The 144,179-nt window shown below is 37.0% G+C and overlaps 4 long non-coding RNA genes and 3 pseudogenes across 4 annotated transcripts; 4 read left to right on the top strand and 3 right to left on the bottom strand.

The window, feature by feature from the left end:
- Nucleotides 1–45,306: 45,306 nt before the first annotated feature.
- Nucleotides 45,307–54,972, top strand: LOC147824498 (uncharacterized). Its single transcript, XR_015442307.1, has 3 exons — nt 45,307–45,455; nt 45,526–45,627; nt 53,068–54,972. It is a non-coding gene; the product is annotated as an uncharacterized LOC147824498 (long non-coding RNA).
- Nucleotides 54,973–56,611: 1,639 nt separating this feature from the next.
- Nucleotides 56,612–76,589, top strand: LOC147824496 (uncharacterized). Its single transcript, XR_015442213.1, has 2 exons — nt 56,612–56,881; nt 67,074–76,589. It is a non-coding gene; the product is annotated as an uncharacterized LOC147824496 (long non-coding RNA).
- On the bottom strand, nt 59,744–60,965 carry LOC101721829 (heterogeneous nuclear ribonucleoprotein A3 pseudogene; annotated as a pseudogene).
- On the top strand, nt 61,776–61,911 carry LOC147824497 (U2 spliceosomal RNA; annotated as a pseudogene).
- Nucleotides 76,590–84,055: 7,466 nt separating the features above from the next.
- LOC110350075 (uncharacterized) lies at nt 84,056–139,334 on the top strand. Its single transcript, XR_002396377.2, has 5 exons — nt 84,056–84,595; nt 128,171–128,367; nt 135,458–135,576; nt 137,401–137,633; nt 138,926–139,334. It is a non-coding gene; the product is annotated as an uncharacterized LOC110350075 (long non-coding RNA).
- LOC101724068 (N-acetyllactosaminide beta-1,6-N-acetylglucosaminyl-transferase-like) lies at nt 95,298–97,780 on the bottom strand (annotated as a pseudogene).
- On the bottom strand, nt 106,334–112,135 carry LOC147824495 (uncharacterized). Its single transcript, XR_015442306.1, has 3 exons — nt 111,687–112,135; nt 106,811–107,011; nt 106,334–106,657 (listed from the first exon to the last, which is right to left on the bottom strand). It is a non-coding gene; the product is annotated as an uncharacterized LOC147824495 (long non-coding RNA).
- Nucleotides 139,335–144,179: the final 4,845 nt, after the last annotated feature.

Genomic DNA, 144,179 nt, shown 5'->3' with positions numbered 1-144,179 from the left:
CACAGAATTAGAGAAAACAACCCAAAAATTCATTTGGAACCAGAAGAGATCCAGAATAGCAAAAATGGTTCTGGGCAACAAAGGCAAGGCAGGGGTATCACAACCCTGATTGGAACTTGTACTACATAGCTACCATGATTTAAAAAAAAATCTTGAGGGTCAATAGAAGAAAGATAACTTCTTTCATAAATGGTGCCAGAAAAACTGGCTCTCCACATGCCAAAGATTAAATTTAGACCCATATCTCTCACCCTGCACTAAACTAAAATTGAAATGGATCAAAGATCTAAATATTAAATAGAAAGACAAAATCTGTGGAAGACAGAATAGGTTGAACTCTTGTAGACATAGGTATAGGCAAATACTTTATGAACAAAACCCTGACCACACAGGAAATATTACAAGGCATCAACAATTGAAATCTCATCATATTAAAAAGCTTTTTTACAGCAAAAGAAACCGACAACTGAATGGAGACAACCAACAGAGTGGGAAAAAATTTTTGTCAGCTGTTCTCAGACAAAATACTAATATCTAGGATCTATAAAAGAACACAAAAATCAGACCCCCCCCCAAATTTAAAGGACCAATCCAAAAATGGGCATCTGAAATGAATAGATACTTCTAAAATAAAGAAGTACAAATGTGATCTTTCGAGACTGAGATTCCATCTCACTCCAGAAAGAATGGCTATGATCAAGAAACCAACCAATAACAAATATTGATGGGGCTGTGAGGAAAAAGGAATTCTTCTCCACTGTTGGTGACAATATAGACTCATGCAACCACTGTGGAAATCAGTGTGGAGATTTCTCAAAAAACTAAAACTAGAGGTGCCATTTGACCCAGATATTCCCCTTCTTGGTACCTTCCTGAAAGAATTAAAAGCATCATATCATAGCAATGTATACACATCCATGTTTATGATGGCACAGTTTGTAATAGATAAATCTTCCAAACAGTCCAAATGCCCAAGAACCGATGAATGGATGAGGTTTTTTTTAACACCATGGAGTGCTTCTCTGCCATAAAGAAGAACGCACTTGAGACGATTCTAGGTAAAAGGATGCACCTTGAGACCATATGCTTAAGGGAAGTAAATTAGACACAAATGTTTAAATATTGCATTGTTTCTCTGGTGTGAGAAACCAAAAGGGTAACTAAGGACCAAAATTTATAATTTATACTGGGAAATAGGAAGAAAAATGTTCAAATAGAGAAAGGAACAAGGGAGGGAAAGGGGGAAGGAAGGAAGGGAAAAGAAAAAAGGGAATAGAAGGAAAAAATGAAAGCAAAGTTTTTCTAGATAAGGAGGTGAAGAGGAATTGAAGGGAGTGGAGGGGATTGGGGACGGAAGAAGAATCAAGATATATTATGTACAGGTACAAACTCCCTATGATGAATGTGATCATAACGTATACCTAAAATGTACCAATAAAATTAATTTTAAAAATTAAAATTATCTGCTTTTTAAAGGTGATATTAAAGGGAATAAAAAGGTAAGCTTTATATTGAAAGAAAATATTCACAATACATACAACTGACATAGTACTTGAATCAACAATATATAAAGAATTCTTTCACAATAATAAAATAATACAATTTTTTATGGTAAAAATGTAAACAAAATTTTCAAAACACAAATGGGCAATAACCATTTCAAAGTTTAAATCATTGATTATAATAGAAAGAAAAATTAACAATTACAATGAAATACCACTTTGCACCAACTAGAAAGACTAAAATTACAAAAGATTGATAATATAAAGTATTGACAAGGATGTGGATAATTGAGAATTTTCTTACATTAATGATAATATTTAAAACAATGCTTTTACTTTGCCCCAATCTATCTACTTAACTAGCTGAATTTCTATCTATCACTAATCTTGTTTATTTTTGAAGACAGGATGCCTATAAGCCAGAAGTTCCTCTTAGATGAGCTAGCCAAACTGGTTGGATCTAAGACAGCTCCCATGTGACCACTAGACAAACTCTGACTTCATTATAATCCCATCTGCATGCTAAGTGACACTCCCCAGGGCTTTGACAGTTGAAAATTGCCATGACAACTAGAAAGAATCATAAAAGGAGCAAAAAGAGGTGGCACCCTGATTCCTAGAAAAAACATGACTGTCCCTACCCTTTATTAGACTAATTCTTCTCCCTCATTTCTTTTACCCTGTATCTATAATCCCCTGACCCTCAATAGGTTCAAAAGCTGATTTATGAGTTTTATCTCCAATTTCTCCTATTCTTGGCCAAGAATAAAATTCTCTCTCACTGCTCTATTGGTCCATAGTCTTGTTATTGGTCGATGATTTTTGAGAGGGAAAAAGAACTGAGTTTGGAGTCAGAAATTGTAACAGTGTGACTACTTGTGAAAATAGTTTTCCAGTTTCTTACAGTAAAACTTACTTGTGTGAATTCATACCTTAGTCATATACTCAAGACAAGTGAAAACTCATGCATACAAAGGCTTGCCCATGAAGGTTCATAGTATCATAACTCATACTAGCCAAAAACTAGAATCAACCCAAATAATGATGGTTTCCAGTAAATGTCTAGATAAACAAATTATAGTACATTTAAAACTCAAGTGCTACTCAGTAATAAAAAGGAATAAATGGACACAAAGCAATTTCACACATACAGATTCTCTGCTGAGTCAAATTAAAAAAGTTCATACTGAAACATACCATTCATACGAAATTCTGAAACAAGCAAATACAATCTATAGTGATAGAAAACAGCAATTTTTACCTGTATGTATCAAAGAGGAACACTGGCAATCTTATCTGAGTTGCAGATTACATGTGCATACACTTGTCAAAATGCGTTTGACCTTAAAAGTGTGCATTTTATTTTTTAAACCAGAAAAATATAATTTTATAGATTTTGACATATTTCTGGTATTTTCCCCTGTGATAAAAGTGTGAATTTTATTGCATTTAAATTTACCTCAATTTAGTTCAGTTAAAAAACTTTAGCCAGTGGCTGGGGATTTAGCTCCATGCTGCCGCCGCCTGCCTCATAAGCACAAGGTCCAGAGTTTGATCCTTGGTGCAAAAAAACCACAAAATGTAGCCAGTGTGGTGACACACACCTGTGATCCAGCTCTCTGGGAGAAGGATTGCAAGTTCAAGCCCAGTCTGGGCAACTTAGCAATTTAGCAAGACTCTGTCTCAAAATTTTAAAAAAAGGCTGGAAATGTTGGTCAGTGCGAAGGCTGTGAGTTCAACCCCCAGTACCAAAAGGATTTCTAGACTTTTCATGTGGTTACTTGTGCTCCTCTCTGCAGCCTAATTTCTAGCTCTTTCATCTTCAAGTTTTTCCCATTTTGAACTTTTCATTCCTAACCTTCAAAGTCTTACCTATAATATCCCCATTATCAGATAATCTTTCCTCTTCTTTGCCTTGAGAAAAGTGTTTCCATGAAGGAATCCCAGATTGATTAAGTTCTCTTCCTATCTCTTTCCACAGCATTGTAGTGTGACATTCAATAGAGAAGATATCGCATTTTATTTCTCTTGTCTTGTTTTTCTGTCTTTCCTGTTAAATTGTAAGCTCCCAGAGTGAAAGAATCATGCCTGTTTTGTTACCCCCATATCTATCCTTCCCAGCCCACCCCCAGCTTGTAGTTGACACTTAAAAACATTCACTGAGTGAGTTAATGCATGAACTAATGATGGATAAATAAGCTCGTATGAACCTCCTCTTGAGATATTCAGGTAGATTCTCAGTGATTTCTGAGAAAGTTCTATTTTGCAAGTGAGATCAATTGAGGGCTTCCCCCTCTACATGAATGTTATTTTTGGTATGGTATCACACACTTTATTATAGGTATTTTCTTCTAAATTGTATTTCTCAGAAGCCACAGGTTTTGTAGAAGCCATGAGTCACTGAAATGCAATTCTTGGCTCTGCTTTCTCCCACCCTCCTGTCTCCCAAACTAGCCAAACCAAACATTCCATATTAACCTTGTTTTTGATTGTCTAACGGATTTCTGTCTGATTCTTCATTAAGATGTTTTGTACTCTTCTTCTACTCTGAAAACTGTTGCATGCTCTTCTTATTATATTCCTCATCTCTTTTTTTCAAATATTCTTGAAAAATACCTGCCTGTGTTAAATGTATGAGTCCATGCATTGGATTCTTACACAAATTTCAGGAGAGGAATCTCTTTTACGTGAATATATGTATATATTAAACAAGTTATATAAAATGAAGCCTAATAGCATAAATTCATTTTTTTAGTTCTTTTATTGGTACATTTTAGGTATACAATTCGTTTACATTTATCATTGGGTGTTTGTACCTGTACATGATGTATCTTGGTTCTTATTTTTTTCCCCATTACCTGTGTGCCCTTCACCCGCTCTGCCCTTCCCTATTTACATAGATTTCACTTCCTTTTTTTTTCTTTTCTCATAGTTTTTCTTTTCCCTCTTTTCCTTTCACCTTCCCCTCCCTTCAATCCTTCGTCTTTGGACCTTTTTCCTATTTCAAATTATCAATTATTCATTTTAATCATTTTAACCCTTGTTTACACTCTCAGTTTCTCACACTAGAGAAACTATTTGGTATTTACACATGTGTGTCCTATTTACTTCACAAGAGTATGGCCTCAGTATGCATCCATTTAGCTATAAATGACTCTAGTTTTTCGTTCTTTATGGCTGAGTAGTACTCTATTTTATTAAAAAACCACATTTTCTTTATCCAGTTTCCAGTTGATGGGGACTTGGGTTGTTTCCAAGCTTTAGCTGTTACAAACTGTGCTGCTATGAACATGGGTGCACATATAACACTGTGGTATGATTCTTTTAATTATTTTGGGAAGATACCCAGCAGGGGAATAGCTGAGTCAAATGGGACCTCTAGTCCTAGTTCTTTGAGGTATCTCCATACTGATTTCCACAGTGGTTGCACCAGCCTGCACTCCAACCAACAATGGAGAAGGGTTCCTTTCTCCCCACACCTGCGCCAGCATTTGTTATTGGTTGATTTCTTGATAGCAGCCATTCTTTCTGGGGTGAGGTGGAATCTCAGTGTTGTTTTCATCTGTATCTCTTGAATGACGAGTGATGTTGAAATTTTTTTCATATATTTATTTGCTGCTTTTACTTCTTTGTCTGAGAAATGTCTGTTCATTTAAGATGCCCATTTTTGAATTGGGTCTTTGAATTTGGCGGGGTCTGATTTTTTTCAATTATTTATATATTCTAGATAGTAGTCCTTTGTCTGAGGTACAGCTGCTAAAAATATTTTCCCTTATTGTAGGTTCTCTGTTAGCTCTGTTGGTGGTTTCTCTTGCAGTGCAGAAGCTTTTTAATAAGATGAGATCCCAGTTGTTGATTCTTTCTGCTAGTTCCCATGCTGCTGAGGTTTTGTTCATGAAGTCTTTTCCTATGCCAATATCTTCAAGAGTTCTACCTAACTTATCTTCCAACAAGTTTAGTGTTTCTGTCTTAATATTTATATCTTTAATCCACTTCGATCTTAGTTTAGTGCATGGTGATAGGTATGGGTCTAGTTTTAATTTTTGGCGGGTTGAAATCCAGTTTTTCCAACACCATTTATTAAATAGGCTATCTTTCCTCCAGTGATGGTGGTTGGCTCCTTTGTCAAAGATGAGGTGGCTGAGCATGTCTGGAGTTGTTTCTGCATCTTCTAATCTATTGCACTGATCCTCAGGTCTGTTCCTTTAATAGCATAAATTATTATTTGCCTTGTCACTTTTTCTTGTGTCTTTTATTCTATTTCCTTTTTACCATATTTTCAAAGCTTTGGGAGGAAAATTATGGTATTCATTAAATTCTAAGTATCAGGGAAAAATAATAGCATCCCCTTCTCACTTTGCTTAGAGCCGGATGGGAGCTTAAAAATAAACCAATCATTAAATGTTCTATGACACAGTAAAACCATGTTTGGGTCACTGAATGGAATTTGGAGTCTGCAACACTATATGCATTATATCTAATTGGTAGACATCCTTTTAAGAAATATTGATAGTTCTATTTTATGAATAAAGTTATCAAGGTCACACAACTAAATGGCAATGCCAAAATCCAAGTCTTTTCAGACTTTTAAACTGATGCTCTCTTTTATGTCCCACATTGTTTTCCTTTTGTCTATGCTGAGGAAGGAAGGAATAAAGGAATTCAGAGTAACCCGCAGATTTCCAGTTAGTCTGACTGGGCAACAAGAGGTGGTACCCATATTCAGAGACCAAGAATATAGGTGGATGGGTAAATATGGAGGATAGCATGACATCTGAGATGTAGACGATTGCTTCTACCCACTGAGGACAATGAGAATGAGAATCTGAAGCTCCAACTACAGGCCAGGTTGGAGGTGAAGGTCTGAACATCATCAGCACCTAAGTAGGGCTTGAAATTTGGGATATATGGTAAATCACCCCAAAAGAGTATATCCATTAAGAGGGTAAAACTTGTATCTTTAATTCATTAGCTTCCAGATTCTTTTTCTATACTTTACATAAGAATCAATGCATGGATTCTTTCATATGTGTAAATTGAAAATATTAAGAAAACGTATTTATCACTGAACATGTATAAGTTTATGGGAGGTTGTACATAGATTATATAAGTTTCTACCACTTTGCTACTTCTTTCTCTGTTCTCTTTTGAAGCTGTTTTTCATTTGACAAATCATAAAGACTTCTCTCTATTATACATTTTATACTTCAAGCCCATTTATGACAAAAGATGCAGTGAGACCTTGAGAAACTTAGTACTGTGAATTTATAGGGAGATCTATGCACAACCTCACTCCCTCTCCCATTCCTGTTTCTCACTATATGTCTCATACTTCTATATGTTCATTCTTCATTCATTTTTCATTCATTCACTATATGTTCATTCTTCTCTTCAGAAGCTCTCTTCTAAAAGCTGTCTGAACAAATGTGGCCCCCTCAGTGTTGTTTATGGCAACTCTGTTTTCTTGGTCTTGAATCCCTCTTGGTTTTCCTCTCTCCTTGGCACTGTGTATATATATCTTTTAAATCTTTAAAACAATCCTTCAGGACTGAAATTATTCTTCCTGCATTACACCTGACAATACTGAGACAGAGAGAGATTGTGGCCCCCTAAGTTACTGTCATCTATTCAAAATTCAAAGACAAAAAGACATCCCTGCCCACATGGAGTCCAACAACAAAGGAGCAACTTTTTGTTATAAACAGGAATTTAAGACGAGCATAACAAAATTCTATGAAAAATGCTATAATGGGATGTGTGAACACAGAAATGTAGTAACACAAAGAATAATGCCTGGAAAAGCAAAAGAATCACTGTGGAAAGGATATTTGAATGAAACTTGGAAGGATGTGTCACTCTCCACTTTGTTAAAGGGAAAGAAAAGGAACCCGTCAATGGAGTCTTAGCAGTAGTGACAGACATGCAGAGCAGAAAACAAGAACAGAGCTTCTTCTTAAACTCATAGCACACCTTCAAAGCTGGCAACCCCACCACATTTGCAGTGTAACCGTGATCCTGGCTGTAGACCCTGCTGAAATGTTTCAGAATATGCTGATTCCAAGTGATCTAGGGAAGAGAACACTGGAGAGCAGCAATAATATAAAACTTTAGTCTCTCTCTTGGTTTCTAGTTTTCTGTCTTTCTCCTCTTCTTTGTACCCTCACTGTGACCACAATATAAATCAGTATGGAAAACAATGTAGGCCTTGGCGGTAATCACTGTTAGTTTTGAATGATGAATACATACCAGACTTGGGCATTACAAAAGCTGCTTGTGTGGTACATTATACTTTTTTTCAGGATATCCCCAAGTCTATCTCCCTTTTATGGCCTATATGATACAGCTTTTCATAGAACTTTTGGGCCATCCCACTAAATAGTATCACCATGGATTCAATACATCCCTATTTAGCAAGATAGGAGTTACAGAATCTTGCATGTGTTTCTTTAGAAATGAGTCTGAAATGTAGGTGCTATTTCCAGACCAGCATAAAATTCTCTCTAACATTCTGTAAACAGAGAAAAGTACTAACAGTTTCACTATTATAAGATACATTCCCCTGTAACTAAGTATACCCTCAGAGATGTTTAAATCAAGCTTTTTTTCTTAAACCCTAAGAACTTCTATTAAACAAGAAAAAGTTACTTAAAACATTTTATTTAAGTTTCGGTAAACTTAAACCTGAACATTTATAAACTCATTCTATCTCCTAAGTGCTAAAGAAGGTGGACTTATATTTCTATAGAATGTTCTCTTGGCTCAGGATTTGTCAGCAAGACAATTCAAACTGAGGGTCTTTTCCAAATGCCACTGTTATCACAAAGAGCCCAATTTTATTTTCTGACCCTCAAATTAAGGTTTTACTGGCTCAGGGCATACTAAAAAGTTGCATATATAAACACAAAAATATTTGAATGTGAGTCACTGATTCAGTCTGCCCACTTGTCCCAACTGCTTTGGGGACAGTATAAAATGACAGATAAATTTATATTTATGTAATCCTATACAGTAAAAATATATAATATATATGCTCCAATAAATCTTTCTTTTTGACTACTACCTCTAGCTATTGCCCTACCTCCAGAGATAATTATGATATTCAAAATTTATCCTTTTATTGATATATTTATATATGTATCTATCCATATATGTGTAACACTATATTGTTTTAAATATACAAAATAGTGCCACACAATATACACTTTTGCATCTTGCTTTTACATTTAATATATTTTAGAGTTATTGCATATTAGTCCATGTACATCTGCCTCATTCCATTTGATTGCTGCTTAGTAATCTATTATTTCATTCTGATGTAATTTATTCCCCAGATCTATATTGATGAAAATTCATGTTATCTCCTGTTTCTATTGTTGTAACTTTCTTTTGTTTCTATGGAGCTGAGGATAGAACCCAGAACCTCATGCAGGAAAGCGTTCTATCACTGAGCTGCATCTCCAGCCCCATATTTTGCCCATATAGACAGCCCTGCAGTGATACATTTTGCCTCTGGATGGGACTATACTTTGAATCTGGATTGTCAGATAAACTGCTGAAAGCAGAATTGCTGGATGAAAGAGATGGTGAGTAAAGAAAGGCATTTTTGAGAAAAAGTTCAGAAATAATTAGAGGTTAGTGTCTTTCTCTTAGTTCTGTCTCTTTCAAGTGCATTTGTTAGCTAAGACTATTCAGACACTATAATATATCTCCTCTCTATTCAGGGTATTCTTACCAGTACTTTGAATACCTTTGCTTTTTTTTTTTTTTTAACCCTTCCTCCTCTGTCAGTCCTCAAACCTGCATCAAATAAAACATCTTCCTTTTTCAGTACTACATCTAGACTACCAAGTGTTTGGAGGGAAATGTTTATGTCAGATCACTGCAATTTTATATTTTCTGCAATCATCTAGAACTCTCTGTTACACAAATCCTTCTGCCTACAACTAACACTTTGGAGCCTCAGTTTGAACACTAGCCATTCCACTGCCTGATCTGGATTCACAAACTTCTTACCCTACTTGCACTACCCTCACTCTCAGGTAATAATTCCCTTACCTTCTACCTCTTCTTACCTGGAAAATTTCTACATGAAATTCTCAACATTCCTTTTCTTTCTATCTCTAGATTGTTGATTATGCCATATGTGACTCTTCGCATTCTTTCCTCTAGAGAATATTTGTTGTTCTTCCAAACTCAGATCAAGTGTTTTCTCCACCATGGCTCTGTAGATAATTTTTTATGGCTGTACTTTTTTAAAAAGTAATTTGTATATATTTTCCATCAGTCTATAACACTTTCCTTGGACATGTCCATGTTTTACTCATCTTTGTAAATGCTATATTTTTTTACAGTTCTTTGTACAGAATAGGCACTCAAAAATGTATTCATTGAAATAATATCCATGTCTGGTTCTTGACCAACTCTCTTAACTTAACTTCACCCTATCAAATGAGACTCTCTAAAATAATGCTCTAATGTCTAATTCTTTTTCATTCTACATCTTCCCAAGGCTCTGATCACCTAAAAAAATAATGCCCACAGTCCTTGGTATGGTGCCTAGGTTCCTCACAATCTTTTTCCTCATGTATCTTTCAATATCACTCTCAGTATCTCTACATGTTTTTTTTGTTTTGGTTTTTGGTTGTTTTGTTCGTTTGTTTGTTACTTTTTAACAAGAGTTGTCTACTTGCTATTCTCAAAATGCTCCGTGTGAATTTTCACTTCCTTTTAATTGCTTGAATCTTCATCCTCTGGGCAAATGACCTTTCTCTTCTCTATTTTCTGTAACTTAATTCATCCCTTATGGTTAAGTCTAAATTGACAAACTCTATAAAATTTCCTCTGATAATTCCTTCAATATAATTCTTTTTCTCCTAACTGCCATGACACTTGTTTTTATTACTTATAATAGTTTTTTTATGTTCAGTATTTCTTCTATTGTTTCTATTACAGGTTATTTCTACTATTGGTTGATTTTTAAATATTTTATAGTGCAACTGTATGAATAATTCATAAATAATTCATAAGGCTTCAAGAATAGTACAGTAACTAGAGTGTCAAAAATATTTGCTGAGGGCTGAGGCTATAGCTCACTGGCACTGTGCCTGCCTGGCAAGTGCAAGGTCTTGAGTTCAATTTCTGGTACCAAACAAAAAATTTGTTGAATAAATGCTTTTATTTTCCTTTGCATCGTTGATCAGGACTATAGTCATTCTCCTTTTTTCTCACATCTGATATGACAATTTTTTAAATTCTTTTATTGGTACATTTTAGGTATACAATATGTTTACATTTATCATTGGATGCTTGTACCTGTTCTTATTTTTCCCCATTACCTGTATATATGATTTTAGTCTTTTCCAAGTCTTAATGATATTTTTGCTTATTCTGGCAATTTCTTATGATATTATTTTTCATTGATTTCTGATTTTCTGCCTTCATAATGGAATTTATTTTTTTTTAAAAAACATGTTTCTTACTTTTTAGCTTACTGACCTAATCGCCTTTCATTGTATTAAGCCAGTGACTAAGATCATGATGAGGATTTTTTTAAAAAAGGAGTGGAAGGGGGGAAAAGGAGCAGAAGGCATAAACCTTTAACATGTTTCAAGGTACAAGGGCTCTTGTTTTCTTTTGTTTTCTTTTGGACATGTCATGTGAATTTTAGAAACACTGAACACACTCCATAAGTAAAGATAAAGAAAAGCTGTTGGTTCCATATCACAAAGTATGAAGGGAACATGTGGCCACCAGATGTGATAAAATAGAACCTCATGATCTCACTGTCCTTCAACATGAGGTCCTTTGACACAACACCCCCACTCAGAAATTGAAGAGTGACTGAGAAATATATTCCCACCCCTGCCCCTTTGCCATGCTCATATCCCTAGACTCATGACTGTATATTTTTGTTTTGCTTTTAGCCCTAGACCCTTGAAGCAGGACTCCAATTTATAATAGCAGTGAGGTATTTGTGTGCTAATAGCATTAGTCATTATTTATATGTTCAGCTTTCTTGAATATGTAGAAAATAGATCATTTCATAAAACTATACATTACCTTTACCAGCCTTTAGCCATTCTGGACTTCAAGGCCATGCAGGCTCCTTGCTTCTAAGCCCATGCCTATCCCCAGCTTCTGTTCTCATATGTTGTGCTTCTGTGCTCAGTTCTGCTGTTCTCTTTGCCAGATTCAGACAGTTTTACAAATGAAATTATACATTTGAACCAGATGAGTTTGGCTTGGTGATTGGCCCTGTGCAGAATCTACAATTTGGGTCAGATGTATGAAGAGTTTGGTGAATTTGGCAAGTCTCTGAGGAGTGTGGACTGTCTTAAAACTCCAGAGGGAAATCTGCAGGATCTCAGACATTCCATCTTCTGTGGGCTTCCAGAAAAGGCCGCCCTCAGCTGACATAGAGAGAGAGCTCATTTTCAAACTATTTAAGTCATGTTGTGACTAGAAGTTGAAGTCTGGTGCAAAAGTATGAGAACTGAAGAGATAATTTGCAATGATGCCACAATAAGCTACTTTACTGCAGTGTATAGAGACTCTGGTTTACAGCCTGGGAGGATTATACTTCTACTGCCCAAGTATAATTCTGTAGAAGAGTTTATTCAAATCACTTGTGTGCTTTAGAACAATTACCATTTTCCAATTGTGAGGGGAAAAAAGTAGAGCTAAGTTAGTTTGTTGGAGGAGAGTCAATGACCTGCTCCTATGTACCAATAAAAAGGAATTTGTAGGTTTCAACATGACATTCCTCTATACTTCTTCCTCTCGTTGGTTTTGGTGGGAATGAGACTTCAGTTAGGATCTAAGTAACAAGGTCTGAGAATTTTTTCCATCCCGGATTTTTAAAGAACGATAAAACAGCTTGAAAGAAAGCCTCACTCACTCACCCTGAAACCTTCACAGAAAAATAAATAATCGAAACCATAGTTGAACATGATTGATGAAGATACATTATAATAATTTATTAAACTGTTTTTGGAAGGCTGTTTTTCCTCTATTTTTTCTCATCTGTCTCCTCTATTACCTCTCCTACCACACTGGAGACTGAGCAAAATGCAGATGTTAAGAACATAAAGACATCAGAGAGTTAGTTTTGGGAGAGTTGGCAGTGACCACATAACACATCTCAGATTTTCCTTTCTTTCATATGACTTTTTTGTGGGTTGGACAATAAATCGCCTATATAAAGTTAGTATATACTTGATCCAAACATGTTACAGTGAATAAAAAGGGATCACTATGTATAGGTCTGCTGGAAATGTTCAGAACAAACCTAGGTATAGCTACAAAACCCAAGAATTTAGAAGAAACTCTTTCAAATTGGAGAAATATATTGTTTAAGACATTTGGAATGTTCTGAAGACAAATAATAGGCAGCTCTTCTTTTGTCAAGTGACTATATGCATTTTCCTAAAGAAAGCCATATAAAGTGATGAAAATTAGTTTTTTTAATTCACCTAGATGTATCTCGACCTTTAGGTAGTGACATTACCTTTTTAATATCACAGAGTCATGCTTATATTGCATTTGCAAATCCTTGATGATGAAGAGAATTAATTATATGTAAGTCATCTAGATCAACCCTGAAAGACTGTGCTAAAATGGAATATTTCTTGTTTCAACTGCCAAAGTTCTTGTCTGGAAAACAAGAGTGCTTGCATTATCTCAAAATCTTTTAGAGCTTTTACTGCACATTAAAATCAGCTAAGGGACTTTTAAAACTGCCCAGTTTATAACCCCCAGACCACTTAAATCAGAATATAAAGGCATGGTGTGTAGATGTCAGTACCTCTGGTGACTCACTAGATTATCTCTATGTACAGACAAGGTTAAGAGCACTAATGTAAAAAGCAGAATGTTCTGGTGAAAGGAACAAGGATTTGGGAATCAGCCAGTTTCTTAGTTGTCCATTCCATTTTCAGCACTTCATTCATTTATTCAAAAACTGTTGATCATCTTGTAAAAAATAAAATGCCTAATTATTATTAGAGTGTTAAGGTCTACTAATGAAAGTATTTTATGAATGCTGTTATATACATCTACAAAAATATTGCTGTTAGTTCAGCAAGATTGTATTTTAATGTCTTGCTGTCTTTAAAAGTTAAGTTATATGCTACATTCCTAAGGGTAACAGAGCCAAATAGACATCTCCCATATACCTTTGAGTCTTTTTAACACTCTCTGCTTACTTTACAGTTATTATATCAATTCTGCTTTGAATTATATACAAGGAGTGACAAATATACAAGAATGTTTAAATTTTAAATTTTTATTACAGTAAAACACATTGCCATTGATCTCCCTCAAAAATACTTATCTCGATGTTCTTGCCATTTTCTCAATGCAGTTATGAAAGTTCTCTTTTATGAGTGTCTTTTTTAAAGTATTATAAAAAAATACAGTGAATGCCCTTGCCTAGTGCTATCCGAGGGAAAGGCAGGGTCATAAAAACATTACATGAATATAAACATTATATGTCATAAACACTAGCTAAGAATAATAAAACAACAAGAATGTAATTAAGAAAAAGGGAATTTAGAAATGGAGGGAGGGAGGTGGTAGAAAGGGTGTGACAGCTTACATAGATTTCCCCCCAGTGCCTCATGTGTTCATAAGTGGGCTTTTGGGAGTGAGTGACTGGCTCATGGGTTTTTGTTACTGGATTGGTCCACTGATTGATTTAGTATAGTTCTTGGTGTGGATGATGGACTTACTGAATAGGGAAGACCCACCCTGGCTGTGTGTGACACCAACCAACAGGCTTGTAGCCTGGATGGAATAAAAAGGCAAAGAAGAAGGAAGGCTTGCTGCTTCCATGCCATGAACTGTTTCTTCTCTACCATGCCACCATGCCTTGAAACCAGTTGAATAAGAACTGAAACTTCTATAAACTGTGAGATAAAAAATAAATCTTTCCTCCTTTGACTTTTGGGGCTCCTATATTTTGTCCCAGCAGTGTGAAAGTAACTAAGAAAGGGAAGGAGTTTTGTTTTTAAGACACAAGCTGTGTTATGTACATGTATCTACTTCCTGGGATGAATGTAAACTTTATATATTGCAAACATGTCCTAACAAAATTAAAAATTCTTTAAATGATGATGTCTCCTCATCTACCTTATTCACCAGATCTTTTGCTGTGTGACTTCTGGCCCCTCCCCAAAGTCAAAAATGACCCTGAAAGGTAAACCTTGTAATATTTCAGGAAACTAAGGCAACCCCAACAGCACAGTTAAAGACCGTAATGAAAAAGGACTTCCAGAACTGATTCAGAAAGTAGCAAGAATGATGGAGTAAGTGTATTCATAGGGAGAAGGAATATTTTGAGTGGTCTTGATGGCAATATGTCTTTTACTGTAAAGTCTTTTTAATTTAAATATGTTCCATGTTTTTCTATCACATCTCATACATATTATCTTTCTCAGTGCATGAAAATGTTACCTATGTCAGTTCATGCTAAGCTTCTTGAGAACAGAACGTCTTTCTTAACTCATTCTGGCATCCTTCTCTTACAATGGCACTTTTCTCCATTATGCTATGTGCAGCTTGTTTTCTGAAAACAATGTTATAATTAGGTCATGTTGTATTCGTTTTTGATATTTGGAATCAAAGAGATGCTATTGAAGGAATTGTAGGTTGTATATTCACATGAGGGTGTGTGTGTGGATGTGGGTGTGGGTGTGGGTGTGACTGTGTGCTTGGATCAAGGGAAAAAGATTTTCTATTAAAGAAAAATGTGCTTAGTTGATTTTATTTCCTGGATCGTGGTATCTTGCATTAGACATTTTCTGGAGGTTGTCAGAAGACTGGTCTTGTGGGTGGTCTGCCATACTGAATACTGGATCTTAGATCTCAGCTCCAAAGACCCTCATCCTCTATAATGTCAGCAGACAGTACAGTTCATCAATACCTAATTACTTCCTAGTAGTTTGAACCCACAATCGTCTTTGGTTTGGTACCAGAATCAACTTCAGAAAACATTGAAGAAAGAATGTCTGGAATTGGGAACCTAAATATGTGGCCTTCTTTGGGTAAGTGATTGATCAGAAGAACATTTGTCATACACAGTTTACTTACAGATGACAACTTTGAGAGGGTGAGGCTTTCTAGCCTCGTGGCACCAGTTCTTGCTGAAACTTCTGACCTAATTGCTTTTTTCTTTACAAACTAAAAAAATTTGAAGTAGAAATTAGTTAACAAACTATCAACTTACTGTACTTCTAACTTCTGTCCTAAACTGTACTTACACCTGAAGCTTCCACAGAGGTGAACTATGACACATACTAAACAAACCAATAGCAGAAAACTCAAACTAAGGAGATGTTTCTGCAAGTCTTTTAAAGTAGAGGACATATTATTTTAAAAGTGATGAAATAACAACATCTGTAGCTTTTGCCTTGCTCCAATAAATTTATGTTCATGTCGAACATGACATAAAAATGACTAGTTGAGATTAGGGACTGTAAATGGGCTTAAATTATTTCATTAAAAAGAAATTGATCTTAATAAATGTAACATCTTAATTAATCATCACTCCTCTTACAACATCCATAAAAACAAATGCTATGTAAATATGTTTTGTAGGCAGAAGCAGATGGCAAAAGCAGATGGCAACTTTCTCTTTCTACATTCTGGTTTCCTGTAGAGGAACTGACCGACTTTCTTCTAACATGTATTATTTTTTTTCATTCTTCTTAACAACAATTTTGGTATAGAAATTATGATGAAGATATTTTGCCACCGCCAGAAGACCTGAGCCCTAACCAATATCAGCCCTAAGTACATTTAAGCATATTCCAGAAAAGCTAAGTTGAATTGTTCATTTTTAATGGAAAAAATATGTTTAACTATGAATCATAGAGCTAATTTAAAAAACATGAATCTTGTGGATTTGTGTTAACACTGATTATCCACAAATATTGTTAATTTTGAGATTTTAAACAGAGTAGGAGACATTGAAAACAGAAGCCATCTGAAACATCCATATCACAGATAGCATTCAATATGTAATACTTAGAATGCACTCAAAATCAAAAATCATTCCTCTACTAACAGTTTTTGGTATATAACCTTACCTGAGGATAGAAGAAATAAAAGCCTATTAAAGAAAGAAAGAATGTAAATGGAAACTGTACTATTTCCCACCCCCATATCAATACTTCTTTGAAGACCCATTCCTTCACAATGGCTATCAGTCAGACATTCCCAAATTATAAACATTTTCACATTCTCATAATGAATTCATCCCACCTTAACTATTTTTTCCACCTTAACTTTAGAGTTTGGAATATATATATATCTCTGTTCTTGGCTACTTCTAATTTTCTGTTGTTAATCAACTGTTGGATCATTAATCCACTACAGTAAAAATGTAGTACATTTTTCAATAAAAGTTCATTGGATCAAAAAGGTCTTAGTTCATCTCTGTGTAATGGAGAAACACCTGGCCTTTGGAGGGTCATTCTAACCGAGTAAGTTGAAGAACATCCAGTATGATTTTAATACAAAATATCTTTTGAAAAACCACAGTTTTTCAAAACAAAATACAATTAATGCTGTAATTGATGAGTTACAAAACAAAATATAAGCCAATAAAGACATCATTTTCTCAAAAATAGTTGGAAAATTTATGATTACATTTTTAACAGTGGCATTTTAATTTTAGCCTGTGGTCTTCCTCTAGATTTTACAGCATATTTTGTAAAATCTCCTCTGCTTATCTCCAGCTTCACTCACACTTAGCAATGATTTAGATAATTAGAAACGAAAAGGCTCCCCTTTCTCTAAACTGATCTTTGCAGTAGCCCAGAAATTTCCTTAGCCTCCAACCCTAATCAATAAGACATGCTCTATATTTCTCAGCATTCCATGCCAGAAACTTTACCAGTATGATTGATCCATTTGGCATTCCTCTTCCCTTTTATCTACTCTGTGACATAGGTTATTATGAGGCAGTGGGCTATAGCACCAATGAGCTGGATCCTACTTTCCATTGTAAAATTTCTTTTCCTAATGGAGGTTTCAAGCTAAGCCTCTTACCATTTACATGAGGGCAAAATGTGGCTGATCCAAAGATATTCTAATAACATTCTGGGAAAGCCAACCAGCCAAAAACACCACTGGATGTTCATTTTGTTCCTTCATTTAAAAAGAAAAAAGCAAATCACATCTTATATGTAATGCCATAAATGTGATTTCTTTGGTCAATTATGAGGTGTGTGCACTGGATTTTAATTTGTTGATATTTGACTTTGGTGAACGAGATAGTTTACAATCATCCGATCATCTGATTTCCTTCCAGTGTAATCATTTAATTAAGATATAAAAACTTAATGAAGGTAACATGGAAAGTATTAATATTAATATATAACATTTATTGAATGCCAGCTCTGCTCTAGGATTTATACAAAGCACAAAATTAAAGTTTCTGCCAGTTAGCTTAGTATACACCAGCCAAATTTTTAAGAAGTTTTAATAATAAAAAAGACCCAGTATGTACTTTATAATCACTGCAGAATGAAATACAGCCAAAAGGTTCGATTACTCTTTCACCAAAACCCATTATCAGTTATCTGTTTTATTAGTGTCTGCTTAGAAATACTATTTGGACTTGTGCCAAGCTGGACTGTCTTTTAGAACATCTGAATAAATAACCCTAGCTGAGTAGAAACTAATTTTATCTTAAGAACTGACTAAAGGCAAGATTATGTCTCATTCCAATAAGTCTTTTGATGTGAACAGTAAGATACTATATGTTCCCTAGCCAAAACAGAGTGTGAGCAACAGGTTGATTCTGAGTTCTCCAATGATTATTTATCCACAAAGAGGGAAAGCCAATAGCTGTTCTTGAAATACCTTCTATACTTTCAAAGTATCAGCCTATCCCTTTTTTTTTTTACCTTGTGGCTAAATGTATCCTAAATCCACACAAGCAGCAACAACCAGAGCAGTCTACATGTTCTATTTGCTTTTCTTCACTAGACACTTTTAACTAATATCTTCCCCCACCATGCAGGGGAAACTCTCCTTTCAAAGATTTCTCTAATAATAATTACCAAAGAAACTGAAAGGCCTGATTCAGTCTTTGCCTTCCTGTGGAATATGAAAGAGGTGACACTATGCAGCAGTGGGTACTGTTGAACACCTCCTCTTTTATTAATATCTCTTTCCGAGGCTCTGTGACACTGTTCTCTTGGAATCTTCCTTGTCATATTCTTTCAGTCTTAACTTCCTCCTTCTCCTTGTTGACCTCCTACATGGAGGCATTTCCATAGATTCTATTCTTGCTGTCATATTTCTTTCTCTTCACAAGGTCCCTGAATTCTTGCCTTCCCTCATAAATTTAACTGTGAGGTTTGGTCCATTCCCTCCATCATTCCCATCCTTGTTGATTCCCGCCTTACTGCCATTACTCCAGCTCTGGTAGACCTCTCACCATTCCCTTTATTTGCCAAGCCTACTAATACCTCAGAGGTTTGGAATTTGGTCTGCTTAGTGCTTGGACTGCTCTTCCTCAGGTAGCTGAGTGGCTTCATCTATTCATCCTCATTTTTTCAGTTTTCTGTCAAATGTTACCTTTTTCATGAAACTTTCCCAGACCACTCCATGTAAAATAACCCTGTCCTCTACACTTACCCTGTTTCATGTTTCTCTATCCTAGTTCACATAATCAGATACATTATGTATTTTATTTATCATCTGCTTCTTCATCCTATAATGAGTGTTCTATAAAGGCAAAGATCTTTATCTGTTTTTCACTGATATATTCTTTTTTTTTTTTTTTTTTTTGGTACTGGGTATCAAACTTGGGATGTTGAGCTTGCAAGGCAGGTGGCAGAACCACTGAACTAAATCCCTGTTCCTTCACTGATGTATTCTCTGTGCTTGGAATTATGCCTGGCACATAATAAGCACTCAGTGCTTTATTGAATAAATAAAAATGAGTGGTAGCAGAGTTATAAAGAAGTTGAGGACTCTCTCACAAAATTTCTAAATGAGATTTTCTTTCACCCCTCCTATGGGATGTTGTCAGTGAGGTGTTTTGATGGGTCACCTTTCAAACTATGGTATGAGGGCTTATTACAGCATTTCTCCCTGTTTCCCTTGTGGAAATAGTTCTGAAGAAGATGGAAAAACCATGCAGGTTATAACCTGAATCTGACCTTAGGACTTTTCCTAGAAAATTATTATCAGGCACAGTAAACTGGCTATACTCAGTTACATAATAATCTTGAATTCAACTGAATTAGTTACTCCATGTCATCAAAATTTGTTTGTATCATATCAACATGGTCAAACACAGCTCTTTGAGAAAGTAGAGTATGGAAGCCAAATAAGATTTTAAAATTCCATGGTTTTGGCAGGTCATTTTGCCTAAAACCAAATAATATACCACTACAAATCACAAGTGTTATTATTTTTATTTTTTAGTATATTCATGTTATACTCATTTTCAGACCAAAGGTAGCTGCTTCATTTTTTATGTGCATGGGTCCACAAATCCTATTAAATTTTTAAAAGATCCTCAAAAATGTTCTAAAAAAGCCTCTCTGCTAACAAAACTCCAGTTTTTCATACCTCAGAAAATTTGTTCTTTACAAAAATCAGAACTCTCTGAAATCTGGTTAATTTATAGAACACTAGCTTGCTTTTAATAAAGCAAATGTCTCATTGAGTTCAAAGCAAACTCCTAGGGCCCAATAGTGTATAGCCATTTCAGAAAAGGCTTTATTTCAAACATTTTTCTTAAGGAACATTTGTCTAGACATGGCTTCCTTGCCTTGTATAAAATTAATAGCTTTAAAAAATCTGTGAGCAGTTTCAAATGAAAACTTCAGAATTGTTGAATAACTTAATAAAGATACATTTCATTCCTGGTTTACCAACTATGATTTTGACAATATTTCCAACAGTCAAGATGATTTCTAGAATGGAGAATGCTACATTGTTAGAATGGTGTCTTAATCAAAGACTGTAAATGCTCTTTAAGATACTCACTGTAAAAGTCATCTACTTAGTATTGGGGAAATAATATCCTCTAAGATAATTAATGAAGTGGAAAAATATTTTCTAATAGATCTAAATTTTTTGTTTTGTTTTGTTTTTACTCTTGAGTTAAATCTTTCCAGAGCTTGGATTCTTTATGGCGAAACTGTGTCTTGGTTCATCTACATGGCTAACTATTGGAGATGTCAATGAATACATCATATAATCATCATAGAAATCCCATACCTTAATGTTAGAAAACCATAAATCATTCTCATGTAAGGTGGCAAGGTAGACAGATATAAGAAGTCCAATACCAATGGCAGTGGTTCCACTGTAAATGACAGGATCTTCCAAAATCTTGTGTTGGTACAACCTTGTTTTCAGCTCTTATAAGTTTTTAATGGGAAGTTAGAAAATAAATTGCCATCTGCAAACTTCATAAAGTCTAGTTGTTCAGTTATTCCTGGATATTAAAGGTTAATATGACAATTTACTTGTCCTTGAGGAGTTCACATTCTGGTTGTCATAATGAACAAATGAAGTGTTAGGAACATTGGAATAAAATCTTAGATCCAATTTTTTAAGTCAAGAAAAATGTCTGAACCTCTCCCCTATTAGAAACAATTGAATGAAATAACATTCTTCTATGTGAAGTGGGGACACACCTGATGAAGAAAGTACAATCCTTGCTGAAACTCTTCACACTCTCTCAGATACTCTTAATATTTTATCTTATTTAGTCCTGAAAAACAACTCTGTCAGACATAATTATCTCTATATAACCAATTAGAAAACTCATTATGAGACATTCAAGGACTTGCGGTCAAGCCAGAATTTGAATCCAGGTCTTATAACTCCATTGCTAATATTTTTTCCACTAAATTACACTACCCAATGAGTGCATCTAGGCATCTCTGATACGCAAATGATACTTACAATACTTTCATCAAAAAACATCACTAGTAACTGTCAGAGATGCCAAGGCTCCACCTATATTCCTTCAGAAACTTCCACATAAATTCTTAAATTGTTCATACCTATTCCAGAGCCTGTGGCTATGTAACAAATTACCCATATATCAATTTCATACAGAATTGCATAAAACAATCTTTCATTATCCTTATGGACTCTTCTGGTTAAGAGTTTAAACCAGGCAGAACAGGGGCAAAGTGACCTCTGTATATGATTTCTGAGGTATCAATTGGAAGGCAGGAGGATGGAATCTTTGGAAGTCTCCGTCATTCATGTCTAAGATTGATGCTGACTATTGGCTTAGACCTCAGTTGGGGCTATCAGCCAGGCATCTGCCTGGGACCTGAGCTTCCTCATTACATATTGTCTGAGTTCTGCAGGCAAGACCAGCCTAAGAGAAACAGCCAGAATTGGAGTGTAACTCCTTTACAAACCTAGCCCTGGAATTCATGCAATGTCACTTCTGCCACATTCTATTCATTAGAGATGAAACATTAAGTCAAGCCATATTTAAGGGAAGGAGAATTAGACTCCCTGTAGTGGAAAGAATGTTGAAGAATCCACAGAGATGTTTTAAAATTACCACAGTGTTACTCCTTGCCTTTGAAGTGCTTTTGTTTTTAAGAGTCTGGCTTGAAGACTGACCTCTTAGGGGACTTTCTATTTTGAAGGACAGCCCTTAAGGAGAGCCATCTTTCTCCTATGTGCAAGCATAGGAATCCAGAATTGTCTAGGAGTTGATGTGGGAAAGCCTTTTTCACAGGATCAGACAAACTGACACTCCAATGCTACAGAATTAGAGTGATACTTCATTCCACTGAGCTTTATTTAAATACGCACCTTGCTTGGTTTCTTTTCCTTCTTTGTCTTCTGGGAGAACTTTCTTCAGAAATCTTTGTACATTGATTTTCATCTCATAGTCCTCTTCTGAGGCACCAGACCTATGACAAGGATGACCACATGTCTGCAAGATGATTGTGATTTGTAAGAGAAAATCCAGATGAAACCATCCTTGCTGTCCTTGGGCTGCCCTAACACAAGCATATGGTGACTTATTCTAATGTGTTTCAACAAGATTTAGTATTACTTCATAGATTTTGACAATCGCAAAATATTTGGAAGTACTTTAAATTTTAAAGGATCTGATATTCTTTTAACTGTTGAAAGTATCACTTTTATTAAGCCTCATTCTCTAATTATTTCCTAAAGACATATTCTATTTGTAGCAGATCTTCAGGTTTCTCTTAAGGAATTAATTGGGCATTTTCCAAGTAATAGCATTTTCATAAGTTATTTGTGCATGAAAGCAGTGAAAAAATGTATTCACTAGAATTCCCTTACAGAAAAGCAATATACAAGACAACATAAATTACAGATACCATCACGGAAAGCAGAGATGTGATCATAAACAGTGAACAAGGATTTAAAGAAACGACAGTATGAAGACAGAGAAGGATCAAGAGAAAAAGAAGAAGAAAAAAGGAGAAAAAGTGATGAAGAAAAGTTTTGTGTTAAAAGCAAGATTCTAAATCTAACTGACTGCCATGGATTCTGGAATGAAAACAAAAGATCCCCTAGATATTTGCCAAACATGTGCACAATTCTCAAGCATTTCAGGTTCTGAATTGGGGACACTGACACCCACTGCAAAGGTCAGGCAAGGAGTGGCATCTGGGTCACATTTTCCTTTTCACAGTGAAGGAATGAGGACCAAATGCCTCATCGTCACTGGAACTTTCACTGGGGAAATAGTAAACTTTCTAGTCTGCCTTATGAAGGTGGCTTAGTCTGGCTGTCTTTCATTATAGATGTCTTGTACTATTCCACAGAACACTGAAGCCCCAATTATTTTTGGTCTTTTTCTCTCTTTTGATATCTTTAAAATTTTTTTCTTTTATCTCATGTGAATAAAATAACAATTATTGTAGGTTCCTGGTTTATATCCTTTGTTCAGTATCTACTTGAGCTGTCATCTATCCTTTTACATTTAAGAAATTTGTCCTTGGCCACATTTATACAAAATATTGTCTATTTGTTTTGTATCTCTTTATTGCACTTATAAAATATGTATGTACATTTCCCTAAAGAAATGTACTTTTCTCAAGTGTTCAAATTCATTAATTTCCTTTATGAATTGTAAGTTCTCATCCTACTTAGAAAGGCTGATCTTACTCCAAGAAATGAAATCTTCTCCAATTCTTTCTAATGTTTGTTTTTAATTTTTAAGTGTGACATATCAAGACTCTTCCATATAGACAGCTTTTATTTACTGAATAATTAATCTTTCTACTCACTGGTCATAATTAGCATCTGTATTAGGACTAGGTTTACTGGCGAGTTAAGTATAAAAAAATTTCAATGACTTAAATTTTTAAAAGAATATATTTCTTTCCTATAATGGAGGCTTATAAAGTAGGCCCTATACAGTGACTACTCTTTAAATCCTCACAGACTAAAGACTGGCTCACTGATCCAATAATTCTAAATTATGTTCTCTTTGGTTCAAAGCAAATGTGAACAAAATGGGATGCCATTTATTCCAAGTCATTCATTTCTATTCCAAGTCACTCATTTCTATTCCAAGAAGCAGACTAAAGGATAGGTTGGAAAAGAAGACATTGAAAGGGCATTGTATTGGTTAAGATTCTCTAGAGCAACAGAATCAGTAGAAAATATATGTATAATTGTGCACAGGCATTTATTAGTGGGCTTACAGGATTAGAAGCTGAAGAGTCCACAGTAGCCATCTATACACTGAAGAGCCAAAGCATCCAATAGCTGCTCAGTCCAAGATGGAAGCTGCAGGGTCAGAAGGGTCAAAGGTGCAGCACCAGTCCAAGGTCAAAGCCTGGAAGCTCAGCGTAAAGTCATTGGTGCAAGTCTGCATTGGAAAGCTGAAGAAACCAGATACTGATATTCTAAAACAATGGCAGCAAAAGATGCACCTGATCAAGTAGACTGGAGCTCTTAAAAATGCACATACTTTCTTCTTTCCTCTTTTTATCCCATCCACACAATGGGGTGACTTTTCTCCCAAAGTGGGGTTATTTTTCTCCCCTCGGTTTGCAGGCCGACATGCCAATCATCTCTGGTAACACCCAACAAACATAGAGTTGTTCTTTACTAATCTAAGCTTTTCTTACTCCAGTCAAGCTGACATATTATAATTAATGCTCACAATCCTCCCCTTGTCAGCATGACAACCAGACACATCTCCTTAAACCATACCTAGTCTCCAAATATACGTTCACAATTACACCTAGCATGATACAACCATCCTGTGTAAAAATGGAAATTCACTAATTTCTTCTCAAGAAGGGTAGGAAGGGCCTGGGGATTTAGCTTATTGGCACCATGTGCCTGCCTTGTAAGTGCAAGGTCCTGAGTTCAATCCCTGGTACAAAAAAAAAAAAAAAAAGAAGAAGAAGAAGAAGGGGAGGAAAGCTATTTCTTTGGGTAATGCCTACTCTTCTAAAATTCTGTAACTTGTATATTATGATGTTGATTTAACGATACTTAAATGCCAATACTAATCAATTTATGTCACAAATAAACAAATATGTCTGCTTAATATATGTGTATATATGCAAAAGCATATTAACAAAAGAGGAAAGGAATACTCATGAGAACTACACTCTTTCTTTCTGTAGCTAGTTTTACCTGGTATTTGTAACTACATTTTTCTACAACCCATTCTGCATTCCCTTGGCCTTCAGCATGCACTTCAGTGGGTCTTGATTCTGTACCTGGTGGAGTAAGCCATACTTTCATTCCTGAAGGTTCTAGGCCATTTGTCATCCTGCTGAGATCGGATTGTTGTAAATTCCTTTTGACTTTAATAACAAGGCATGATAATACTAGGAGACACCCTAAGGGAACTCCTGTATCCCCAAACTTATTCTTCTTTACCTCCATTATGGAATAGTAGTCTACTTTCTCCTTAGTAGTTTGGACAAATCTCCTTAAACCCCCACCAATACTAACTCCTTATTCGGCTTATTGACTCAGAAGTATTCAGGGACCAAAATGACCAGGGGGAAGTCCTAACTTCCAGATCAGTGGGATAATTATTGTGCCTACTGGCAGAAATGTTCCCCTCTCTGGAACTATGACTGTTAGTCTAGCAGAACATAAGTTCTAGGCTAGCAGAGAATATGGTCAAGAAAACAGGAAGCAAAAATTTTGTTAGTGCATTACTAGGTGTAACAGTGGGTCATACCATTCCCATTTCAAGTCTCAGCTCCTGATAATGTGAATCTTGGCTATGGGAGAAACAGTATCATATATTTAACACTGATTCAGAGCACATACAGCCTTCTGAAGTACTTCACCCCAGCCTTGCAAAGTATTGCTACCTACCTAGTGCTGTAACTGCATCTTCAAAAGGGTACCCCATAGTTCTCTCAATTCAGCTGCTTCTGGATGGTGAAGAAAATGGCAAGACCTGTGAACACTAGCCCATTGTCACACTTCTTTGGCTGTGAGCATATTTGTTGATTAGAAGCATTGCTGTATGGGATACCATGACAGAGGCATTCTGTAAGTTCATGAACGATACTTTAGTCAGAAGCATTATGTATGGGAAAGTATATTTCAATTCCATTATAGGTAAAACGCCCCTTCTATAATGGAAATGACATAATATAATCAAATTGACATCCAGTTACAGGCTGATCACCCCAGGCAATGGTGCAATATCAGGGATTCAGTGTTGGTCTCTGTTGCTGGGAGACTGGCACTCATCAGTGGTTGTAGCCAGGTCAGCCTTGGGAAGACGTCTGTGTTTATGAGACCATCCGTAACTTGCTCCAACAGTCCGCTTTCAAGTGCACACAATGTGCAGAACCATCTGTAAACCAGGCCTCGTCTTTTCTTCCTCTGTCAACTGACCATAATTTATATCCCATGAGGCTATGGGTGTATGCTAGATGACAAAAGGCAGTATAGCAGCACCAGGAACCCTGGGCGTTTGGGCCACTAGACCCAATGGTTAACACCTGTAGCAGGCCAAAGAGAGTAGTTGTCTGCAGATGATAAGGAGTATTGTCCCAAAATTCGAAGGGCCTCTGCTGTGATTCACCTCTGGGGGCCTGCTAGAGGCTTTAAACAGCACATATATTCCTACTGACATATCAAGTACTATTGCATCTGCTGAATCATATGGCCTAAGTGATAGATAATCTTGCACAGCAGCTTGGACCTGTTTCAGGGCCTTGTCAAAATTGGCAGCTTTCTGAGTCACTCAGTGACTGGGCCAGAGTAACTTACCCAAGTGAGGGACATGTTGCCCTCAAATACTACATAGCCCTACTGGGTATTATGCCTATTTCTTGGTTGTAGAAGGTGCCAGATTGAACAACTTATCCTTTACCTTAGAAGGAATATATCCATATGCCCCATACCACTGGACTTCAAGAAACTTCACTGAGATAGAAGACCTTTAAATTTTTATTTGGATTTATTTTCCATCTTCTGACACACAAATGCTTTACCAAAGATTTCAGAGTTCTACTTCTTCCTCACTTGCTCCAATCAGTACAATGTTATCAATGTAATGGACAAGTGTGATGCCTTCTGGAGGAAAATGATGATGAAGATCCCTGGGAACAAGTTGTAACAGGGCTGGAGAGTTGATATACCCCTGATGTAAGATAGTGAAGATCTATTGTAGGCTTTACCAGCTGAAAGCAAATTGTTCCTGTTGGACAGTTATGGAGAAAAAACCACCAATAGCTACATGTAAGATATCAGGAGATGTGTTGATCTACTTAAGCAAGAAAACCATATCTGGTACAGCAGCTACAGTTGGAGTCACCACTCGATTAATCTTATCATAATTTACATCATGTACTATGATCCACCGTCTTCTGCTCAGGTCAAATAGGAGAGTTAAATGGGGATGTGGTGGGAACCACCACTCGTGCATCTTTCAAGTTCTTGATGGTGATATCAGTCTATGCAATCCCCGCAGGAATATGATATTATTTTTCACTTGCTGCTTTCCTAGATGAATACAACTCCAATAGCTTCCAATTGTCCTTTAATAACCATTTGTCCATAATAACCCTCATTCCACAGGTTAGGAAACCAATGTGGTGATTCTATCAAATACTGGGTATATCTACCCTAATGCATTCTGGAATAGGAAAATTACCACAGGAGGGATTCAAAACTAAACTGGACCTACTTTGAGGCAGGCCTTGGCTAAAACTCAACTGATCATTTGACCACCATATGCCCCTACTCTTACTGGAGGGTCATAGTGATATTTTGAATCTCTGGAGACAGCATTAGTCCAGAAGCAGTGTTCAGTAGTTCCCCAAATGTTTGACCATTTCCTTTTCTCCAATGTATGGTAACCCAGACAAAAGGCCATAGGTCCTTCTGGGGAAGGAGTGTAGAAAGAATAACAGTAAACTTTTTGGTTATAGTGCATGAAAGGGGGCCTGGTCCCCCCTTTATTCAAAGGGTTCTGGATCTGTAAATTTCCTCAAGTCTGTAAATAGGTTGAGAGACCATGATTCCCCGTTGTTAAAATTTGAGACAGATTCTGTTCATTTGCCCTGAAATTTTTCTGCTTATATAAATCCAGTAAAAATGTAATAAGCTTCCTATCTATTTCATTTCTGGGAACACAGTGACTAATTAGCCAATACAATAGATCTACACAAGTCAGACTATTCTGATGATTGTTTTGCTTCTGCTGTCCATTATGGTAAGTACACCCACCTTGCCTTTGACAGTTGTGGGTTGCCACTTCATCACATTTAAGTTTCCCAATTGAGTGACTGTGCTCCCCACTGCAAGGTCTGGCATACAAAGAAGAGCAATAATGAAGCTCTTCAAAAACGCTGGTGCTCCCCTCAGAAATGTCTTTCTTAAGGTATTGGTGAAGGGTACCTATTCTGGACCCTCTCCATGTGAAACAGTAGGCTTTATTGGCAAATTCACTCCAGCATTCCCATTTCCCCAGCTATAGTGAACCAAGAAATATCAGGCATCTCCACCACATTCATAGTGGGCCATCGTTTGATCAATATTTAAGCCATCCAACCAAATAAACTATTAGCACCTTTTTATTTTTTTTAAATTCTTTTATTGGTACATTTTAGGTATACAATATGTTTACATTTATTATTGGGTGGTTGTACCTGTACATGATGTGTCTTTGTTCTCATTTTTTCCCCATTACCTGTGTGCCCTTCACCCCCTGTGCCCTTCCCCATTTACATAGATTTCATTTTCATTTTTTTTCTTTTCTCATAATATTTCCTTTCCCTTTTCTTTCCTTTCCCCTTCGCCTCCCACCACCCGTACAACTTTGGACCTTTTCCTTTTTCAAATTATCATTTTAATCATTTTAATCCTTATTTACACTTTCAGTTTCTCACACCAGAAAAACTATTTGGTATTTACACATGTGTGTCCTCTTTATTTCACTTAGGCATATGGCCTCTGTATGCACCCATTTAGCTATAAACGTCTCTAGTTTCTTGTTCTTTATAGCTGAGTAGTACACCATTTTATAAAAACAACCACATCTTCTCTATCCAGTTTGCAGTTGATGGGCACTTGGGCTGTTTCCAAGCTTTAGTTATTATGAACTGTGCTGCTATAAACATGGATGCACATATATCACTGTGGTATGATTCTTTAAATTCTTTTGGGAAGATACTCAGCAAGGGAATAGCTGGGTCAAGTGGGACCTCAAGCCCTAGTTCTTTGCGGTATCTCCATACTGATTTCCACAGTGGTTGCACCAGTCTACACTCCCACCAGCAGTGAAGCAGTGTTCCTCTTTCCTCATGCCCCTGTCAGCATTTGTTATTGGTTGATTTCTTGATAACAGCCATTCTTTCTGGGGTAAGGTGGAATCTCAGTGTTGTTTTAATCTACATCTCTTGAATGACCAGTGATGTTGAACATTTTTTCATAAGTTTATTTGCTGCTTTTACTTCTTTGTCTGAGAAATGTCTGCTCATTTCAGATGCCCACTTTTGAATTGGGTCTTTGAATTTGGAGGATCTGATTTTTTTCAGTTCTTTATAGATTCTAGATAGTAGACCTTTGTCTGAGCTATAGCTGCTAAAAAATTTCTTCCCACATTGTAGGTTGTCTCTTAGCTCTGTTGGTGGTTTCTCTTGCAGTGAAGAAACTTTTTAATAAGATGAGATCCCAGTTGTTGATTCTTTGCTGTAGCTCCCGTGCTACTGAAGACTTCATAAAGTCTTTTCCTATGCCAATGTCATCAAGAGTTCTACCTAACTTATCTTCCAGCAAGTTTCTGTCTTAATATTTTGATCTTCAATCCATTTTGATTTTAGTTTAGTGCGTGCTGATAGGTATGAGTGTAGTTTTAATCTTTGGCAGGTTGAAATCCAGTTTTTCCAACACCAATTATTAAATAGGCTATCTTTCTTCCAGTGAGGGTGGATGGCTCCTCTGTCAAAGAAGAGGTGGCTGAGTATGTCTGAAGTTGTTTCTGCATCTTCTAATCCACTCCACTGATCCTTGGGTCTGTTTCTTTGCCAGTACCATGCTCTGTTTTATCACAGTGGCTTTGTAGTATAGTTTCAAGTTGGGGATAGTGATACCCCTTGCCATGTCTCTGTTGCTTAGAATTGCTTTTGCTCTTCTAGGTCTCTTCTGGTTCCAAATGAATTTTTGGATTGTTTTCTCTAGTTCTATGAAGCATATTGTTGGAATTTCAATTGACATTGCATTAAATCTGTATAGTAGTTTTGGAAGTATGGCCATTTTCACTATATTGGTTCTTCCTACCCAGGAACAAGGGATGTCTTACCATTTTCTTATATCTCCCTCGATGTCATTTTTCAGAGTGCTGTAGTTTTCAGTGTAGAGGTCTTTTGCTTCCTTTGTTAGGTTGATTCCTAGATATTTCACTTTTTTGGGTGCTATTGTGAAAGGAATTGTTTCCCGAATTTCTCTTTCAGGGAGTCTGCTATTTGTGTATAAAAAGGCTATTGTTTTTTGAGTTTTGACCTTATACCTGGCTATTTTACTGAATCTGTCAATTAGGTCTAGAAGTCTTTTGGCAGACTATTTTCAGTCTTCTATGTAAAGTATCATACCATCAGCAAATAATGACCATTTAAATTCTTCCTTTCCTATCTTTATTCCTTTTATTTCTTTCTCTTTTCTAATTGGTGTGGCCAATGTTTCCAAAACTATACTGAACAGGAGTGGTGAGAGTGGCCATCCTTGCCTTGTTTCTGATTTTAGCATGAAAGTTTTCAGTTTTTGACCATTTAGTATGATGTTGGCTGTCAGTTTTTCATAGATAGCCTTAATCAGGGTTGAGATAAAGACTTTCTATTCCAATTTTCTGTAGGGTTTTTATCATGAATGGTTGTTGGATTTTGTCAAATGCTTTTTCTGCATCTATTGAGATGATCATATGGTTTTTATCCTTGACTCCATTAATATAGTGTATTACATTTATTGGTTTACGAATGTTGAACCGTCCTTGCATCCCTTGGATAAATCCAACTTGGTCAGGGTGTATGATCTTCTTGATGACCCTCTGTATTCTGCCAGTATTTTATGGAAGATTTTTTGCATCTATGTTCATTAGGGAGATGAGCCTGTAGTTCTCTTTCTGGTTGGGTCTTTCCCTGGTTTTGGAATCAAAGTAACACTTGCTTCCAGGAATAAATTTGGAAGCTTTGCTTCCCTTTCAATTTCCTTGATGAGTTTAAAGAGTAATGGTGATAGTTCTTCTTTAAATGTCTTGTAGAATTCAGCAGTGAAGCCATCAGGACCTGGGCTTTTCTTTTTTGGTAAATTTTTTTATTACATTTTCAATTTCACTCATTGTAATTGGGGTGTTTAGAATTTCTATACCTTCTTCATTTGACAATTTGTATGTATCTACGAATCTGTCCATTTCTTCTGTGTTTTCCATTTTATTAGAGTACAGGTTCTCAAAGTAGGTATTGATGATCCTCTGGATTTCTGCTGGGTCTGTTGTGACTTCACCTTTTTCCTTCCTGATTGCATGGATTTGAGCCTTTTCTTTCCTTTTTTTGATAAGGTTGGCTAAGGGTTTACCTATTTTACTTATTCTTTTGAAAAACCAACTCTTTGATTCATTGATTTTTTTATATCGTTCTCTTAGTCTCCATTGCATTGATTTCTGCTCAGATCTTTATGATTTCCTCTCTTGTACAAGCTTTAGGTTTGTTATGCTCTTCGTTTTCTAGGAGCTTCAGGTTCTGCATTAGGTTATTTATTTGAGTTCTCTCTGTTTTCCTAATATGGGCATTCACTGCCATGAATTTCCCAAGTAAAACTCCTTTCATTGTGTCCCACAGATTCCTGTATGTTGTACTGGCATTATCATTTACTTGTAGAAACTTTCTAATTACTTCTTTAATTTCCTCTGTGACCCACTCGTTGTTCAGGAGGGTGTTATTCAATTTCCATGTGTTTGTGGGAGTTTTGCAGTTTCTTTCTTTCTTTTTTTTCTTAAATTCTTTTATTGGTACATTTAGGTATACAACACATTTACATTTCTCATTGGGAGCTTGTACCTTTACATAATGCATCTTGGTTCTTATTTTTCCCCCATTCCAAGCCCTCACTTCATCCCCTCCACCCTTCCCTATTTACAAAGACTGTATTTCTATTTTTTCCATTTCTTATCATTTTTCCTTTCCCTTCTTTCCTTTCCCCTGCTCCTCCAACTACCCCTACCCCTTTGGACCTTTTCTTCCTATTTTACATTATCGATTATTTAATCATTGGTACATTTTAGGTATACAATATAATGACATTCATCATTGGAAATTTGCACCTTTACATAATCTCTCTTGGTTCTTATTTTTCCCCATTCCCCAGCCCTCCCTTCAACCCCTCCATTCCTCCCTATTTACAAAGATTTTGTTTCTATTTTTCCATTTTCTCATATTAATTCCATTCCCTTCTTTCCTTTCCCCTACCCCTCCCACTTCTTTCCCCTTTGCCTCTTTTCTTCCTATTTCACATTACCTATTATACATTTAGTCCTTATTGACACTTTCAGTTTCTCACACCAGACAAACTATTCGGTACTTATTCATGTGTGTCCTATTTATTTCACTTAAGAGTATCGCCTCAATGTGCATCCATTTAGCTATAAATATCTCTAATTTCTCATTTTTAATGGCTGAGTGGTACTTCATTTTATTTAAAAAACCCAACATTTTCTTTATCCAGTCTCCAGTTGGTGGGTATTTGGGCTGTTTCCAAGTTTTAGCTGTTACAAACTGTGCTGCTATGAGCATGGGCACACATATATCACTGTGGTATGATTCTTTTAATTCTTTGGGGAAGATCCCCAGCAGTGGAATAGCAGGGTCAAATGGGACTTCCAGTCCTAGTTCTTTGAGGTATCTCCATACTGATTTCCACAGTGCTTTCATCAGTCTACACTCCCACCAGCAGTGGAGCAGGGTTCCTCTTTCCCCACAGCCCCACCAGCATTTGTTATTGGTTGATTTCATGAGAGCAGCCATTCTTTCTGGAATGAGGTGGAATCTCAGCATTGTTTTTATTTGAATCGCTCGAATGACCAGTGATGTTGAACATTTTTCATGTATTTATTTGCTATTTTTATTTCTTTGTCTGAGAAATGTCTGTTCATTTCAGATGCCCATTTTTGGATTGGGTCTTTAAACTTGGGAGGTCTGATCTTTTTAAGTTCTTCATAGATTCTAGATAGTAGACTTTTGTCTGAGGAAAAGCAGGTGAAGATTTTTTCCCACATTGTGGGTTGTCTCTTTACTCTGTTGGTGGTTTCTCTTGCTGTGCAGAAGCTTTTTAATAAGAAGGGATCCCACTTGTTGCTTGTTTTTGCTAGTTCATGGGCAACTGAGGTTTTGTTCATAAAATCTTTCCCTACACCAATGTCTTCAAGAGTTCTACCTAACCTCTGTTCCAACTGGTTCAGCGTTTCTATTTTGATACTTAGATTTTTAATCCATTTTGATTTTAGTTTAGTGCATGGTGAGAGATACAGGTCTAGTTTTAATCTTTGGCAAGTTGAAACCCAATTTTTCCAGCACCATTTATTAAAGAGGCTACCTTTCCTCCGGTGAGGGTGTGTGGCTCCTTTATCAAAGATGAGATAGCTGAGTGTGTTTGGCATTGTTTCTACATCTTCTAATCTGTTTCACTGGTCCTCAGGTCTGTTTCTTTGCCAGTATCATGCTGTTTTTATCACAGTAGCTTTGTAGTATAGCTGCAGGTTGGGGATTGTGATACCCGCTGTGATGTCTCTGTTACATAGAATTGCTTTTGCTATTCTGGGTCTCTTATTGTTCCAAATGAATTTTTGGGTTGTTTTCTCGAGATCTATGAAGTATGCTGCTGGGATCTCAATTGGAATTGCATTAAATCCAAATAGCAGTTTTGGAAGTATGGCCATTTTCACTATATTAATCCTTCCTACCCAGGAGCAGGGGATGTCTGTCCATTTTCTGATATCATCTTCAATCTCTCTTTTCAGAGTGCCATAGTTTTCAGAGAAGAGGTCTTTGATATCTTTTGTTAGGTTGATCCCTAGATATTTCAGTTTTTTGGATGCTATTGTGAAAGGAATTATTTGCCCTATTTCTCTCTCAGTGAGTCTGTCATTGGTGTAGAGGAAAGCTATTGATTTTTGTGTGTTGACCTTGTAACCAGCTACTTGACTGAATTTGGTTATTAAGTCTAGAAGACTTTTGGTGGAGATTTGGGGATCTATATAGAGTATCATGTCATCTGCAAATAATGACAATTTGACTTCTTCATTTCTTATCTTTATTCCTTTTATTTCTTTCTCTTGTCTAATTGCCATGGCTAATGTTTCTAAAACTATACTGAAGAAGAGTGGTGATAGTGGACATCCTTGTGTTGTTCCTGATTTTAGTGTGAAGGATTTCAGTTTTTGACCATTTAGCATGATACTGGCTGTTGGCTTTTCATAGATGGTTTCTATCAGTTTGAGGTAGAGACCATCCATTCCAATTTTTTGTAGGGTTTTTATCATAAATGCATGTTGAATTTTGTCAAATGCTTTTTCTGCATCTATGGAGATAATCATATGGTTTTTGTCCTTGGCTGTATTGATATAGTGTATTACATTGATTGATTTGCATACATTGAACCATCCCTGTATCCCTGGGATGAATCCCACTTGATCAGGGTGTATGATCTTCTTGATGATCTTCTGCATTCTGTTTGACATTATCTTATTAAGGATTTTTGCATCTATGTTCATTAGTGAGATTGGCCTATAGTTCTCCTTTTCGGTTGGGTCTTTCTCTGCTTTGGGGATCAAGGTGATGCTTGCTTCCAGGAATGAATTTGGGAGTATTGCTACCCTTTCAATTTCATTGAAGAGTTTACAGAGTAGTATCAGTAGTTCCTCTCTAAATGTCTTGTAGAATTCAGCAGTGAAGCCATCAAGGCCAGGGCTTTTCTTAGTTGATAAGTTTTTAATTACATTTTCAATTTCATTGGTTGATATTGGGTTGTTCAGAATTTTTAGGTCTTCATTCCACTTTGGTAATTCATACGTATCTAGGAATCTGTCCATTTCTTCTGTGTTGTCCATCTTATCGGTGTATAGGTTCTGGAAGTAGGTACTGATGATCCTCTGGATTTCTGCTGGGTCTGTTGTAATTTCACCCTTTTCATTGCTAATTGAATGGATTTGGGCCTTTTCTTCCCTTTTTCTGATAAGGTTGCCTAAGGATTTGTCAATTTTGTTGATTCTTTCAAAGAACCAACTCTTGGCTTCATTGATTTTTTGTATTGTTCTCTTAGTCTCCATTCCATTGATTTCTCCTCTGATCTATATAATTTCCTCCCTTCTATGAGCTTTGGGATTGTCCTGCTCTTCTTTTTCTAGAAGTTTGAAGTTCGGTATCAGCTTGTTTAATTGGGCTCGTTCTGTTTTCCTAATATGAGTATTCACTGCTATGAATTTCCCTCATAAGACTGCTTTCATTGTGTCCCATAGATTCCGATATGTTGTATTGTCATTGTCATTTAATTGAAGGAACTGTCTGATTTCTTCTTTAATTTCCTCTGTAACCCATTGATTATTCAGAAGTGTGTTGTTCAATTTCCACATGTTTATGAAATTTTTTGAGTTTCTTTTGCTATGACTCTCCAATTTCATTGCACTATGGCCTGATAATATACAGGGGATAACTTCAATTCCTTTGCTTAAACATATTCTATGCATGAGTTTGTGGTCTATTTTGGAGAATGACCCATGGGCAGCTGAGAAGAATGTGTATTCTGATTTTGTGGGGTGGAAGACTCTGTAAACATCTGTTAAGTTCATTTGTTCAAGAGTTCGATTGAGTTCCAGTATTTCATTACTTATTTTTAGTCTAGTTGATCTATCTATTTGTGACAGTGGGGTATTGAGGTCCCCCACTACAATTGTATTAGCGCATATATGACTTTTCATGTCCATTAGTATTTGTTTTATATAGGTGGATGCACTAGTGTTTGGTGCATAGATATTTATGATTGTCACCTCTTCCTCTTGGATTCTTCCCTTTACAAGGATGTAGTGTTCTTCTCCATCTCTCTTAATCAGTGTTGGTTTGAAATGTACTTGATCTGCAAAGAGGATAGCTACTCCTGCTTTTTTTCGGGTTCCTGTCACATGGAGTATTGTTTTCCACCCTTTAACTGTCAGTCTATGAGTTTCCTTTTGAATGAAGTGTGTTTCTTGTATGCAGCATATTGTTGGATTTTGCTTCTTGACCCATTCTGCCAGTCCATTTGTTTTGATTGGTGAATTGAGGCCATTAACTTTGATGGTTATAACTGAAACATATTGACTTGTCATTGCCATGACTTTTTCTTTTTGTTGGGTTCTCCCCCTTTACATTTAGTTTCTTGTCATGACAGATGGGTTCATTCTGCTTTGCTTGGTGGGGTTGTGATCCTCAGTGTCTGTTCCTAGAATATTGTGTAAAATTCTTTGGAGTGCTGGTTTGGTATTCACGAAGTTCCTAAGGTGCTCTTTGTCCTGAAAGTATCTTATTTCTCCATCCATTTTGAAAGCTAGTTTTGCAGGCTATATCAATCTGGGTTGGAGGCTGTTTCCTTTTAGGGCTTGGAATATGTCACTCCAAGCTCTTCTTGCCTTGATGGTTTGTGTTGAGAAGTCTGCTGTGATTCTGATGGGCTTTCCTTTGTATGTAATTTGTTTCTTTTCTCTAACTGCTTGTAGAACTTTGTTCTTCTGTTGAGTTTCTGGAATCTTAACAATTATATGCCTATGTGTAGATTTTTTTTTGATCAAGGCTATTTGGAGTCCTATATGCCTCACTTATCTGTATGTCATTCTTTTCCCCTACTTCGGAAGTTTCCCGCCATTACTTCTGTGAAGAGTTTTTTTTTATGTCATCTACACTCTCTCCTGTTTCTTCTTTGACTCCAATCAGTCTCATGTTATTCTCCTTTGCATAGTCTAGCAGGTCCTGGATTGATTTCTTGTGTCCCCTTATAATTTTGAAGCAATTTTTCTTTTCCTGGTCATTAATGGCAATCTTATCTTCTATATCTGAAATTCTGTCCTCACATTGGCTCATTTTCCTGTGTAAACTTTCAATAGAGTTTTTCATCCCTTGGAAATCTATTTGCATCTGTTTTATGGATTCCATCTGTTTCCATCTGTTGGGATTCCATCATGTTCCTCAGCTCCTCTCTAGATTTATTAATCATGTCTTCCACTAGGAGCACAATCTCTTCTGTTATCTGAGAAATTATTTCTGATTTCATTTTTTCCAGATCCCCTTTTGTTGCCAATTCAGTGGTTCCAGGCAGTTGAGTATCAGAGCGTTCCATCTCATTTCCCTTTGGGGTTGCTGTAGGTGATCTGGAAGTCTGGTTTTGAGACTTATTTACGTGTTTTCTCATTTCAACCTGGTCGGGGGTGGGGGTGGGGGATGCCGTTGGCACCCGCGCGGCTCACCTCCTCTGAGCTGGGAGAGGTGGGACAGGGGCCGGGAGCAGAGGGAGGGGTGGTGGCCTGGAAGCCCCTTCCTGTTTGCCAGGAGTGGCAGGACAGTTGGTGGCCCAAAAGCCCTTTCCTCTGGGCTGGGAGTGGTGGGAGGGATGGTCCCAGGAAGCCCCTTCCTCTGGGCCAGGAGTGGTGGGCTGGATGGTGGCCCAGAAGCCCCTTCCTCTGGACCTGCAGCAGTGGGACGGTGGCTCAGAAGCCCCTACCTCTGGGCCGGGAGCGTCAGGATGGATGGTGGCCTGGAAGCCAGTTTTGCGGTTTCTTATGTTATTGAACTCCAATTCTATTGCACTATGTTCTGATAACATACAGGGGATAACTTCAATTCTTTTACAGTTACTTAGACATGTCCTATGAGCTAGCATGTGGTCTATTTTGGAGAATGACCTGTGTGCAGCCAAAAAGATTGTGTATTCTGATTTTGTGGGGTGGAACACTCTGTAAATATCTGTTAAGTCCATTTGATCAGTGGCTTGGTTCATTTCTAGAATTTTGTTGTTAATTTTTTTTCTAGATGATCTGCCTATTTGTGATAGTGAGGTATTGAAGTCCACCACTACAATTGTATTAGTGCTTATTTGATTTTTCATGTCCATTAATATTTGTTTTGTATAGTTGGGGGCATTCATATTTGGTGCATTGCATTCTTATTTGAAGGATTGTCATCTCTTCCTCTTGGATTGTTCCCTTCATAAGGATGTAGTGACCATCTTTGTCTCTCTCAATTACTTTTGGTTTGAAATCTACTTTGTCTGCAAATAAGATTGCTACCCCTGGTTTTTCTGGGTTCCTGTCGTGTGGAGAACTGTTTTCCATCCTTTTGCTTTCAGTCTATGAATTTCTTTTTGAGTTAGATTTGTTTCCTTTATACAGCACATTTCTGGATTTTTGCTTCTTAATCCATTCTGTCAGTCTATTGCTTTTGATTGGTGAATTGAGGCCATTAACATTGAGAGTTATAATTGATAGATATTGACTCATCCTTGTCACGATGTTTTGCTGTTGTTGGCTCTTATTTCTTTTTTATTTTTTATTCTGAAGCACCTTTTTAAAATCCACAATCTGTAACATTAAACTGAGAATCTCTGCTTAATCAGACCATATCAAGAAATTCAGCCTGATCCAGGTTTATGTTTCTTCCACCATTATCCCACACCCTTAAAAAATCTATTCCTGGGCCTATTCACCAGACCTTGTCTTTAGAACACTCAAGAAAATCTTGGGAGTGCAATATACCATTCCATAGCCTATGCTGTATACCTCACATTTAGGAACTTTATAATATTTGAGTCTAGTTATAGGCTGAGAGGCAAAAGTAGGTAGTTAAGGTGGTTCTTGCAGAGTATTGGCATTGAATTGCTTGACAACTGCACCAGGGGTGGTCTTTACTGTTTCCATAGGCAACACAGGATTAGTTTCCTCAGGCAGAGGTGGAGAGGCCATGGTCACAGGGGTCAAAGGTTAGAATGCCTCTGCCACTGTAGGTGGTAAATAATCTCATCAGAATTTAAAAGTTCAATGATCCCAGCCCAATGAGGTTCCTCCCAAATATCTCCATTCTAATTTAGTGGATCCCAATCTTTTCCAATCAGTGCCCTCACTTTAACTGCAGATACCCTTTAAGGCTAAACTGTGGGAGACCACCCCATTGATTATGCCCAAAGCAGGCTGTAGCAGTGCAGGCTGTAAAGTGTTAACCTCACAATTTTCTTGCTTTGAGAAGCAAATCTGGCTGAAGCCTATGTGCCAAGATCAGAGTGACTCTTAGCCAAATTCCATTCCCAGAGTTAAAACCTTCTTTACTAAAAAGATAAGGTTAATTATTAACTACAACATATGTTTTGTCTTTTCTGTTCCTAATTAAATAATGCTTTTTCTCTTCCCTTACAAACTTTGCCTGCATCAGCAATATATCCATACCAACTCTACTTAGTCCCTCCACATAGCCCATTTACCTCAATCTAACTATGATGTCACCAATAACTGTCAAAAGCTCTGGGTGTTCAGGGCCTTTGCTTGCTCAGCCTTGCTTGCATGAGCATTGGTCATCCTGGCTCCCCATTTCTCTGTCTTTTTAATTCTATCTTTGAGTCTTTCATCAACCCTGTGTCATACACTGGGCAGGAGATTAGAACCTATTGCAGAGGTCTCCAGTACTAAGCACTATAATTCAGCAATCAATGGTAGGGGCTTGTGTTAGAACTTCATCCCTGTGGTTACAGGAGAGAAGATTCTCCTTCAGGACATATTTAGAAGACTTCAGATTGTTTAAGTGGCTTTGAAGCTGGAAATTTGAATCTTTGAGTTCATTATTTTTCTTTATTACTTTTTCCAGAGATGCTAAGAGCAACCAGCCAGCATCATTTATTACTCTTTCAAAAATGTTCAAATGCACTGTGTATAGAGTTGCTAAATTCTTGCATCTCATAAGTGGTAAGTTGAGATAATCAAGTGTATATGTGTTGCATGTTATTTTGAACAGTTCACACCATGGACTATCAGTGCTCTCTACGTTGTCAGAAGGAGAAACCATGGAAACTTTAGGTCTTATCCAATTAGAGAGCCAACTCTAGGAAACACTGAACTGATTAGAGAAAATCATCCTTACAATTTTGTTTCTCTAAAACCACTTGCAGTATCAAAATCTTTATTGGTTAGTGTCCGATAAAAGAACAAAATCAATAGAAAATACATGTATAATTATGAAATTATACATAATACATACATCCTGTAGATAAGCTTATGGGATAAGAGACAAAGAGAGTCTACCTTGGGTATCTACACATGGGAGAGCTAGAGGATTCTATTCTACTCAACCACAAAGATGGAAGCTATGGAACAAAAGTATCAATGATGCAGTACCAGTCCAAGGTGGGAGTTCACTGTAGAGTTTCTGGTGCAAGTCTGCACTGGAAGGCTAAAGAAACTGGAGACCAACATCCAAAACCAATGGCAAAAGAAAACATACCCATTAATGCAGAATGGAGCTCTTTGAAAATGCACATTCTTCCTTCTTTCCCTTTTATTCCATCTAAGCTACAAGCCTATTGGTTGATGTTACTCGCAACCACAATGGGTCTTCCCCCTCAGTTTGCTAGCCTACATGTCAATTATTGCTTGAAACACCCTATAGACACACCAGAACTGTGGTGTACTCATCTTCTAGGCATTTCTCATTCTGGTCAAATTGATGTATCACAATTAACAGTTACAAGTATAAAGATAAATTATCTTCCAAAAATGATTCCAAAAAGCTGTCACATACCACCTCAGTTTAAATTTTAATAGCCCAATCTTAGTCACATAGCTACACATATTTCCAAGATATGTTGGGAAAGTATTCTGTATTCTGAGTAATCATATGCTTACCTAAAAATTATAGAACTGTGAAAGAAGGCAATAATGACTACTGGTCTTTCTTTTCCAACCCTCTTGTATGATAACGATCCCAGTGGATTCTAGTTATCTAAAGCCTGGCATTCATTCTGTTCACTATCTTTCTCTGTGAAAGTGGTATTCTGTTTTAATTAGCATTCTTAGTATGTCTTTATGTAAAATTATATTAATCATAATTTTCATCCAGATTTGTGTTGGTTTTCCTATCTGTTCATCCAGATCTACTGAATAATTAATAATAAAACAAAATATTTTTCATATGAAATTTCTACTTCTATTTAAAAGATATTGCTTTAAAGGAAATAAACTTCTCTGGAGATAGCTGAGTTATATGACAGCCCCCAAAATATAGAAAACAGAAACATTCCCTGCATAACAAAAAATTTTGGACTTTGGGAAGGATAAGCAATCTGGCAGGGGTAGAGAAGGAAATATTTATATTAATGCAATGTAAATCCTTTGTCTGCAGGTTTTACTATTTTAGTTAAAGCCTGCTAAATACACAAATTTTTATGAAACTTATTGCAACTATGAGAACTAAAGAGGAGCTGAGTATCAAAGTGAGATTAATGTGCTATAGGAAAAAAAGGTAGGGACAGGGATTTAGCTCAATGGCACTGCACCTGCTTCGCAAGAGCAAGGTCCTGAGTTGGATGCCCAGTACCAAAAAAAGGAAAAAAAAGGTATTAGTCAAATGTATGGACCCTAAAACAAAGGAGTTATAGAAATATTAATTCCAGTAATTTAGAGAAATCTTTGAAAAAATTTTAGGATTTTCTTAGATTATTAAACTGAAGGGCTTAGGCTATCCTAAGCATAACTAAAAGGTTTAGGAAGCTCCCGTTGACATATAGGTTTCAAGTCATGTTGTCAAATCTTCCTTCCTTCCCTGCCATCTCACCATGGTTAAAACATGAATATTAAGTTGTTTGGTAATATTTTACCTGGCATTATATGGAACTTATACCTTAATTTATGTAAATTGACATCTTTACACCAAGACTTTTCTTAAACAAGGTATATATTATTATTAATTGAGGAAGAAAAAGGTTCTTATAGGTATCTGCAGGTGATCATTTTAATTACTGCTTTGCTACTGCATGCCTGACTACTCATGCTATCTATGCCACTGAAAACAGATTCATTCATGACTTTGGATCCAGTCATATCAAAAAACCAAGAAACTCCACAAGCAATTTAGAAACTCATATTTTAGATTGTGTCCCTGAGGAACTGACTTCAGCACTGAGGTAAGATAGAAGAAATAAAGATAGTTATAAAGGAAATAAGGAATATAATAATTTTAAAACTATACTTTTAAGAAAAACTGCAACTTCAAGACACAAAAGTTACTCAAGCTTACAATGCCTTTCTCCCTTCCAGGAAACAAAACTTGCTTTTTGCCTGTTAATTGCTCTTCCTCCCACACACCTCCATTCTTGAGGAAACAGCACTATTAAGGGTGCAACATATATCAAATTGAAACACATGTAAATGGTTTCCATGCTACCAAAGTCCTCTAAATGGGTAACCTGATGGACCGTAGAAATATACATCCTAGATCACTCATCTTGAAGACATCCCAAGATCCCATAAACACATCCGACCCCAGATCACAGTGCACTTCACAATTGAGAGCTTATACTTAATTCTCTGTAAGTACTTTTTCAATTCTGCCTAATAAATCTTTTTATGCCTCTCACTGATTCATCCTGAAAGCCCTTTTCCGGTGACAGGAGTCAGCAAACTTACAACTTACAAAGTGGGTAGGTTAAGTTGGCAACATCCTCATCTCCTCTTTGGGGGAAGATGGGGGAAATCTCAGACTCCACCCAACACAGTACAAAACATTTTTTATTAAAAAATGTTTATTTATTCTTAAATGACCAATTAAAATTATATATATGCATATTTAATGTGTACATGTTTTGAAATATATATATGTACATTGTTTTTGTGTGACAGTACTAAATTCTGTATCGTTCAAGTTTCAGAGAAGCAGAACCACTAGTAATGTGTGTGTGTGTGTGTGTGTGTGTGTGTGTGTGTGATGACAGAGGGAATACACATACTCCAGCCTTTATTTCTCTTGAGACCTCTTCTCCATGGTGGATTTGGAGGGGCAGGAGAAGTGTTCTATACTGTAATCTTATGATCAAATCATTTTGGGGCCTGTGTACCTGGGCCAGTACCTTCCCAAGTGTTTCTTAGCTTTTCCTTCCTTGGTGGAAGTTGAGAGGACTAAAATTATGTAATTGCCTTTCCCCCAGGTAGCTCCAGTAGCCTTTTCCTTTAAAGAGTAGGGCTTTGTTGTGAAGAATGCTCTGAGTATGTTTCAAAATGGTTACTTTTCTCTCTGCCAGGTACAGCAGAGTGTTTCTTGGTTCTTCCTTGTGAAACCCTAGAGATAAAAACCATACAAGGGTACAGCTCTCTTAAAATTATGACCCCCAAGAATTTCTCACTGTCAAGCTAGTTGTTACAGTGTAGATCTAAAATGCCTCTCAAAAGTCTCACATGCTTGGAAGTGGGGTCTGGCTGGTAGAGAAGATGGGTCACAGAGGATATGACCTAGAGAGGAATAATCTTTTCTCCAGCTCCTCCCTTGTCAGTATGCTTCCTCATTGCCATGAGGTGGGTAGATTTCCTCTGCCAGGCCCCTCCATCATGCTATTTCTGCCTTGGAGCTGACTGACCATGCATGGAGTGTGACCTCCAAAACTGTGAGGTAAAATAAACCTCTTCTCCTTTAAGTTGGGAATGTTGGGTATTTTGTCCCACCTCTGGGAAAGCAACTAATACACTAGTCCATTCTCAGCTTCTAGCAGTCATCAAAATTATCATTTAAATATTCCTGCTAGTTTGTGGCTTTAGTGGTTTCTGCTTCAGGTAAACTAATCTCAGCTCTGTTTCTCTCTATTTGCTTGTCTCTTCAGGCTGTAGGATACCCTGAGACCTTATTTTCTTATATAAAAAAGAATCACTTATCTGCATTTTGCTCAACTTTTTTCTTGGTGTAAGGACAAGAATATCAATAGGGGGTAGTGGTGTACACGTAGTTCTAGCTACTCTGGAAGCTGAGGCAGTAAGGTTGCAAGTTGAGTTTAAGGCCAACTTGAGTAACATAGCAATACCCTGTCTCACTCTCTCACACACATACACATACACACACACACACACACACACACACACACACACACACACACGGACAAGAATATCAACTTCCAAGCTATTTGACCTGTTGGAATTTACAACAGAAGTTGGTTTCTTTTTTAAAAGAATTTCTTTTAAATCTAATATTTTCAAGAATATATTCTAGTTTTGATCATTTTCTTTCAAATTATGTCAGAACAGTACACTGTACCTGCAACTGGAAAATGCATTTATTTTATCTTTGATTTTTTTTGTGTGCCATCAGTTTTGTATACTAAATTTAGGGACACTGATTTATCCATATGTGGTAGTTAAGCTTAATTGTGTTGAGTTGATTGACTTAGGAGACACCTAGAAATTTAGTAAAGAACATTTCTGGGTGTGTCTGGGTGGGGGTCCCTGTCCCCTTCCTCTTTAGCATTGCCCTATGTTCTGTTTTCCAGCTTCCATGAACTAGGCACTTTTGCTTTTCCATACCCTTCTGTCATGATATTTCTGCCTTGGAGTCAACTGGTCATGGACCAAATCCCCTGAAACTGTAAGGCAAATTAAACCTCTCTACCTTTAAGTTGTGGGTGTTGGGCACTGTGTTCCAGAAATATGAAATCAAATTCAGAAAATTGGTAATAGGTATGGGGTCATTGCTGTGACTGTTCCTGACCAAGTGGTTCAGAAGCCTTTGAAACTGATTTGCAGGAGTTTGGAAAGTTTTGGATATGCAAGCTGGAGAAAATCTAGAATGTTGTGAATTCCCCAGTTGAGTGAATTTACCAGTTGAGTTCCACAAAGTCTTTGGACATATGAAAATAACCACTACTTAACCATTCCCCAGTTATTGCTCCTATAGCCACCATATCATGGCTATGTTGGAAAAATACTCAGAATTATGGATTCTCCCCACAATCAATATGACATTTTCTGGCTTCTTTTGGGAAAGTATCTACTGTTTGGGGAGTCATATTTTCCTTTTATTCTTTTGTTTTGCCAAATATTTATCACACACAATTAATTCTGAATACTTCTTTCTGAGGTAATTCTTTCTTTTTCCTCTAAGCTAGAAAAAAATGTGACTATTTCTAGTTTTTTCAATTTCTCACTAATCTAATCCTCAGTCCTCTTTTGTAGGCTATCAAGAGACTTTTCAGGATTTCATCCACTCACTTTCTTCTCCATAGTACAGTATGGACTTCTGCTCCATTTCTCTCTCTCTCTCTCTCTCTCTCTCTCTCTCTCTCTCTCTCTCTGTATTTAGGAGGAAGAGGTGATAGTAAAGAAATCTTGCATTATTCTTAAAATCTTTACTATCTGAAGATACTATTAAAAATTTAAGATTCGCCCCAGTCCCACAGAACACGCTGAATCAGCCCGCTGCAGACAGGCAGGTCTGCCCATGCCCTACTGAGGTCCTGAGTCACGTGGAAGAAGCCAAATCAGCCCGCTGCAGACAGGCAGGTCTGCCCATGCCCTACTGAGGTCCTGAGTCACGTGGAAGAAGCCAAATCACCCTGCTGCAGACAGGCAGACACCTGGTTCCACACTACAAAGACGCAGAGGACACCAGACCACCAGAACAAGGTACTGAGTCCCGCTGCTCCTGGCCCAGAGGTAGGAGCTTCTGAGCCCCTTTCCCAATGCTCCTGGTCCAGAGGAAGGGGCTTTCCGGTCACCATCCCTCCTGCTGCTCCAAGCCCAGAGGAAAGGGCTTTTGGGCCACATTCTGTTCTGCTGCTCCTGGCCCAGAGGAAGTGGCTTCTGGGCCACCATCCCTCCCACCGCTCCTGCCCCAGAAGTAGGGGCTTCTGAGCAGCCATCTCACTGCTCCTGGACCAGAGGAAGGGGCTTCCCAGCCACCATCCTTCCCGCTGCTCCCAGTCCACAGGAAAGGGCTTTCGGGCCACCATCCCAACCGCTGCTCCCGGGCCCTGTCCCACGTCACCCAGCTCAGAGGAGGTAATCCGTGCAAGCGCTAACAGCCCCCCCGCCTCAGTCGAAATGAGAAAACACATAAATAAGTCTCAAAACCAGACTTCCAGATCACCTACAGCAACCCCAAAGGGAAATGAGATGGAACACTTTGATACTCAACCACCTGGACCCACTGAATTGGCAACAAAAGGGGATCTGGAAAAAATGAAATCAGAAATAATTTCTCAGATAACAGGAGAAATTGTGCCCCTAGTCCAAGACATGATTAATAAATCTAGAGAGGAGCTCAGGAACATGATGGAATACCAACATAAGAAACAAATGGAATCCATAAAACAGATGCAAATAGATTTCCAGGACATGAAAAACTCCACTGAAAGTCTATACAGCAGAATGAGCCAATGTGAGGACAGAATTTCAGATATAGAAGATAAGATTGCAATTAGTGACAAGGAAAAGAAAAATTGCTTCAAAATTATAAGGGAACATGAGAAATCAATCCAGCAGCTGCTAGATGATGCAAAGAAAAATAATATAAGACTGATTGGGCTCAATGAAGAAACAGGAGAGAGTACAGATGACATAAAAAAATCTCTTCACAGAAATAATGGCAGAAAACTTCCCAAGCAGGGGAAAAGAGCTTGACACACAGATAAGTGAGGCATATAGGACTCCAAATAGCCTTGATCAAAAAAAACTACACATAGGCATATAATTGTTAAGATTCCAGAAACACAACAGAAGAACAAAGTTCTATAAGCAGTGAGAGAAAAGAAACAAATCACATACAAAGGAAAGCCCATCAGAATCACAGCAGACTTCTCAACACAAACCATCAAGGCAAGAAGAGCTTGGAGTGACATATTCCAAGCCCTAAAAGAAAACAGCCTCCAACCCAGATTGATGTAGCCTGCAAAACTATCTTTCAAAATTGATGGAGAAATAAGATACTTTCATGATAAAGAGCACCTTAGGAACTTCAGGAATACCAATCCAACACTCCAAAGAATTTTACACAATATCCTAGGAACAGATATTGAGGATCACAACCCCAGGAAGCAAAGCAGAATGAAGCCATCTGGCATGAAAAGAAATTAAATGTAAAGGGGGAGAACCCAACAAAAAGAAAAAGTCATGGCAATGATAAGTCAATACGTTTCAGTGACAATCATTGATGTTAATGGTCTCAATTCACCAATTAAAAGAAATAGACTGGCAGAATGGGTCAAGAAGCAAAATCCAACAATATGCTGCATACAAGAAACACACTTCATTCAAAAGGAAACTCATAGACTGAAAGTTAAAGGGTGGAAAACAATACTCCATGTGACAGGAACCTGAAAAAAAGCAGGAATAGCTATCCTCTTTGCAGATCAAGTAGATTTCAAACCAACACTAATTAAGAGAGATGAAGAAGGACACTACATCCTTGTAAAAGGAAGAATCCAAGAGGAAGAGATGACAATCATAAATATCTATGCACCAAACACTACTGCACCCAACTATATAAAACAAATACTAATGGACATGAAAAGTCATATATGCACTAATACAATTGTAGTGGGGGACCTCAATACCCCACTGTCACAAATAGATAGATCAACTAGACTAAAAATAAGTAATGAAATACTAGAACTCAATCGAACTCTTGAAGAAATGAACTTAACAGATGTTTACAGAGTCTTCCACTCCACAAAATCAGAATACACATTCTTCTCACCTGCATATGGGTCATTCTCAAAAATAGACCACATACTCACACACAGAACATGTTTAAGTAAGTGCAAAGGAATTGAAGTTATCCCCTGTATATTATCAGACAATAGAGCGATGAAATTGGAGACCCATAGCAAAAGAAACTCAAAAAATGTCATAAACATGTGGAAATTGAACAACACACTTCTGAATAACCAATGGGTCACAGAGTAAATTAAAGAAGAATTCAGACAGTTCCTTCAATTAAATGACAATGACAATGCAACATATCGGAATCTATGGGACACAATGAAAGCAGTCTTACAAGGGAAATTCATAGCAGTGAATATGCATATTAGGAAAACAGAACGAGCCCAATTAAACAACCTGATGCTGAAGCTCAAGCTTCTAGAAAAAGAAGAGCAGGACAACCTCAAAGCTCATAGAAGGGAGGAAATTATATAGATCAGAGGAGAAATCAATGCAATGGAGACTAAGAGAACGATACAAAAAATCAATGAAGTCAACAGTTGGTTCTTCAAAAGAATCAACAAAATTGACAAACGTTTAGCCAACCTTGTCAGAAAAAGGAAAGAAAAGGCCCAAATCCATGCAATTAGGAATGAAAAGGATGAAATTACAACAGACCCACCAGAAATGCAGAGGTTCATCAATACCTACTTCCAGAACTTAAACACCAATAAGATGGACAACACAGAAGAAATGGACAGATTCCTAGATACATATGAATTACCAAAGTTGAGAGAAGAAGACCTAAAAATTCTGAACAACCCAATATCAACCAATGAAATTGAAAATGTAATTATAAACTTATCAACTAAGAAAAGCCCTGGCCCTGATGGCTTCACTGCTGAATTCTACAAGACATTTAGAGAGGAACTGCTGCCACTACTATTGAAACTCTTCAATGAAATTGAAAGGGAAGCAATACTCCCAAATTCATTCCTGGAAGCAAGCATCACCTTGATCCCCAAAGCAGAGAAAGACCCAACCGAAAAAGAGAACTATAGGCCAATCTCACTAATGAACATAGATGCAAAAATCCTTAATAAGATACTGGCAAACAGAATGCAGAAGATCATCAAGAAGATCAGACACCCTGATCAAGTGGGATTCATCCCAGGGATACAGGGATGGTTCAATATATGCAAATCAATCAATGTAATACACTATATCAATAGAGCAAAGGACAAAAACCATATGATTATCTCCATAGACGCAGAAAAAGCATTTGACAAAATCCAACATGCATTTATGATAAAAACCCTACAAAAAATTGGAATAGATGGTCTCTACCTCAAACTGATAGAAACCATCTATGAAAAACCAACAGCCAGTATCATACTAAATGGTCAAAAACTGAAATCCTTCACACTAAAATCAGGAACAACACAAGGATGCCCACTATCACCACTCTTCTTCAATATAGTTTTAGAAACATTAGCCATGGCAATTAGACAAGAGAAAGAAATAAAAGGAATAAAGATAGGAAATGAAGAAGTCAAACTGTCATTATTTGCAGATGACATGATACTCTATATAGAAGACCCCAAGAACTCCACCAACAGTCTTCTAGACTTAATAACCAAATTCAGTCAAGTAGCTGGTTACAACGTCAACACACAAAAATCAATAGCTTTCCTCTACACCAATGACAGACTCACTGAGAGAGAAATAGGGCAAATAATTCCTTTCACAATAGCATCCAAAAAACTGAAATACCTAGGGATCATCCTAACGAAAGAAATCAAAGACCTCTTCTCTGAAAACTATGGCACTCTGAAAAGAGAGATTGAAGATGATATCAGAAAATGGACAGACATCCCTTGTTCCTGGGTAGGAAGGATTAATATAGTGAAAATGGCCATACTTCCAAAACTGCTATTTAGATTTAATGCAATTCCAATTGAGATCCCAGCAGCATACTTCATAGATCTTGAGAAAACAACCCAAAAATTCATTTGGAACAAGAAGAGACCCAGAGTAGCCAAAGCAATTCTAGATAACAGAGACATGACAGGGGGTATCACAATCCCAACCTGCAGCTATACTAAAAAGCTACTGTGATAAAAACAGCATGGTACTGCCAAAGAAACAGGCTTGAGGACCAGTGGAACAGATTAGAAGATGAAGAAACAATGCCAGAAACACTCAGCTATCTCATCTTTGATAAAGGAGCCAAACACCCTCACTGGAGGAAAGATAGCCTCTTTAATAAATGGTGCTGGAAAAATTGGGTTTCAACTTGCCAAAGATTAAAACTAGACCTGTATCTCTCACCATGCACTAAACTAAAATCAAAATAGATTAAAGATCTAAATATTAAAATAGAAACTCTGAACCAGTTGGAACAGAGATTAGGTAGAACCCTTGAAGACATCGGTGCAAGAAAAGATTTTATGAACAAAATCTCAGTTGCCCATGAACTAGCACAAACAATCAACAAGTGGGATCTCTTCTTCTTAAAAGGCTTCTGCACAGCAAGAGAAACCACCAGCAGTGTGAGGAGATAACCCACAATGTGGGAAAAAATCTTCACCTGCTCTTCCTCAGACAAAGGTCTACTATCTCGAATCTAAAAAAGAACTTAAAAAGATCAGACCTCCCAAGTTTAAAGACCCAATCCAAAAATGGGCATCTGAAATGAAGAGACATGTCTCAGACAAAGAAGTAGAAATAGCAAATATACATGAAAAAATGTTCAACATCACTGGTCATTTGAGAGATGCAAATGAAAACAAAGCTGAGATTCCACTTCACTCCAGAAAGAATGGCTGCTATCATGAAATCAACCAATCACAAATGCTGGCGGGGCTGTGGGGAAAGAGGAACCCTGCTCCACTGCTGGTGGGAGTGCAGACTGGTGCAACCACTGTGGAAATCAGTATGGAGATACCTCAAGAACTAGGACTGGAAGTCTCATTTGACCCCACTATTCCACTGCTGGGGATCTTCCCCAAAGAATTAAAAGAATCATACCACAGTGATATATGTGTGCCCATGTTCATAGCAGCACAGTTTGTAATAGCGAAAACTCCCATCAACTGGAGACTTGATAAAGAAAATGTGGGTTTTTTATAAAATGGAGTACACTCAGCCATAAAAAATGAGAAATTAGAGACATTTATAGCTAAGTGGATGCACATTGAGGCCATATTCTTAAGTGAAATAAATAGGACACACATGCATAAATACCGAATAGTTTCTCTGGTGTGAGAAACTGTAAGTTTAAATAAGGACTAAATGTATAATAGGTCATGTCAAATAGGAAGAAAAGGGGCAAAGGGGAAGGAAGTGGGAGGGCTAGGGGAAAGGATAGATGGGAATGGGATTAATATGAGAAAATGGAAAAATAGGAAGAAAATCTTTGTAAATAGGGAGGAATGGAGGGGTTGAAGGGAGGGCTGGGCAAGGGTGAAAAATAAGAACCAAGAGAGACTATGTAAAGGTGCAAATTTCCAATGATGAATGTCATTCTATTGTATACCTAAAATGTACCAATGATTAGAATGAATAATCGATAATGTAAAATAGGAAGAAAAGATCCAAAGGGGTAGGGGTAGTGGGAAGGGCAGGGGAAAGGAAAGAAGGGAAAGGAAAAATGCTGAGAAATGGAAAAAATGGAAATAAAGTCTTTGTAAATAGGGAAGCGTGGAGGGCATGAAGGGAGGGCTAGGAATGGGGAAAAAATAAGAACCAAGATGCATTATGTAAAGGTACAATTCCCAATGAGAAATGTAATTGTGTTGTATACCTACAATGTACCGATAATAGAATTTAATAAAAATTAAAAGAAAATTTAAAAAAATTTTTTAAAAATTTAAGATTCATGGTTCCATCCTGTTTATGAGTGTCATTTTTCTGTCTTTTTCTTTTACTTCTTACTTTCATTAGTTTAGATTCATAGAAGTTACTTCTATAATAATACATTACTTTGTCTTGTTTCCTCATGTCTTTTAATGTAATTCATTTTCTGGTGGTGATCAGTGTTTCTTAGAGGAGGACTGCTGGGAATATAAGAGTAATGAGCACACACCTTAAAGTAAGTTATTTTCTAGGGTGAGAATCTGAATAATTGAAAAAGAGACTAATTGAAATCCACTCATGCATAGAAGGTACCACCTGGATTTTAACATCTACTATCAATTTCTTCTTTGATTACATTTATTACCAGTTTCAGTGATTGTGCTAATTTATTATAAAGACAGAATGAGACATGTGATGGTCAGGCAAAGACTACAGGGAAGACTGTCTAAGTCACACATTTGCAGGCACCTCTTCTGTCCCTGTCTGACCCTATATCCACATATGAAAGCTGACCTGGGTCTCTGAAATGACAATTTTCCCCAAAAGATACATCTTGACCATGAAGAATCTTTACAACAGAAGTACTGAAGTTGAATCAAAGCAAAACTATGAGAGAGAGTTTATGGTCTGAGCCTCTTTAATCCTTGGATTGCAAGCCATTCAGGGTCCTTACAGACAACTATGTACCCCTTGGCAAAACTATTCTCAAATTCTTTTATCACACTGAGGAATAATTATCTGATGGGGGACCTCAACCACGAAAAAATCCTTGAGTAAAAGAGTTGAATGGTGGAATGTGGAATGTTTGGTTTCATCAAGCTTATAACGAAAGATTTCTTTTTAGTTTGGGGCCCCTTGAACACCTAAAATCCCATTATTTGATTAATGTTTATTTTATTCTTTTGTTAAAAAAATTCCTAAGTGGATTTTTCACTCTTCTGAAATTGGACAAACTTTTTGATCCCTTTCAGTATATAGCTTATTGATATTTGTTTAATATACTAGGGGGAAAGATCAGAAAGATTTTTCAACAACTTTACTATTTTACCAGTTTTGGCCTCCAGGTTATGCAAAGCTTTACATACTTTACTATTTTTTAAGGTCTTATACATTAAAATCTTAATGCTTAGGGTGGGAAATACAGCCAATGACTTTCTTTGAAAACTTGCCAGGAATACATAAAACATGCAGAATTCTCCCATAGCTCAACTTCTGGAAAACTTTTCTCATTTTCTTACAGTTCTTGAATGCTAAACTTCCAACCCTGCCTCTGATTTCAGCAGAGCTGTCATGTATGGTTTTGAGACAGTCAGGGACTTAAAAGCTGCTTTTGCTATAAAGCACTGACTCTTCATTTAGACCTACAGGTATTCAACTGGTGACTGAAAGCAGAATAAAGCTTGTCATCTCTGCATTTATTTTATATCTGTCTCTTTTATTACCTTAAACTTTGGATCAAATTCTTGCTCAGCTTTGCATGTAAACACATTAGTCACTTAAGGAGTGTCTACTAAATGCTGGTTTATTAGTTCTAAATTTATCTAACACATTTTATTCTCCTTTCAGACTGAGGAAATCAAATCAAGAGTATGCTGTTTCAGAAATATTCAACTGCCAGTTTTTACAAAGTCCTGTTCCAGATCCTTCCAAGCCATCACCTAACAACCTCCAGCCATTGCCCTAAAAGCATAGTCACCTTAAATGCCAGCAAAACATCTTCGGACAGATCACCCCATGATGAGATCACCCCTCTACATGGAACAATTACCGAGACAGAAACTGAGGCTCTCCTGGAACAGAAAATACCATTTTGTGGGAGCCACATTATTCCCTCCAATGATAAGAACTGCTCCTGAGCCACCTTGCAAAGCCAGATCAGAGATGATGATCTACCAGATCCTAGCCCACACTGGCAACTCCATAAAAGCTGGCCCATTCCCTTTGTAAATGGCCAGTCTAATTTTCTCCACCAGTGCTCTGACTCCTTCAGCTCTTCTGCTCTCAAGCTGAAGTATCATTCCCATCTTCTCTTCCATTTCTATTAAAACTTTTGGTTGTGAGTTTGTGCCCTTGAATTTCTATTACCATTGAGATAAAAAGTTTCCTCATGTCCACTGTCCATTTGTTCTCAGGATAAACTCTGGCCCTGAATGATTTCAGATGATCTACTGATGATGATTTTATGAAAAAGACCTCTTTTCTCTGGTTCTAACTTCCAAGGAGGTCTCTAGAATCCAATAAACATGTTTCTAACAAAAGAGTTCAAACACTGCCACATTTCAGACTTAAAGCCCCTTTATGCTATGGATGCATAAAGAAATCTTCTGATTCAAACTAGGAAGCATTTATGCATCCCTGTGTCAAGAACTGTGAATTAGTATTATGAGGAAGAGAAAAGCAGACTTCTTGCATGCAGTGGAATTTTGCTAATTGCTTATGTCCTGTAACTGTCCTTCAAGTATGTCAAGATCGTAAATATGTCATTTTCCTGAGTATGGAGGTGCAAGCAGGGAAAAGCAGATAATAAACAAATAAAATGTATCAGGTGATGTCAAATACTTAGTTACTTTCTCATTGCTGGGACAAAATACCTGACACCTACAATTTAAGGAAGGAGAGGTTTATTTTGGCTCAGAGTTTGTAGAAGTTTCAGTCCATAGTTGACTGGCTCCAAGGTAGAGCAGCATGGGGGGGCTTGGCAGAGGAGAAACTGCTCATGGTATTACAACAGGAAAAAAAAAAAAGAGGCTATCATTCCTCCAGTGAGGGTGTTTGGCTCCTTTGTTGAAGATGAGGTGGCTGAGTGTGTCTGTAGTTGTTTCTGCATCTTCTAATCTATTCCACTGATCCTCAGGTCTGTTTCTTTGCCAGTACCATGCTGTTTTTATCACAACAGCTTTGTAGTATAGTTTCAAGTTGGTGATTGTGATACCTCCTGCCATGTCTCGGTTGCCTGGAATTGCTTTTGCTGTTCTAGGTCTCTTCTTGTTCCAAATAAATTTTTGGATTGTTTTCTCAAGGTCCATGAAGTATGCTGCTGGAATTTCAATTGGGATTGCATTGACTATATAACAGTTTTGGAAGTATGGCCATTTGAGTGCATGAGGGTTCGAGGGAACATCTAGATAAAAACCGTAACAAGTACTATAGGAAAAAATGAAATAGAAAAATATGTTCATTTTGGGGGTGAAGGATATTTATATTTCAATATGAAATACAGCAGGCCTCATATGAGAAGATGACATCTGAGCAAAAATTTTAAGTAGATTTAGGACTGAAGCCTGCAGCTATCTATGGAAAAGTATACCAAGTAGAGTGAATAGCAAAAATAGCAGAATGTTTTAAACACAGAAAATAATGTAGAGTGAGAAAAGATAAGAGAGGCAGAAATAATAGTTAATGATGCCAGATAGCTGAGAGGATGTTTGAGCACATCTTGTAGTTTCTTATAGGTCCTTGTAAGGACTTGATTTTCTCTAGGTACCACTGGGTACCTTCTAGGCATGAAATGGTGGGTTATTAAACATTCTGAAAAGAAGCTCAACATGATCTAACTTGGGTTTTTTTCAAAGGATCATTTTAGTTTTTGTGTCGAGATTAAACCACAAGGAGGTGAGGGTGAAAGCAGAACTATCTAGCATAATATTCCAGAAAATGATGGTTTGGATGAATACTGTGGTAGTAGTGTTGAAAACAGGGAGATATGATAGGATAACAGGTATATTTTGAAGGAGGTTTGATGAAAAGGAGGGTGCTAGTTATGAAGGGGAAGAGGAGTTAGGGATGTCTATAAGATTTCTGTCCTACAACTAGTCAGAGATGGCTAACAACTGAGATGGGGAATATTAGGGGAAGAACTAAACTTGGAGAATGATCAGGGGCCCAATTAGGAGATACCTAGTAGGGAATTTAAATTTAAGCCTGGGTATAAAAACCTAGCAGTCATCAGCATATAGTATTTTCAGAGAAGAATTCTAGGCCCTCTGGATATCATCATGCAGGGTTCTTTACCCTCTGGCTTATTGTTAGTTTTGCCCATGGAGCACTTACAGGAGAGCAGAGAGGTGAAAAAAGTAGGGCTAGGGTCATCTCCCTGGGTTCTGGTCACTGCTTAATAGGAGTGAGGAAGGGGCAACTGTTTTCAACTGTGACCAGGCCTGGGTGCTTCATCGTCTCACATTGGCTCTCTTGACCTTGTCCACTCTGTCAAATTCTCCTTACTTGCTCCTTCAGGGTTTTCCACCTGCCTCCTGCTGAAGCCTTATGATATAATAGTAGAGCTGGTAAAAATTGCTAGAATGTAATGAACTTGAACTCTGAGGCCAAATCTATTGTCAGTTAGTGATTAGTTGATAATTGGTAATTACAATAATTTTTATACAGTTATTGAAATTATTATTTTACCATAAGTGAATTTGTCACATTTTATTCTGTCTTACAGTCAAATAAGTTAAAAAATACTAACTAGCAGGAAGCAATTTAGACTTTTTACATGATCTTGGGAAAGTCATGTCTCCTTCCTGAACTTCAGTTTCTGGAGAAGTCAAGAGGACACTAGCTGCTGTCTCTTAAATAATAAAATCGTAAATGATGAGTTACACTCTCTTCAAGGTCTTTGAAGAAAGGAATTAGAGAAACCCAAAGGCTGGTTGCCTGCTTTGAAACTATTCTAAAGGTACAAACTGGTACCTAAATGCCACAATTGCTAGCTAGGGTTAGAAGAGGCAGGAATGAATAAGAGAGTTGTCAGTACCTGCAATGCCAATGTGCACGTCATTTCAAGCTGTTTACAGTAATTTTCTTCTATTAGGATAGATTCTTTTCGCTGAAGTCACATGACTAGAGGCAGAAAAGAATCTAAAGACTTAGGAATGACAGTCTAAATATTGACAGTTACCAGTGTGTTTCCCCCAGGTCTCGCTGCTGAAAGCTACATCTAGGAATGATACACAGTCACGCAGCCCAGAGTTTGGCAGCTAAGCATCTCTGGATCTCTGGCCTTCAGCACCAGGAGGATAATTCTTAAATCTACAAACTGTCTCATGCAGCACTTTTCCCCTCCTCCTCAAATAATATCCAATTACTGAGTGCTGTGCTGGGAGAGCCTGGGGAAATGCTAGAAGGAAACGCAGCTGAGAGCCACTGTGGTTTGACAGCTCTCCAGCTACTTTGAAAATATTTTGGCAAAAACAAGATTTTAAGTAAAACTGTTTCTTTTGGTAACATACCCAAAACTTCAGGTTTTACATTTTCAGGACTATGATTTGGGCCAAAGGGAGAAACAGGAAAAAAGAAAAGAAAGGAAAAAATGTAAAAGTTTTTTTGAGAGAAGATAGAATCTAAGGTGAAAGAACACTTCACATGAAATCCAGGAATGAAGGTAAGAGGAAAACATATGGATACCTATTAGCATTCTCTCCGCACTTCTTTACTAAAGAATTTACCCCTGTCAAAACACAGCATTCTCTTTTGCACTGAGATGGCCTGGAAAGGAGTCTCTGGGGATGGCCAGGCTAGAATTTGTGTTATTGCTTATTATAAGATGATCAATAGCAATAGAGGAGGGTCATACCACATGGGTGCTTTATTTCAGGCCCTCCTACATTAACAGACATACCAGGGAAGGAAATAGATAGTATTAATCCCAATCCTCAATTGATCCTTGGAGAATATGCCTATCTTTTTTTGATTTATTTCTTTCCTGATTGTATCCATGCATGAAATCCCTAATTTCTTGAAAATTTTAGATTCTTTCCTATGACATAGCCTTTGTAGAACCTATTTTCTCTGCTTATTCTCCAGATGATATAAGCTTCTTATGTTGTCTTTCTAGCTGTTTCCATATTCCATCATGCTCCAAATTCTACAAGGGCTTGTATGTGGAGCTGGCATACTGTTGGTATTCAATTTAAAAGTATCAGCCAAATGTCTAGCTGAATCTACCTCCCTTATTTTCTATTTTTCATTGTACTCCTAATAATCTGTTCCTTCTTTTTTTTTGGTACCAGGGATCGAACTCAGGTCCTTCTGCTTGCAAGGCAGGTGGTGGAACCACTGAGCTAAATCCCCGGCCCCAATCTCTTCCTTCTTTTGGTTCCCTTTATATTTCTTTCTTTTTCTCTATTCTTTCTTATTTCTTAAGCGTTAGAGTCCCTGACTAAAGCAAGGTTTGTAGAAAACACACTGTATACTAATACAAGGTGGTTCAGAGGTTATCTACTTAACACCCCCTTTCAATTTTTTCAGTGCAATTAATTGTTCAAGGTCACAGAGCTAGTTGGAAACAGAAATTAGATTAGAACCTGGTAATTTTGACTCCATATTTAGTTTTCTTCTCAATATCATTACTGTGTATAAAGTATTAAAGCAGAGAGAAGGTATCTGAAAATATTAATCATTTTGCTACAACACAAGTGTCCTATCACCCAAGAATTGGAGAAATGATTACTTCCTGGGTCACTCCTAAAAAGTTGCTATCCTAAGAATAAAACTTAGGCTCCAACTCTGCCTTAAACTTCCTTTGGATTTTAAAAATAATCCATCTACTCAAAGTGCTAATGGAAAAATCAAATTTGATATTTAGTTCCTAAAATAAGTACTTTTGTGAAAGTGAATGCAAAGCTTCAAAATACTATTAAAAAGGAGAGAAAATGATAATTTTCACAATAATGGTGATAATAATATACATAGTTAACTAACACTTTTCCATCACTATGTGTCCTGTTCTGATCTAGGAACCTGTATTAAATCACATGTTTTACTCATTTAGTTCCCTAACAACCCTGTAAGTTAAGTAATATTATTCCTACTTTGCCAATGAGAAGATGTATGCATGAAAATATGCAATAACTTCTTCAATGTCTCTAGCTAGTAAATGGAAAGCTGATATTTGAATCTGAACAACTTGCTCCAAAGCCAACACTGTGGAACACCTTTGTATTACTCAGCATTCCTGCAGCTGGGACACAATATCCAACCTCCAGAGCCTAAAGGAGGACAGATATAATTTAGCTCACAATTTCAGGGAATTCAGTACACCATCGGCAAGCTCCAAAGCAGGGACATCATAATAGAATGATGTAGCAGAGAAAAGCTGTCAAAAATAAATTCATTTATGATGTAACTAACATAAAGAATTCTGTCTGATGTCTTGGCTTATAGGGTGAATTGTTTATTTTACTTTTTTAGGGGTTCAACAATGTATGATTTTTATTCTATTGCTCTGAAAGCTTGTATTGGGGGAAGAAGAAAAAAAAGGAAAATAACTCAAGATTTTAAAACAGGGCCTCTCGTGTGCTTTTAAAAAACAAACAAAACCAAGTATCCACTAATTTGCTCAGCCATAGCAGACTTAGTAGTCCTGTATCTCAAAAAAGTTAATGGTTTTTAATGTGGGAGAGAGAAAACATCTACTACCCTTTTCCAGAATTTAAATAGAGGGCAGTAGACATTTCTTTACACCCAAAAACTATGGCAGCAGTTTAAATGTGACCAAAGTAAATGCAGAATGGAGATGTTTTAAACAAAGCTAGGACTCAGCAAATCTAACACACTAAAATCATGATTACGTATTGAAAGAAAATGGACAAAAACCAATAAGAATTTTGAGATTTTTCATTTGAAAGTAATCTTAATGCTATTAAATTCACAAATATGCTAATTTAAATAACCAATCCTATTTTATCTAAAACACACATTGCAAACACAAAAATATCTATACTTTCCACATGTCAGTACCCATTTGTATCATGGTCTGAAACAGGGAGAATAGATTTATTCCCCTTTATCTGCAAGTCAGTAGGTGTTTCTTTACAGTTAACTTTAGCAAAATTCATACAAAATAGTAATTAACAATGATCTTCTTTACTTGTTAGCTCACAAAGAAACACCTTCAAAACTGCATTTTGTTAAAGTTTCTGTACTAAAGTGTGGAAAAACTGAACTACACAAATATTGAAAAGTTAAAAATTCCTTAATTTTTTACTCTTGGTACCACTACCACAATTTACAGGGCAATATGCCTGACGTAATGAAAAGAAAAAGCTACAACAGATAAAAGACCTCAGGAATGTACATCTAATTGACACTACATTGCATTAATCAATAGGTACACTTTTTGCAAACTGTGGCTATGACAGTCCTGAACCAGAAGGGTTTCCTGTTTAAGCTGCAGTAACTTTTCTGACTATAGATCATTGTTCCTTCTAAGGCAGATTTTTACAGTTCCTCTGATGCATTTGGGACGACTGTCTCAAAGTAATCTGTAGCTTTCCTGACAACTCCTCGCTCTTTCTCCTGCTAAGAACTGTAGCCCTTTTCTGTTGTTTTTTAAAACCTTCTGCTACCATATCCACCACTTCCACCACCAGATCCATAACCACCACCATAAGGACTACCAGAGCTTCTTCCACCAAAACTGCCCCCTTTCATGGGTCCATAATTTGATTGCTGTTGACCACTATAATTTCCAAAGTCATTATAGTTTCCACCACCACCATAGTTACCACTACTGAAATTTCCTCCTTTATTGTAACCATCATATCCTCCTCCTCCACCATATCCACCACCCTGATTTCCATATCCTGGTCCACCACCAGCATAGCCTCCTCTACTAGTGTAACCAGGACCACCGCTATAGTTCCCACCATCACCTCCAAATCCATTATATCCACCATCAGCTGCTCCGTAACTACCTCTGCTTCCACCACCTCCACCACCATAGTCTCCTCTTCCACCAAAGTTTCCACCACGGCCAAAATTCCCTCCACCACCTCCAAAGTTTCCTCCACGATGCATAAAGTTGCCAGATCCACCTCCACAACCTCTTTGTGATCCAGCAGACTGCATCACTTGTTTAGAAAGGGCCTTTTTCACTTCACAATTCTGCCCATTAATAGTGTGGTATTTCTGAACAATTATATCAACTGTGTCGTGATCACCAAAAGTTACAAAAGCAAATTCTCTCTTTTTCCCACTCTGCCTGTCTTCCATAACTTCTATAGTTTCAATCTTGCCACACTTTTCAAAGTAGTCTCTCAACTTATATATTCTTCTGTATCTTCTTTAATGCCGCCAACAAAGATTTTCTTCACTGTTAGATGGGCACCAAGCTTTACTGAATCCTCTCTAGAAATAGCTCTCTTTGATTCCACTACACGCCCATCAACTTTATGTGGTAGAGCACACATTGCTGCATCCACCTCTTCAACACAAGAGCAAGTCACAAAACCAAAGCCCCTGGAGCGTTTTGTTTGGGGATCTCTCGTTACCACACAATCTGTGAGTGTGCCCCATTTCTCAAAATGTTCTCTTAAGCTATCATCTGCAGTTTCGAAGCTCAGACCACCAATAAACAGCTTTCTCAACTGCTCTGGTTCCTTTGAATAATGGCCCTCCTCCCCCCGGCGGCGGAAGCGACGGCCGGAGCCGGGCTGGGGGCGACCGGTCAGCGATTCTACCTCCATTTTGAGGCCAGACTCGCCTTTTCCAACTGGAGTTCAATATGGGACCAAGAGGAAGAGGTGATTTATTTAAGCCAACCCTTGTTCCAAATATTTTTTTTTGAAAGAAATCACATAATTTGTGCATTTTTCTATTCACTGAAAGAGGAGAAATGCATCTAGCTCTTTAAAAGTCAGATAATTTTGAAACAAGTTAGATTGTTAGAAATGAGTGGATACAGGAGAAGTGAAGAACATCTCCGTTTTAACCTAGTACAAAATTTCAGCAAATTATCATTTCTATTTATCCTGGTTCTTTTATGGAGCAATCACTAAGTATTAGTGCTACATAGGAGTCTATGGTCAGCTTGTGTCAGTGAGCTTATAAAGAATTTCTGACCATGAGCCAAAGAAACAGGAATGATACAGTGCTCCATTACATTCTCAGTGAGGAGTAAAGTCTCTAATTATGGCATTTGGTATTGTTCTTCATGTGAAATTTTGGTGCTATTATTAAATGTTTGCCCCTCTAAGACTCACATTGAAATTTAATTCTCTGTAACAGTACTAAGGGGAGGGGCTTTTGAGAGGTGATTAGACATGACAGCTCCACCCTCCTGAGAGGGATTTGTGCCCTCCCTCTCTTTCCCTTCTGTAGACCCTCATCAATGCCAGCCCTTTGATGGCGGACTTTCAAGCCTACAGGACTGTGAGAAGAAATTTCTATTTATGATAAATGACCCAGAATCAGGCATTCTGTTTGTACCAGCACAAAAGGGACTGAAACAGTTGCTCTGCATATCCAGAATTGCTGTTCATCAAGTACTGGATATTATCGCTTCTCGGCCTTTTGGCTAAGATCAAGTGAAGTATTGGATATTAATTTTGGACTGCAGGTTAATAGAGCTATATCTTTTAAGCAGTAATAACTATTTTAAAGCTTCTCCTTTTTGAATATGGAAAAATACATGTTAGATTTATTCAAAGATGATCTTATTGACATAATAAACTTAGAGTTAAAATACATTTCAAAATAGTCATTCATTAAGTTAGAGACTAAATTCTTTCTGGTCACTTTATTCAGATTGACTTCTTAATTAAACTATAAAAGTCTTTTCTTAGATCCAATCAGAAAATAGCCCAGGATCTATAGAAGCCAACTTAGGTGATCTTGATTTACAATGGGATTTCTTTCCTCAACACTACTGAATTTTGAGTTGGCTCAGCTTCATGTGGGGCCCACTCCTGCACATTATTAACAAATCAGCAATATCTTTGGTCTCTATTCCCAAGAGAATAGTGACATCCTTTTACTCAGTTTTGACAAAAAAAAAAAAAAAAGGTTTCCAGATGTTGCCAAATGTTCCCTAGAGGAAAAGATTGCCACACATCTGTAGAGTACAGACACAAACTTTCCAGTCACCCAAGAATTTAGGCTCATAACCCCATTCCTGGAGGAATCTGTGTCTCAAGGAAACTGTATCTCAGAATTTGGTTTCTTCACTGCTTCTATAGGTAAGTTCATGTGAGTCCACTGATGTGGTCTGTTGAAACTAAATAGTTAAAGCAATAATAATAAACATACAGTATGCTGTACATGCATTGTGGAAGCTTTACATTCTGTAAGGTCTGTTTTGATTTGGGCTCCATTTAGTGCTTCACAAACTTCATTCTATTTTAGCTGTCTTGTCAAATGATTTTTAGAAGGATGAGAAGTGGTCAACCATATTTTGTAGTTATTTATAATTTTTAATAATAATAATGCTTTAAAGTTATTTATAATTCTATCAAGTTAGACATCTCCCTATCAAGTTACCAGAGGTATATGTTTCAGGTTTAATGAGGTGAAGAACTTTAGCAAGTCTATTTTCTGTATTTAAACTTTATATTGAAGACATATAAAGATAGCCAATAGCTGAGTGACAAGTGAGTGATCTTTTTCAAGTAATTCAAGATGTTCAACGTTTATCTGTTTTTAAAATTATTGGAAGCACAGTAACAGCAATCTAAAAACCATTCATACTCATAGATATCAGAGTAAATTTTCTAGTTTACCAAAAGACATTACTAACAGGGCTCCCTAATGTGTGTGTCAAAAAATTCTTCTCTCTATGTACATATTTATCTTTGAAAGTTATGTTCCACAGAGTACCAATCCTCTCATTTCTTCAGGATTCCAAACATGGCCCCATAAGACCAGCTGCCAATCTCGATTGCCACAAATAATTAACCCCAACATGAAATATTTGAAATATGTAAAGGTTAAAAGATCATAAAAATGAGACCATATGTCCAAACATACCATGTATGCTTTGGCAAGGGAAATACATGTGTTACGACAAATCTTAACCAGTCTGCCAAGGAATTAGATCAAAACCAGTGCAAAAAAGATTTTTTTCATATAAGCTAGGTATTTCCCTAGCGCTTAGCCCAGTATCACCTGTGATAAAAGAAGCCAATCTAACTGGCAAAGTCATCCTCCTGGAAGGAAAAAAAAGGCCTAGAAACCTGCTTGGGGACATAGACTGCCTTGATCCAAATCCTGGCTCCACAACTAATTCTGTCAACATCTTAATATGTTGGCAAGATGGCCAGATCCTTAACATCTCTGGGCCTCCATTTCCCTTTTGTAAATGGAAATGATTATATCTTTCTTCTGGAATGTTTTGAAATTTAAACAAGAGAAACTGAAAGTGTTTAGGACTTTTCCTGGCAAATATTGTGAATTATTGTTCTTAAAATGAACAGCCAATCTCAAGAATGCTAATATTTTGGTGCTCATTCTTGTTTTACATTATGCTTCAAGAAAACACTAATCTGAACAGATGCATACAGTTTTGTCAGCTGGCTTCATTACAAAGGCCAGGCTCCCCCTCTAACTGAAAGAAGGAAAGCATGCATCCCTCAATGTAATCATTTACAAGCCTGTGTGCTTCCTGGGTGGGCCATCTGCACTAGTGTGGGGTTTATCTCACTGATGGGAAGTAGAAAGAAATCTTCTTGAATATCAGCATAGGAAGATCTGTAAAAACTGGAGATGCTGGAGGAAGCACCTTCAACTCATATATTATTTGTGTTCAGTTACTTAGTTTGTTCCCCAACTTATTTTGGTTGCATGAATAGATTATAAAACTGTCAACTAGAAAGAAAATACTTTTAAATACCCAGAGTTTGAGCTTAGCTATTTCACACTTCTCATTCTTCAGAGCCAATCATATAATGTTTGTTATACCACTATGTGTTCAAATCATTAAATTAAAAGGAAAATTGAAAATTTTAAATTGTTAACATAAAAATTCACTCTAATATTTAGCTAAGTGAATGAGTATTAGCTTATGTTTCTCAAACACATAGTTACTTATCCTTTTAATCCCTTAATAAATATCTCATAAAATATTCCAGACATCCAAAAATGTATCAAGAATGTAAACATATGTTTCCAGAGTGTGAAGGCCTTTAGGAATTCCACCTTTACTCTAGGGTCTCAAGTCCAACTTCACATCTTGGTTCCATACACACAAACCTAAGCCTCTGAGTATAAAGATTGTTAAATGCCTTGAATGAATCTAAAGATTTGGAAAAAGTTTCCAACTCTACTTTTTTGTGAGTTTAAGTGAGCCATACATTTTGAAGACCTGTAAATATTTCATTCAGCACATTAAATGCTTTTAGTGGGAGGATTTTTCAGAATATCTATTCCCTTTATTTTTTATTAAAATGTACTCACTATTGTATTAGAATTTTTATATTTTTATTTGATACTGTACACATATTTGTCTCTGTCCCCACTACTAAATAAATACAAAATGAACATAATTGTTATGCATTAATAATTATTATAAGGACACACATGTTTTCATGGTAGAAAGTAATTTATGTATTTGAATGTATTATCAGTAGTTCTACAATAATACTTCAGAGAAAATTAACCATTTTGTTGTTACTAAGTGAATGTGAGCCCTAAACCACACCATTCTATTCTTTCTAAGGGACTTCTATGATATTTCCACTATTTATAACTTCTTTCATTTTGCTGTAAATTTGTCTTAGAGGACACATATGTTTCAGAGACCAGAATGTACAGATGTACAGTCTGGCAGATCCATTTAGCTTTCTTCATCTCACCTGACGTATATTCAGTTAATTTCTCTCTTCTCTCTCTCTCTCTCTCTCTCTCTCTCTCTCTCTCTCTCTCTCCCTCGTACTAGGGATCAAACTCAGGACTTTGCATTTGCCAGACAGGCATGGCACCACTGAGATACATCCTTGGCCCTCCTCTCTTTCTCTCTCTCTCTCTCTCTCTCTGTGGGTGTGTGTGTGTGTCTGTCACTGTCTGTCTATCTGTCTCCTACACCCCCAAGAATTTCAATTTTTTTTCTACCAAGCTAACAATTAGGCAATCAGAAAATGCTGTGTCAATGATTTTAGTTTCCCAGAATTTGGATGAAGTTTGGGATATTTATCATCAGATGCTATGTGTTGCCTTGGTAACCATCATTGATAGATGCTGACTTACACTTTTCTGTGTGTGCTCCTGGCCAACTAAAGGCTCATTAAGTGATAATGCACCCTGTCAAAGTCTTCCTCTAAAACTTGCACTCCAGCTCTAACACCACTGTCCTTCCCTTCAGACTTGCCTTGGGCCTTCTGCACAGGAGATGTAGGAAGGTGTTACTCGCAGTTTCCCGAGGAGGAAACTGAGGTTCATAGAGATTCAATTTTCTGAGCCTAAATAGTGATAGGACCAAACGGACTCCAGGGTGCATGATACTTAACTATGCTACACTGCACACATAAAGCCCAATTTTGTGAGGTAAATGATTTGGAGATGTTTAAGTGGTTAGAGTTACACAGACTACTTGTGGGAGGCTTAATTATTACATTTGTAGGCCTTCCTGGTAAGTAGTAACTATTAAATATATTTGCCACTATCACAACAATGGTATCCTCAAAATTGACCTACTTAGGTGTCACAAGTATAACATAACTACCATGTGTACAGTTCCTGGATCTAGATTTGATAAGGGGACAATTAACTTAAAATACAAGCAAATCTAAGCCAGAGACAATTTCTATGGTCAAACTGGAGTGGTATTTCTGACATTCAGTGAGACCGTAGTAATTTCAAGAAATGAAAATATTTATGTAACTCTATTCCATATAAAGCAATGCTAAATCTTTGTAGCACTCATTAGCACTGAACTTTTGTTCTTGATGTAAGCTTCTTCACCTCCATATAAAGATACTAAACTATGAGAAAACCATTATTTCAGACACAGACTCCTTATAGAATTTGCATTATTTGGATAAAGACTTGACAGAAATATCCCTCTGTAATGTCTTTTGAAAAAGAATTTCTTGGGCAAATAATAATATAAATAGTGTTAAAAGAAGAATGTTTAAACTCTCCAAGGTAATGCACACTTTTAAATATTTTAGACTCTTCCAGTAATAATAACCACATCTAGAAAGAATTTCTACTGAGAAGTACATTCTATTGGCATGACTCTATTTTCATCTCATTACAGATTTTTAAGTATTTTAAAGACTATTATCATCTCAGGAATATGTCATAGAAAAGTTATATCATTGAATTTTTAGGTGGATTTATGAAATTGTGGAAGAAATTAACAAATATTTGTGGCTCTACAGTGTGTTTGTTTATCTACATGACTACTTCCTATTTAGGAAACTCATAGTATTAAAATCCTGGGAAATCAGGTAAAACTTTTTGGTAGTACTGAATTAGAACATTTTTAATAAATTTTCTTTATACATGAAGCATTTCAAATGTTTCATATATGTGTGTTTATAAATTTGAGCTAAATACAAAGGAATACTAGTATATTTCCATAACATCTCTGTAATTTAAGATTTAAATTTTTCTGGTCTTACTGTATGAGGTTTTCTGATAGCCCAAACTTAAACTTTTTCTACAGGAGTGGAAATGTTCTATATCATCAGTCATAGATCCTCTTTGGTTTTTTGAAATATTCAACAAGCCTCAAACAACATTTATTGCATGTGCAACCTACCTTCTATATTCTTGTTTTGGATATCACCCCTTTGCTTCCCCCCCCCCTTCCTCACTGAAGTAACATGAGATCTAAATGGCATCTTCCATTTTCTTAGGTGATCCCACAGCTTTGGCACAAGAGTCAAGTTGTCCTTCAGAGGAGAGTGCAATCCTGACATTTAGAAAGAAGTCAGGATATGTGAAAGAGAGAGGCAGAGAGAGCAAGATATGGAGAAACTGAAAACTGAGCAAGAGAAATCAAATCCGAGTGAGAAACAGGGAGCTGTAGAAAAGGATGGAGTATCCCAGGCTCCTAGGGCAGAGAAGCTGAGCCAGTCCCAGCACCCGGAAGGAAGCTCTCCCGCTGCCATCCCAAGCTCCTAGGGCAGAGAAGATGAGCTGTGTGGGCACCAGAAGAACCCCTCCCGCCCGTGGAAATGAGAAGACACATGAACAAGCCTGAAAAACAGACTTCTGGATCACCTACAGCAACACCAAAGGGAAGTGAAATGGAACACTCTGATACTCAAATACCGGGACTCTCTGAACTGGCAACAAAAGAGGATCTGGGAAACATGAAATCAGAAATAATTACTCAGATAACAGCAAAGATTTTGCTCATGGTCCAGGACATGATTAATCAATCTAGAGAGGACACAGATAAAAAAAATAGAGGATCTGAGGAATATGATGGAATCCCAACATAGGAAACAAATGGAATCCATAAAACAGTTACAAACAGATTTCCAGGAAATCTGTCGAAACCCCATCGAAAGTTGGCACAGCAGAATGAACCAATGTGAGGACAGAATTTCACATATAGAAAATAAGATTGCAATTAGAGAGGAGGAAAAGAAAAATTGCTTTAAAATTGTAAGGGAACATGAGAAATCAATCCAGCAGCTGCTAGACAATGCAAAGAAGAATAACATAAGACTGATTGGAGTCAATGGAGAAACAGGAGAGAGCGAAGATGACATTAAAAAAACTGTTCACAGAAGTGATGGCAGAAAACTTCCCAAGGAGGAGAAAAGAACTTGACATACAGATAAGTGAGGCATATAGTTCTCCAGCTAGCCTTAATCAAAAAAAATCTACACATAGGCATATAATAGTTAGGATTCCAGAAATCCAACAGAAGAACAAAATTCTACAAGCAGTGAGAGAAAAGAAACAAATCACATACAAAGGAAAGCCCATCAGAATCACAGCAGACTTCTCAATGCAAACCCTCAAGGCAAGAAGAGCTTGGAGTGATGCATTTCAAGTCCTAAAGGAAAACAGCCTCCAACCCAAATTAATGTACCCTGCAAAACTATCTTTCAAAATTGATGGAGAAATAAGACACTTTGATGACAAAGAGCACCTCAGGAACTTCATGAATTCTAAACCGGCATTCCAAAAACTTTTAGACAATACCCTAGGAAAAGACAATGAGGATCAAAACCCCAGGAAACCCAGCAGGATGAATCCATTGAGCATGACAAATTAAATGCAAAGGGGGAGAATCCAACAAAAAGAAAAAGTCATGACAAGGCTTTGAAAACTTCTAACTTCATCTCCCTAATGAGTGTATAATTCAATCTTATTATTATACTGATTAGTATTTTTCTGATTCTAGAGTTGCACACCATTCCTTTTACTATACTGGCTATTTATCATCTTCTTATGTCTACATTTTAATTGGGTTGTCTATTAATGAGCTCTAAGAATTCTTTATATATTCTGCTCATAGGTTATATGCATTGTAAATATGATCTGTTTAAAGACTACTTTTGATTTTAATGATGCCATTTTAAGTTCTAAGTTTTGATGGAATCTCATTTAGCAATTTCTTTCTTTTATACATCATGTTTTTTGTATCTTAGGTAGGTCTTGCCAACCCTGAATTCATAATCATTTCCCCTTATAATTTCTTCTTAAAGTTTTATACTTTTAGGCTTTCTTATTTAGGTTCATAGATCCCTTCAGTTATTTTCATGTATGGAAAAAAGGGTTGAGGTTAATTTTATATGTACAGATACCAGGTGATCTAGTGCCATTTGCTGAAAACACTATCTCTTCCTCGGCTCTTGAATTGAGTTTATATTCTATAAAATGTTAATGTTAAATAATCTTTCAAAACTCAGTGAACCATATATGTGTGGTTCTATTTCAAGATTCTCTATTTTATTCCAATAATATACATGCTTTTCCTTACACCAACACTGCCTTGATTGCTGTAGCTTTAGAAGTCTTAAAATTAGGTACTAAATGTCTTCCAACACTGTTGGTTTTTTTTTCTTTTTTCTTTTCTAGGTCATTTGTACTCCTACATAACTTTTAAATTTCAATATCCAATTCTTCATTTACAGCAAGTATACACAGACCTGATTTTTTATATATACCTTGTGTTTTCTAATCCTGCTAAATTCAAATACAAGTTCTAGGGGCTTCTAGAGATTTCTTAGTATTTTCTCTGTAGATGATCATTTCATCTTCACATAAAGATTTTGCTTCTACCTTGGCAATCCCATCCTAGTTGTGTCATTTTATTGCCAGACTACTTTGGTAGGGCCTAGGTTTCAAAGTTTAATGGACAGATAAAGAGTAAGCATATCTGCCCTTGTTCCCCACCTTAAGGAGAAAGCATTGTATCTTCTCCATTCATATAAGGCATTCTCACTGAAAGTATGGAGTACATGTCTTTAATATGTTCAGAAAGTTCTGTTGTACTTCTAATCTCCTGATAGCTTTTACTATGAACAACTGTAGAATTTAGTCCAATAGTTTTTCTCCAACTAATGAGAGGATCATATGGCTTTTTGCTTTCCTCTGTTAAAATGATGACTTTTGAGGGTGGATCTTCCAATGCTGAACCAAAACTGCCATCCCTATAACAAAACCACTTTCTACATATACTGCCAGATCTGACTACCAATAGTTTGTTTTGTTAAACAAATTTCTACCTACGTTCATATTTTTTTCTTCTATTATCATTTTCCAGTTTTAGGATTAGCACAATGTTGATTTCCTAAAATGAGGGGAAAAGTGTTCCTTTTTTTATTAAATTCTTTTATTGGTACATTGTAGGTATACAACACAATTACATTTCTCTTCGGGAATTGTACCTTTACATAATGCAACTTGGTTCTTATTTTTTCCCCAATCCTAGCCCTCCCTTCAGGCCCTCCACCCTGCCTATTTACAAAGACTGTATTTCCATTTTTTCCATTTCTCATCAATTTTCCTTTCCCTTCTTTCCTTTCCCCTGCCGCTCCACCTACCCCTACCCCATTGGACCTTTTCTTCCTATTTTGCATTATTGATTATTCATTCTAATCATTGGTACATTTTAGGTATACAATATAATGACATTCATCATTGGAAATTTGCACCTTTACATAGTCTCTCTTGGTTCTTATTTTTCACCGTTGCCCAGCCCTCCCTTCAACCCCTCCATTCCTCCCTATTTACAAAGATTTTGTTCCTGTTTTTCCATTTTCTCATATTAATCCTATTCCCTTCTATCCTTTCCCCTAGCCCTCCCACTTCCTTCCCCTTTGCCCCTTTTCTTCCTATTTCACCTTACCTATTATACATTTAGTCCTTATTTACACTTACAGTTTCTCACACCAGAGAAACTATTCAGTATTTATGCATGTGTGTCCTATTTATTTCACTTAGGAGTATTGCCTCAATGTGCATCCACTTAGCTATAAATATCTCTAATTTCTCATTTTTTATGGCTGAGTAGTACTCCATTTTATAAAAAAACCACATTGTCTTTATCCAGTCTCCAGTTGATGGGCATTTGGGCTGTTTCCAAGTTTTAGCTATTACAAACTGTGCTGCTATGAACATGGGCACACATATATCACTATGGTATGATTCTTTTAATTGTTTGGGAAAGATCCCCAGCAGTGGAATAGCGGGGTCAAATGGGACTTCCAGTCCTAGTTCTTTGAGGTATCTCCATACTGATTTCCACAGTGGCTGCACCAGTCTACATTCCCACCAGCAATGGAGCAGGGTTACTCTTTCCCCCACAGCCCCGCTAGCATTTGTTATTGGTGGATTTCATGAGAGCAGCCATTCTTTCTGTAGTCAAGTGGAATCTCACTATTGTTTTCATTTGGACCTCTCAAATGACCAGTGATGTTGAACATTTTTTCAAGTATTTATTTGCTATTTCTACTTTTTGTCTGAGAAATGTCTGTTCATCTCAGATGCCCATTTTCAGATTGGTTCTTTAAATTTGGGAGGTCTGACCATTTTAAGTTCTTTATAGATTCTAGATAGTAGACTTTGTCTGAGGAAGAGCAGGGGAAGGTTTTTTCCCACATTGTGGGTTGTCTCTTCACACTGCTGGTGGTTCCTCTTGCTGTCCAGAAGCTTTTTAATAAGAAGAGATCCCACTTGTTGATTGTGCTAGTTCCCGGGTAACTGAGGTTTTGTTCATAAAATCTTTTCCTACACCAATGTCTTCAAGGGTTCTACCTAACTTCTGTACCAAATGGTTCAGAGTTTCTTTCTTAATATTTAGATCTTTAATCCATTTTGATTTTACTTTAGTGCATGGTGAGAGATACAGGTCTAGTTTTAATCTTTGGCAAGTTGAAGCCCAATTTTTCCAGCACCATTTATTAAAGAGGCTATCTTTCCTCCAGTGAGGGTGTTTGGCTCCTTTATCGAAGATGAGATGGCTGAGTGTGTCTGATGTTGTTTCTGCATCTTCAAATCTGTGCCACTGGTTCGCAGGTCTGTTTCTTTGCCAGTATCATGCTGTTTATATCACAGTAGCTTTGTAGTATAATTGCAGGTTGGGGATTGTGATACCCCCTGCCATGTCTCTGTTACCTAGAATTGCTTTTGCTATTTTGGGTCTCTTCTTGTTCCAAATGAATTTTTGGATTGTTTTCTCAAGGCCCATGAAGTATGCTCCTAGAATCCCAATTAGAATTGCATTAAATCTATATAGCAGTTTGGGAAGTATGGCCATTTTCATTATATTAATCCTTCCTACCCAGGACCAGGGGATGTCTGTCCATTTTCTATCATCTTCAATCTTTCTTTTCAGAGTGCCATAGTTTTCAGAGAAGAGGTCTTTGATTTCTTTCATTAGGTTGATTCCTAGGTATTTCAGTTTTTTGGATGCTATTGTGAAAGGAATTATTTGCCCTATTTCTCTCTCAGTGAGTCTGTCATTGATGTAGAGGAAAGCTACTGATTTTTGTGTGTTGACCTTGTAACCTGCTACTTGACTGAATTTGGTTATTAAGTCTAGAAGACTGTTGGTGGAGTTCTTGGAGTCTTCTATATACAGTATCATGTCATCTGCAAAGAATGACAATTTGACTTCTTCATTACCTATCTTTATTCCTTTTATTTCTTTCTCTTGTCTAATTGCTGTGGCTAATGTTTCTAAAACTATATTGAAAAAGAGTGGTGATACTGGACATCCTTGTCTTGTTCCTAATTTTAGTGTGAAGGATTTCAGTTTGTGACCATTTAGTATGATACTGGCTGTTGGTTTTTCATAGATGGCTGCTATCATTTTGAGGTAGAGACCATCTATTCCAATTTTTGTAGGGTTTTATCATAAATTCATGTTGGATTTTGTCAAATGCTTTTTCTGCATCTATGGAGATAATCATATGGTTTTTGTCCTTGGCTCTATTGATACAGTGTATTACATTGTTTGATTTGCATATGTTGAACCATCCCTGCATCCCTGGGATGAATCCCACTTGATCAGGGTGTATGATCTTCTTGATGATCTTCTGCATTCTGTTTGCCATTATCTTATTAAGGATTTTTGCATCTATGTTCATTAGTGAGATTGGCCTATAGTTCTCTTTTTCAGTTGGGTCTTTCTCTGCTTTGGGGATCAAGGTGATGCTTGATTCCAGGAATGAATTTGGTAGTATTGCTTCCCTTTCAATTTCATTGAAGAGTTTAAACAGTAGTGGCAGCAGTTCCTCTCTAAATATCTTATAGAATTCAGCAGTGAAGCCATCAGGGCCCAAGCTTTTCTTAGTTGATAAGTTTTTAATTACATTTTCAATTTCATTGGTTGATATTGGGTTGTTCAGAATTTTTAGGTCTTCTTCATTCAACTTTGGTAATTCATATGTATCTAGGAATCTGTCCATTTCTTCTGTGTTGTCCATCTTATTGGTGTCTAGGTTCTGGAAGTAGGTATTGATGAACCTCTGGATTTCTGGTGGGTCTGTTGTAATTTCACCCTTTTCATTCCTAATTGCATGGATTTGGGCCTTTTCTTTCCTTTTTCTGACAAGGTTGGCTAAGGGTTTGTCAATTTTGTTGATTCTTTCAAAGAACCAACTCTTGGCTTCATTGATTTTTTTTGTATCATTCTCTTAGTCTCCATTGCCTTGATTTCTCCTCTGAGCTGTATAAATTCCTCCTTTGTATGAGCTCTGGGGTTGTCCTGTTCTTCTTTTTCTAGAAGCTTGAGGTTCAGCATCAGTTTGTTTAATTGGGCTCATTCTGTTTTCCTAATATGCGTATTCACTGCTATGAATTTCCCTCATAAGACTGCTTTCATTGTGTACCATAGATTCTGATAAGCTGTGTTGTCCTTGTCATTTAATTGAAGGAACTGTCTGATTTCTTCTTTAATTTCCTCTGTGTCCCATTGGTTATTCAGAAGTGTGTTGTTCAATTTCCACATGTTTATGAAATTTTTTGAGTTTCTTTTGCTATGGATCTCCAATTTCATCGCACTTTGGTCAGATAATATATAGGGGATAATTTCAATTCCTTTGCACTTACTTAAACATGTTCTATGTGTGAGTATGTGGTCTATTTTTGAATGACCCATGTGCAGCTGAGAAGAATGTGTATTCTGATTTTGTGAAGTGGAAGACTCTGTAAACATCTGTTAAGTTCATTTGTTCAAGAGTTTGATTGAGTTCTAGTATTTCATTACTTATTTTTAGTCTAGTTGATCTATCTATTTGTGACAGTGGGGTATTGAGGTCCCCCACTACAATTGTATTAGTGCATATATGACTTTTCATGTCTATTAGTATTTGTTTTATATAGTTGGGTGCACTACTGTTTGGTGCATAGATATTTGTGATTGTCATCTCTTCTTCTTGGATTCTTCCCTTTACAAGGATGTAGTGTCCTTCCTCATCTCTCTTAATCAGTGTTGGTTTGAAATCTACTTGATCTGCCAAGAGGATAGCTACTCCTGCTTTTTTTCAGGTTCCTGTCACATGGAGTATTGTTTTCCACCCTTTAACTTTCAGTCTATGAGTTTTCTTTTGATTTAAGTGTGTTTCTTGTATGCAGCATATTGTTGGATTTTGCTTCTTGACCCATTCTGCCAGTCCATTTCTTTTGATTGGTGAATTGAGGCCATTAACATTGATGGTTATAACTGAAACATATTGACTTGTCATTGCCATGACTTTTTCTTTTTGTTGGGTTCTCCCCCTTTACATTTAATTTCTTGTCATACAAGATGGGTTCATTCTGCTTTGCTTCCTGAGGTTGTGATCCTCAGTGTCTGTTCCTAGGATATTGTATAAAATTCTTTGGAATGCTGGTTTGGCATTCACAAAGTTCCTAAGGTGCTCTTTGTCCTGAAAGTATCTTATTTCTCCATCCATTTTGAAAGCTAGTTTTGCAGGCTATATCAATCTGGGTTGGAGGCTGTTTCCTTTTAGGGCTTGGAATATGTCACCCCAAGCTCTTCTTGCTTTGATGGTTTGTGTTGAGAAGTCTGCTGTGATTCTGATGGGCTTTCCTTCGTATGTGATTCGTTTCTTTTCTCTCACTGCTTGTAGAATTTTGTTCTTCTGTTGAGTTTCTGGAATCCTAACTGTTATATGCCTATGTGTAGATTTTTTTTTTGATCAAGGCTATTTGGAGTTCTATATGCCTCACTTATCTGTATGTCAAGCTCTTTTCCCCTGCTTGGGAAGTTTTCTGCCATCACTTCTGTGAACAGTTTTTTTATGTCATCTGCACTCTCTCCTGTTTCTCCATTGACTCCAATCAGTCTTCTGTTATTCTTCTTTGCATCATCTAGCATCTGCTGGATTGATTCCTCATGTTCCCTTATAATTTTGAAGCAATTTTTCTTTTCCTTGTCACTAATTGCAATCTTATCCTCTAAATATGAAATTTTGCCCTCACATTGGCTCATTCTGCTGTGTAGACTTTCAGTGGAGTTTTTCATGTCCTGGAAATCTATTTGAGTCTGTTTTATGGATTCCATTTGTTTCTTATGTTGGGATTCCATCATGTTCCTCAGCTCCTCTCTAGATTTATTGATCATGTATTGCACTAGGGGCACAATTTCTCCTGTTATCTGAGAAATTATTTCTGATTTCCTTTTTTCCAGATCCCCTTTTGTTGCCAGTTCAGTAGGTCCAAGTGGTTGAGTATCAGAGTGTTCCATCTCATTTCCCTTTGGGGTTGCTGGAGGTGATCTGGAAGTCTGGTTTTAAGACTTATTTATGTGTTTTCTCATTTTGACTGGGGCGGGGGGCTGTTAGCACCTGCATGGATTACCTCCTCTAAGCTGGGAGAGGTGGGACAGGGGCTGGGAGCAGCAGTAGGGATGGTGGCCCAAAAGCCCTTTCCTGTGGGCTGGAAGCAGCGGGAGCGATGGTGTCTGGGAAGCCCCTTCCTCTGGACCAAGAGCAGTGGGACAGAAGGTGGCCCAGTAGCCCTTTCCTCTGGGCTGGGAGCAGCAGGAGGGATGGTGGCCAGGAAGCCCCTTCCTCTGGACCAGGAGCAGTGGGACTCAGTACCGTGCTCTGGTGGTCTGGTAGTCTCTGTGTCTTTGTAGTGTGGAACCAGGTGGCTGTCTGCAGAGGGGTGATTCAGCATCTTCTGCGTGACTCGAGACCTCAGTAGGGCATGCACAGACCTGCCTGTCTGCAGTTGGCTGATTCGGCATGTTCCATGTGACTCAGGACTTCAGTAGGATGTGGGCAGACTTGCCTGTCTGTAGCGGGGTGATTTGGCGTCTTCCACGGGACTCAGGACCTAGAAGTGTTCCTTCTTTTTTCTGCTTTAATTGTTTGATATAATTTATCAGTTAAAATGTATATGAGCCTGCTGTTGTCATATAGGTAGGTTTTCAAGCTAGGAATATACTTTCTTTAATAGGTGCTATTCAAATTTTATATTTCTTTCCAGTGTTAGTTTCATTAATTTGTCTTCCAAGTTACTTCTTAGAAGTTGTCAAATTTATTTCAGAACAGATTTTTGTAATATGCTTTCTATATCCTTTTAAATTCTGTAAAATCTGTGATAATGTCTTCTAGGTCTTGATATTGTAATTTTAAAAATGTATAATTGACATTGTGTAACAGAAAGAAAAGGTCTAAAGGAGCAGGGGAATTGGGAGGGGTAGGGGAAAGGAAAAAAGGGAAAAGAAAAAATATGAGAAAAGGAAAAAAATGAAAACAAATTCTTTGCAAATAGGGAAGGGTGGAGAGGGTGAAGGGAGGGGAAGGGAAGGGGAAAAAAATAAGAACCAAGATGCATCATCTACAGGTACAAGATTCCAATGATGAATATAACTGTATTTTATACCTAAAATGTACCAATAAACTTAATGGGAAAAAAATAAAAATAAAAATAATTTTTTAAAACATAGATTAAAAGCTACCCAAAACTTTTCTCTCCCTAGGCATGGTCTTCATCATTTATGTGTGTGGGGGAGAAAAATTTCTTTTCCAATAAGTTGTGGACTTTGGAATTTTGGCTGTGGACTTATAGAGTGCTATATGGTGATTTTTGGATGTTTAACCAGCTTGAACTTTATTTGGACTTTTTCTCTTTGCTAGTGAGTTTAAAACTCCCCTTAAACTTTTCTCCAACTTGTTGGGAGTTCATTTGAGAATCCCTTGCAGTCAGACTGCTCTTCCTTCCAGAAAGTCAGACTGAGGCAACTTGCAACAACTGTTTTGTCTTACCCTACAGAAAAAAGCAATCAGACACTTGCATTTGTGTTTTTACATGCTAACTAGAATTTGGGACTATTTTGGTCATCCTTTCCTCTCTTCTTTCATGGGTGCACATAAGAATTTGAGAAAGGTGCCTTTACTAATGTGGATTGTGGCTTCTAGGAAGACCTATGAGTTTCTAATACTTAGTGAATTTAAAATAGACCTTAAAGGAGTAGCCATGTATTGCTGCTAATAAAAGTTCCCTAAATGACTGGATAAACAACAGAAATTTCTCAGAGCTTTCTCTGCCCTAGGCCCCAGGGCACAATCTCTGACTTACCATGTCTGGAGGTGATCTCTTTTGCAGGAAAGGGCCCTAATTTGACTGTTGACCTGTTTTCCTCTCTCTTTCAAGGAACTAGATAGCAGTGGTTTAAATCTCTTTGTTTGCTAGCAATACTTCCTTCTCTAAACATGATTGTTATGGCTCAAGTCGATTGTAACTTGTGCTTTGAGAGTACCTACTAGAGTAAGAATATGAGTTCCCTGAGGAAGATAAGATTGTGCACTGGTAAAGGGTAGATAGTCCAGTCTGGTTTTATTTTCTGATTCTCTCTCCAGATGGCAGCTACCTACCCTGGAGAGCTATATACCTTGGGGAATGCCCTGGGGATGCCCTAGGGGGCACAGGAATCAAGCAGAGACTTATGGGATGCCATATTTGTTTCTCTTGTTTCAGATTAGGAACTCCATATCAGAACTTCTTACTCCTTTGAAATGTATTAAGGAACAACTTAGTATTTCTCCACACCCAAGAGTGGTGTGCTTACCTCCTAAAACCAAGTACAGAGAAGAAAGTACTATGATGCTATCTCACAATTAGAATTATATTGCAAAATAGAGAAAATGGTCAAAATCATGTTGAGATTTTCTTTACATTAAGAAGTAATTCTTGCTTGTGTTCAAATGTAAATGTGGGACATAGAAAAATGAGAGACACCTCACCATTCAGACATTCAGTACCTCTAAGCTTGAGGCTATTCCTTGCCCTTTAAAACCTGAAAACAAAGTTTACAAGACAACTTTAAGCCTTGACCACCAGATGCTGAGGGTGGAGTTTCTATGCCAACCACAATAAAAACCTCCATGAAGCTATATCCATCCTTAGCTAAGTTGTTCAGGTCCCTCAAAGACAACATGCTTTGCAGGAAGTAAATGGCAAATATGGGGCTACCTGTGTTCATGTGTCTTTTTTCTCTCAGTGATCTAAGACAGATTAAATGAGACCTAAAAAAGTTTTCAGATGACACTGATATGTACATTGCAGTCTTTAGAGGACTTACTCAGACATATGGACAACATTAAAAAGATGTAATGTTGGTCTTAAATCAAACATTGATTTCTAATGAGAGACAAATAGCATTACAAGCTGTTACTACATGTAGAGACAGATATTATCACAATCTTGGAAGCTCAAAAGGTAGGTAGCCAGGGGAATAACTTCTTCCTACTAGAACACAAACAGTTCCTATACAAGACCCCCAGTGGCCTGGCAATCAGATAGGAGATTAAAATAGAAGACATTTTCAGGCATGTATTCTTGAAGATCTAAGAAAGATAAGAACTAAGTCCTTCCATTATTTTAAATTGTCAAGTATTTTACCAGGAAAAACTGAGAACATCCCTGGATCCTGATTTGATAGAAGGAAATACTACAGTTTTTTCCAAGTCAGTCTTGCAATATATAGATAGTATGTTGTTATGTTCCACCTCAGAAGAGCTTTCTAGCCAAGACATTTTCTCTCTGAGAGAGAAATAGGGCAAATAATTCCTTTCACAATAGCATCCAAGAAACTGAAATACCTAGGAATCAACCTAACAAAAGAAATCAAAGACCTCTTCTCTGAAAACTATAGCACTCTGAAAAGAGAGATTGAAGATGATATCAGAAAATGGAAAGACATTCCTTGCTCCTGAGTAGGAAGGATCAACATAGGGAAAATGGCTATACTTCCAAAATTGTTATATAGATTCAATGCAATCTCAATTGAAATTCCAACAGCATACTTCATGGACCTTGAGAAAACAATCCAAAAATTCATTGGGAACAAGAAGAGACCTAGAATAGCAAAAAAAAATTAGGCAACAGAGACATGGCAGGGGTATCACAATTCCCAACTTGAAACTATACTACAAAGGTACTGTGATAAAAACAGCATGGTACTGCCAAAGGAACAGACCTGAGGACCAGTGGAACAGAGTAGAAGATGCAGAAACAACTCCAGACATACTCAGCCACCTAATCTTCAACAAAGGAGCCAAACACTCTCACTGGAGGAAAGATAGCTTCTTTAATAAATGGTGCTGGAAAAATTGGGTTTCAACTTGCCAAAGATTAAAACTAGACCTATTTCTCTCACCTTGCACTAAACTAAAATTGAAATGGATTAAAAATCTAAATATTAAAACAGAAACACTGAACCAATTGGAACAGAGGTTAGGTAGAACTCTTGAAGACATTGGTGTAGGAAAAGATTTTATGAACAAAACTTCAGTTGCCCATGAACTAGCACAAACAATAAACAAGTGGGATCTCTTCTTATTAAGAAGCTTCTGCACAGCAAGAGAAACCACCAGCAGTGTGAAGAGACAACCCACAATGTGGGGAATAATCTTCACCTGCTCTTCCTCAGACAAAGGTCTACTATCTAGAATATATAAAGAACTTAAAAAGATCAGACCTTTCAAATTTAAAGACCCAATCTGAAAATGGGCATCTGAAATGAACAGACATTTCTCAGACAAAGAAGTAGAAATAGCAAATAAACACATGAAGAAATGTTCAACATCACTGGTCATTCCAGAGATGCAAATGAAAACAATGCTGAGATTCCACCTCACCCCGGAAACAATGGCTGCTATCATGAAATCCACCAATAACAAATGCTGGTAGGGCTGTGGGGAAAGAGGAACCCTGCTCCACTGCTGGTGGGAGTGTAGACTGGTGCAGCCACTGTGGAAATCAGTATGGAGATACCTCAAAGAACTAGGACTGGAAGTCCCATTTGACCCTGCTATTCCCCTGGTGTGTATCTTCCCCAAAGAATTAAAAGAATCATACCACAGTGATATATGTGCACCCATGTTCAAAGCAGCACAGTTTGTAATAACCAAAACTTGGAAGCAGCCCAATTGCCCATCAACTGGAGACTGGATCAAGAAAATGTGCTGTTTTTATAAAACAGAGTACTACTCAGCCATAAAACATGAGATACTAAAGACATTTATATCTAAATGAATGCATATAGAGGCAATACTCTTAAGTGAAATAAATAGGATGCACATGTGTAAATACCAAATAGTTTCTCTAGTGTAAGAAACTGAAAGTGTAAATAAAGACTAAAAGGTATAATAGATAATCTGAAATAGGAAGAAAAGGGGCAAAGGGGTAAGGGCAATGGGAGGGGTAGGGGAAAGGAAAGAAGGGAATGGAATTAATATGAGAAAGTGAAAAAATGGAAACAAAATCTTTGTAGATAGGGAGAGATGGAGAAGTTGAAGGGAGGGCAGGAGAATGGGGGGGGAAAGAACTGAGAGAGATTCTGTAAATGTGCAAATTTCCAATGATGAATTTCATTATATTATATACCTAAAATGTACCAATAAAATTAATTTTTTAAAAAGGCAGTACTAAGCCCTTACCCATCAATAATAACCTTGAATGTAAATGGGTTAAATTCTCCCACATACAGTTTGTATATCCCTAATCAGAAAATCCTAAATCCAAAATTATTAGCATTTTAGCATCCAGATGGTAAAGTTCATACAGATATTCCAAAGTCCACCCCGTAAAAAAAAAAAAAAAAAAAAAGAAAACCTCCAAAATCTGAAACACTTCTGGTTCAAGTATCTCTGATTTAGGGAACTCAATTTGTAGAGATATTCTGGGATTTGCTATTTATTAAGAATTCTTTGCACAAAGAACCCTGGCATTCTGGTTTTTGAAGGCTCAAACTCATGATTAAAAAGCCAAGAAAAATGACACCATTTGAGAGAAATGTAGTTCCTTATTGTGTCCTTTACATTTGTTTTTAAGCAATATAATCCATGGTTTTTTGGCAAGACTAGTTCGCCTGCCAGACATTCGGCATGCTGGAGAAAGCCAGACATTCTCAAGAGGTGGAAGAGGTAATGAAAATAAAGGAGCATGCAAAGCCTCGTGTTTTTCTGCATGCTTCTCTTACCATAGACACTTAAAAAAACAAAAACAAAATAAGAAGTAATTACTAAAAGCTATCAAAGCACGATATGCTGAGTCACTGAATTACTTTTTTCTTTTTAATAGACCTGTTTATTTCTAGGGGACTGTTGATTTTTAATAGAGATGTTACTATTTGAATCCAAGCAGGGATTTTTTGTTGTTGTTGTTGTCCACTTACATATCCAAAGCCAAGGCTGTGTCAAACAAAATGCAGTTAGTTTTATGTCAGTCACAAAGAAATTGTAAGAAGCACAAAATGTAAGGAAACTCTGAACTTTATCAGAGCTCCTCAATTGAAGAAATCATGTGCTGAGGATACTGCAAAGGAGTTTTAAACCTGGGAGCATGACACAGATTTCATCACCCCACTTCCCTTAGTAGCTGTGTGATTTGGGTTGGTGACTTAATATTTCTGATCTCCAATTCCCTCATGTGGGAAATGAGGATGAAAATGCATGTCCTTGTATCATTGTTAGTCATTGATGAAAGACAAAATGAGATCATGTCTGGAAAAGTGTTTCTAAATTATCAACTGCTTTTCTGACTAAAAAGAATTCAGTCTTTCTCTGGAATTATGCCAGAGGTCTTAAAACTCTAAGATACCTAAAAAGTGAAATCGGTCCACTTCCTTGTCCTTGGAGACTCAGATTTTCTGCAAGTAACTCATAAAATTAGCACTATGTTGAAAATGAAATCTGATTTAAGGACTATCAGCATTTAGAAGCCCCTTGGAGGCTACAGGTGTATCCTCTTTCATAACACCATGAACAAAATTCACTCCTGGAAATCACTTCAAATGTCTCAATCTCAAGTCTGCAACTTTCTTTTTCTTTTGATTTAGATTTTGCTGTCTCCAACTCCCTGCCAATGAATTCTTTTCTCCTACCCAAGTCACAGGCTTGGTAGTAACTATTGTATTTTTTGCTATTCTCTCACAGGTGATATTCTGAGCCTTCTGAATACAAGCATTTCATTAAACAGAACCATGGTAGTCTAATAACATGACAATGGGTGATGCCTGAAAGATCAAATTCCATCAAAATTCTGAATTATAAAATGACATCAAAACTGACATCAGAAATCATATTCTCTAATGCTTTATAAGATTTTAATACCATGTGCTTTTTGTAAAATGAAATACTTGGTAGAGGACCATATATAAAATAGATTTAATCAGAAATGCAATGGTTGAGGGAAGGGGATTAGCTATAATCTCAGCCTTCTTGTTCCTTTACGGATACTAAGAACCACATGAAAACTACTCTATGTAGTCCAAATACTCCGTCTGTGATGTTTCACCTCTTCTATAATTACCACCAATCAGTCATTCAGCCTTTTAACACTTACAGGGATACCCATCCTCCCAAGGAAGGCCATAGTATTTTTTGACAGCTCTAAGTGTTTATTTAGAAAGTTCATTCTTATTGGACCTAGTGACACACACCTGTAATCCTAGGTACGCGGGGGGTTAAGTCAGGAGGATTGTAAATTTGAGGCCTGCATGTACAACTTTAGCAAGTCTCTGTCTCAAAATTTTAAAATAAAGTCTGGGGGGGATGTAGCTCAGTGGTAGAGTGCTTGGTAGAGTAGTAGAAGCCCTGGGTTCTATCCTCAGTACCAAAAGAAAAAAAAGGAAAGAAAAAAAGTTCATTCTTATATTTTGGTGGTTTCTTTGCTTATTCTATTTGTTGTTACTGGAAAAGAAATAGACTGCACTCTATTACCTGTGAGTCAATCATTGTATTCCTCAGAAAATGTTTATTTTTAATAAACTGAACTTCCTTGATTTTTTTCAACTTTCTCAGAAGGTAAGAATGTTTGGGCCTAGTTTTTTCATTTGGGTTTGTTTCAGTTTGCTGGAATCAGATTTCATTAGTATGCCCAGAACCATAAACAGTAAATCCTATACTGACTGCAACAATCAAATCTCTCATGTTGAAATTGTACCTTTGTTAAATTGACCTACAGTTGCAATTGATTTTGAGGAGACTCGTGGATCTTAGTCAACTAAATCTCCAGTATCATTCTTGAATATGCTACTACATAAAAGTGTTTTTATGGTTTCCTGTGGTCATTTTCCTTCACTGTGATTCAGGAAGTCAGCCACATGTTTCTGTTAGAAAGATTTCCAGGTTCTTGTCGTTTATAAGACTTGGTTGTAGGACTTTGTAAATTAATGTCTATTTGTTCACTCTTTATTCTATCACACAGACACCTTCTGCTTAATAATTTCCTGTAGATCATATTGATATAAATTTTATTAGAAAAAAACTGGTGACTACTTTAGATCAAAATGATGCAATGATGACTACGCATTTATATCTGACATAAAGAACTTTCTCACTACAGAAATTTTGAGGTTCTTAGAGGGTTCTTTAGAAGCCTAAAAGGATAGGAAAGATTCTGAATTGCTCTGGTTTTACTCGAGTAGTTCTGTGAGTCTATAATTTCAGAGGAGTTTTTTTTTTCTATTAAACAAATGAATTTTTAAACTTTGGGAGATTAGTCTGAATTTTCATTCTCCCCTAGAAGTTTTCTCAACTTTGTGGGTTTCAGCCAGATACTTTGCTTTCCTTGAACATATTTTCATGTGGTTTTATAATATTTATTCAACATTATTTTCCATTAGTTCTCTAATTTTAATTGTTGGTAACCATTCAGTGTGTAGCTATTACATGGTGCATAACTGATCTATCCACATTTATGTCTGAGGATACCATGACCCATTTTACTTGCTGCATGGTCAGCCCTGGTATTCATGGCAGGTTTTCTGAATATTTCTGATGAAGTCTTTAAGCACAGATAATTCTGAAAACACATTACCATTCAGTAAGACTTATACAGTATGGTAAGCCCAAAATGGCAAAAGTTTCTTAAAAATTCCATAAACATTAAGTATATTTATGTCATAGCATTAAGTTTGGTCAATTTGAAACTTACTGTATTGTAGTATAAGAGGCATTTTGTTTGCATCTGTTTACTTTCCCAGGAGTAAATGCGTTTTGGTTAACCGCAATGGCAAGCTCAGTCAAGATATTTATGTCAACAAATCCTACTGCTTAACAAAGTCACATTCTTAGTTTCTAGGACAGCAGACTGGATTCTAAGTAATAAGGTGTTTATAAGGCTTGCTGTAAATCTGGGACTATAAACATGTCTAATTTTCTGTTAAACCTGCTCCTGTGCAAGAGGTACAATAAGCTCTCTCTTCAGTTTTATGGTGGCCAGTATGTTGGCTTCCCAGTCTTAATCACTGTTGATTCTACTGTTCCCATAGCCTCCTGCCAAGCTCTTGACCCAAGTCATGCTCCCTGGTGATGTCATAATGCTGCTAAGAATTTACTCATTCACTGTACCTACAGGGATGCCCCAAGAGTTACATACCTTCCCTGTTAGTCACACACTCTTTGGAGAATAACACCTTGAAAAAGGCAAGGCCTCTCCTTCCCTCATTTCAAAGGTAATACATTTTTAGATCTTTCATAATGAACTTATAGATATAGTAAGATGATTATTACCTTTATGGAAATTATTTTTAATATGACTTTTTCTCAAAAGTTAACAGCAGTAATTTTGTTGTTTTAACAAAAAACAAGATTTTCTCTTCATTCATAAACAGAAGTTATTTTTAATTCAACACACATTTATGAAGCACAGTGCCTAGTATTTATTATCACCATGATTACTAATGGCAACCATCTGCATGAAATAGGAGAAACTGGTCATAGATCTGGATATTTAAATTACATGATGTAAGATATAACTACTTGGAAAAAATCTGATCAATTTTAAGTTCTTCATTTTTCACAGAAATATTAGTTATTTATGTAGATTTACCTTGCATCTTGCCTTACTTTATACTTTACTTTCTCCCAAAGTGCTGATAGAATAACATTCCAGAGAATAACATTAATAACCAATTTGAATTAATATTTCGAACACTTCACTCAGTGACAGTAGAATGTGCATTCCTCTAAAGCCACTCAGAATATTTCCAAACATTACCAAGATAGACCATATTCTAGGCCATAAAACACAAGTCTTGGTAATTTTAGAAAGATTAAAATCATACAAAATATGCTTTGTGACCACAATGGAAATAAATTACAAATTAGAAATCAATAAGAGAAAAAAATTGGAAAAATTCCCAATACTTATAACCTAAATAATACTACATTTTTGAAAATAAGAAACACTATTATAAATGTTACTAAAGCATCGATTTAGTGGAGAATTCATAACACTAAATGCCTGTAAGAGAATATAAGGAAAGTCTCAAATAATCAGCAAAGCTTCCACCCTAAAAGAAGAGCATCTAAAGTTAAACACAAAGGAAGAAAATAATAAAGATTAGAGTAGAAATGAATTAAATGAGAAACAATAGATAATATCAATGAAACCTAAAGCTAGATCTTTGAAAAGACCTGTAAAATTGACAAAACCCTATCCAAACTTACGCAGAAAAAAAGAAAGAAGGCACAAATTAGCAGCAGAAAAATTTTGTGACTTTAAATTAGGTAAGATTTTGGAGATAGAGCCAGGTAATACTCACTTATTAGATAGTCAGTTTTATCATTTGATCTAAAATTTTCCTCAAAAGGCTTAAATATTCACAAGTGGGATTTTTGGAAAAGTGATTGGATCATGAAGCACTGACCCTATGGATGAATTAACTTATTGCTGAGTTCATAGCTGAATGGGCTATTAGAAGTGAGTCCTTGTTGGAGGAAAAAGGTCACTGCAGACTTCCTTTGAAGGTTGTATCTTCTCTCTGGCTCTTTTCTTCTCACTCCACCTCCTGGCTGCCATGATGTTTCTGCCTTGGAGCCAGTTGAATCTGGACTGAAACCTCAAACCATGAGCCAAAATAAACTTCTCTTCCTTTAAGTTGTATGTGTCAGGTATTTTTACCCAGCAACAAAATCCTTACCAGTAAATACATCATACTACTGTTTTATAGAAATTTTCATTGAAAGTATAGCATTAAACATTCTTCGTGGAAAACTGGGAGGTACCCCATGCACACCAGTTGGAGAAAGATTGTTATAAATAATGTGTGATTCTGAGAAAATGTTCCCTTTGTATGGCCAAATAAATTGGACAGATAAGAATACCATTTGGCAATCTAGATGCAGAGCTCCCTTCTTTAGGATGCTAAGAAGGGATTATATTTTGATTAATGTAATCAAAATCATTTTGTAATGAACACTGACTCGGCTAAAGCTTTCTGTAATATACCAGTCTTTACCTAGAGCCCCTGCACGTAGAAAAGAGGTCTTCCAAAACTTTAGCCATTATGTTTTCTCCTAAAACAGATTCTATTTGTAGGAATAAAAACCAATAAAGACAAAAAATTTTAGACAACAATCTACAAACCTCATTAAAACACCTCACAGGAACATTTTACAACATTCATTGTATACAACTAGGTATAGTTCATTTCAGCTCTCAACTACTTCAAAAGCAAAGATTTCTGATCATGTCTGACAACAAGCACTGTAGTGGCACTCACTTTGCTTCTCCAGGTTGGTCTGTCTCATCATTGTGACCAACATGCAGTTTGCTTTTCTCCAGTATATTATCTTTTCTTCAAATATTGCTAAAAGAAGCTCTCCAGGCTGAAAAGAAGTATTTTAATTTTAGTGTAGATGCTGGACATGCCTTCACTGCACAGACTATCAGAAAAAGAGTGGAGGATGTGCAGAAACCCAACGAGGCCACATTAACAACAGATATTTCATAGTAACTCATGCCTCTTCAAAGAAGTACAAATGCGGTTCTCTCCTTTCAGTTGCACAGTATTCACTCTCCTTTGTCTCACCCTGGAAATTTTCTGTTCCTTTCAGCAGATCCTGGTGACCCTACAAAAACTTTTAGACTTTAACATGCTTAATTAAAAATCCAAGTACAAAGCCTTTTTAACCAGAGTGTATAAATCCTCTCTTCATCACTTCTAAATATTTTTAAAGGCTGCAGCTTTACTCCACTAATTTGCAGATTTGCCCTCAAAACTTAGGATGTTTCCTCCAGCTTGCCTCTGGGCTTTTTCATTTATTTGCTTGTTTTCTTGTTTTATTTTGGTTTCTATTCCACGCTCATGCTTTGGAAATCAAAATACTAGTGTTATTACAATTAAATATATAATAAAATTGACCCTGATTGCATTTCAGAAGGCTTCTTTGGTGGAGTTAGAGGCCTGAGTTTGTGTTGCTAGAAGGTACTTCAGTATCTAACCAGTTTTTCCCCTTCCTTGTTAGCAAGAGGTAGAGTTAAAGATGATGGACAAGTGGGTCACAGAATTGCTCAGGGAGCAAAATAGGAATAACTACCACCCCAGCTCTAGGTATGGAGAGAGAGAAGTTCAATAGGAGAGAACATTAAGCAATTGCACTTCCTTCATTATTTTGTTAGCCATAACTCTAAATATAAGCATGCTTATTTTATAATCACTTTCAAAAATTTTATGAAAAAGTTATATGTAGTATTTGTAGGTGTTCTTAGAAACAAAAACACTTCTCCTACTCAGCATTTTCCTGAATCTTTATTAGCCTGCTAAACTTATTCAGGTACAATTTAAAACCAAAAATACTTCAAAATATAGATTCCCTTAAGGGAGCTGAGTACCTTATTGAAAAGCTACTGAGGCAATTCAGTACTTCACCTTCTCTGTAAGACATATTTTTATTCTTGTTTAAATAAATAGAAAAAAATGCTTAGCAGAGACTGACCAGATACTCTCCAAACCTGTTTATTCTTCCTGGTCACATAGCTAATACATTTCCCAGACTCTTGACATACTATACTATACAACCAATTCTTGCTTATGGAATGAATAGAAATGTTTTAAAAAAGCATGTAGCCTTGCCATATTTATTTTCTCTTCTCTCCACCTGCTGACTATATGACACTAATTGCTTTTTCTTAGTATGTTGCTTTAGATATTTTACACATATGAAATTTAAGGCAGGAATTGAGTTACACAAGTGAGGAAAGAGGTGAGAAGCTACACAGAGATGAGTCAACCAACTGAAAGATAATTAGCAACAGCAAGAAAAGTCTATTCAACTTTTTCTACCCTTAGAGGTAAAACGGAATGAACTAGTGTGGTGAAACCCAGGAGCCAAGCAATCAGGGCCACCTGGCAGTAGTCCCAGTTATGGGGAGTGTTTGTGCTGCCAGAGGCGGGACTGCACAGGTGGAGGCCATCAGAGAGAAGTTGGAGCCACAGAGGAGATGCAGCTCATGTCAGAGATGCTGTTTGAGACTGAGAGCTCGGGGAGCGGGGGCAGGGAAGAGCAAGGAGTGATTTCCTTCACCTCCTTACCTACCTTCCTCTAAGCTCCCATTAGAGCTCTCATTGGCTAAACTTACTTGGAAGCCAATTTGTAAGGGATCCCTGGAAACTGTAATTCTCTGTATTGCAAAACAGCCCAAGAAGGATGAAGAATGAATCTGGGGGGAAATAACCACATGACTGGCCCACTTAGTACTATAGATAAATTTCCTTTCATATCTATGTTAAGATAGGATTCGTCTTCAGAATGCTGCTAGCTAATGTTCTGTATTCTGCTCTTCATACATAGTCTACAAAGATGAAATTACCATATCTTCACATGCATGGACAGAAGGACAGATGAGAGATGATGATGATGATAGATAGATAGATAGATAGAGAATAGATAGATGGATACAGAGATAAAATTGATAGATACTACCCACAATGATTTAGTCATAAACAGTATTTCCAGAACTGTCCTGAGCCAAAGATTGGGTAATACAAAATGTTAGAGATAGTAAGTCCTTTTTTGACAGGGGATGGCTCTGGTGAGAGGCAACTTGCCCCTAAAACATCTCTCTAAATTGGCCTTGTCATTTAAATACAATGGCATGGCACAATTCTTAATGGGTACAGTTGAATTTATCAAATAAGATTTACTTCAAAAGATATTCAAGTAAGCTGATTCTACACTGAATAAAACTTTCAGTGACAGTCAGCAAGCTCATGCTGGTAACAGTTGCTGACTGCTTGGTGTAAACTTTCTTCATTGTAGATTTAGTGATTCTTATCATAAAGGTTTCTTTCCTTAAAATTTTTCACTTATCATCTACTTTTTCTCTACAAATCAAGACATTTAACATGGAGAGTCTATCCAAACCAAGGGATGAATGAGTAAATGGCAACATGTTTACTTCATGTGAACCTTTACCATATATAGGAGGGCAGAGCATGTTCAAAACAGGTCCATTTACAACTTATCTGGACCTTTCACAAAAGAATACATCCATGAAAATAAAACTCCTCTACTGAAAACTGGAGGCAATAATCAAAATAACCTGACGTGTCAGTTTGTAACACAGAAATTAGAATGAGAAAATGAGAACCAAACTTTAAATAACTCTTTAAGTAACTTAAGTCTTTAAAAAAACAAGTTGCTTCACAGCCAAAAGGAGTTTGAGAAGACATGATAATTAATGTAATGTGGTATCCTGAGTAGTGTCTTCAAACAGAATAAAAAGGACATTAGAGAAAAACTAAAATAGTCCAAATTAAATATGAACTTCAATTAACAGCAATGTATCAATATTGGTTCATTAAATGTAACAAATATACCATATTAATATTGGAAGTTGTTTATAGGTGAAACTGGGCACTGGAATATGAAAAGTCTGTACTAACATGACAATCTTTCTGTAAGTCTAAAACAATTCTAAAAATAAATCACGTTTTTAAAATTGAATTAACACTTGAGCCTCTGAGTGAAGAGGCAGCGGACAGGTGAGGACTCAGTGGAGTGGAGCTGGGTTTGCCAACCCCCCACCCCCAGCCAGCCTCTGAGCGAGGAGCAGAGCCTTGTGGGTGACTGCAGCAACACCAACGCCCAACCCCACCCCACCCCCACCTCCTGGCTGTGTTGGCACCTGGTTCCACACTGCAGAGGCAGAGGGGGACATAAAGGTCATTGTCCTGAGCTCCAGAAGATCGAGCAGAAGTGACCAACAGAAAGAGGGCCTTTCACAGGCTCCTTAATGAAAACTGAAGCCCACTGGAAAAGTGAAGAGAATCTCTGCAATAAAAGCACACCAGACCATCTTAGTGGGTAAGTTGGGGTAATCACTACCTCCCATCAGAACTTGCACTGTCTTCAGGGGAAGGGCAGCTGGAATCTGCAATAGAACCTTGCAGAGTTCAACCCTGAAGGAGGGCAGGGAGCTCAACTTGGGAATTGCAGCCAGAAATCAGCCTGAATCTCACTGGTCTACTACTGGCTTACTGAGACTCATTGACATATCTGCACACTGCTGTCCATGTTGTCTATTGTGACAGCAGAGACATACCCTGAAGGAGGCACTTCATTTTTATTCTTTATTTGTTATTCTCAAAATTATTTTTTTCTTATTTTTAATATTTAATTTTTATTTTTTCTGCGCTTTTCAAATTTTTCTTTTTTGTCTCTTTCTTCTTTTTCTTTCTTTTTTTCTTCTCTCTTGCTCTCTCTCTCTTTCTCTCTCTCTCTCCCACATTGTTCTTCATCTCCCTTTTTGTTCCTGTTCTGGCCCTAATTTGGATCTCTTTCTTTTTCTTTTCTTCTCTTTTTCCTTCTCTCGATTGTCATTAGTTTTAAAGGAAAGTAAATACAGTCTCTAGCCTCCCTATTGCTGTTAGGTTGTTCTGTTCACATCTTTGTTCCTTCATTCTGTCTTTTTCACTCGTCTTCAACAGTTTCCTAGAGTTTGCATGATCTTCCTCTGTCCATGGGCCTCAATACTAACCTTTCCCTGTCCTTCTACCTATCTATCCCTCCTTTCCCAACTCCTTCTAAGTCCCCATCCAAAAGGGTAAAGTTGCTATATTGAAGAGTTTATTCACTATACACATATTTTGTGGTGGTCCTTGAGTTTGATTTAATTCACACAGGTAAAGGTGATAGATCAGTAACTATCACAAATTGTTATTTTCTAAGCTGTGCTTCATGCTATTGTGTTGCTGATTGTATCACTTGGGCTAAGGTGTTGTGATTGATCTAATGAGTTGTCCTTCCTGCTATAATTAAAATGAGATAGCTTTAGAGTCATTAAAGACTCAAAACCTAAAGACCAGCTATATCTGGAAGACACCTCTGAGAAGCAATCATTCCATAGAGTTCTAAATACAAGCAACAAAGATACTTACAATAAGCAATATTAAAGTATCAACCCAGGAATTAAACCAAGGACAGTACCAAAAACAAAAATAGAAATGAGAAGACATTTAAGCAAGGCACAAACCCAGACTTCCAGCCCACCAAAGGCAAATTTGGGGGAAACAAGGTGGAAAAGTCTGATAATCAACCACCTGGACACCCTGAACTGATAGCACAGGAAGTAACAAAACAGATGAATGAGGTTCTACAAAAAATCAAAACAAATAATCTCCCAGATAACTACAGAAATGGTGAGCAGAATAAAAGACGTGATTAGAGACTGTAGAACAGAAACAGATAAAAAAAATAGATGCGTTCAGGACCACAATGGCAACCATGAATGCCTAACATAGGAAAGAAATTGAATCCATGAAACAGATTCAAACAGATATCCAGGAGATTGAAAACTCTTTTGAAAGCATACCCAGCAGACTGAGCCAATCTGAAGACAGAATATCAGATATAGAAGACAGGATGGTGGTCAGTGACCATGAAAAGAGAGATCTCTTAAAAATAGTAAGAGAGGGCCAGGGATTTAGCTCGGTGGTGCTGCTGCCTGCCTCACAAGCACAAGGTCCTGAGTTCGATCTCTGATATAAAAAAAAAATAGTAAGGGAACACGAGAAATCAATCCAACAGCTCCTACATGACACAAAGAAGAATAATATAAGACTAATCAGTGTCCATGAAAAAGCAGGAGAAAATACAAATGACATAAGGAAACTGTTCATAGAATTAATGACAGAAAACTTCCCAAACAGAGCAAAAGAATTAGACATACAGATAAGTGAGACATATAGAATTCCAACTAGCCGTGATCAAAAAAAAGAAAATCTACACCTAGACATGAAAATCAAGATACCAGAAAGCCAACAGAAGATCAAAATACTACAAGCAGTTAGAGAAAAGAAACAAATCACATTCAAAGAAAAGTCCATCAGACTCACAGCTGACTTCTCAGCACAAGCCTTCAAGTCAAGGAGAACCTGGAGTGAGGTATTTCAAGCCCTGAAAGAAAACAACCTCCAACCTAGACTGATGTATGCTGCAAAACTATCTTTCAAAATTGATGAGGAAATAAGATACTTCCATGATGAAGAATACATGAGAAACTTCATGAATATGAAACCAGCACTCCAAACAGTTCTAAACAATATCCAAGAAAAAGACAATGAAGGTCACAACTCTATGAGGCCCAACAGAGCAAATCCAAAATATTTCACCAGGCAAGGCAAGAAATTAAAGGGAGAGGGAGAAAAACAAAAAGAGTGAACAACAAGAAAATAGCATGACAATGATAAGTCAATACATGTCAATTATAACCATCAATGTTAATGGCCTCAATTCACCAATCAAAACAAATAGACTGACAGAATGGATTAAGAAGCAAAATCCAACAATATGCTGTATACAAGAAACACACCAATTCAAAAAGAATTATGTAGACTGAAAGTAAAAGGATGGAAAACAGTTCTCTACAGCACAGGAACCCAGAAAAAAGCAGGGGTAGCAATTTTATTTGCAGACAAAGTAGATTTCAAACCAAAATTAATTGAGAGACAAAGATGGTCACTACATCCTTGTGAAGGAAACAGTCCAAGAGGAAGAGATGACAATCCTAAATATATATGCACCAAATACTAATGCCCTCAACTATACAAAACAAGTATTAGGGGACATGAAAAACCAAATAAACACTAAAACAATTGTAGTAGGGGACCTCAATACCCCACTGTTACAAATAGACAGACCATCCAGACAAAAAAAAATCAACAAGGAAATAGTAGAATTGAACCAAGCTTTTGAACACATGGACTTAATAGACATCTACAGAATGCCCCAAAAAATCAGAATATACATTCTTTTCAGCTGCACATGAGTCATTCTTCAAAATAGACCACATACTAGCACATAGAATATGTTTAAGTACATGCAAAGAAATTGAAGTTATCCTGTGTATATTATCAGACCATAGTGCAATTAAACTGGAGATCAATAGCATAAGAAACCATAAGAACTTCACAAAAACATGGAAATTAAATAACACTCTCCTGAACAACCAAACCAATGGGTCACAGAGGAAATTAAAGAAGAAATTAGACAGTTTTTACAAATAAATGGTAATGCCAATACAACATACAGGAATCTATGGAACACAATGAAAGCATTTCTACAAGGGAAATTCATGGCAGTGAATGCCCACACTAGGAAAACAGAGCGAGCCAAATAAACAACCTAATACTGAATCTTAAGTTCCTGGAAGAAGAAGAGCAAGACAAACCCAAAGCTTGTACAAGCAAGGAAATTATAAAGATCAGAGCAGAAATCAATGCAATGGAGACTAAGAGAATGATACAAAAAATCAACAAATCAAGAGCTGGCTTTTCTTTTTTTGGAAAAACAATGTATTAATTTATTTTCAAGGGGTAGGGGAACAGAACATCACCAAAACAAAGATGGATATAGTAGTTTCAGGGCATCCCAAAGATGAAATTCTTCCAATGACAGGATTAAAGATACACAGAGATGACGCACAGACATGTAAACATCTTCTGCTCCAGAAAAATTTCTCATGTTACATGAGAAAGATCCAGTGTAAAACATTTTTCTTCCCAGGAGCCACCATTCAAAAAATTAGTGAAAAAGAACAACTGCTCAGACTTCACCCCTGGCCTGCGGCACATTCTCTTACCCTTCATCCTTTTCCTGCTCCGTGCAATTTCACTTTTTTCAGTAGCATGAAAAAAAGTCTTACATCAAAGCCATTCCCTTGGGTTGGGGATTTAGCTCAGGGGTTTTGCTGCCTGCTGCACAAGCTCAAGGACCTGAGTTTGATCCCCGGTACCAAAAAAAGAAAAAAAGTCATTCTCTTTAAATATGATTAACATTCAACGGGTACAATTATAGAAAAAATAAAATTGTGTTAATTAAATGCATCATTGGTTTTGCTATGTGCTTTTCTTTATAATAAATAAATAGGGACTCAGGACTAGAGGAGCACTACAGTAGACTTCACATTTTTCTGAGGTGACAGGACTTTTTCTCAACATTAACACTGAGCCCATTCTTAAAATCTACCTCCTCTGGTATATTAAATATGGCTTTATTTCACCTTCTCTCATACTCCACCTCAGGAAATGAACTGAGAAGACCAGTAAGAGAATCCCAATTCTCAGGCAGAGAGTCAGTTCCCTGATGCACGTCAACCTCTCTCAGACTCAGTGGCTTCATCTGCGAAATGGGTGGATCACGAGAACCCCAGGAGACTGGCGCCAGGTTTGAATGCAAGGAGGAAAAGGAAGCCAGCAGAACAGCTAGAATGTAGCAGGCTGGAGGGAGCTTCTGTCCCATCCCTGCTGCTCCCTTCTGAACAATCTGATGTAGTTCTCAACGGGTAATAACCCATCTCCTTTGTCTGGTATCATAATATATGATCACACTTAGGAATGTGTTCAACACAACCATTTTGTAAGACTCTCCACAGCAGGTTATACAGTGTTAACACGATTCCCAAAAGTTGTGCCGTGTGTGTGTGTGTGTGTGTGTGTGTGTGTGTGGTCCTGGAGAGCAAACTCAGGGCATCCTCCCATTTCGGCCTCCCAACTAGCAAGGATTACAGGCATGTGTCGCTGCACCCAGCTTTATTTCCACGAGTTTGGGAGTGAAAGCTTCCGTCTCATTTTCCTTCTTGTCTCGGCACATATCTAGAGGATCCGAGGCCCTCACATATGTACTGGATGTAGGCAGGATGAATGAACGGGGGACCAGTGACCTTATAGCACCCACCCATAATGGGAAGCTCTTCGGAGGGGTGGCTTTCTCAGCACCGGGCACCATGAAGCTGCGCCAGCAACCCCGAGCTGCTGTAAACCCTTGCAGGCGGGATCTGGTCTCTGTTTTGCCAGGAGAATAACACTGGGGGAGAAGTCGGAGAAGTTGTTCTCTCTGAGGTGTCCCTGACTCCAGGCTGGCTGTGTGTGGAGCCCACTGACAGGATACCTTCATCCTTGTGAGGATTTCTCAGCTTTTTTGATGGGAAGCGTGGAAGAGAATCAGAGCTCTGTGGCATTCGGCAGAGAACTGTTTTGCACCGCTGGGGTCCTTTCCTTGCAGCAGCAGGCAGTGGCTCCTGTCTCTTGTTAGTGGTTTCCTTGCACACACAGCTTCCGACACAGCACGTGCTGCGTGAGTGCTGAACTTGGGAATGACATCTGCCTTGTGGGAGGGAAATCGGCCTCTGCTATGTCCTCAAAGACTCCTTGTGCAGAGGAACTCAATTCTTATTTTCCCACACAGCGTCATCAACCATTCTTCTCTCAGTGTCTTTCTGTGGGGAGCACCTTGTGCAAGGATCTGGCGACATTTCATTTATCTCCGATCAGCACAACAGCCTAACACAGAGATGGGCAACAGAAACTGGCCAAAGCACCAGGATTGCGCTACGCAGCTATCTTGTTAGTTTAGCATCCTTCACAGTGTCCAGTGGATATTTTGGGTCTAATTATGTCACCAGGTCCTGGAGCCATCACACCACCGCCATGGTCTTGAAACCCTGAGCATCGCCAGGGCAAAAGTCTCCTGCCAAGCCAGGCTCCTCCTGCCAACTGGGGTCTCCCCAGATCAAAAGCACCAGCTGGGCTGGATGGCAGTTTCGCTCTGATTCAGGACTCTCTCTCAGAGCCTCAGCTCCAGGCACTCCATGGTGAGGGGGTAAGTATTCAGCTCAAACTTGTTAGCAAACAGGCTGGGAGAATCGATCAGCCACTTTAAGTCTCCATTTCCATAGATACAGATGCCGTGTACATAGTGGCTATGGCAGCCTCCATGTTTATCTTCCATGTCAATCCACTTTATGGCTTGAAGGTTTCCGGTCCAGGATGCATTGGGCATAGAACCAGGGACACCAGGAATCCTGTTGAGTGTCACCCAGAAATGCTCATCAGGAGAGTAAGTGTCCTTGGACCAGGAGAGTAAGTCCAGTGCTTGCTGGTCTTGAAGGACAAAGTCAGCAAATTCCCTGGTGAGGGCCACATAGGCAGTGCCAAAGTAGATGGTCATATTGTGAGGAGGAGGGGATTTTAACTGTGCTGTTCTCTGCACGTAGGAACTTCTGTTGTCTAATAATTCTTGATGGATGTACTTAGTCTGACCCATGGCGTGACCTGGGGGCAGCACCCCTGGGGTCAGATTCTTCCCTATAAACTCTTTCAGGTGCTGAATGATCTCCCTGTTGGTCTTCAGAGGAAAATCTTGCCCTCAGGTGTTGATGACGTACTTCCAGGGGACCCCGGAGGCCACCAGGTCTTTCATGCAGTTCAGGTTGACCTGGAGCCTGGAAATCTTGCCGTAGACCATGGGTTCCATCTTGGAAGCCAGAAAAGCATTGGGGAAGCAGCTCAGCAATTGCTCCACCTCGACTTTGAGCGTAGCTGTTGCCTTCTTGTCCGTGCGTACGCAGTAGACATTCTGGGTCATGTAAATTGCCCTGAAGAGCCTCTCAAAAGTGCCAAAGTCTTTGTGAATAGTCATTGTGAAGGCCAGAGGGAAGGCAGTTTCTTCTTCAGAGAGTGTTTCAGTTATGTAATGACTCTGGACCTTGTACTCGGAACAGGTAGATTCACTGAAGGTGGTTTTCAGTGCATTTTCTGTTAGGTGGAAAACCTCCCCCTTAAGCAGCTCAACGCAGGTTTCAGCTAAGAGCAAAGCATTAGTCAGGGCTGCTCTCAGAAATTCCTGTTCTCCTGTAACTTGCTGTTGTAAACAAATACAAAAATCAAGGCACTAAGCAGAGATACAATGAAAAGACAGTACTTCCAGGAGACCATGATGAGAACCAGGAAATGAGCACACCAGCTTCTGAGATACGATCAGTGTCCTGATGCCTTTAATTTACAGTTTCCCCTGGCGCCCACATGGTCCTGTGATGAATGCAGTTCTCATCAGCAGCTGACATCTCTGATCCTTGGTGTTTTTTTTCCCATTTCTCTTCCTCTTTCATTTATAGTTCAGTTGCATTTTCACTTTTCTTTGACAGTTTCTGAAGTAGCTTCTTTACATTTGCCACACCCAGTTAGTTCTCCCACTCTCTGGATCCCTAGAACTACACAGAACCACTCCCAGGTGCCAAGACGTCTCCTTACTTTGGCAGCAAAGTCCACAGTCAGTGAGGTGATCATTCTGCAAGTCAGAGCGCTGGGACCTCAAACCCTGCCTCTTCTCCCAGCTCAGCCAGCCAAGGATTGAGTCTGCTCTCAGCTTCCCATTAATCATTGCATTCGACTGAAAGGAATTGTTTGCTTAAACAGCACTGCCAAGTTAAAAGCTGTGGTCCCGAGCATGTGGTCCCACTGCCTGGAGAGATGTTCTGTCAATAAAAAGTATCATGCTTGAAAATAAATTGCTTAACCTCAAGAGTTGGTTTTTCAAAAAACTAAATAAAATTGATAAACCCTTACCCAGCCTTATTGAAAAAGGGAACGAAAAGGCTCAAATACATGCAGTTAAGAATGAAAAAGGTGGGCTGGGGATTTAGCTCAGTGGTTCCGCTGCCTGCCTACAAGTGGAAAGACCCGACTTCGATCCCCAGTACCAAAAAAAAAAAAAATGAATGAAAAAGGTGAAGTCACAATGGATCCAGCAGAAATCCAGAGGATCATCAATACCTACTTTGAGAATCTATACTCTAATAAAATGGAAAAAACAGAAGAAATGGACAGATTTCTAGATACATATTGTTGGTGGTCTCTCTAGAGGGAGACCTGAGACCCTGGAAAGCACCGACTTTTAAAGAAAGAAAAGGAGACAGCCTGGGGGATGAAGAGCAGCTTAATTTCTCTGGCACTATTCAACTATCACAAAGGAAGAAGTAAGGCTTTTATACATGTAGGAAAGCAGCTTAGTTATTTTGGCTATTGTCTTTCTGATTTTTACATGTGATGATAACCAGTGACTTTAAGTGACTCATAAAAGCTACAGCAAATTTACAAGTCCCCTGTTTCTGTTCACCAATCCCGAACATCAAAGAGCACACCGCAGCCCTCTTCTTATCAGATGGTACCAAGAGAGCAGGACGACTTCAGCTGAAATCAAGCCCACCGGCCCACCACAACATCATAGATGTGCATAGTGAGTTGTATCTCTCTCACCACCCATAGAGTCATTGGGTCATGGTCCTCTGATCCCGGGCAATGGTAAATAAGAAAACTAGGAAAACCTGTTTTTTTTCCCGTGAAACTTTTACAACATCTCTTAAAGTTTTCTGGCATTCTTTTAACAAACAGACTTGTGGAATTTCCCAGAAAAGACTTAATTTTCTCAGTTAACAAACTTCTCGTGATCAATTCTTACAACTAGATAGCTGAATTCTACAATTTCCCACACATATGAATTGCCAAAGTTGAATGAATAATATATAAAAATTCTAAACACCCCAACGACAATCAGTGAAATTGAACACATAATTTAAAATCTACCAACAAAGAAAAGCCCAATTCTATTTTTTTAAATTATTTTATTGGTAACTGCTGAATTCTAAAAAACATTTAGAGAATTATTGCCACTACTCTCTAAGCTTTTCAATGAAAGTGAAAGGGAAGCAATACTTCCAAATTCATTCCTAGAAGCAAGTATTACTTTGATTCCAAAACCAGGGAAAGACCCAACCAAAAATGAGAAATACAGGTCAATCTCCCTAGTGAACATAGATAAAAACTCCTCAATAAGATACTGGCAAACTATCCTGAATACAGAGGGTCATCAAGTAGATCATACACCATGACCAAGTCAAATTTATCCCAGGGATGCAAGGATGGTTCAACATATTTAAATCAATAAATGCAATGCACTATCAATAGAGCCAAGGACAAAAACCATAGATCATCTCAATAGATGCAGAAAAAGCATCCCATAAAATTCAACACCCGTTCATGATAAAAACCCTGCAGAAGATTGGAATAGATGAGCTTTATCTCAACTTGATAAAGCTATCTATGAAAAACCTACAGCCAACATCATACTAAATCATCAAAAACTGAAAACCTTCACACTAAAATCAGGAACAAGACAAGCATGTCCACTATCACCACTCCTGTTTAATACAGTTCTGGTAACACTCATCATAGCAATTAGAAAAGAGAAAAAATAAAAGGAATAAAGATAGGAAAGGAACAAGTTAAACTGTCATTATTTGATGATGATATGATACTTTACATGGAAGACCCATAAAACTCTGCCAAAAGACTTCTAGATTTAATTGACAGTTTCAATAGAGTACTTGGTAACAAGGTCAATACTCAAAAATCAATAGCTTTCTTGTACACAAATAATAGATTCACTGAAAGAAAAATTAGGGAAACAATCACTTTCACAATAGCATCCCCAAAAATAAAATATTTAGGAATCAATTTAACAAAGGAAGCAAAAGACCTCTACATTGACAACTATGACAGTCTGAAAAAAGAGGATATAACAAAATGGAAAGATATCCCCTGTTCCAGGGTAGGAAGAACCGATATAGTGAAAATATCCTTCCTAAGGAAGCTCCCCACTGCCATCCCAGGCTCCTAGGGCAGAGAAGGTGAGCCAGTCACAGCACCTAGAAGGAAGCTCCCCCACCACCATCCCAGGCTACTAGGGCAGAGAAGCTCAGCCCCTCCCAGCAACTGGAAGGAAGCTCCCCCAATGCCATCCCAGGCTCCTAGGACAGAGAAGTTGAGCTGGTCTCAGCACCTGGAAGGGAGCTCCCCTGCCACCATCCCAGGCTCCTAGGGCCAAGAAGGTGAGCCAGTCCCAGCACCCAGAAGGAAGATCCCTGCCTCCATCCCAGACTCCTAGGGCAGAGAAGCTGAGCAGGTCCCAGCACCTGGAAGGGAGCTCCCCCACTGCCATCCCAGCCTCCTAGGGCAGAGAAGGTGAGCTGTGCACATGCCAGAAGCACACCCTCCCCCGCCATGGAAATGAGAAGACACATAAACAAGTCTCAAAAAAAGACTTCCAGATCACCTACAGTAACCCCAAAGGGAAATGAGATGGAAAAATCTGATACTCAACCATCTGGACTCTCTGAACTGGAAACAAAAGAGAATCTGGGAAAAAATAAAATCAGAAATAATTACTCAGATAACAGCAAAGATTGTGCTCATAGTGCAAGACATGATTAATCAATCTAGAGAGGACACATATTAAAAAAATAGAGGATCTGAGGAACATGATGGAATCCCAAAGTAGGAAACAAATGGAATCCATAAAACAGATACAAACAGATTTCCAAGAGATTAAAAACTCCATCAAAAGTCTGTGCAGCAGAATGAACCAATGTGAGGATAGAATTTCACATATAGAAGATAAGATTGCAATTAGTGAGGAGGAAAAGAAAAAATGCTTTAAAATTGTAAGGGAACATGAGAAATCAATCCAGCAGCTGCTACACAATGCAAAGAAGAATAACAGAAGACCGATTGGAGTCAATGAAGAAACAGGAGAGAGTGCAGATGACATAAAAAATACTGTTCACAGAAGTGATGGCAGAAAACTTCCCAAGGAAGGGAAAAGAACTTGACATACAGATAAGGGAGGCATATAGGACTCCAACTAGCCTAGATCAAAAAAAGTCTACACATAGGCATATAATAATTAGGATTCCAGAAATCCAACAGAAGAATAAAATTCTACAAGCAATGAGAGAAAAGAAACAAATCACATACAAAGGAAAGCCCATCAGAATCAAAGTAGATTTCTCAATGCAAACCCTCAAGGCAAGAAGAGCTTGGAGTGATGTATTTCAAGTCCTAAAGGAAAACAGCCTCCAACCCAAATTAATGTACCCTGCAAAACTATCTTTCAAAATTGTTGGAGAAATAAGATACTTTGATGATAAAGAGCACCTCAGGAACTTCATGAATACCAAACCGGCACTCCAAAAAATTTTAGACAATACCCTAGGAAAAGACAATGAGGATCAGAACCCAAGGAAACCCAGCAGAATGAATCTATTGGGTGTGACAAATTAAATGCAAAGGGGGAGAATTCAACAAAAAGAAAAAGTCATGACAAGGCTTTGAAAACTTTTAACTTCATCTCCCTAATGAGTGTATAATTCAATCTTGTTATTGGACTGATTAGTATTTTTCTGATTCTAGAGTTGCACACCTTTCCTTATGCTATACTGGCTATTTCTCATCTTCTTTTGTCTACTTCTTAATTGGGTTCTCTATTAATGAGCTGTAAGAATTCTTTATATATTCTGGTCATAGGTTATATCATTGTAAATATGGTCTGTTTAAGGACTACTTTTCATTTTAATGATGTCATTTAAAGTTCTAAATTTTGATGGAATCTCATTTAGCAATTTTTACTCTTTTATACATCATGTTTTTTGTATCCTAGGTAGTTCTTGCCAACCCTGAATTCATAAACATTTTCCCTTATAATTTCTTCTTAAAGCTTTATACTTTTAGGCTTTCTTATTTAGGTTCATAGATCCCTTCAATTATTTTCATGTATGGAAAAAAAGGGTTGAGATTAATTTTTTATGTACAGATACCAGGTGTTCTAGTGCCCTTTGCTGAAAACACTATCTCTTCCTCAGCTCTTGAATTGAGTTTATATTCTATAAAATGTTAATGTTAAATAATCTTTCAAAACTCAGTGGACCATATATGTGTGGTTCTATTTCTAGATTCTCTGTTTTATTCAAATGATCTATATGTCTTTCCTTACACCAACACTGCCTTGATTACTGTAGCTTTAGAAGAAGTCTTAAAATTAGCTAATAAAACTCTTTCAACACTGTTTTTGTTTTTTTTTTTTAACTTTTCTAGGTCCTTTGTACACCTAAATAACTTTTAAATTTCAATATCCAATTCTTCATTTATAGAAAGTATACACAGACCTGAATTTTTATATATACCTTGTGTTTTCTAATCCTGCTAAATTCAAATACAAGTTCTAGGGGCTCCTAGAGATTTCTTAGTATTTTCTCTGTAGATGATCATTTCATCTACATATAAAGATTTTGCTTCTGCCATGCCAATCCTAGCCTAGTTGTGTCATTTTATTGCCAGGCTATTTTGGTGGGGACTAGGTTTCAAAGTTTAATCGACAGATAAAGAGTAAGCATATCTGCCCTTGTTCCCCACCTTAAGGAGAATGCATTGTATCTTCTCCATTCATATAAGGCATTCTCCCTGGAAGTATGGAGTACATGTCTTTAATCTATTGAGAAGGTTCTGTTCTACTTCTAGTCTCCTGATAGCTTTTACCATGAACAACTGTAGAATTTAGTCCAATACTTTTTCTCCAACTAGTGACAGGATCATATGGTTTTTTCCTTTCCTCTGTTAAAATGATGACTTTTGGGAGTGGATCTTCCAATGCTGAACCAACACTGCCATCCCTATAACAAAATCACTTTCTACATACTGTCACATCTGACTTCTTACAGTTTGTTTTGTTAAACAAATTTCTCTCTATATTCATACTTTTTTCTTCTGTTATCTTTATCCAGTTTTAGGATTAGCACAATGTTGAGTTCCCAAAATGAGGGGAGAAGCATTCCTTCTTTTTTCTGCTTTAATTGTTTGACATAATTTATCAGTTAAAATGTATACAAGTGTGCTGTTGTCATATAGGTGGGTTTTCAAGCTAGGAATATACTTTCCTTAATAGGTGCTATTCAAATTTTATATTTCCTCCAGAGTTAGTTTCATTAATTTGTCTTCCAAGTACTTCTTAGAAGTTGTCAAATTTATTTCAAAGCAGATTTTTGTAATATGCTTTCTATATCCTTTTAAATTCTGTAGAATCTGTGGCAATGTCTCCTAGGTCTTGATATTTTAATTTTAAAAATGCATAATTGATATTGTGTAACAGGAAGAAAAGGTCTAAAGTAGCTGGGGAATTGGGAGGGGTAGGGGAAAGGAAAAAAAGGAAAAGAAAAAATATGAGAAAAGGAAAAAATGGAAACAAAGTTTTTGCAAATAGGGAAGGGTGGATAGGGTGAAGGGAGGGCAAGGGAAGGGGAAAAAAATAAGAACCAAGATACTCAAGTAATGGTACAAGATCCCAATGATGAATGTAACTGTATTTTATACCTAAAATGTACCAATAAAGTTAATGGGGGGAAAAAAGAAGAACAAAAATATCCTTCCTAAACTTCTATACAGACTCAATGCAATCCCGATTGAAATCCCAAAAGTGTATTTCACAGAACTACAGAAAACAAACCAAAAATTCATCTGGAACCAGAAGAGACCTAGGATAGCAAAAGCAATTCTAGGCAACAGAGTCATGGCAGGGGGTATCACAATTTCCAATCTGAAACTATACTACAAAGCCATTATGATAAAAGCAGCATGGTACTGGCAAAGAAGCAGACCCAAGGATCAGTGGAACAGAGTAGAAGATGCAGAAACAACTCCAGACAGACTCAGCTACCTCATCTTTGACAAAGGAGCCAACCATCCTCTCTGGAGGAAAGATAGCCTATTTAATAAATGGTGTTCGAAAAACTGGATTTCAACTCGCCAAAGATTAAAACTAGACCCCTATCTTTCACCATGTACTAAACTAATATCAAAATGGATTAATGTTCTAAATATTAAAACAGGAATGCTAAACTTTCTGGAAGACAAGTTAGGTACAACTCTCGAAGACATTGGCATAGGAAAGGACTTTATGAATAAATCCTCAGTAGCACTGGATCTAGCACAAAAAATCAACAACTGGAATCTCATCTCATTAAAAAGCTTCTCCACTGCAGGAGAAACCACCAACAGAGCTAAGAAGACAACCAGAAATTTGGGAAAAAAATTTTACCAGCTGTTCCTCACACAAAGGTCTACTATCTTGAATATATAAAGAACTAAAAAAAAAAATCAGACCCCCCAAATTCAAAGACCTAATTCATAAATGGGCTTCTGAAATAAACAGACATTTCTCAGACAAAGAAGTAAAAGCATCAAATAAATATATGAAAAAATGTTCAACATCACTGGTCATTCGAGAGATGCAGATGAAAACAATGCTGAGATTTCACCTCACCCCAGAAAGAATAGCTGTTATCATGAAATTAACCAATAACAAGTGCTGGTGGGGTTGTGGGGAGAAAGCAACCCTTCTTCATTGTTGGTGGGAGTGCAGACTGGTTCAACCACTGTGGAAATCAGTATGGAGATAGCTCAAAGAACTAGGACTAGAGGTCCCATTTGACCCAGCTATTCCTCTACTGAGTATCTTCCCAAAAGAATTAAAAGAATCATACCACAGCGATATATGTCCACCTATGTTTATAGCGGCACAGTTTATAGCGGCTAAAGCTTGGAAGCAGCCCAAGTTCCCATCAACTGGAGACTGGATAAAGAAGATGTAGTTTTTTTATAAAATGGCATATACTCAGCCATAAAGAATGAGAAACTAGAGACATTTATAGCTAACTGGATGCACATTGAAGCCATACTCTTAAGTCAAATAAATAGGACACACATGTAAATACTGATTAGTTTCTCCAGTGTGAAAAACTAAAAGTGTGAATAAGAATCAAAATGTATAATTGATATTGTGAAAAAGGAAGAAAATGTTTAAAGCAATAGAGGAAGTGGGAGGGGAAGGTGAAAGGAAAGAAGGGAAATGAAAAATATAAGAAAATGAAAAACATGGAAACAACATCTGTATAAATACAGAAGGATCTAGGGGATGAAGGGAGAGCAGGGGAATGGGGAAAAAATAAGAACCAAGATACATCACGTAAAGGTACAAGATCCCCATGATGAATGTAACTATATTGTATACCTAAAATGTACCAATAAACTAAATGAAAAAAATGAATTAACACTTAATGTAGAGGTAAATCCTGACCTCTTGATTGTCCATAGGTAGAAGTTTCTTTGTCATGGATATCTTTAGCAATCTAGTAAAGCATAGCTGTATATAGGATAGAAGATTACAAAGAAACTACAGTCTATTGAAGAAGACATTCAGATCACACAGAAAATAACTTTTTGGAAAAATGCTGTACTCTTGTGTGTTCCCTTATATCCTTTGCTTGTCATTCCTCCTTGGTCCTTGGTTCTCTTACTGAAAAGTTGGTGCTGAAGCTGACTGTTTATCACCTTTTTTTGTTATTTACAACATGAATCTAAACTTTTCCCTAGCTTGCTTATATTTGCTTCCTACCCTAACTCTTCAAGTAACAAGTTCTACATGTTTGTGGGCTTTATATAGCAGTACTTTCTCTGACTTGTGCCAACTTCTCCACATAGTTTTCTCTGAGAAATCACAAAAATCAGCTCACATTCAAAACATATTTTTAAAGAATTTACTTGTATAAATCCCATTAATCTGTGGTTGGTTTATAACATATCAGTCATGGATACTTAAATATGCTCCTAAATGAGGCTTCCTAAATTTCTATTGCCATATTCTTCTACCAAGTCACTAGGAAAAAGAAAATCCATGGTATCTAAGCTATACCATCCAAAAAAAAATGCATGGTATCCTGCCTAGAAATGGTTGCTGACTAGTAGGTTGGCAGTGCCAAGTAAAATTTTGTAGGTAAATTCTCAGAGGTATTTCCCTAATGGCTTTCAGAGCCTTTAAAAACTTACCTGTTGATGGTGTCTGTCAGTGCCTCCCTCCCAGTTGGGCAGTGTTGGCCCCACAAATCAGAATTTCTATTTACTGAGAACAGAGCCTGGCAATCCCTCAACCACAAGTAATCTGAAAACATTTACCTGCCTAAACCGATCTTCCTCTTGACACACTAGCTGGGAGTTGCCAAACTTGGAAATATCTCAAAGTGTTTTGTTTCTGAAAACCATAATTAATCTACAATGATGAAAATCAACAAGATGTCCTCAAGCCATATTTTACTGTATTTTATTATGAGCAGCTTCTTGTGAGCAGTTTAATATCATAAAATCTAAAATAGATTAAATGAATTAATGGAAGCTGGTCGACTTGTGTCTATTTGATTTTGACCAGACACTTCTGGCTAATTACTAATTCTTGGTAAACTTGTCATGTTAAAATAAAGATATGTGGATTTATAAGGGCAGAGGCTTTTGGCTTTTTTTCTCCTCCAGCAGAATTATGCCTAAGCTTGCTGAGTATCATTGTACTTAGAAAAACTTACTGTTTACCTACCTTTGTCCTGAAATATGAAATAATATCCCTGAGTGATTTTTTTTTTACTGTTCTATGATCCGGTGCTAAGGGCTTAGTGAAAGAATATTGCATTAGTAAAATCAAGTTCTCATTAGTTGTTCTTGGTAAATTTTATTTTAGTAGCAAAAGCTTTCTTCTGCATTGCCTTCTCCTTTATGGTTTTGCATATGCGGTAGCCATGCCTGCAAAGCAAAGCAGAGAAATGAAATGAGTCTGGATAATTTTAACTCCTACCCCTAAAAGAATCAGCTATTTCCCTTCTCCTAAAAGTAATATAAAAGGGCTGGACTTGTCAGTTTTCCTGAGATTACCATTATCCATACTCACTGACTCACCAACTGGGGCCAGAAGAAGGATCTGCAAGAAACAGAGACTGGCTGCAGGAAAATAGCCAGAGGGCAGAGCAGGAGCCACGCACTGGGAGAGAGACCAAAGACAGCCATGCAAATCCCCTCACTTCTGAGGGCTTCAGAGCCCCTCCAAAATAAAGTGGTGATGGATGTAAACATTTGATACCTATTATTTTCCTCTTCTTTCTGTAAAGGAAGAAAATTAACAATAACCTTTTTCCATTTGAACTTTGTTTTATGGTTCACAATTATCTTAGAGCCATGAGTCCTTGTCTGTTTGACTTAACTAATCAAATTGTGATGAAATCTCCAGAGATGCTTATGTGTCCAGATTAAAAACATTAAAATTGTCATTATTCTCCAGTATTACTTTCATTTTATTAAAAACAAAGGGACCTTTTTTATCCAAAAAGGTAGGGAAGGACACAATCTAGGAACAAAGAATAATTAAGTTTAGTTTGCTGACATGTAAACTAAATGCCAAAGTGCTGAGTTTATCCTTGTTCTTCCAATGTAATCAATTGTTCATGGCTGTGACAAAACCTAAACAACTTAAAAAGAGCTTTATTTTGGCTCACAGTTTCAGATGTCTCAGTTTATGTTTGGCTGCCTTCATTGTTTCTGGACATATAGACAGGACATCATGGCAGGTAGCATATATTGGAGAAAAGCTGTGCACCTTATGGCAGCCAGGAAGCTGAGAGGAAGAGGAAGGCATCCCAATACACTCTTTAAAGGGATGTCCTCAATGACCTTCCGTAGGCCCCAACTGCCTCAGGGTGGCAACCAAGCCTCTAACATATGACACTGAGGGGATCACTCCAAATTCAAACTATCACACTCTAATTCCTCTTCACTTCCTTGTCTTATTGAAATAGTGATTGCACCATCCCTTCAAGTCCTAGATTTCTGTATTCAAAGTATCTCATGTGGAGAATTTCCTCTTTCTCATCCTTCACTGATTTGGCCCTAAACCTGACATAATATTCTAGCTATACAGACTTCATATTAATTTAGTTTCTTTGCTTGAAAAGGAAATCTTGCCCCTGACTAGCATGATTGTTCATGGCAGTTTGGCTGATTCAATACAAGTTTATGCCTTATTTTGTTGTTGATTGAAATGTTATGTTTATTTTCACTTTTTAAAGCATGTATTTCCAATTCTCTTGAATTTCATATTTTCTTCATCAACCCTTAGTATCATCTGAGGTTTTTTTCTTTTTGTTTTGTTTTGTTTTGTTTCTCTCTTGAGATAGGGTCTTGCTACCAGCTCAGGTTGGTCTTGAACTCCTAGGTTCAAGTGATCCTCCTGCCTCAGCCTTTTGAGCTGCTGGGACTACAAGTATGCTATTACTACCAATTTACCTGATTTTCTAATTATAGCCATAATAGTGGGTATGAATGTTATCCCACTGTGGTTTTGACTTGCATTTCTAAATGAATAATGATATATAACACCATTTTGTGTGCTTATTGGCCATTTGTATATCTTCCATAGAAAAATGTCTTCAGATCATTTGACAATTTTAAAATCAGATTATTCAGTTTAACATTTTATTTCCTTTTTTATTTTGACACACTGCTGTGAAACAAACCCAGGGTCTTGTACAAATGAAACAAGCTTTCTGCCACTGAGCTACACAGTGTAAGGCTTTTATTCCACTGCAATTAACAGTAGCAACTACTTTCAATTTCTGATGTGCATTTTGGATTATAGATTTTATGGCAACCTTACCTAGGCAAGGAACATCTAGGATGGGTAGACAAATTTAAGAATAAATACTAATAGCTATGGTGTCATTTTCATGATTTAGAGGCCTTCAGAATTGCTAAATAAGCTGACAAGGTATATGTAATTAATTTTCCTTATCAAAGCTGAGCTCTCAGCACATTTCTATTAAAGTTTAGTTCCTGATTCCTTATGTATAAAGTTCCTGATTCAAAATTCAGTTCAAACTCAATGATTATACTTTAATATAAATTTATTCCAATCTGGAGACCCTTGAAGCTGGACTTTTCTTCCTGAGTAAAGCACAAACACATTACCACAGCTCCAATAACCAGCTATGCCTTGGGATTCATGATATTTAGTGTACAGCTCAGCAAGCAATAGGCTTTATTCCTGGAAAGAAAGAAAAAAAAAACTCAAAAAATGGAAAGCATTTCATTCTATTTTTTTCCAAAGTGTGCAAAAATTAAAATGCAAATTTTTCTTTGGGAAGGAGGAGATAGAAGTATCATTTGTTTTCAATACTAAGGCCTTTAAGACCACAAGCAGAAAGGCAAAGATTAAAATAACACAGTCTTTTATCTGTCTGTGCATTTCCATCTTTGAGAAGCCAGCAGAGTCTGGCTGAGTATTTTGAAAACCCGATTATTATTATACCTTGCATGTGGTAGAAGCTCACTATTCACTCAGACAAATTAGGCTCTTGCTCACAGTACACTTTTGTTTAATGCAAGTCCAGTCTTATTTACAATATTTCCCTATCCTGAGCACTTTTAAACAAGGACCCTGAAGTTGCTATTCTAGTGAATGTCTTAGCTTTTTATAAGATGCTACTTCAAGTCATCAGCCTCTAACAGACCACTAAGAAAAATAGATACTTACTCTGGAATCTTGAAAGAATTTAATGCTAATCTGGGAATCAGAAAGCCTTGATTCTATCCCAGTTTGTTCATGTCTAGCCGGGTAAATTTGGTAACATCAAAGTTGCAAGATGCAAAGCCATTAGCAAGACTAGCACAGGGTGGTGCACTTGGGCTCTGCCACTTATTTATGTGTTACCTCTGACCTGTTACTTAACCTCTCTGTGCCTCAGTTTCCTCATCTGTAAAATGAGAGTGATAGTAGTCTTTATCTCATAAAGTTATACGAGACATGGAGTTCTTAGGCATGAGGCATGTGGAGCAGACCCTGGCACAAAAATAAGAGCAAATGCCCAGCATCAAATACCCAAATCTTTCAAGGAATCTTTTCGACATTGGCCCTCCTTGTTGTCTCCTGTCCTGCTTGGTAGATGGGTATCCTTCTCTTGGGCTTTGCTTGCCCTGAAATCATACTATTTAGCAATTACACAATGTTTTCCAAATATGACTGAGGTGAACATGAGCTTTGGGAGCCAGAAACAGAATGTTATGCTTTGGATTTGGAGTGTTCCCCCAAAGGCTTGGATATTGAAGCCTTGTCCCCCAGTACAGCAATGTTGAGAGGTGGAGCTTTTGAAAAGTGATTGGTTTATGAGTGATCTCAATCAATGGACTGATGATTTTATGGGTTTGTAGGTAATGACATCATTGGAAGGTGGTAGAAAGTTTAGAGGGTGGGGCCTAGTCAGAGGAAGTAGCCCCCCACATACTTCCTGGCTGCGATGAGGTGAGCAGCTTTGTTCTGCCATGTACTATCTGTCTTGGTGATCTGCTTCACAACAGGCCCAGAAAAAGAGGAGCCCAGTGAACATGTACTGAATCCCCCAACACCATGAGCCAAAACAAGTCTTTCCTTCTTTAAATTGATTTTCTCAGGTATTTTGTCACAGTGATGGAAAGCTGACTAACATATTGATATTCTTAGTAACTAAGCCAATGATTGGCACATGGTAGATACTGAATCAATATGTTTGAATACATGAATGAATATGTGACATAAAAAGCTTGGACTAGATAATTCACTGTCAGTCAGAGTAGCCACACTAGGGTAAATCAAATGGCTGGGATTGTGCCCCAGTGCATTCATTTCAGATACCCACAGACATGGCCACAACTTAAAGAAGAGCTATATTCTGTATGAAGTTCTTTCTGTAGCAGTGACCTGCAGCAAAAGGCTTTTTAAATTAGAAAAAAAAATCTACAAACACTTTTCTTCAAAAAACAAAAGACTCTTGAGGAATCAAAATCACAGGCTAGCAGATAAAAGCAAACCAGCTCCCCCTGAGGTAGTCTAGAAGGCAGAACCCTGTGGTTTGACACTCTTTCTCCTCATTAAATTTTACAAGGGAGACCTCTCTGTGAAATATTTACAAATCAATAAGTAGGGATTTTTATTACTATGCTTAGCACAGTCAAGGGGTTTTTGAAAAGGACATCTCAGCCACAGTGAGTAGGGGTGATTAGACAGGAGCCCCAGCAGTTACCATCAGGTCTCCATGGCAACTTTACCTGCTATCTCACTGCTCTTCAGTCCTGCCTCCACTGTTGCCTACTGATCAATAAGGATTTAACTTGAAAAAGGGAGCCAATGGCTTACAAAACATTTGAAAACCACTATCCTAGAGAGATGGAACAACACTTGAAAATTGTCATCAGGAAACTCACAAAGATACCCATGATCTAGATATTTCTTCACATGAGACACTCTGCGTTTAATGGAGAAATCTTGTGATACAATGAAAAGTCTAGGAATCAGAATTTCTGACTTCTATCTCTAGCTTTATCCTGGATATATATACATATATATACACACACACATATATATGTATATATATATATGTGTGTGTGTGTGTATGTGTGTATATATATATATATATATATATATATATATATATATATATGTCTCTTGCTTCCCAGAGGCAGTACGAGGCACACCTGAATAAAGTAATAGATAGGAAAGGACTGGTGTTAGTTCAAGTCCTCTAAAATATAGTCACCCAGATAGGATTTAACCCATTAGAATAGGGGAGTATGCTTACAAGGACAAAAAGGAAGGGGACTGGAAGAGATGTGGAAAATCCTGAGACTGGATGTGGGTCTGAGCTGTGGGAAAGAAGGAGGGATGGATAGGAAGAGTCTCAAAGTGCAATTCAGTTCTAAGAAAAGTTTTAGCCAGCTGCAGTGAGTCAGTCCTTCAGTCAAAGTCACTCACCCCAGTAGTCCTGCATCTTGCCGGAATGGGCTGCTTTATCAATCCTGATGTGTACAGTCAGTGGCTGGACACAACCGGTGGAAAAGTGTGGCCCTGATGAGGAGCCAGAGGGGCACAGCTGGATCTTCTATCAATCATACTTCTGCTGCAGGGGTGAGAGGACAAACATATGCGACAACAAACTTTCCTGTTATTTTGTCCTAAGACATATTATATTCTCAAGTGATAATTCCTGAAAATTAGACTATAAAGTGATAAAATTTAAAAGCTAAAGACCAAAACAAACCCATAAAAAAGAATCATAAAGTTTTTCATAAACTGCTATGGCTTGGATCTTAAATGTTCCCCCAAAGGCTTGGCCCCCAGCTGCAAGCACTATTAGGAATTGAAGAAATCTTTCATGAAGTATGCCCTATTGGAAGCAGTTCAGTCACTGGGGGCATGCCCAGGATTCTTCCAATCTCTTTCTTTGCTTCCTGGTTGCCATAAGTTGTGAGCAGCTTTACTTCACTACATGCTCCCCACCATGATGGTGTCTTACCACAGGACCAAAAGCAATTAAATCAACTTACCATGGACTAAAACATCTGAAATCATGAGCCAAAATAAGCCCTTCCTCCTTTAGGTTGTCTATCTCAAGTATTTTGTCACAATGACAAAAAAATGGGGGAGACATTGCAAAGTGGGCTCTTCACAAAGTGGGCAACAGGCTTCATGCCTCTTGACTTAGCTACATCAAGCTATTTCTTGAGTAATTTCTGAGGCTCAACTATGATCTGAGAAAATAAGTTTCCTAAAGAGAGACTATCAGGGGACAGTCATTTCCCATTCTATCATTGATGCTCCATCAATGCTTCCATGAAATTCCCACTCTATTTTCTTCCAGCTCTAATGATAGGGACATTTTTATATTGAAGAACCAGTGAATAATAACATTAGTAGATAAAAGCAAAAATAATTTGAGTGGTACAACTGGAATGATCAAACCTATTATTATTAATTAGCACATTCATTAAAGCTTTGTTTGTCCAGAAAATCAACCAGCAAACATCCAGGAGAAAACTGATGACTAAAGATAGTAACAGACAAGTCAGTTTTCATAGAACAGAAAGGTCTTTGGGTAACCCAATATGGTAAAGAAGACCAGGTGATGGGGAACTTTCAACAGAGTTTCTGAAAGATCCAGGTGAGCCAATGAGGGTACTGAACTTCAGAGATGGGGTGGCCAGTGTGACTAAGAAGGACATGACAAGGGAAGAGAAAGGTTCAGAAGACATATTTTGTATGGTGTGTAACCTAACAGAAGGATCTCTTAAGGCTTTTTGAAGGTTAATTAGAAGCATGAGCTCACACATGGAGCAAGCTTTGGGTGCCCAGAGCACCCAAGAGTGTTTTCTCTGCCTTTGATTATGGGCAGGAACTTAGGAATCAAAGACCAGGAATTAATTATCCCCTTGAAGGCAGGTTCCTGGGTCCCTCTCCAACTCTTTAGTATTTTCCCTCAAGTCAAGATGAGTTGGCAGGAAAACTGAGATGAATTAATTCCAAATAAAGAATTATTTTTTCCTATCACTCATATGTAGCACATTCTGTTTTATAAACAAGTTTAGGAAAATTGGAATGGATGCCTCTTGCAGATCTAAGAAAAATACAGTGAAACTCAAGTACTGTTTTAAATGAAGAAGCAATTTTTGTGGAATGTCAGGTTATCTGTGGCAGTATCTTTGCTGCATGAAACAAATGGTGAGATGAGGATAGACAAATTAAATCAGTCATTCATAATTTCAGTCATGCTCAATATTGCCTGTTTTGCCTATTGCTTCTTTGGGGATTTTTGTTCACCAAGGTGTAAATGCAATAGTAGATTGATAGCTCTGAAGTGGGATTATAATATTTCTCAGGTCTTTTTGCATTAGCTCTTCCAGGGTACCCACTTAAAACAATGCCACTTGAGCAATATCCAGTGTATATACATTGAAGAGTATTAGTTTATTGCCTTTGGTCTGAACTAAAATATATGCTGTATGCACACTGTTGAAAGAAGAAGCAGAACTAGTACAGAGTTTTTGCCCTTTTGGAACTGCAGCCCACATAACACAACATGCACACACATGCAATCCAGTCAAACATCTCATAATACCTTTACTACATATAACACACTCTAATATTTTCTGCTTTTTTAATGCTTGTCTTGGCTGTAAAATTGATTTCTTCATCCAATGTGTCATGACCTATCATTTGAAACACAATATTCTAAGAGACTGTAAATTGGATATCTGGATTAGGGTTTATGTTTTAACATTGATTTTTTTTCTATGAGACACCACTCAGCAAACACTTTCTGAATGTACAGTAGTTATCTCTGCTACAAAATAAGAAGTATTTAAACAATCCCAGAATTAAGACCTATTCAGTCTATTCAGTTAAAGAAGCCAACACAATAATTTAAGAGGTAGAGAAGTAGTTCCTGCTTGATTATGCTGTTCAAATCTCCCAAAATAGTGAATGTTCGAAATGTATGCCTTCAATATGCTCAGGAATTAATAAAATGATTAGGAAGCACTTTAATAAAATGAGTAAGAATCATTTTTAAAAGGATGCAAGAAATAGGGCCAGGGATTAAGCTCAGTGGTTCTAGCGCCTGCCTCGCAAGGGCAAGGTCCCAAGTTCAATCCCCAGTCATTAAAAAAAAAAAAAGGATGCAAGAAATGAGATCAAAGTCAGTTTTTTAAAGTATTATTACTATTATTGCTAATATTTTTTAAATAAAACTCAATCACTGGAAAAATTTACAATTTCTTTGACTTTTTTTAAAAAAGTAATTTATATTAAGTAATTTACACTCGACATTGTTTTACACTTGGAAGGGACTGTCTGTAGTAGGGATTTAATAAAGAACAAGAGATCTGGTTATTTGTATGTAGATTTTGCTACATTTATAAGAAATTGTTTTAGAGGACGCTCCCCACCTCCATCCCAGGCTCCTAGGGCAGAGAAGCTCAGCTGGTACCAGCACCCAGAAGGAAGCTGCCCCAATGCCATCCCAGGCTCCTAGGGCAGAGAAGCTGAGCAGGTCCCAGCACCTGGAAGGGAGCTCCCCCACTGCCATCCCAGCCTCCTAGGGCAGAGAAGGTGAGCTGTGCACATGCCAGAAGCACACCCTCCCCACCATGGAAATGAGAAGACATGTAAACAAGTCTCAAGAACAGAATTCCAGATCACCTACAGTAACCCCAAAGGGAAACGAGATGGAACAATCTGATACTCAACCACCTGGACTCTCTGAACTGGCAACAAAAGACAATCTGGAAAAAAATGAAATCAGAAATAATTATTCAGATAACAGCAAAGATTGTGCTCATAGTGCAAGACATGACTAATCAATCTAGAGAGGACACAGATTAAAAAAATAGAGGATCTGAGGAATATGATGGAATCCCAACATAGGAAACAAATGGAATCCATAAAACAGATGCAAACAGATTACCAAGAGATCAACAACTCCATCAAAAGTCTGTGCAGCAGAATGAACCAATGTGAGGATAGAATTTCACATATAGAAGATAAGATTGCAATTAGTGAGGAGGAAAAGAAAAAATGCTTTAAAATTGTAAGGGAACATGAGAAATCAATCCAGCAGCTGCTAGACAATGCAAAGAAGAATAACATAAGACTGATTGGAGTCAATGGAGAAACAGGAGAGAGTGCAGATGACATAAAAAAAACTGTTCACAGAAGTGATGGCAGAAAACTTCCCAAGCAGGGGAAAAGAACTTGACATACAGATAAGTGAGACATACAGGACTCCAGCTAGCCTTAATCAAAAAAAAATCTACACATAGGCATATAATAGTTAGGATTCCAGAAATCCAACAGAAGAACAAAATTCTACAAGCAATGAGAGAAAAGAAACAAATCACATACAAAGGAAAGCCCATCAGAATCACAGCAGACTTCTCAATGCAAACCCTCAAGGCAAGAAGAGCTTGGAGTGATGCATTTCAAGTCCTAAAGGAAAACAGCCTCCAACCCAAATTAATGTACCCTGCAAAACTATCTTTCAAAATTGATGGAAAAATAAGACACTTTGATGACAAAGAGCACCTCAGGAACTTCATGAATTCTAAACCGGCATTCCAAAAACTTTTAGACAATACCCTAGGAAAAGACAATGAGGATCACAACCCCAGGAAACTCAGCAGAATGAATCCATTGGGCATGACAAATTAAATGCAAAGGGGGAGAATCCAACAAAAAGAAAAAGTCATGACAAGGCTTGTAAAACTTTTAACTTCATCTCCCTAATGAGTGTATAATTCAATCTTATTATTGTGCTGATTAGTATTTTTCTGATTCTAGAGTTGCACAGCATTCCTTATGCTATACTGGCTATTTATCATCTTCTTATGTCTGCATTTTAATTGGGTTGTCTATTAATGAGCTCTAAGAATTCTTTATATATTCTGGTCATAGGTTATATGCATTGTAAATATGGTCTGTTTAAGGACTACTTTTCATTTTAATGATGTCATTTCAAGTTCTAAATTTTGATGGAATCCCATTTATCAAATTTTTTCTTTTATACATCATGTTTTTTGTATCCCAGGTAGTTCTTGCCTACCCTGAATTCATACATATTGTCCCTTATAATTTCTTCTTAAAGTTTTATACTTTTAGGCTTTCTTATTTAGGTTCATAGATCCCTTCAGTTATTTTCATGTATGGAAAAAAGGGTTGAGGTTAATTTTTTTATATACGGATACCAGGTGTTCTAGTGCCCTTTGCTGAAAACACTATCTCTTCCTCGGCTCTTGAATTGAGTTTATATTCTATAAAATGTTAATGTTAAATAATCTTTCAAAACTCAGTGGACCATATATGTGTGGTTCTATTTCTAGATTCTCTGTTTTATTCCAATGATCTATATGTCTTTCCTTACACCAACACTGCCTTGATTACTGTAGCTTTAGAAGAAGTCTTAAAATTAAGTACTGAACTTCTTCCAACACTGTTTTTGTTTTTAACTTTTCTAGGTCCTTTGTACTCCTACATAACTTTTAAATTTCAATATCCAATTCTTCATTTATAGCAAGTATACACAGACCTGAATATTTATATATACCTTGTGTTTTCTAATCCTGCTAAATTCAAGTACAAATTCTAGGGGCTCCTAGAGATTTCTTAGTATTTTCTCTGTAGATGATCATTTCATCTATATATAAAGATTTTGCTTCTGCCATGCCAATCCTAGCCTAGTTGTATCATTTTATTGCCAGACTATTTTGGTGGGGCCTAGGTTTCAAAGTTTAATGGACAGATAAAGAGTAAGCATATCTGCCCTTGTTCCCCACCTTAAGGAGAAAGCATTCTATCTTCTCCATTCATATAATGTGTTCTCACTGGGAGTATGGAGTACATGTCCTTAATCTGTTGAGAAGGTTCTGTTGTACTTCTAGGCTCCTGATAGCTTTTACCATGAACAGCTGTGGAATTTAGTCCAATACTTTTTCTCCAACTAGTGACAGGATCATATGGCTTTTTCCTTTCCTCTGTTAAAATGATGACTTTTGGGGGTGGATCTTCCAATGCTGAACCAACACTTCCATCACTATAACAAAACCACTTTCTACATCCTGCCAGATCTGACTTCTTACAGTTTGTTTTGTTAAACAAATTTCTATCTATGTTCATACTTTTTTCTTCTATTATCCTTATCCAGTTTTATGATTAGCACAACGTTGAGTTCCTAAAGTGAGGGGAGAAGTGTTCCTTTTTTTTCTGCTTTAATTGTTTGATATAATTTATCAGTTAAAATATATATGAGCCTGTTGTTGTCATATAGGTATGTTTTCAAGCTAGGAATATACTTTCTTTAATAGGTGCTATTCAAATTTTATATTTCCTCCAGAGTTAGTTTCATTAATTTGTCTTCCAAGGTACTTCTTAGAAGTTGTCAAATTTACTTCAAAACAGATTTTTGAAATATGCTCTCTATATCCTTTTAAATTCTGTAAAATCTGTGGTAATGTCTCCTAGATCTTGATATTGTAATTTAAAAATGCATAATTGATATTGTGAAACAGGAAGAAAAGGTCTAAAGGAGCAGGGGAAGTGGGAGGGGTAGGGGAAGGGAAAGAAGTGAAAAGAAAGAATATGAGAAAAAGATAAAAATGGAAACAAAGTCTTTGCAAATTGGGAAGGGTGGAGAGGGTGAAGGGAAGGCAAGGGAAGGGGGGGGAAAAAAAAGAACCAAGGTACTCGTGTAATGGTTCAAGATCCCAATAATGAATGTAACTGTATTTTATACCTAAAATGTACCAATAAACTTAATGGGAAAAAAAGGAGATATCAGACAGTTCCTACAATTAAATGACAATGACAAAACAACATATCAGAATCAATGGGACACAATGAAAGCCTTACGAGGGAAATTCATAGCAGTGAATACTCATATTAGGGAAACTGAGTGAGCACAATTAAACAACCTGATGCTGAACTTCAAGCTTCTAGAAAAAGAAGAGCATGACAAACCCAAAGCTCATACAAGGGAGGAAATTATAAAGATCAGAGGAGAAATCAATGCAATGAAGACTAACAGAATGATACAAAAAAATCAATGAAGCCAAGAGTTGGTTCTTCAAAAGAATATATAAAATTGACAAACACTTATCTATCAGAAAAAGGAAGAGAAAAAGGAAAGAAAAGGCCCAAATCTATGCAATTAGGAATGAAAAGGATGAAATTAAAACAGACTCAGCAGAAACCCAGAGGATCGTGAATACCTACTTTGAGAAGCTATACACTAGTTCTTTGAGGTGTCTCCATACTGATTTCCACAGTGGTTGCACCAGTCTGCACTCCCACCAGCAGTGGAGCAGGGTTCCTTTCTCTCCACACCCCCGCCAGCATTTGTTATTGGTTGATTTCTTGATAGCAGCCATTCTTTCTGGGGTGAGGTGGAATCTCAGTGTTGTTTTCATCTTCATCTCTCAAATGACCAGTGATGTTGAACATTTTTTCATATATTTATTTTCTATTTTTACTTCTTTGAGAAATATCTGTTCATTTCAGATGCCCATTTTTGAATTGGGTCTTTCAACTTGGGGGGGTCTGATTTTTTTCAATTCTTTATATATTCTAGATAGTAGACCTTTGTCTGAGGTACAGCTGCTAAAAATTTCTTCCCATATTGTAGGTTGTCTCTGAGCTCTGTTGGTAGTTTCTCTTGCAGTGCAGAAGCTTTTTAGTAAGATGAGATCCCAGTTGTTGATTCTTTGTGTTAGCTCCCGTGCTACTGAAGTTTTGTTCATTAAGTCTTTTCCTATGCCAATGTCATTGAGAGTTCTACCTAACTTATTTGACCCAGCTATTCCCCTACTGGGTATCTTCCCCAAAGAATTAAAAGAATCACACCACAGCAATATATGTGCACCTATGTTTATAGTGGCACAATTTGTAATAGCTAAGTTTTGGAAACAGCCCAAGTGCCCATCAACTGGAAACTGGATAAAGAAGATGTGTTTTTTTTATACAATGGAGTACTACTCAGCCATAAAGAATGAGAAACTAGAGTCATTTATAGCTAAATGGGTGCATATTGAGGCCATACTCTTAAGTGAAATAAATAGGACACACATGTGTAAATACCAATAGTATCTCTAGTGTGAGAAACTAAAAGTGTAAATAAGGATGAAAGTGATTAAAATGAATAATTGATAATTTGAAATGGGGAATGGTCCAAAGGGGTAGGGGTGGCAGGAAGGGAAGAGGAAAGGGGAGAAAGGAAAGGAAAAATTATGAGAAAGAAAAAAAAATGGAAAGAAAGTCTATGTAAATAGGGAACGGTGGTGGGGGTGAAGGATGCATAGGTAATGGGGGAAAAAATAAGAACTAAGAAACATCATGTTCAGGTACAAACACCCAATGATAAATGCAAATGTATTGTATACCTAAAATGTACCAATTAATATATAAATAAAAAAAGAAGCTATACACGAATAAGATGGAAAACACAGAAGAAATGGATAGATTCTTGGATATGTATGAAACCAAAGTTGAACGAAGAAGACCTAAAAGTTCTAAACAACCCAATATCAATCAATGAAATTGAAAATGCAATTAAAAACTTACCAGCTAAGAAAACCCCGGGTCCTGATGGCTTCACTGCTGAATTCTACAAGACATTTAGAGAGGAACTACTGATACTACTGTTTAAACTCTTCAATGAAATGGAAAGGGAAACAATACTCCCAAATTCATTCCTGGAAGCAAGCATCACCTTGATCCCCAAAGCAGAGAAAGACCCAACTGAAAAAGAGAACTATAGGCCAATCTCACTAATGAACATAGATGCAAAAAACCCTTAATAAGATACTGGCAAATGGAATGCAGAAGATCATCAAGAAGATCATACACCCTGATCAAGTGGGATTCATCCCAGGGATGCAGGGATGGTTCAACATACCCAAATCAATAAATGTAATACACTATATCAATAGAGCCAAGGACAAAAACCATATGATCATCTCAATAGATTCAGGAAAAGCATTTGACAAAATCCAACATACATTTATGATAAAAACCCTACAAAAAATTGGAATAGATGGTCTATACCTCAAACTGGTAAAAGCCATCTATGAAAAACCAACAGCCAGTATCATACTAAATGGTCAGAAACCGAAATCCTTCACACTAAAATGAGGAACAAGACAAGGATGTCCACTATCACCACTCTTGTTCAACATAGTTTTGGAAACAGCCACAGCAATTAGACAAGAGAAAGAAATAAAAGGAATAAAGATAGGAAATGAAGAAGTCAAATTGTCATTATTTGCAGATGACATGATACTCTATATAGAAGATCCCAAAAGTTCCACCAAAAGTCTTCTAGACTTAATAACCAAATTCAGTAAAGTATCTGGATACAAGGTCAACACACAAAAATCAATAACTTTCCTCTACATGAACAACAGACTCATTGAGAGATAAATAGGGCAAATAATTCCTTTCACAATAGCATCCAAGAAACTGAAATACCTAGGAATCAACCTAATGAAACAAATCAAAGACTTCATCTCTGAAAACAATAGTACCCTAAAAAGAGAGATTGAAGATGATATCAGAAAATGGAAAGATATCCCTTGCTCCTGGGTAGGAAGGATCAACATAGTGAAGATGGCCATACTTCCAAAACTGCTATGCAGATTCAATGCAATCCCAGTTGAAATTCCAGTAGCATACTTCATGGACATTGAGAAAACAATCCAAAAATTCATTTGGAACAAGAAGAGACCCAGAATATCAAAAGCAATTCTAGGCAACAGAGACATGGCAGGGGGTATCACAACCCCCAACTTGAAACTATACTACAAAGCTACTGTGATAAAAACAGCATGGTACTGGCAAAGAAACAGACTTGAGGACCAGTGGAACAGATTAGAAGATGCAGAAACAACTCAAGACACACTCAGCCACCTCATCTTCAACAAAGGAGCCAAACACTCTCACTGGAGGAAAGATAGCTTCTTTATTAAATGGTGATGGAAAAATTGGGTTTCAATTTGCCAAAGATTAAAACTAGATCTATATCTCTCACCATGCACTAAACTAAAATTGAAATGGATTAAAGATCTAAATATTAAAACAGAAACACTGAGCCAGCTGGAAGAGAGGTTAGGTAGAACTCCTGAAGACATTGGTGTAGGAAAAGATTTTATGAATAAAACCTCAGTTGCCCATGAACTAGTACAAAGCAATCAACAGGAGGGATCTCTTCTTATTAAAAAGCTTCTGCACAGCAAGAGAAACCACCAACAGTGTGAAGAGACAACCCACAATGTGGGAAAAAATTTTCACCTGCCATTCCTCAGACAAAGGTCTACTATCTAGAATCTATAAAGAACTTAAAAAAAATCAGACCTCCCAAATTTAAGGACCCAGTCCAAAAATGGGCATCTGAAATGAACAGACATTTCTCAGACAAAGAAGTAGAAATAGCAAATAAATACATGAAAAAATGGTCAACATCACTGGTCATTCAAGAGATGCAAATGAAAACAAAGCTGAGATTCTACCTCACTCTGGAAACAGTGGCTGCTATCATGAAATCAACCAATAACAAATGCTGGCAGGGGTGTGGGGAAAGAGGAATACTGCTCCACTGTTGGTGGGAGTGTAGGCTGGTGCGAGCACTGTGGAAATCAGTATGGAGATACCTCAAAGAACTAGGACTGGAAGTCCCACTTGACCCAGCTATTCCCCTGCTGGGTATCTTCCCCAAAGAATTAAAAGAATTTTACCACAGTGATATATGTGCATCCATATTCATAGCAGCACAGTTTGTGATATCTAAAATTTGGAAGCAGCCCAATTGCCCATCAACTGGAGACTGGATAAAGAAAATGTGGTGTTTTTTTTTTTTTTTTATAAAATGGAGTACTACTCAGCCATACAAATGAGAAATTAGAGACATTTGTAGCTAAGTGGATGTACATTAAGGCAATACTCTTAAGTGAAATAAATAGAAAACACATGTGTAAATACCAAATAGTTTCACGCCAGGGATTTAGCTCAGTGGTTCTGGTGCCTGCCTTGCAAGCACAAGGTCCTGAGTTTGATCCCTGGTACAAAAAAAAAAAATTGATATCAGCCTAATAGTTTCTCTGGTGTGAGAAACTGAAAGTGTAAATAGGGACTGAAAGGCATAACAGATAATGTGAAATAGGAAGAAAGGGGGCAAAGGGTTAGGGGAAGTGGGAGAGGTAGGAGAAAGAAAAGAAGGGAATGGAATTAGTATGAAAAAATGAAAAATGAAAACAAAGTCTTTGTAAATAAGGAGGGATGGAGGGGTTGAAGGCAGGGCAGGGGAATGGGGAAAAAATAAGAACCAAGATGGATTATTTAAAGGTACAAATTTCCAATGATGAATGTCATTATATTGTATACCTTAAATGTACTAATAAAATTATTTTTTATAAAGTACAGATTTCCAGTGATGAGCATCATTATATTGTATACCTAAAATGTACCAATAAAATTAATTGAAATATTTATTAACAATTATTCTACCTTTCAACAGCAGACTCTCAATTTGATTCTTTTTTATGGTTTCTATCACTTTATTTAGAGTCTGTTGGTGAAATTTTTCTCATACTTTGTGTGAGCATAATTTCCTTGGTTCCTTGAAAATAGTTATAGTGACTGAACTAAATCTTTGTCTATTAAATCTGACATATTAACATCCTTGGAGACAGTTTCTAATGACTACTTCTTCCCTGTGTGGTGGGCCATACTTTAATGTTTCTTTGCATGTCTTATTTCTATAAACTGGACATTTAAGATAATGTGGCCACTCTAGAAATCAGACTCCATTCCCCCAAAATTGTTTCTTGGCTATTTTTTTCTTTCTTTTTTTGATCATCGTAGGGTTTTGTTCCCAATTTCATTTCTGTTGTTATAGGTGTTTGTGGAGCTTTTTGTTTTCTAAGCTTCTAAAGTCTGTATTCCTTGTCATATGCTGTTGCTGAAGTCTGTTTCTGGTTGGCAGATGAACTTGAACTTGGAAAGATATTTCTTTGAATAGCTTAAGACAGTAAGTCTTAAACTCTTTGCCAACGAGTTTTGTGTTTTCTGCGATACACTTTTAACATCCCTGAAATCTCCAACTCTGCCTTATCTTTTACTTTCTGCTTGCACATGGCCTCAGTATCAGAGTTGAAAAATTAAGACCTTCTCAATTATTTTTTATGCTTTCACATAACCCTGCACATACGCATGGGCTTCTAGAGCCTGAAAAATGCACCAAACCTTTTCACCATGCACTACCATGGACTTGGCATTCCCCATGACTTCCCTTTAAAGATTTTAACTAGTGTCTTGTGTACCCCAACTGGTACCGATGCCTCTTGCAGCTGAAATATTAAATAATTGCTACTGATTATTTTCAACACATGTCCTGGGAATAAGAACTTGCCCCCGTGAAAGAGCTCAGAGTCAGGTCAAATAATGACAAGCCCTGTAAATGTCCTTTCCAGAGAGACTCCAGGCAGGTTAAAGAGTGACAGTTCTCTGGGAATACAGCCTTTTCAGAAGCTTCCAACACCATTTTTTCTCCTTCATGTTTCTAGGCTGCTACTTTTTAAGCCTATCACAGAACTGGAGTGAGGAGTATAGGAATAAGACAAAATGCCAGAGCTCACTGTTCTTACTGAAATCCAGCTGATTTTTTTTGAATAAAATATTCTTAAATTGTTGTAAGCCTTTGGTTAATTCCAGAATTGGGAAAAGATTGATCTTGACATTTTTGACATGTTTTTCATTGTTTTTATAGTAAAGATTTTTTCAAATGATCTTGTTGCACAAGTCCTGCCTTCACTCCAAGATTCTTTTTATTTGTGTTGGCATCTTTCCTGTCCTTTTGCTCTCAATTATTTTTCTCATTATATTAAAGAAGAGTTTCCTGTAGATGGCACATATTGGGTCCTGGGGTTTTTTGTCCAGTTTTATCATCTCTGCTTTTAATAAACCATTTTATCATTTGTATTTAATATAATTATTAACATGATTAAGTTTAAATTTACCAATATGTTTATTTTCAATTTACCACTTTGTTATTTTTCCTACCTTTTCTTCCTTTCTTTAGACTAAATTAAGTTTTTTAAATATTTCTATTTTAGCTTTTGTGGGAGCTTATTGGATAAAAATCTTTGTTTCATATTTTTATTAGTTGATTTCAGGTATTTAGTACACTTGGTACAGTCTGCCCTCAAGTAATATTATAACACCATACATAAGAGTTTTGTGATGGTATAATTATGTCCCCACCTAGCCCTTTTGCTGTTGCTGTCTTGAATTTTATATCTAAATGCTATAACCTCCATAATACATTATTATTTTTATCTTAATTAGTTACCTTCAAAGACATTTTCCTAAAAAATTACACATATATATATATGCTTATATAACTATATATACACACATATATACATATATATAAAACATATATATATAACATATAACTATATATATATATATATATATGCTTATATAACTATCATCTCTGGTACCTCTGGTACCATTCATTTCTTTGAATAGATACTCATTTCCCTCTGGTATCATTCTTCTTCTGCATGAAAGATTTCTTTTAACATTTTACATAATGAAATTCTGCTCTTGGTGAATTCTTTCAAATTTTACACGTCAGGGATGTCAGGGAGGGGAATAGTTTTGGTTTTCATTTCTTAAAAGATATTTTCACTGGTTGTGGAATTCTAGGGTTTTTGTTTGAGTTTTTAATTGTTCATTGTTTCTTTGACTATACTGTCATTCTTAGCAATTTTTGGTCGGGACATAATATTTCCATTCTCTTCTCTATTTTTAAAATATCCTACTCTTTGTTTCTGTCACACAATTTGTTTATGATACATCTTGGAATATTTTCTTTGCCTCATACTTGGGCCTTGTTAAATTCCTTTGAGTTTTTATCCATTTGGAAAATTTTTAAATATTTTTCTAAATAATTTTATCTCCTCTCCCTTTCTTCCAATTACATGCATATCTCTTTGGAATTGTCCCATAACTTATGAGTGCTGTTTGACTTCTTTCTGACTCTCTGTGTTTCTTTATGGATCATTTTTATTTTTTGTCCCTTTTTAAGCGCACTAGTCTTTTCCTCTGCAGTATCTGATCTGTCATTAATTTTATCCAATATATTTTCATCTCAGACAATATAATTTTCATGTTTAGAAGTTCAATTTGGTTTTATTTTACATCTTTTATATCACTATTAACAAATTCAGTTCTTCTCTCAACCTTATTAAATACATAGAATTACAACTATTTTATTTCTCTTGTCTACTATCATCTGTTTTACTTGATATATGTATTTTTCATTATTATACTTTGTATTTTTTCTGCTTTTTGTAAGCCTGATAATTATTGGATTTCAGACACTGTGGCTTTTATTTTGTTCTGCTGTTGAATTTTTTATTCTTATAAATATTCTTGAGATTTGTTCTGGATTACAGTTAAATTTCTTAGAAATAGCTTGATCCTTTCAAAGCTTCTTTTAAGCTTTGTTTTGTAGCAGCAGCTTTCATTCTAGAGCTAATTCTGCCCCATTACTGACTCAATAAGCTTCTGAGTAATTTCTTCATTTCCCTGTGAATTATGAAGCTTTCATTGGCTTGTCTGGACATGAGTATGAGATCTCAAGACTGTTCTTTTTCTCATTTCAGGTAGTCCTTTACTTAGCCTTGTGTAGTTTTCTCATACTTATGTGCTGATTGGTATTTTCCTGAAACCTTGAGTGAGACTTTCTGAAAATTTCTCTCTCTCTCTTTTCTCTCTCCCTTCCCTCCCTCCCTCCCTCCTTCCCTCACCCCTTCTCTTCCTCTCTCTCAAACTTATTCTTCTTTGGTACTCTGCCCTGTGAATTCTAACCACCTTGGTCTTTCCAGACTTCCCGTAGTCTTCAACTCACATGACCAGTGTTCTCCTGACCTACTGTATAAACTGGAAGCTTGCTCTGGGTAGTAATGTGAGACAATATTGGGGCTCACTTCAATTGTTTTCCCTCTCTTATAGAGCACAGGCCATTGTATGAAAATTACTTTTCATATGTTGCCAAAAATTTAGAGGAGAATGTGTAACCAGCACCCACTGCTCCAAGTTTGTGGGATGCTGAAGTAATATTCCACTGAATTTATGTTATTTTTAAGAGATAGAATTATTTGAGTGCATACAAATATGAAGACAACATTTTATTGTAGAATAATTCCTTGTGGTAGATATTTATAATTAAGTACTTTCTGCTACTTTACTGGTTTTAATAAACTTGTTTTTAGAAAGCATTTGTTGTTTATTATGCCCTTGTTTTTGTCACTTTCCTTACTAGTGAAGGGAAGAGCTGAGAACTGGTAAGGCTAATCAAAAACACCCTTACTATTAACCAATCATACACTGATATAGAATATATATATATGAGCAGCATTTGCTTCAGAATTTCAACCCATGACAGACCCACAAAATGGCAGGCATTTTACTTCAGTTTTCAAACTGACCATGTCTCCCACTGAGAACTACACAATGGTAATTTCTCCTTTGAACTCTTCTCAAAGTTGATCCTCTTCCATATACTTTTCCCTTTCATAATTGTTAGGGATCTTTTAAAGAAAAACCTTTCTTTATATAGAAGAAAGACGATGGAAACATGTGATACTGGGAGAAGTGTGGGGGGAGCCAGTCCTGCCACATCCCTTTCATGGATGTAGAAATTAGGTTCAGGAATACAAAGGATATATGTAGCTCATATTTGATGCAATCAAGACTAGATCTAGTTCTCTTGACTCTAATGCCCACTTCCACCTATCTTTCCTTGACAACATAATTTGGGAAATTTTTCTTCTGAAGAATTCCTATTGAATTTTACACATTCTCCCTTCTCCTGACTTACATATTTCTAGTCCTTGGTGAGAAACAAAAAGTATTCAAATGCTTAGTTTATTTTTTCATTACACTTTAGTTCTCCATGCTTAAAATAACCAGTTCAGCTCTGCCATTCTGTTTTGTTTTGTTTTAATGCCCTGGGAAACCATTACCCAGCAGGGTTGTCTCTGAGATGATAGAACATAAACTGAAATTCCTCAGGCCTCTCATGTTGACATATGGAATCATTCTGAGGACATCTTACAGCCTCTTCTCCTCTTTAGAACAAACAGTTCTAAATTATTTGTCACTCTGCAAAATCTCATGAATCTCAACAACTGCAAACTTAGTCAATTTATGGAAAGACTCTATTCCAATATTTTCTTTTTGCATTTTTACCCTCACTGAAATTTTTCCCCCATGACAACTTCCAAGATGTGAGAGACTCTTTGAGTTACTTGTTCAAAAACAAAAAAAAAAAATCACTTTTTACAAGTAGTGATCTTTAGTCAGCAACTGACCTCCAGGACTCTGGTTAATTCATTTTTAAAATGGTTTAGACAATAAATTACTATATACATGTGAAAATTTCCTTAGTCTAAGAGAGGGTAATGTTTTTTTCAATTTGAAAAGTTGAGCTCTTTCAGATTACTATTTTCCCTTGCCTCAACAGACAAATTTTGTCCCTTTCCCTTGGATCTGGCTATCTTTTGCCCCTCTGATAACAGCAATTTATACCACAACCACCCTCATAGCAAATATTTTCTTAGGTTCAATCCCAGTATTGGAGGAAAGAAACACTTAAAGAGACTGATTTGAGCAGAATAGGATAAGCAAATTTATGGGGGCAGTCCAAATCTGAGGGAAATAAAAATATCGGTGACCCCTTAGGGTGCTCTAAGAAGTAACCAAGAAGTTTCTAAAACCGCTTTGAAAGGACTGTGCCAATATGTAAAATACTCTATTTTGCATTTAGATATATGTAGATATGTCTTTTCCTGCCTCACCCTCTATAGGTCTACATTCCATTTAAGAGAACTGGGATTTTGTTCTGTTTCCAGGTTTTCCCAACATTTCCAACTAGGAACATCAAATTGGAATTCTGGCTAGGTGATGAGTCACCTCTAGGACCCTTGGGAATGCAGCAGTCACCACACACAGATGCTGTCTGACAGGATCCATTGCTGCCTCAACACAGAGCAAACTCCTCTTGAGGCAGACTAGGCCAACTGTCTCTCGAAGGGTCATCCTGTCTAAGGTAAGCATGACACGACCAAGTTTTGTGTCCCCAAAGGGCAGCTTTCCACAGTGCAGCCAAATTTTGCCTTCTCTGCCACTTTACATTTCTAGAATCCAACAAATTTTCAACTTCAGGACAAAAGCTCCAGGAAAGAGAAATATCTTTGTGGTCATTGGAGGTACCATTTCATAAATCCCTTCTCTCTCTTTTCTTTGTCCTTTATACTTGCTACCTCAAATGAGGAAAAATACAGAATGTAATTTTGACCTTCCACATTTATACTATGATCTCTACCCAACAGACCTAGAGCATGTTAGACTGAGCTCAAAGACCTGTGACACATTGTTTTGGCCTCTTCCTTAGAGTAAATGATTTTCCATTGCTTCCAAAGTTATTTCTTTCCTTCCTGACCACCAGAACAGAGTTTGGGCATATATATATATATAAAATATACGAACTGAATACATGAATATATATATGAATATTCATTCTTTTGACATCTCTGGCACCCTGTTCTGAATCTCTAACTGTCCACCCTAGTAAGATAAAATACACTAATCTGATTTAGAGTTTCAAAAGAGAAAATTCCAAATTAGATTCCATTATTCTTAAAACTTACACACTGGCCTAAGTTTTCTTATTTGCTTTTCTTCTGCATGGCACTGCCGTGTTTTTGTCTACTTGTCAGCCCAAAGCCTCATGCACTCCTAAATAGGGCTTTGGTTAGGTGATTGGATCATGAGTTCAGAATACTCATCAGTAGTTTAGTCCACTGATGAGTTAGTTTATAGCTAAAGGTGATGTTAGGAGGTGAAGCCTGGTTGGAAGAGGTGGGTCACTGGGGGTGTGGCCTGGAAGGATCTATCTCCCTCCCTCCTCCCTTCTTGCCTGTCATGCCATGCTTTCTCCTCTCCCATGACCTCTACCATGCTGCCCTCCCTTGGAGCCAGCTGATTATGGGCTGAAACCTCTACAACTGTGAGCCAAAATAATTTTTTTTTTTGGTTCTGGGGATCGAACTCAGGACCTTGCACTTGCAAGGCAGGCACCAGAAATACTGAGCTAAATCCCCGGCCCAAGCCAAAATAATTCTTTCCTCCTTTAAGTTGTGGGTGTCAGGTACTGAGTCTCAGTGATGAGAAAGAAACTAAAACAGGTATCAGCATGTGAGGGGAAAAAAAGGCCAAGTGTATTTACTGGTCAGGTGCTCTCTAGGGCACTCTTGATGCAAACATCTTTCAGTAACCTCAGAATCCCTGGGTCTCAGGTGATAGGGGCACAATCCATTTTGATAAAGAAATGTGGTTTTCCTAGTGTTTGCAATTTTTCTATTTCTAAAATGTTCAGTTCAACTTTAACCTCATCACTATAGAAGCAGTTGGAAATATTCTGATATCTCTGCTAGAGAAAATATTCAAGTTTCTTATCAGTGAAAATGAGCAAAGAATTTATTTTTCTAAATATAGATGTTATAAGAAAGAACTTTTCTTCAGTACTAATTTTTAAAGTTTAATTATCTAGACAAAATGCATGTTATATATTATATATATATAAATTTATAAATATTGACTAAAGATCTACATAGATTTTCAAAATAGGTCACCCCTGAAAAACAAATAGTATATGGTGAAATATAATAGGTATGTGGCTTTATGCAAAAGACTTCAGTGTTTTATTGTGGAATTTTAGTTGATAATAAATGAGGTTTGAAGCAAAAATAAGTTTCTTTAAAATGAATTCTGGATAAAAAGTAAGGAAACAGTAGGAAGGAAATGTAAAAATTGATCAATTTTTTTTTAATTTACAGATGAAATTACATGTATTGCCATGAACAACACAATTTCTTCAAGTATATCTACCCTGAGAATGACTAACTATACCTAGTTAATATCAGCATTATATCACATAGCTATCATTGTTGTGGTGAGAACATTTCATATCTTCTCAGCATTTTTCAAGAATACAATATATTATTAACTATGGACACCCTATTGTGCAATTGATCTCTTTAACTTATTCCTTCTTATCTAACTGAGAGTTTGTATCCTTTGACTGGCATCTCCTCAACACCCACCCCAACCACCCTTGCTCCTAGTAACTACCATTGTGTTCTCTATTTCTAGAAAATCAACTAATTTAGATTCCAATGTGATGACATCATGTGGTATTTTTTTCCTTCTGTACCTGGCTTGTTTCACTTAACATAAAGTGAGACTCAATTTTTAAGTGTACTTTAAAAATAACCATTTATTAGGTTAAATTAGGCCTATACAACAGAGTACCATTATATTACAAAACACGGATTGCTAATCAGTATGAGGAAGAAAATTAAAAATAGTAAATCATAATACTTGGGAAACTCAAACCCACTATGTAATAGTGAAATTAATGACTTCTATACAACAAAAAAAACTCTTCCAGGGGCCAGGGATTTAGCTCAGTGGTTTCGCCTCCTGCTGTGCAGGCACAAGGACCTGAGTTCAATGCCCGGTACCAAAAAAGAAAAAAAAAAAAAACTCTTTCAATTCTCCAATCATACATTTATAATTGGTGAGAGGTATTATTATATAAATGTAACAATTTATTACATTTGCAAGATATTAGCCAAAATTGCTTTTAGCTAATGTAAATAGCATGAGTTATAAAGACAGAAAGATATAGTAGGTTTAAATTCTAAGTTTGCTCCTCTGCCCCTGCTCCCTTCTCTCCCCTCCTCCTGCCTTTTTGTTTGTTTCTTGGCTGCTCTGGTGATCACACCCAGAGTCTCTGACAAGTTTGGCAAGTGCTCTGCCAGTGACCTAAACTCCAACCCCTAAGCGTGCTGCTTTCTAAATGGAACAGAACAATTTGCTTGGCTTATCTGAGACCAGTTTTCTCAATAATGAAAGAGTGTAATAATAATTGCTCCACCATTTTTGAAAATTAAATGAGATAAAGGTACACTTCATTGAAGAAAACTTGAGGCATTCAAAACAACCTTTCCAAATAAACAACTAGAAATAAGCTTTTAAATAATCTAGCTGAAAGCTTTAAAGAACCAACAAAATAGTGAAGAATTATAGAGCCACAATCTTGAAATAAAAATAGAAAAAAATACAGAAATAAGCTCACCATGGGACCTCTTCTGTACAAGTATTTGCTGATTTAAGAAGAGGACACTGACAAAAAAGAAGCTGAGAATGACTTTCATCAAAGATAGACTAGCCCTCCCTATAACCTTCAAGTCAACTCAGTGCAAAAGGTAGGAAATAAAAAGAAATACACACCAGTAGGACAAAGAGAAATCAAATAACAATATACTAGCTTTAAAACCAAATATATCATAAGCACCTTGAATGAAAATGGACTGGAAAAAAAACTGTTAAAAAACAAAATTGGCAGACTGGCATAAATATATATATATTCTTCTTACTATGGGCTAAACCTAAAATATACAGAAACAGTTTGGAAATAAAACAATGAAAAAATACATACCATGAAAATACTAATTGTAGTGGTTTTAAAAGGCCCAAAAGTTCTTTGTTACTCCTCTCTTCAAAGGTAGAGCCTGGGCCGGGGATTTAGCTCAGGGGTTTCACCACCTGCTGCGCAAGTGCAAGGACCCGAGTTCAATCCCTGGTACCAAAAAAAAAAAAAGAAGACAGAGCCTAATTTCCCTCCTGGTGAGAATGGGTCTCATTTAGTAGCTGAATTCTAATGAAAAGAATGTGACAGACATGAAAGTGTGTGACTTCTAAGTGACAGAACCCAATGTGTTCTCTATCTCCCTCTCTCTCTCTCTCTCTCTCTCTCTCTCTCTCTCATTTGCTCTGGGGGATGCTAGCTCCTGTATCATTAGGGCACTAAGGGAGATCCATTTGGTGAGGAACCATGGCCTTCTGCCAACAGCCAGTGAGAAACTGAGGCCTTCAGCCACAGCCATTTGAGTCAGCCATCTTGAAAGCAGAGCATCCAGCCCCAATCAAGCCTTGAGATGAGGGCAGCCCCACTTGACCTCCCAACCTTTGAGAGATGAAGCTGCTTCTAGATTCCTGAATCTCTTTAAGTTATCAGAGATAATAAATACTTGTTGTTTTTAATTACTAGGTTTTGGGATACTTTGTTAAGAATAGAAGATGAAACAAATAAAGCTGATATAAATACATTAATATGAGAAAAATATGTACTTTAAGGCAAAGAGGAGAGACATTATGGAAAGATGTTTTAACAGAATATATGTATAATAATTCTAAATTTGTATCACCTAATAAAATAGCCTAAATACATATGAAACAAGGACAGGTAAATGCACATTTACTCTGGAAGATTTAAAAACACCTTTTTACAACTAATAGAACAAGCAGACCAAAATAAAGCTAATAAAGATATAGAATATTTGAACAACTCCATTAAAATTTATATGAATACCTCCAACAAATTCAGACCATACATTCTTTTCAGATACATGTATCCATTTTTCAAAATTGCTGAACTATAAAAAAATCTAAATTCCAAGAGTGACAATCACACATTAAATGCTATGACTGCATACCAATATATAATAAAAAGATAACAGAAAATTTCCATATGTTTGTAAAATAGAAAATGTACTTCTATGTAATTTCCAGGTCAAAGTATAGATCACAATAGAAATTATAAAATACTGGGCCGGGGATTTAGTTCAGTGTTTCCACCGCCTGCCTCACAAGCACAAAGACCCAAGTTCAATCCCTGGTACCAAAAAAAAAAAAAGAAAGAAAGAAATTATAAAATACTTTGAACTTAATACTAATGAAAATATATGTGAAATGCAACTAAAATCATTCACTAAAAATCTAGTCTTAAATGTATATATTAGACAAGAATAAAAATTAAAACCAATGATCTAAGTATTTATCTCAAGAAGTTAGTAAAAAAATACTAACCCCTCAAAAATAGAAGGAAGAACAATAGAAAGAGAAGAAAGCAATAAAATAGGAAACAAATACATAATAGAATCAAACCCCAAAAGTTATTACTTAAAAATAGTAAAGGTAAACTCAGAAAAACTTATCAAAGACAGAAAGACGCAATTTAGTAACATCAAGACTGAAAGGGATGACACCGCTACAGATCCTATGCACATTTGAAACACAATAAGAATATTATAACTCCATAGGTTGGGATTCAGTCGTTTTAATACCATGGCATATTTTTTCTCATTTTTAAATTTTCTTATTAACTTTCACATTCAGAATAATTTTCTTAACCGTTCTACAAATTAATGATTCCACGTTCCTCAATTTTATATCTCCTTAGGTCATTGTTGATTGTTAGTGTCTTACTCTTTTGTAACTAGAACAAAATACCTGACACCCACATTAAAGGAGGAAAGGTTTATTTTAGATCACAGTTTGTAGCAGTTTCGGTCCATAGTTGGCTGGCTCCAAGACAGGACAGAATGACAAAAAGGCCAGAGCAGAGGAGACACAGTCCATGGCAGGGTAGACAGGAAGCAGCAAGCCTTCCTTCTGCTTTCCCTTTTATTCCGCAGAGCCTACAAACCTATTGGTTGATGCCACCTCCACCCAGCGTGGGGCTTCCCTCTTCAGTAAATCTATTCATTCACATACAAAATTGTACTAATCCATTTAGGGGAAAAATCCTGTTATCACCTTAATCTCATATCACATGCCCATGATCCAGGATCCAGCCACCTTCCAAAAGCTACACACATGAATTCATGAAGCTTTGAAGGGACATCTAGATATAAACCACAACAGTTAGTTCATTTGATTTTTAAATTCTGTTGGTCTGCCATTATATTTTGATATAGTCTTATTTAATACAGGGAATATCTTTTTTCCTTTCACTGAGAAAAATAAGTTATTTGATTTAAATTTTTTTCTCTGGTGTAAGTCAATTTAGAACCTTCCACATGCTAATAGTTCCTATTCCTTTCTATTACAGAGTGTTTTTAATGCTTGTATGATTTTTTTGTAATGTAATAATGTTTGAGGTTTTATGATTTAAAACCCAACCAGAGCATCAAATACATGAAAAAAGATTTCACTGGGACAAAACTAAGGTCAAGCCTTCTAAAAACAAACATCCCCAATATCTTTTCCTTCCTTTTTGCTCCTTATATTTGCATGAAGTTTGGTGCTCCCATTTATCTCTACCAGATTTGAGACTGAAAGGCACCCTGGGAGACAGAATAGGCAATAGTTAAAAGAACTGACTTTGAAACCAGTAATACTTGGGTCACATACAGGCTCCACCATTTACCACGAGTATGACTTTGGACAAATTAGTTAACCTCCTCAAGTCTGTTTCCTCAAGCCTCAGTTTTCTATATATAATGGATATATATTCAAAGGAAATGAAATCAATATATCAGAGAGACATCTAAACTCTCATGTTTATTACAGTATGATTTGCAATAGCCAGGAAATGGAAATAACCTGAGTCTCCATCCACTAATGGATAAATAAAGAAAGTATGGAATATTATTAAACCACTAAATGGATGAAATCTGTCATTTGTATCAATATGGATAGTTGTTAAGTGAAATAAGCCAGGCACATAAAGACAAGTACCACATGATCTCACTCATATGTGGAATATTAAAAATTAATCTCATACAAGTAGAGAGTAGAATAGTGTTTGCCAGAATCTGGGAAGGGTGAGGTAAAGGGATAGAGAGAATGGCTAATGAGTATATGGAGTACAATTGAATAAGAGGAATAACTTCTAATGTTATGTAGCATAGTAGCCTAATTATGTGTAACAACAACTAATTGTATATTTCAAAATAGCTAGTAGAGAGGATTTAAATGTTTTCAACACAAAGAAAGAAGAACTGTTTGAGGTGATAGACTTACCAATTATCCTGATCTGATCATTACATATTGCCTATACGTATTGAAATGACACATTATACTCCATAATATGTACAACTAGTATAGCCAATTAAAATTTTTAGTTTTAATTTAAAATGAAAAAGCATTTGAGTCATAAAACCTGTCTTCTTAAGGAGACTTTGTGAAAGAAAAAATGCACACACCTCATCCACAGTTGTAGCTTTTCATTAGCATAGCTTTTTTTTTTGGATGTAAGGTGAGCCTCACATTCATCAAATTTCTTTCAGGCTCACTTCAAAGATCCTCAGTGATGAAACACAGATTATCCTGACACATTCCATGGGAAGAATCTATCCTATTTTTTAAGTACTTGTAAATCAAAACATTAAAGCTTTCAGATCAAGAGGTGAGAATACTGGGAACTAGCTGAAATTTCTGGTTTCAAGTGGAGTGAGTGTGTGTGTGTGTGTGTGTGTGCGCGCGCGTGTGTAGCTGATACTACCCCTGAGTGAATAGAGGAATGATATGCACAATTTACCAGCATCACCTCAAGTACAGGAAGAAGGTAGATGTTTCTCTTCTTTGAAGCAGCCTAAACTTTGGAGAATGCTGAGAAAGGGGAACATTTTTGGTGACAGGTGGCAATTCACTGGCCAGTAGCTTTGGTTTTCTTTGTCCGCTATCTCATTGAAATCATTAGTGTTGCTGTCTTAGACCACTTAATGCTGCTAGAACAGACTATCTGAAGTTGAATAATTTACAAAGAAAATAGGTTTATTTTGGCTCATAGTTCTGGAAACTAGAAAGTACAAGATCAAGCAGCCACTTTTGGTGACACCTGCTTACCTTGTGCTATGTTAACTCATGGTGGAGAGTGGAAGAGCAAGTAGGCACACACACAAGAGTCAAAACACGAGAGGTGGGCTTACTTTACAACAACTTGTTCTTGAGGTAGCTAATCCAGTCCTGTGAGAACCAGAACTAACATAATAAAGCCATTATTACTCTCTTTTGATTACCTATTTACCTGTTGAAGCCCTCCTCACACCACCATCACCACAAATGCAACCAAATTTCAACAAGAATTTTGAAGTGAATAGACTATATCCCTGAACGAATGAATGAATAAATGAATGAATGGAGACAGGACTAGAGAGTCAACAAGGGCCAGATAAGGAAAAGCTTCATATGGCATATACACCCACATAAACTTGGGTTTTCTTCTAAGAAACGTGACCAGCCACTAAAGAACTCAGAAACAGTAGTGATATGATCTGAATTATGTTCTAGATATATTAGTTTAACCATATCATGGAGAAAGGGTTAAAAACAATAAAATGAGTAAGATTTGTGTATCTTTCATAAATACTGTTGTGTTCCTACCATGTGGCAGGCACTATTCAAAGCATAAAAGCAGTGAACAAAATAGACCAGAGTTCCTGCCTTATGAAGTTTACATTTGAATAGATGTTTAATAAAATCTATTTGGAGTCACAGGTCAAAAGTTCACAATTGCAAATACTAAAATATACTATATTTAGAAAATAGTGTAGAAAGACATTAAGGAAAGTAGAATTGCCCCATGTTCTCTATTTAATTTTATTATCAAAATAAAATGAGAATCTAGCAAAAAATGACATTTTTCTGAATTAGATATTGTTAGTTTGCCTTTACTCCTCTTTCTTTTGCTGCAGCATTTTCATAGTTTCTACATTTTGTTTCTCTGACTGTTTGGCAACCTCTATTTTATGACTGGTCTTCTTCTTACTCAGCCTTCCCTTTGACTGTTCACTGATGTTTGAATTCCAAATGGATCAATTAAATCAAGTAAGCATAAACAACTAGATCCCTGAATTTGGTGAATGAACCTACTTTTCCACAAGTACTCAATGGACAGTTTTATGATTATGCTTGATTTGGTTATGGGATTTTTAAAAATTATGCCATGAGAACTCATATGCGTTTTGATAATCTCTCAGTAGCAAAATCTTTCCAAGGTGTCAGGGTTATGAGGGAGTTAGTAGACTGAAAGAGTGGATGAATTTCCTAAAGCTACTTCTAAAGACTCATAATCACCTGCCAAATCTGTAACTGATAAAAATCCACATACACACATTCCAGCCTCAATATTGAGAACACCTGTTTAAAGAACATCACCCTCGCCATCTCTAAATTTCATGTCTCATCTTATTCTACTGTGACTGAAACATTCCTTTTTCTTACTTTCCAGATGTGCCTTTGTTATAATTAATATTTCTATAGAGCAGTGATATATGTGAAAGTGTTATGAATTTATGGCATTCAATGTTTTCAAGGAAGATATCCAACAACATATCATCAGCACCAAACTTCAATTTTTCTTCAAAAGCATGTGGCACAGTACCAGATCCTGAAGTTACAAAGACAAGTAAAGAAAAAATTCTGATCATCGTGATCTCAAAGTGTAGTGAAAGAGATAGACAAGTAAACACGTTTGTTTTCTTTTTTTAAAAGTAGAATGAGTTCTTTAATAGAGGTGTTCATAGAGAATGATAAATATAGAAAAGAAGGCATGCCTTGATGCAAGAAATGAGGGAATTCCCAAAGAATGGTACCTGAGCAGAAATTTGAAAAATATGTGGAAATTCATCAGGGAGGCAATAACCTTATATCTGCAATAACCTTATATCTGCAAGTATTTCTGAACTTTCCCCAAACAAAGAGTACCAACTTGAAGATACATAATTACACTCCCATTGCCATGTCCAGAACTAGTATGTGACCTCTTCCCCAGGCTCTGGAAAGTTCCATCTCCCCTTGAACTTTATGTCTCATGCTATTTTCCTGATGAAGAATGACAGGATAAATGCCTCATCTGTAACTCTGCAAGAGGGCTGGATTTAACTAGCCCTCCTTGGCAAAGCACCCAGGGGTTTCATAATGAAGTCAAGGGCATTTTGCTTCCGGATTCAATGGTTTGTGAAAATCAGTGGTACATAAGCTTAATTTTATATCACAGTGAAACTTTGTAAAATATAAGCTATGGGTTCTCAAAAAATTAATTCACTGAGAAATTTCCAAGCCTTACCAAATTTCAGCATTTCTACTAACTCTTTCACCTCCTGCCCCTGCAGGTGAGGAGGGAACATAAAGCCTAGTCTTGAGGGAAATTAGAAAATATAGTGAGTCATTTCTACTTGTTCAATTCCTATTTGAAAGAAAATATCATTTCAATGATTTAATTTCTTAGCCCCAAAACTGGCATGTTCCTGGAACCTTAAGTGCTTCCACATCCACTATTATTGAATCCACCATTAAGGACACTTTTTTTTTTGGTAATTGAAATTGCATGTTGGAGAAAGTAGACCAAAACCTCCACATGACCTGGTTACAACTTCATTTGCAATTATGCCACTGAAAGTGGCTGACAATAGAAGGAATGGCATTCACACCCCAGTCAGAGTTATTTTAGAGATAGCACAGTGGTAAGCGAATCAAATGTTTATCTTACAGACAAAATATGGATCCATGCTTTTGTTTATAAAAAGAAACAGAAAAAAAATTTTTCCCAGAAAACTTTCTGCTGAAGAATCCCTAGTGGTAAAGTTCTATTTTAATGCCATTTGATGAGTGGCTTGAGAAAGTGCCTAATATTGCAGGAAGTTTGTAGAAGACAGCTAAAATAATTTACAGTTCATTTTGGGTGATTGTCCAACTTAGGTCTGTCTGTCTTGGTTCCTGACTTTTCTTCCTTCTCTTTCCAAATGCCTGCTCAGGGACCATTTTATAGCTCATTAGCACCTCTCCAAGAAAGCTGGCAGGAAACAGTGGAGATGGGATTTACATCATTCAATACATTTGTATTTTTTGGATTCATAGAAGATTTTTGAAGGAAAGAGCTCTGAAATAAGTGTAAGATGAGGTTTGAAGGACTCCAGGCACTATAACAGCATATCCAGTCCTTATCCTGCAGTAAGTATAAGTGCATTGATTTGACTGCCTTTATTGTATGCACTGTTATTGGATCCTCCAAGCAAATTCCACAATGCTGCAGGATATATCAGGGCTTCTAATACATAGTTGCCCCTCCAAACCCACAGATTCTACATCTGTAGGTTTCACCAACCAAGGATTGGAAATGGTTGAATGGCCTCCAATTGTATCTGTACTGAACATGTGTGGACTTTTTTCTTGCCATTATTCCATAAATAATACAGAATAACAACTATTTATACAGCATTTACATTGTAATAGTTGTAAGTACTCTAGAGATGCTTTAAAGTATACAGGAGGATATGTGCAGGATGTATGCAAATACTTCCCTATTTTATATAAGGATTTTATCTGAGAATTCTGCTACTGGGAGGATGGTCCTGGAATCAAACCCCATGGATGCCGAAGTCCAACTCTATACACTTTAACACTGGAGACCAGCTCATGATGAACAGTTGATCGCTGATCCAACACATATTTGGTCCTTCCTGATGTCATTTTTGTGGAGATCTTCCAACGTCAAGCTTCTAACTTGAGGTCATTCACAAAGCAAACTGACAAGTACGAGAACTGAAACTTGTGCTGTAAAATTAATTTTTTGCAGTATAATTGTGGGTGTCTGATTTGTTTTCTGGCTTGCATCTTTGTGAGCTTTTGATATCTGGATTTTTGGCTGTCTTCTCTCTCACAAAAGCATGCAGTGTGTGGCTTTGCTTCTCTCTAATTTCTATAATCAACATACCTTTTTGTGATGACAAAGTGCAGCCACAAACCCTGTTGTACAGAGCACTTGCTTTGCTGTTTAAGAGTCAGAGGTGAGGTGAACAGATACCGTGCTATGTCTCATATTCAGAACCCTGGGAAAGAACACACCGTGACTTCCTTTTGGAAACATCAACACCTACACATATCAGAACAGGATTTGCCTTCTATGTTAGATCCAGTACGAAATTGTCTCTTGGAAGGGAAAGGCTGCTCTTATGATGGATAGGACATTGGGTGGGAAGTGCTGTGACAGCAGTTGTGACACTTAAGGCCCTGGCACTTTGTAACCTCTTTTGTATCAGTGCAATTTGTGAGCAAATTCAATGAACGTAACTGGTACTCTTGTTTGTTTGTTTTTTGGTACTGGGGATCGAACTCAGGACATTGCCCCCACTGAGCTAAATTCCTGGCCCCATAACTGGTATTCTTTGAAGGCCTTTTTGTTGATAATGGGGCAAAGGGTATAGCTATAACTGAAGCAAAATTTCAACATGAATATTCTTCTGAGTAAAATGATTCAGAAGTAAACTTTCCAGTTTGACACTTATATAAACCTGTGGTGATATTTTTTTTTTATTCCAAATTCTCTATTTCTAGTAGAGCAAAGAAAAAAATAACATTCTTATTAGTATATTGTCTCATGTGTTGAAAGGGCCGGGGAAAAGTTTACATTGATACTATGAACTGGACTACCCCTCCCAAAGAAAAATTCATATGTTGCAGCCATAACCCCCAAAGTGAAAGTATTTAGAGACAAAACCATTAAGGAGTTGATCAAGGTTAAATAAAATCAAAGTCATGGGGCTGTGATCCAGTATGACTAATGTGCTTATAAGAAGGGAGAGAGATACCAGGACTATCTGTGCTCAGAAGAAAGATCTGTAAGGACAGTGACAAGGCAACTGTCTATAACCTAAAGAAAGACACCTCAGACAACACCAGTCCTGACAACACCTAGATCTTAGACTTCTAGTCTCCAGAGCTTTGAAAAATAAAGTTGCACTGTTACACCACTCCTCCTGTGGTTATTTTGTTATTTTGTCAAAAACATGTTCTTGGAGAAAGGTGAGAGAGTCAAGCCTTTGAGCTTTGGACCAAATTTATTTTTCTGGGTTCTGTGAATTTAATTTGGTTGCTTTGAATAAAACGAGAGCACAACTTTGAGTCTGCTAAAAGTTCAAATTTTAAAAAATCACCTGATAGATTGGATAACTTTTGATTCACTTATCATTGTGCTAGGAACCTGGTGGAATGTTTGGCATGATGATTTTAATTAGAAATATCTAAGGAAAATTTTACAAACATCCTAATGGTGTACTATGTAGACCATTCCATGAGCTAGATCTTTCTTTTTCCTATCTATATCTCCAATATTTTCTTCAGTGTGTTATTATGTATTTTATAATGGAAAATTAAAACATAATTCATTTGAAAAACATAGATGTGTCTATATAATTGTATAGATGTTTACAGGCCATTTTTCATGTGTTATACATTTTAAGTATACTATAGATAGAACTAGAAACCATATGCTGTGATACCTTCTACAGTTTATCCAAGGATCATGGGGATGGATTATGAGAGAAATAAGTGATTGTTGAAAGAATGATGATGTGGAAAGACACAAAGAAAAGAGAGATGAGCATATATGGGAGAGGTGGAAGATATTGCACCACTAATGTGGTGAGGTCAGATATATGACAGAAAATAAGGCTGGAAATATCAGAGACAGATGACTGAAGACAAGTCCCACATTAAGGAGTTTGGAGTTTACTCAGCAGCTGTAGAACACCACACATGATAAGATGAGCAACTGTGAGTAGTCTTAGAGCAAAGAGAGACTAAAGCTAGAGAGGAGGGTTAGGAAGTTATGAAATAGCCCTGAGAGAGACGCTATAAGATCTGAAGAAAATCACAGAGGGGATGGAGAGAAGATGAATAAAATTACAATGCATAAGTAAAATAGTCAGGACTTGGAGACAGATTGGATGTAATAGAGAAGAAAAAGTAGGAAATAATGAAAGACTAAAGCTTCCATTTTGGAAGCTTGTCAGAATGTTTAACTCTGTTACATTCAACATGTGGTGAACTCAGGAGGAGAGACAGCAAATGCTTTTATTTTGAACATGTTGAATTTCACGTTTTGATGTTTATCTCTGTGGAAATTACCATATTATATAAAAACAGGGGGAGAAGCACATTAAGAGAGTTAGAGCCTAAAAACTGGTTCATCTTTCTGTGAATGAAAGTGTAAACTGACCATGGGAGAGAACAAATGATGAATCTTTAAAAGGGACTCTGGTTTCAGGGCTGAATGTAGAAGAGAACAAGCATCCATGAGGGGAAAAGAGCAGGAAGAACGCAGCCAGATGGAAAAGGGTCCAAGGGAATGCAATAACATTAAAGATGGTAAGGAAAGCCTGTTGTATACTTGTCATGGCATGAATATACTTGTTCCTTTGGCTGTACTAAATAGGCTTTCTGGTCACCAGGGAAAACCTTCTACTCCCAGAATGAACAATAGAATGGAGCCTTGCTGTCTCAGATAAGATGGGGTTGGTTATTCATCCTTAGTCCCTTCCTTCCTGCTTCTTGACCTGTAAACTGGCCTTCCTGTAGCTCTCTTATCTTCATCTTATAGGGAGCACACTGAAGCTAACAGAAAAACCACTTCTTTCTTCTCCAGGCACCTCCTTCTGTTTTCATTACCTTTTATCAACTGTGACACGGTTCAAAGTTGTGATTGCAGACAGCATTGAGCTTGGACATTCCCGATACACTTTTAGCAAGTCCAGATGTTATCCAAAGAGCCAATAGGCAAAGAGAAATAACTCTCAAGTGATAATACCAAAAAAAAAAGCCCATTAACAACTAGAACTAAGGCTTCCCTGGCCACTCAAGAACCATGCTGATAGATCTCATTCCATATTCATGACCACTAACCTCTAGTGGATAATCCACACATGCCTAGTTTATTCACTTTCTTATTCTCTTGCATTCTCTAGCTCACATCTTTTCTTCTACCCTCAATCTCTTACTCCCCCAGCTACCCTGTCATTTGTAGTGAGGAATGAAAGGTAATAGGAGCCGTCACCATTAGCTTTTCACTAGTGAATGTATCAAGTTATACCTGCTTTCAGTACCTACACTCTGCCTTTCTTCAGTTAGGGTGAATGTTTTACCAAAATCCAATCCCTTCAGCTGGATCCTCAACCCTCTCACCTCCTCAGCCACTTTGTGACTGTTACTGTGCCCTCTCTAGCAAGCACTCCCTGATGCTTCCCATGAACTTTTCAGAGCCTCCACTGCACAGGTGGGAAGAAGGGAATGCATTTATTCCCTAGTTCATTCTTCTACAATCTCTGAGATTCTGCTCCTCCTATTTCTTCCTCAGCTCTCTCTTGTTTCACACATACTACTTTATTTTATTAAAACCAGAGTTGTGAATTTTGTTTCTGCTTCAGATGCTTATTCTCTCACTGGGTTAGTGCACAAAATGCTGCTCTGAATCTCGGCCAGCCTTCCAGGAAATGCTACCAGAAGATAGGGAAGGACAAGTTGTATCAGTTCTCTGTTTGCAAACAATCTGGACCACATTCTCTAAAACCAGGTTTGCTCAACATGAGTAAAATTTGGGGAAAAATAAAAAAGATTATTAAAAGAGTGCAAATGCTACACCTGAAAGATAAGGTTAAAATAAAATATTTATAAAACCCAAACATCAGAAAATTTAAGACTACCTAATAATGGACTTTTTAAAGCAAGAGGATTATTATTTGGTAATAAGGATTCACTGGTTATCAGTTCCATTAAAAACAAAGGAAATAGATTTTTGTTTTTGTTTTTTAGAGAAAAGCTCTCACTGTGTAGTTCAAGCTGTCCTTGAACTCACTATGTAGTCCAAGCTGATCCTCCTGACTCAGACTCCAGAGTGCTGGGATTACAGCTGTGTGCCACCACACCTGGCTCATTAGGAAATGGATTTTAATGGAAGCATGGATGGTTTAGTTTATTCATTGGTTTTCAGGAACTGAAATACATAATATCAAAAATGTTGGGTTCACCTGCTGTAGAGCCGATCTTTTCATACAAAGCATATCTGCCTCATTTAGGAAGGAGCCAAGAATGGATCTCGAAGTTGAAGGAAGATAATTGACTACCTCTCCAAGACTCTCTCACCACTACTCTTCTGAAATGCTTTGTACTACCATTTCAGAGTTATTTTTCATTTTGTCAAACAAAATTATTATGTTTCCTCAAGCTATGATGAAG

This window comes from Heterocephalus glaber, unplaced genomic scaffold (genome assembly GCF_053883595.1).
Source record: "Heterocephalus glaber isolate CG9 unplaced genomic scaffold, H.glaber_assembly_v1.0 deba00001538, whole genome shotgun sequence".
Classification (NCBI taxonomy): Eukaryota; Metazoa; Chordata; class Mammalia; order Rodentia; family Bathyergidae; genus Heterocephalus; species Heterocephalus glaber.
This window is presented reverse-complemented; position numbering and strand designations above follow the sequence as displayed.